The sequence below is a fragment of the Caretta caretta genome, chromosome 9 (assembly GCF_965140235.1).
Source record: "Caretta caretta isolate rCarCar2 chromosome 9, rCarCar1.hap1, whole genome shotgun sequence".
In the NCBI taxonomy this organism is placed as follows: Eukaryota; Metazoa; Chordata; order Testudines; family Cheloniidae; genus Caretta; species Caretta caretta.
Genome location: NC_134214.1, coordinates 45,645,519 through 45,789,697, shown reverse-complemented (window position 1 = coordinate 45,789,697; position 144,179 = coordinate 45,645,519). Strand labels below are relative to the sequence as shown.

General features: G+C 44.0%; 1 protein-coding gene across 4 annotated transcripts; it reads right to left on the bottom strand.

Annotated features, from left to right (window-relative positions):
- Positions 1-106,149: 106,149 nt before the first annotated feature.
- Positions 106,150-132,875, bottom strand: PLEKHB2 (pleckstrin homology domain containing B2). Of its 4 annotated transcripts, XM_048863137.2 has the most exons (9): positions 132,450-132,875; positions 127,207-127,409; positions 121,535-121,582; positions 120,737-120,889; positions 117,894-117,996; positions 117,110-117,149; positions 113,345-113,434; positions 112,055-112,163; positions 106,150-110,870 (listed from the first exon to the last, which is right to left on the bottom strand). In XM_048863137.2, exons 3-9 carry the CDS (start codon positions 121,569-121,571, stop codon positions 110,734-110,736), a joined length of 669 nt encoding a protein of 222 aa, XP_048719094.1. In that variant the 5' UTR covers positions 121,572-121,582; positions 127,207-127,409; positions 132,450-132,875; the 3' UTR covers positions 106,150-110,733. The 4 variants fall into 4 exon arrangements, with proteins under 4 accessions (XP_048719094.1, XP_048719093.1, XP_048719095.1 ...); XM_048863136.2 differs by lacking the exon at positions 127,207-127,409 and having other exon boundaries at positions 132,450-132,874; XM_048863138.2 differs by lacking the exons at positions 127,207-127,409; positions 132,450-132,875 and adding an exon at positions 131,651-131,825.
- Between the last annotated feature and the right edge of the window lie 11,304 nt (positions 132,876-144,179).

Genomic DNA, 144,179 nt, shown 5'->3' with positions numbered 1-144,179 from the left:
ACACGTTTATGCACATGTTTAAGCATAAACTTGCAGCTCTTTAGTTTAAGCATGTAATTAATTAAGTCCACACATATTTAGCAAAGAACTTTGACTACAATTTTAGGATTTGGGCTCCTAACTCCCTTAGATGCCTTTGTGCTTAAGTCCTTTGACTTATACATGCTTTGTGCTATATTTGCTATAGCAAAGAGGTTGAAACCAGCATGGGCTGTGCTGCAGGTTCTCATTTTAGCAACTTGGGTTCAGCCATAATGAATTTACAAACTAATCAAATGATCCAGAGTCCTGTGGCACCCCAGAGATGCACAGTTGAGACACCAACTTTCTTTTCATCTCTTTCTCTGACTAAATAAGGACATCATTTTTTTTCAGGGACATTACAGCTGCCTGCTGTAGAAATCACAGGGACATCACAGAGGTTTTATGATTTGAGGCTAAGAAAAAGCTGAAGTTTTTTGAAGAAACAAAGAATCTCTTTCATTAGTGATGGGGCAAACCTCAAAACATCCAGACTTCTGGGTGAGCTTGGATAAACATCCAGAAACTTAGTTGCTTATTCCTCAAACTCCTGGAGCCTGCAAAATTGGTTGAAAACTTGCCAAAGAGGCTGTTGTGTAGGATTTTCAATCCCAGCCAAAAATACTAGACCCTTTCTCCTTGCATTTTGACACTTTGGCTCCTGGTCAATGCCTGGCAGTGTCAATTACTAATTATTGTTTGTACTGTGGTAGCATCTAGACGCCACAATCACAAGTTAGGGCCCATTGTGGTAAATATTGTCTTCCCATAACAAAAAGACAGTCCCTTTCCTAAGGAGCTTGCAATCTAATAAGAGCACAGACAAGCGGATGCAACAAAGAGATGAGGGGGGAGCACCAGGTAACAGTGTGACAGTTATGATTAAGGCTAAGATTTTATCACAGATATTGTGAATAAAAGTCACAGACAGGTCATGGGCAATAAAGAAAAATTCATGGAAGCCCGTGAAATGTCCCTGACTTTTACTAAAAATATCCATGATAAAATGGGAAGGGGCTGGGCAGATACCAGATGGCTGGGAGCTCCAGGCCCCCCTGCGGTGGCAGGGAGCTGCTGGAGTCCCCCTGCGTGCCACCGTGCGGAGTGCTGTGGGGGTCTCCCGTGCCACCGCCGGCTGTGGGGTGCTGGGTCTCCTGTTCCGCCGCCGGCAGCCAGAGAGGCATGGTGGCTGGGAGCTTGAGGGCATCACTGCCTTAGGTGTTGGGGGGGGTACCTCACAGCTCCCTGCCGCTGCAGGAGGCTACAGGACACTGCAGCTCCCAGCCACCAGGACTGAAGTCATGGAGGTCTTTGGAAGACTGATTCCGTGATTTCTGTGACTAAATCGTAGCCTTAGTTATGATTGGTGTAATAAGTAACAGTCACAGTGGGGGACACAACTCAGGCGTGCTGAGGTTAGCCCTAAACAATTCAGAACGCCAGACAAAGGTTCCGTTTGAGTTGGTTTTTAAAACTGATTGACAGCTGCAGGGTCGGGGTAAAGTTCTCTTTAGAATGTTTTATTGATTTAGATTTATAAAGTAATGAGAGGTGCCAATCTGAACATTCTATGTGCCTCCCACAAATCCTTACAAACTATTAATAAATAATAAATAATAATAATAAACCACCACATCAGGCTACTAAATAGCCAGGCAGAACAACAATCAATCAAGTGCCTCACTTTCCCTATACATAGCCCTTAACAACATTTGCTTCTTCGATTAGCCTTCCTAGGATCCTAACCAGGGTATTTCAGATCCCATCTTAAATCCAAATCTCCTCAGTGAACTGGGGAGTTTTAATTCAGGCCTCGTCTAGTTCTTATCATCACCTCTCTGCCGAAGAGTAGCCACCACTGGGGCCCTGAAGGTTGGGTTCCTGTCGAAGGCGAAGTCAGTGACATGGTGGTTAGTGTAATGTGTTTTATTTAAATTACACTCTATACACCAGTCCTGAAACAGAGGTGGTCACAAACAGCATGCAGGGAAACCCCTTTTTCTGCATCTGCAGCCCAAACACCAGGGAGCAGCTATGCCCCAAGAACTGACTCTAGTTAAAGAGATGAATGCTGAGAGCAGACTCGCTTGCTTTTTGCCACTGCTCCCACAAAAAGTCCTGGATCCCCAAATGACAGTACAGCATATCTCCAACGCCTGTACTCTGTTTACACGCTAAGAAAAAGAACTTGTGAGAGGATGTGCAGCAGTGCCACCTGGGGACCCTGCCATAACATTATTGGCTCCAAACATCCAGCCAGCCATCCCTCATTTTCTTTAAATGTTCCTTGTCGGACAAAAAGTCAATGCCATAGGAAGGCCGGGGCTTGATTCTCATTAGCACTAAGTCCCCTTTAGCATTGCTATGACATTAAAGGTGGATGCAAATGTTACACTGCCCAAGCAATGGAAAAGGGACAGTGAAAATGAGCATCAGCCCCCCAGTTTTCAAGGATGGAGGTCTTAATAGCCTCATCCCAGTTCTGTAAGCTTATCTCTGCAGTTCAGCACCTCGCGCCCCAGGCTGCAACATTCTCTGCAGTGGCCCATATTTGAGCCCTCGGCCCTTCAGCAGAATGACTTTTAAACAGAATGTGTGTATCAGGCATGTGTATTGCCCAGATACTGACCCACACATTCTATTTGGACAACACAGACCAACAGGCAGGCTTGCGTGATACGAAAGCAGGAGATCGGCAGGAAAAAAAGACAACATTACTTTATGACAGACAGGTGGAGGTTTTCATTCATTAAAAAAGGACATTTATTTTGTACGAAATAGGCCATTCAGTAAATTTGTTGTCATTTTCAGACAATAATGCTTGTAATGAAAGAGCATTCCTGATAATGAATGGCATCTGAAGCGAGGACAGAACAGTGGCAGGTAATTATTAAGCCTCGTTTGGATGACAGCTGCAGCAAAGGCTGGCCCTGCTATTGGTTAACAAGCAGCTACCGGAAAAAAATTAGATGAGCTGAAAAATTCTAATGAAAAGTTAAAACGCTCAGCTTCTAAGCGTGATTTGATTTTTGTTAGACAAAGGAAATCTCAGGGCTAGATCCGCAGCACAGGTGCAGGGGGTTGTGTGTATAAGTGCATGGTGAAGAACGATCAGCAGGGACGAGTGCAAAGGGGATCCTACCTTGATGGGGCCATTCACCTGTGTGCTCAACCTTAGTCCCACTCCAGCTCTATTGAGAGAACTGAAGTTGAGCATAAAATTTGTGTTGACGCCCTGGGTACATCTACACTGCAAAAAACACCAAACGCCAAACACCAAACACAGCTGCGAGTCTCAGAGCCCAGATCTTCAGACAGGAGGCTCATGCCACGGTGCTAAAAAAGCCGTGTAAATATATAGCTCAGGTTCTGAAACCAGACATGGGGGGAAGGGGCGCCTCAGAGCCTGAGCGGGAACATCTACACAGCTGTTTTTAGCACCGTAGCGCAAGCCCCAATCTGTAGACCCAGGCTCACTGCTGCAGGTGTTTGTTTCTTTACCAATGTAGACATACTCTTAGGGAGCAGACGAACTTCACCCTAACCTGAACACTGGTGCAATCACCAAATCACAGCTGCCTGATAACATTACTAACCCCCCGTAGAAAAACATGATGAGGAATACACTGAATTCTGTGTCTCCCCTTACCCACCATTTCTCCACTCATGTCATGCCCCCACTCACCCCCTTTTTTGTAACCCTGCATGCTTGCAAGTAAGAGACCAGGGGAGTTGAGAGTAGAGCTGAGCAAACAATGGATTTTTCAGTTCAGTGGCTTAACAAATCAAAACAAATAACAAAACAAAAAGGCAAAAAATATTCAGTTTGTTTCCAGCTGAAACTAAGGTTCATTCAGTTTCTCATCAGCACTAATGACAACCTTGCATCAGGTCGGTTCGAAATGATATTTTCAACGTTTCATTTCAAAAATTTCCCCCCCCCCCCCAGATGTTCTGGTTTAACTTGGATTTAAACTTGGAGAGTGGTCAGTTTGGATGAGCTATTACCAGCAGGAGAGTGAGTTTGTGTGTGTATGGGGGTGGGGGGGATGTGAGAAAACCTGGATTTGTGCTGGAAATGGCCCAACTTAATTATGCACATTGTAGGGAGAATGGTCACTTTGGATGAGCTATTACCAGCAGGAGAGTGAGTTTGTGTGTGTGGTTTTTGGGAGGGGGGTGAGGGGGTGAGAGAACCTGGATTTGTGCAGGAAATGGCCCAACTTTATTATCATGCACATTGTGTAAAGAGTTGTCACTTTGGATGGGCTATCACCAGCAGGAGAGTGAATTTGTGTGGGGGGGTGGAGGGTGAGAAAACCTGGATTTGTGCTGGAAATGGCCCACCTGATGATCACTTTAGATAAGCTATTACCAGCAGGACAGTGGGGTGGGAGGAGGTATTTTTTCATATTCTCTGTGTATAAATAAAGTCTGCTGCAGTTTCCACGGCATGCATCCGATGAAGTGAGCTGTAGCTCACGAAAGCTCATGCTCAAATAAATTGGTTAGTCTCTAAGGTGCCACAAGTACTCCTTTTCTTTTTGCGAATACAGACTAACACGACTGCTACTCTGAAACTTCTGATATGACATTTTCAAAAAAGATTCATTCTGATTTTTTTCAAAATAAAACATTGACATTTAAATTTTTTCCCCAGTTTTTTGGGGGCTGAAACTATTCATCAAATTCCACCCGAACGCACACACCATTTCAGTGCCTCCCCAAAAATGTTTTTTCCTGGGGATTTATTATTCATCGAAAAGTTTTTCCTCCAGCTCCGCGAGAGGACTTGCTTTGCGCAGAGGACGTCACCTAGTGCAGACCCTGTGTAAGGTGTACAGCAGTGAAGAATCAGTCCGCCACATTCACTGGAAAGCAACAGCCTAGCACAGGGGTAGCAAGTAGGACAACTGCCCAGGGCCCCATGCCACAGGGGGCCCCGTGAAGCTAAGTTGCTCAAGCTTCAGCTTCAGCCCTGGGTGGCAGGGCTCGGGTCCCTGAGCTTCAGCCCCATGCGGTAGGGTTTCAAGCTTTCAGCCTTGGGCCCCAGCAAGTCTAATGCTGGCCCTGCTTGGCGGACCCCCTGAAACCTGCTCGGGTCCCCGGAATCCTTGTGGAGAACCACTGGCCTAGCACACAACGCAAGGACTTCCTGAAGTACTGACCAATGCTAGTCACATTGCTTAAAGCACCGCCACAAGGCATCCACTACTGTGGTGATAAGTCTGATATAAGAACCTATATAGACTAGAACCAAATGCCTTAAAGTCAAAGGGTGAAAAATTCACCCCATTCAGAGGGCTAGCACGGACAGATAGGCGTCACTCAAATGCCACTGAAGCCCTCAAAACAGGACTTCAATCGTTCACAGACCTTGCACTGTCCCTCTGCATGGAGGTGAATTGTTCCCTAATCTTAAATCCCACTAGTACTCTACTACATGGGAAAAGACCTACCCGGCAATCACTCAAGACTTTGACAATATTTATAAGCCACCACAGAGATATCTCATTACCCTATTGTAATACAGACAAGAGGAAGAACTCCTGTCCTGTATGTTTATCATCCGAGAATCTTCCCTTTGATGTTGTACTTGTCAGTCTTTGTGTGGTTTCTTTCAATACAATCAAAGTCTTTTTAACCAAGCACACACCCGATTGCTAAATCCACGGGGGGCTGATGGGAAAATCTGGTGAAGATGCTGTGTGGTTTTAGCAACTGAGCTGATGGCACAAAAGTTTTTAAAAAAGATGCTTCAGTGCTTCAGGGAAAAGTAAATCAATTAATGGCCCCTTGGATTTTATCGCTTCTCGTAATGTAAATGTTCTGTAGCAAAGCCAGTAAAACCGTGTGTTATTAACCATCCTGAGTAGCCAAGCCTCCTTTTTAAGACTGCGCCTTTTAGCTAGTGGGACAAACCTATAAACACGCAATTTAAGCAAAAAACTCATAAAATGTACTGGGGAAAAAATTCACAGTAAAAAGAAGAAACATAAAGAGACACATTAGATTCCCACCACTGATCACAGCCATCTGAGAAGATTGCCATCTGATTCCTCCATGCTTGGAGATGGCAGTATTTCCTTTATTTTGTTTGTTCAGATTTTTCCCTCCTCGTAGCAGAGACAAGGGAAATCATTCAAACAGAAATCACAGCACTAGTAATAACCAAAGAGCTATTTATTCTTATTTCATAATCAAGGAACACACCATAATCCTCTTTCCTGATCACAACTGCTGATGTGATGTACCCTGCCAGACATCCCTGCACAGGGGAGTAAGAACTCCCCCTACAGCTCTCTGTAGGCTGCGTGGACCTTGGGCCCTGTACATGACGTGGAAATAACATGGACACCTCCACCCACTAAGGTATCTGTACTTCACAGCTGAGCCAGCATCGGCATAGAGCATCACAATGTTGCTTCCAATCTGGGCCAGCAGCAAATTATTGTTCCCTTCCTCCAAGCAAAGAGGAAGCAGAGAGGGAATTCTGCAACACAGAGGTGTCTGTGGGGCACATGACTTCCCAGAACAGGTCCTGTGGTGGTGGAGCTAATGCACCTCCACTTTCCTCAGGGCTGTGCCTAAAGGCACAGTCTAGCTCTTAATAACCCTTAACTTGCAAAATATCTTATCACCTGAGAAAACAACCTGTCTACACTACAAACACTACAGCAAGACAGCTACACTGCTGTAATGCTATAGCAGAGGCACTTGCTACAGGAACAGAAGGGGTTTTCATTGCTGTAGAAAATCTCCCCTCCCACCCCGAGAGGCGGTAGCTGGGACCACGGAAGAATTCTTCTGTTGATCTAGATGTGTCTACTCCAGGGCTTAGGTCAGTTTAACTACATCTCGCAGGGGAGTGAGACATTTTGGTTTTGGTTGTTTTCCTCAACCTACGATCCCCTCTCCTTCTTCTTCCCCCCTCCCCCCAAGTTGTCCTGCTTGGTTTTTCGCTTTGGAAATACAAAGAATATCAAGCCCAATTTATTCTTTCCTTGTAGGTTATCTTTCACACCTCTCAGAGTAGCAGCCGTGTTAGTCTGTATTTGCAAGAAGAAAAGGAGTATTAGTGGCACCTTAGAGACTAACCAATTTATCTGAGCATAAGCTTTCGTGAGCTACAGCTCACTTCATCTAACTACCACACGTAACTCCCACACTAGACAATGGGAGCCCGTGTTAGATGGATTCTAATTATTTCCCTGTTGCTGTCATAACACTGATGAAGATCGGGTTAAGCCTTTTGTCTTTCACATAGTTCTCCACTTGGTATCCTCCTAGTAGCACCTTGAGGCTCCTGATTGGAGTCATTTTCTGTTTTACTGCTTGCCATTGTTTTTCTAAACAGTATAATAGAAGCAGAGTTATGGAAGCCTTGTAAGTTTCTATTCTGATACATTCTGAAAAACTCATGCCATTTCCCATACAAGTCGCTTGAACCCTTGGAAGGGAAACCTGAAAATGGTTATTTTTGTTGTCTTAGTTTTGTTGCCAAAATCTGTTGTCCATGATAGCAGCAAATAGAGACCATTAGCTATCGAATCACACTTTGGTTTAACGCCAGCTTGTAAACTCAGATGTTTGGTTGAACAGAATCCTTAGTGGATAGTAAACTGAAATATCTACTAGTCTGCTTTGAGCCACAGGTAGAAATCAAACCAGAATCCAAAACTGAAATACAGAAGAAAAGCCACTGTGACGAATCCAATTAGTCTTTAAAGCCAGGTGATATACTTGCATTCAAATATTGACTAAGTCCAAAAGAGTTTAGTACAGTTCCATTCTAGTTTTTATACCATGCCCATTAACAAAGTAAGAGAACATCTTCCAGGACTGCATTAAATAATGCGACTGAGAACTGCTAGGTTTGTGTGTTTGTTCATATTTTTACTTTCAGTGGAATCTCACTTCTGTGGCATCTCTGAGATAGTTTCTCTCTTTTCCCTCAAGAACTCTTAAAAACGAAATGTTAGCAAACGCATTTCAATAATGTCAACTCTGACTTTTTAAAAATGACACCCCCCCCCCAAAACAAATTAACAGGTTATGCCTCCCTTGCTTCTGTTGAATGTTACCTTACTTCAGGAACAGCCTTACAGAAGTCAGTGGGAATAAGGAAATAAGCATCTGGTCCTTGAGGAATAAACCGCACAAAAATCACAAATAGTCGAAGTCTTATCAAAAATGTCATTCACCTTAAAAAGGCTACTCCACTGTAGCAGCTCTAAAGGTCACATGCTATTAGAAAACATACCCTTTTATTATGGGTTTCTCTTCAGTACCACTGAAATATACAAGTACACTTTCTATTCCATTCAAAATGCATAGAATACCGAATAGGGGGTTGAAAACAAAGGACTATAATATGGATTCTACAATGCACTGACAGGTGAATCTCAAGGGATTTGTTTAATATAAACCCAGAAAAATGTGGTAGTTTACCCAACCACATCCCAGCCTCTTGAATACCCTTCATTTTCCTCACCACCAGGTCTACCTCACAACCCTCTCCTTTCCCCAACTCCATCTATTCCACTGAGCCCCACAAAGTTTCCTTTATCCCCCCTCCCTACCTCCACACAATTCTCTCCAATTATCCTTCCTCTTCCTCCTCTTCTCTCCACAGCCACCATGCTGTGTGAAGCTCAGACTCTGTCTTTGGTGATACACACGTTCCTGACTTTCAGTTCTCGTGCTTCCTCTACTAGCATCAGGACCAGCTGCTCTGGTTGCCTCAGCCAGATGTGCCCCAGAATGCACTTCTTTCCTGCTGACCCTAAGCAAGCTCCAGAACTAATATGATTTGACAACAGCTGGCCCAATGGACTGTTAGAACTGCGAAGCTCCAGTCCTTCCTCCAGATGCATTTTAGCAAAGGGGCCTGTTGCTTTTTGAAGAAAGCTGAAGAGATACTTATGCAAACTTTATTAAACTAATGAATTCTTGGGGCTAAGTGGCTTGAGATTTGGGCAGAACTTCAGGCATATTTTGTTCCCTCTACCTCAAGGCCTGTTGACCATCTGTAATTCAGTAATACACTGATTGTCTTCCAGCAACTGCACAGCAAGGGTCCCCGAGAATTAAAGTGAATACTCATCATGTTTCAGTGCATGGCTCCTTTTAGCAGCTGACAAACTTAGCCGCTGGTTTATAGAACAGGCCAGGAAGCCCCTACTGTTAAAAGGTGTATTTCATCAGCTTTAGTAATTAGCATGAATTACCCGCAGCATCAGAACTTGTTTGTTTTTTCTCTTCAGCAAATAGATATAAACTGTTAAAAGGGCAAACCTGTGTGATAGAAAAGCTAATAGACACCCAAACACCAGCTTTTAGCAATTAGGAAGATAGTACTGGCATCAACAAGATTATCATTTCATCCTCTGCAGCGGCTAACGGTTATTACAATGCTCTCCAGGAAAGATGGCTAATCACCAGCGTGCGAGTCCAGCAGTCTCTGATGTAAGTTACAAGTTGTCCACTGGTACATTCAGATGGTTTCTCTTTTGCTTCTTTTGGTTTCTCTAAACTCCCTGTTTATCTCACAATGGCCCATCCTCATTATGGGTATTGTCATTACTGCCTCTAAGGCCCCCGGTTAAGGTTGGAGGCTGCCTGGATTCATGCAACGGTGAGCATGTGGGCACTAAGAGGAGCACAACTTGCTCCTCTTTGGAAGAAAAGTACGTCTCCCCCCTGGTTCCCATTAGCTACACTTCCTTGTGCAGACTGTTACTGCTCAGTGTCTCCCGTCCTACAATGCCTCACTCCTAAGGCTAGCTGTTACCCTTAGCTTTCCTTTTACTATGTGCTTTGTTTGTTGGGATGGAGAGCGCCAAGGCTCTCACCGTCGGTTCAGCCTTATTCCATCTCACCCAAGGCACAGAGCAAACCATGGGGCAGAGGCTCACCGCTACAGGTATGTCTACACTACAGTGTAAGCCCAAGGTTTGAACTCAGGCCTCCTTCCATCTACACACAAATCACACTGACCGAGGGTCCCAGGACCCCATAGGAGTGGAGGGTCCAAGCTTGAGTCAACCCAGGACCAAGGGTTCAACGCCCATTGTTTTGCAGTGCAGATGCAGCCCCACTGGACTTGTGCTCTGGGAATCCACCAACAGTATTCAACAACTCCACAGGCCTACTTCCTTTGTCTTCTGGACAGTCAAGTTTGGTGGACAACAAGTTTTCCCATATTGTACCACAAACAAAAGGGCTAGTGCAGCCATATTTTGGGGGGCACTAGGAAGTTTGAAATATGGGTGGTTGGACTCAGGCCTGCATAATACAATGTAAATGCTGGAGCCCCAGGTTAGGACCCAGGGTACAACAATTCCTAACTTGGGGTTACAAACGAGTGTAGATGCTCAAGCCCTAGGTTAACTTAGAGATGAGGTACTCATAGTAACGACAAACTAATCAGCCAAATATCAGTTTCTGTACAGATCTACAGCCCCCTATATTATCAGAACGCAAGGCCAGAGGGCCAGTTTGCCTCTCTTCTCCCCAATACAGGTGTGTCATCCATTTTATTAGACCCCAGTGAATTATCTTGCAGACAATATCATAACTGAATTTAGACAAACTAGACTAGACTCTTCTACGGTCTAGTGAGCATTTATGTTGCTCAAGCACCAAAAGACCTCAAAGAAGTGTTTTCAGTGCTGCAAAAATTGTTTGTCAGTGGCATTTTCCCAAGTAAATAGTTCAAATGGAGCTGCACAGAGATTTAGATGGTCTTAAACTTTCTTCCTGTGACTAAGAGATAGGTTTAAATTTACCTGGAAGACAGAAGCTTTGAAGGTCCCCAAAGACACATCGAGAAGTGCTAAGACTTTCTGCTCCAGGAAAGTAGAACCACCATAAAACCAGGGTATTATAACTGGAGTGATTCATTTAAAAAGGAAACGCCTGCAACCTGACATATACATTTATTTTTGTAATCATTTGGTATAATCGGATACCAAGACTAAGATGGGTCTGGATGAGTCAATCCTATTGTATGGTGAGCCAATCAACTAGGTCTGGGGAAAGTTGTCCACTGGTTAGGGCATTAGCCTAGGGCTTGTGAGACCTGGGTTCAAGTCCTTTCTCTGCAACAGATTCCCTGTGTAACCTGGGGCAAATCACTTACCTTCTCCACGCCTCACCTGCAACCTGAGGATAATAGTGTTGTCCTACCCCATGGGGTGTCATGAGGATCACCACATGAAAGCCTAGGAGGTGCTGTGATGCTCCAGGAATGGGCACCACATAAGTCCCTTAGGTAGATGGATAGTGTGACGGGTTGGATCACAGAAACCCCCTTGGGGCTGCCAACTGATGTGCCAAGACTACTTCTGCCCCTGCTTTCCCTGCCAGCTTGGGACTCCAGAACCTGCCTGGTTGGGCCAGACACGCTTGCCGGCCACAAACACAGACCCAGGTCTGAACCACATCCCACAAACTGCAAGCTTACCTGAAAACAGCTTAAGAAGTGTTCTTGTCTCTAACACTCAGATGCCAACTCCCAATGGGGTCCAAATCCCAAATAAATCTGTTTTACCCTGTATAAAGCTTATACATAAATACAAGGTAAACTCATAAATTGTTCGCCCTCTATAACACTGATCGAGAGATATGAACAGCAGTTTGCCCCCCAGGTATTAATGCATACTCTGGGTTAAATAATAAGTAAAATGATTTCATTAAATACAGAAAGTAGGATTTAAGTGGTTCCAAGTAGTAATAGACAGAACAAAGTGAATTAACAAGCAAAATAAAATAAAACACGCAAGTCTATGCCTAATACAGTAAGAAGCTGAATACAAATAAAATCTCATGCTTGGAGGCATTCCAAGAAGCCTCTTTTACGGACTAGCCTCCTTCTAGTCTGGGTCCAGCAATCACTCACATCCTCTGTAGTTACTGTCATTTGTTCCAGTTTCTTTCAGGTATCCTTTGGGGTGGAGAGGCTCTCTCTTGAGCCAGCTGAAGACAAAATGGAGGGGTCTCCCAAGGCTTTATATAGTTTCTCCTTGTGGGTCTAAACCCCTTCCTCCATCTGTGCAGAATTACAGCTACAAAATGGAGTTTTGGAGTCACATGGGCAAGTCACATGTCCTTGCATGACTCAGGCCAAGCCACATAGCCAGGAAAGCTCAGATGTGGATTGGTGTCTATCAAGGTTTACTGTCAGCTTAAGTGTTTCTTGATTGGGCACTTAACGTGCACATCCCTTTCTAAAGAAGCTGACCAAATGCCTTACTAAGGCTACTTAAAAATCACACAAGTACACAGCCAATATTCATAACTTCGAATACAAAAATGATACATGCATACAAATAGGATGAATAGATTCAGTAGATCATAACCTTTACAGAGATATGTTACATGGCATATGTAGCATAAAACATTCCAGTTATGTCATATATACATTCATAAGCATATTTTCATAAAGCCTTAGGGGATGCAACGTCACAGATAGGATACCTCTTCTGTGGAGAAGACTGTAAACTAGAAGTGTTGGGCCAAACCCTGTTGGTGTAGGTTTGATGCAGCTCCAATTTACACCCATACAGAATGTGACCCCATTAGAGTTGCCAAGTTTGGTTGGATGTATTCCTGGAGGCTCCATCACGTGACATTAATTTTTAAAAGATTAATCTTTGATTAATCTGGAGACTCCAGGACTACCCTGGAGGGTTGGCAGCCCCAAACCCCATTCAGTTAGCCTCCATCTGATGATTTTTGCAAACTATACATTTATCAATAAAGTAAAGGGACTGGAGCTTGCTGTGGAGGGGGACTCTGTTCCCTAGGAAGGTCTGGTTGTCACCTATAGGACCTACTATGTCTCTTTGTAAAATGGACCCACTCAATGGGTGAGATTGACCCCCCCTTGTGAAGTGAGTCAGTCCTAGGCTAACACATCACCTCCACCTTCAGCACAGAGCTTTTGTGGGACAGAAGAGATGCACAGGTCTTGTGCTGGGCTTCCACACAAGGGGTCAGTTTCATGCTACAAGAGGGCAGCTTGTGCCTTGGGCTACGTATAAATCTCAGTCCCAGTTAAGGAAAGCATTTAAGCATGTGCTGAAATCTATCCCCAATCGGCAAAACACTGTGAGCGCATGCTCAGCTTTAAGCATGTGCTTAAGCACCATTGATTTGAAGAAAGAAAAGGAGTACTTGTGGCACCTTAGAGACTAACCAATTTATTTGAGCGTGAGCTACAGCCCACTTCATCGGATGCATACCGTGGAAACTGCAGAAGACATTATATACACACAGAGACCATGAAACAATACCTCCTCCCACCCCACTGTCCTGCTGGTAATAGCTTATCTAAAGTGATCATCAAGTTGGGCCATTTCCAGCACAAATCCAGGTTTTCTCACCCTCCGCCCCCCCACACACAAACTCACTCTCCTGCTGGTAATAGCCCATCCAAAGTGACCACTCTCTTCACAATAAGAAAAGGAGTACTTGTGGCACCTTAGAGAGTAACCAATTTATTTGAGCATGAGCTTTCGTGAGCTCTGATGAAGTGAGCTGTAGCTCACGAAAGCTCATGCTCAAATAAATTGGTTAGTCTCTAAGGTGCCACAAGTACTCCTTTTCTTTTTGCGAATACAGACTAACACGGCTGTTCCTCTGAAACATCTCTTCACAATGTGTATGATAATCAAGGTGGGCCATTTCCAGCACAAATCCAGGTTCTCTCACTCCCTCACCCCCCTCCAAAAACCACACACACAAACTCACTCTCCTGCTGGTAATAGCTTATCCAAAGTGACCACTCTCCCTACAATGTGCATGATAATCAAGGTGGGCCATTTCCAGCACAAATCCAGGTTTTCTCACCCCTCCACCCCCATACACACACAAACTCACTCTCCTGCTGGTAATAGCTTATCTAAAGTGATCATCAATGTGGGCCATTTCCAGCACAAATCCAGGTTTTCTCACCCCCCACCCCCACCCCCATACACACACAAACTCACTCTCCTTCTGGTAATAGCTCATCCAAAGTGACCACTCTCCCTACAATGTGCATGGTAATCAAGGTGGGCCATTTCCAGCACAAATCCAGGCTTTCTCACACCCCCCCCCGCCCCCGGGAACACACACACACACACACACACACACACACACACAAACTCACTCTCCTGCTGGCAATAGCTCATCCAAACTGACCACTCTCCAAGTTTAAATCCAAGTTTAACCAGAACGTCGGGGGGGGAGGGGTAGGAAAAAACAAGGGGAATTAGGCTACCTTGCATAATGACAAGTCATTAAACTTGTGGTTAAACTTGGATTTAAACTTGGAGAGTGGTCAGTTTGGATGAGCTATTGCCAGCAGGAGAGTGAGTTTGTGTGTGTGTGTGTGTGTGTGTGTGTGTGTGTGTGTGTGTGTGTGTTCCCGGGGGCGGGGGGGGGGGGGGTGAGAAAGCCTGGATTTGTGCTGGAAATGGCCCACCTTGATTACCATGCACATTGTAGGGAGAGTGGTCACTTTGGATAAGCTATTACCAGCAGGAGAGTGAGTTTGTGTGTGGGGGGGCGGAGGGTGAGAAAACCTGGATTTGTGCTGGAAATGGCCCAACTTGATGATCACTTTAGATAAGCTATTACCAGCAGGACAGTGGGGTGGGAGGAGGTATTGTTTCATGGTCTCTGTGTGTATATAATGTCTTCTGCAGTTTCCACAGTATGCATCCGATGAAGTGAGCTGTAGCTCACGAAAGCTCATGCTCAAATAAATTGGTTAGTCTCTAAGGTGCCACAAGTACTCCTTTTCTTTTTGCGAATACAGACTAACACGGCTGTTACTCTGAAACCATTGATTTGAAGGAGAGTTTAAAGCTAAACGTGTGCCTAGATGCTTTCCTGAATCAGGGACCTCTGGGTGAAATGTAAACAGATCACATCATTCCCCCCGTCCCCTCACCACCCTCTTTTTAATGAGAGTGATGGATGACACAGACCTGGGCACTGGGAATCACCTCCATGTACATTTCACATCTCCCTTCACAAATTGAGTCCTTCTCCCTCCACATCAAACATTCATGGTGTTTATAACAAATGTTGCCTGCTTTGTACTGCTGAAACAGCAGCCAATCTCCCTCAGGGAAGTCACAAAGATGTGGGTCACAGGTTTTTATACAACAAGTTGCAATTTATTTAACTTTTCTGAATTCGAGCGTTAGGCCTTTTATCAAGGAAGCCCATTTGCTTTTTAAAAAATCCATAATCAATAATTCCTAATTAAAATCATAGGTCAGATAACTAGTCGCCTTTAAGATTTTGGTTCTATGCCCAGGAGGGTTCTGGCTTACTGACGACATAAGAGTATTTACTGACCAGATCAATACCCGGCCTGATAACTTTTTTTTTTCCCCTGAGGTTACAGGCACTTGGCTGGAAAGAATCAGAAGAGTTCAAAATGATGGATTTTTCTGAAAGTTGCTGAAATACCTGAAGAAACTCCTGCCTGGGATACTTGGGGCACACAGAAGTGTGACGGGTTCAGTCACATAGACCCCCTTGGAACGGTCACCCGATGTGCTGAGCCTACCTCTGAGCTCGTTTTCCCTGCCAGCTTGGGACTCCAGAAACCTGCCTTGTTGAGCCAGACACACTAGACCACTGCACCACAGACCCAGGGTCTGAACCATGCCCCCAAAGCTGCAGACTTTAACTAAAACTGCTCAGCAGGTTTCCTATCTCCAGCACCCAGACACCCAGGTCCCAATGGGATTCAAACCCCAAATAAATTTGTTTTACTCTGTATAAAGTGTATACAGGGTAAACTCATAAATTGTCCACCCTCTATAATACCGATAGAGAGATACGCACAGCTGTTTGCTCCCCCAGGTATTAATCACTTACACTGAGTTAATTAATAAACAAAAGTGATTTAATTAAGTATAAAAAGTAGGATTTAAGTGGTTTCAAGTAATAACAGATAGAACAAAGTAAGTCACAAAGTCTAAGCCTAATACATTTAAGAAACTGAATACAGGTAAATCTCACCCTTAGAAATGTTCCAATAAGATCTTTCACAGACTAGACTCCTTCTTAGTCTGGTCCCAATCCTTTCCACTGGCACAGTTCTTGTTGGTTCCAGCTCAGGTGGTAACTAGGGGATTTTGCATGACTGGCAGCCCCTTTGTTCTGTTCCATCCCCTTTTATATCTTTGTCACAAGGCGGGAATCCTTTGTCTCTCTCTGGGTTCCCATCCTTCCTTCTAAATGGAAAAGCACCAGGTTTAAGATGGATTCCAGTATCATGTGACATGTTCACATGTCCTGTGAGACTTCATTACTCACTGGCTGGCACACACACATATACAGGAAGGCTTACAAGTAAACAGAGCCATTTACAACCAATTGTCCTACTTAATGGGGGCCATCAAGATTCCAAGCCACCATTAATGATCCACACTTTCCATAGTTACAATAGGACTTCAGAGTAATGCTTTATATTTCTAGCTTCAGATACAAGAATGATACATTTACTCAAATAGGATGAACACACTCAGTAGATTATAAGCTTTGTAATGATACCTTACAAGAGACCTTTTGCATAAAGCATATTCCAGTTACATCATATTCACACTCATAAGCATATTTCCATAAACATATGGAGTGCAATGTCACATGTTTATGTGTGTGTGCCAGTCAATGAGAAACAAAGTTTCACAGGACATGTGAACATGTCACATGATACTGGAATCCATCTTTCCAGCCAATGGGAGCTGCAAGGGCGGTGCTTGTGGGCACAGGCAGCGCACGGAGACCTGCTGCCCCCCCCCCCACCCCTCAAGGGGCACACAGAGACATGCCAGCAACAGCCAGCCACAGTCACTTCCGGGAGCGACATGGGGCCACAGCATGTAGGCAGCCTGCCTGAGCCCTGCTGTGCTGCCAGCCAGGAGCCATCTGTGGTAAGCGCCTCCAGGCCAGAGCCTGCACCTTGCACCCCCTCCCACACCCCAATCCCTTGCCCCAGCCCGGAGGCCCCCCCCCACCAAACTCCCTCCCAGAGCCCACACTCCTTGTCTTCTCTTGCACCCCAACACTCTGCACCAGCCCGGAGCTCCCTCCTGCACCCAAACTCCCTCCCAGACCCCGCATCCCCTCCATTAATATAGTAGAAATGTACAGCCTGTGACGATGTACCAAAATTTGTGGAGTGGCCCCCCTGAGAAAATTATTGCCCACCCCTGGTGTACGCTATGCAGTTGGTCATGGCTGTCTATGTGGCTGTTCAGGAGCATAAGGGGAGTAAATCAGTCAACCCACTATCCCCTTTCTCAGCCTCTCCACACCTTGGGACTGGGTGCACATGGCTGAATAGGTAGTGTATACTGCTACTTCCCCATCTCCTAGAGCAACTGGACAGCATGTCAGATGGCAGTGGGTGTAGCCTTGGCTTCCCACCTGCCCCTGTGTGCCAGCCAGTGCATCTGAGCCAGCAGAGGGGAAATAGGAAACTGCTACTGGTAAGTGGTGGTAGCAAATTACTGCAACTCTGGAGCAAGAAGGGGAAGCAAGGAAGGAATTGCGCCTCTCAGGCCATACCATAGGTAGCAAAATGGCTAGTGAGAACCAGAGAAACCAGCAATTACTGGAAATCTTCATGGGAATGTTTGTTCTCCAGAAATATCTATCCTATTTCTTGAACAAGGAGGTTCAGAGAAGGACTGAAAAAGTATCCAAATTTCTGGATGCTTCTCTGAACCAAACCTGCAAAAAACTGGCTCTCACCCAGCAAAGAGCTTAACGTAAATCTAACTTACACCTGCTTAACTGAAACATGGGAGTAGTTCCAGTCACTTCCATGTGACTCCATATATATGTGCTTAATAAGCATGTGCATCAATTCTTTGCTGGATCCGGTTCTCCAGTAACTAATTCCAGTGTGCTTTGTAACAGAAAGTCAGCTGCCTTTACTGGACGACCTCCTTCCACTGTCCTTACAATGTACAGGGTCAGTGAAATCCCCATTCTCGGGAGTGACTGCTGGGCAATAAATCTCCACTTGCTAAAGATTTCTACACACCACTGCGCTCCTTCATTTTAGGATCAAGTTCAATAATAAATACATCTGATTTCCGCACCACATCTTTTTCCCAGGGTATCTGCCTGCCTCCTTGCTCAGGAGCCAGGCATACATATTTATTATTGGGATGGAACATTAATTAGGGAATTTTTCATCTGAATTGAGCTTTCATGCTGCTGCCTGCAGTTGTGCACAAATATACTGTAGGATGAAACACAACACGACTGCTTAAAAGAAAAAAAGGCTCTCTCTTCAATATGAATTTAGAATCTATAAACTGATCATAATGATCATTTTTATCATGCTAGTTCTTCAATCCTTTTCCCATAGGTTGACTCTCAAGTCATTGATGCTGCATCCCAGAAAGAACATTTCAGTTCATTCCCATATGGCATTTCAGCTGCATATTTGTAGCTACTTGTACATAAATTACGGGGGGGGGGGGGAAACTTACAGAAATGTAAAATATTTTAAGCAAAACTTAAAACCTTTGACTTTTAAGCTTGCTCATAACAAACACCCCAGCTACGTTAAAAACTGGAGCACATCCTCAGAGAACAGGCTTCATAATAATTTAAAGAGACAAAGATGCCACAAATGAAATGAACACTCTTCTGAATCTCATTAGATCTCAGCCTTCACCCTAGCAGTTAATTTAAATCATAATAAACACCATCCTTTTATAGCTTCTTTAATGAAACCGCCAAGGCCAATACATGGATTTTATAAATAAAACTGCCTACAGAGATTTCTCATACAATGTGTGTTTTCAAATTGATCCTAAAGGTCTTAAGCAAAAGAGCCTGCATGTCTACTAAGAGCAAGATTTCCAAGAGAGCCCAGCTCCCATTTCACCACCTAAATGAAGTGGCCAGATTTTCAAAGTTACTTGGAACCCAGAAGCCTCACTTGTTCTCACAGAAACGCTGCTGGACGGCTGAGTTAATGTGACAATCTGGCCAGGCTTCATTTAGGTGCCTAAACAGGACCTGAGCTTTCTTGGGAATCTGGCCCCAGTTATAGATGTTGAGCACTTTTGAAGAAAAAAAAAAACTTGGCCCTAAAAGCAAAGGTTTGGTCACTGAAAGAGGTGATGGGAACATTTGGAAAAACCAACATCCTGCTAGAATGAGATCACCAGGGAGACATGCAGGGAATTGATAATTAGTGTCATGCCACAACCTTCAGAATGACAGGACCTTTTCACTCGTCTAGCACCCAAACAGGCTCGTTTAATTAACAGTAGAAATTGACCCGTACATGCTCTGAATTTGAGCGTGGTTCGGAGAACAACAATTTCTCTTTCACAAACTTAAGTAAAAAGAAACAAAGTTTCTTTGCAACTCTGCTGGGCGCATCTCAAATTGTACGCCGCTCTCCTGACAAGACTGCGTAAGCCATTACAGTCACACTGTGCACGCACATCTACACGGTCCGCATTTACAACTCCTTTGCGTGTAGGTGTGGGAACCTTTCCGGTAGCCAGGATGTTTTGCCCAATTAACTAAAAACCAGAAAAACAAATGGAGCTGGTGCCTCAACAGAACGATGGTCTAGCATAAAAATGCTAAACCCCGCTACCAGTTTCACAGAGCAACCATCTTATATGTATGGAAGGGGGTTGCTTTTTGCTGAAGCAATCTGATGGCAAGGCAAAGCAAACCAGTCTGTATGACTGGCAAAGAAAATCAAATCCTTGAGAGTCACAAGTCACGCAATGACAGATTCCTCTTCTCTTTATATTCCTCTTCTTTCCTCAGACAAGGAAAAAATCAATCACAGAAGAACCCTTTACTGCAAGTTAAAGATTGCTTGGCATCCTTGTCCCCCGGCTCAACCCCAAAACTCACCTCCAAGTAGTCCCATTAAATGCAACGTGACTACTCATGTACGTCATACCTCACTATTGTGAGTAAGGGGTGGCACAATCTAGCCTTAGTGACTAAATAATATCATATAGCACCACAAATGGTATTCAGCTCATTGCCAAAAGCAAAAGCTAATGCCCAAAGAGCTTCTCCGGGGGATAAACAAGGACAACATTTGGTCCACAGTCTAAGTGCTTTGGGAGTCTGGATGAAAGGCACTACAAATATTTATAAAGCTACTGGTTCCAATTCCTGTCATTCTGGCCCAGTCTTTCTCTGGAAGAGAAGTTGGCCTTCTTCTCTCTGATATGCATTGTCATCACTGAGCCAGGCCTTTCCCCATGAGACTATACAGTGGGACACACACACACATATATACATAGAGTTGTGCCCATCAAAGAAAGGGTATTCTCATAATGAGTTAGTATTTCTGGGTGCTGGAATGTCCCCCATAAGAATGTCCCCTGAGACACACATCAGGAAGAAGGGACACTCAGCTATGTCCTTATCAATTACCCCAGTAAGCACATTCGGTGCCTCTTAATATTTATTGAATATTCATGAAGACAGTAAATGAATAATTGTGATACATTTACAGTTTATAACTGTTATGGGATAGCAGAGGCACCTTAATAAGATGCTCATGATTCATTTTGCCACAACAGTAAGAAGGTGCAGAGGGAATTTAACAGTACAACTTGCTAATGCAAAAATAATTATTCCATTTTCCAACATCAATATCAGGAAAGACAATGGCATGTGTAAAAGTGAATACGCCTCATAGCACATTTTACTGTGTTAGCAATTTGTGTAATACAAATATTCAGTAGCTGATGGTTTCTCTTTCCAAAATTAAAGGAACAACGGGGAAGTAGGAGACAGGAAATCCACCCCAGTAACTCAGAAATGGCTATATAAATGTTCATTCATGTTGCAAGTGTCAACTTTGATATGCTTAATAAATGAGATAGATCAGTCATTTGAAATGTAACAACAATAGAGGGACCTTTTTGTCACATCATGGCCACCATCTTGGAGACTAAAATAAGCTTTTATAAGTCATATTATATATAATGACCTTGAAGGAAAGGTATCTTCCTCCTTAGCAGATGTGCTGTGTGTGTGCATTCTGCGTATAGTTGATACAAATATCTCAGCGAAAACAATCATTTCCAGCCAGCTGTAATTCAGAGTCATGCCTGCTTACTTAAGTGCTCTAAGGTCCTAACCCAACTTCCATTGAGTGTGTCTTTGTGTTTATTTGAATGGATTGGGCCCCAAGAATGGTTTAGGGAGGTACCAATAGTGGGTCTACCTTGAAGGGCACAGACCAGCATTCTGAAACATGTAAAAAGGGGGGTAGCAGGGGCTAATCTGACCTATGCTCCCCCATAGCCTCAAGAAAATTGGGGTTCTGTGCCCTTGAACCCCACACTTAGGGGCTGTGGCCTATATGCACCAGAAAGCAGTGGGACCACATGAATAATATTGCCTTAGCTCATCTTGCTTTATCAAATTCTATTGTCAGAGAGAGTTGAACCTAGTTGACATAAGATACACATAGAGGGAGATGCTATACTTCAGGCTTACTTTGTGTGTGAGAACTTCCAGGCCATCTCCTCTGTATCAATTAGGCTATTCGCATTGTCAAACTTTGATACATAGGGCTTATTAAAGAGTTAGAAATTTCATCTTCCCTAAAGAAGCCAAGTTACATACATTTTTCAATCTTTAAATGAAATGAAAAAGTTCCCCATTCAGCCCTCCCTGTGATGAGCATCCAGTCAAGATTTTCTTGAAGTACATAAATTCTTAGTTTGCTGTAGATAATGCCTACCAGATGATAGGACCACGAGCACAGTGGAAATTAAAGAACAACAGACTTAGAACAGATGTCATTAAGCACCTCTTCATGCAGAGAATCATTAACAGGTTGACTTCAGGCAAGGTTGTTGAGGCAGAAGAATGCCAATTGAGGTCATTCAAAAAGCTATTAGATGGCATCCTTCTGGAGCAGGTCAATTGTAAGAATGTCTATAGAGATGGGGTAAGAGTCTCACTTTGACTCAGTCCTGAAATGCATCATGTAACATAATTAAACACCCTGACACACAATGGAAGCACACATTGCAATGTATCACATCTTCAAAGAAAGAAGACTTCTTTTCAGAAAGAGGTAGCTCACCATTTTTGGCTCCCCCTGGGTGGCAATCTTATCAAGCACATCTCTCTTAATCTGAAGCACAGTATGAATTGCTAGTGAGGTGGCTGCGGAGATACAGAATGTGACTTGTGCATTGAATTACTCTAGCTAAAAATGATAAGGCCTAAAAGACAGGGTCCTTTTTGTTTCCTCCAACTTTCAGTTTTCCTCCTCCATGGAGCTCTCTCTATAATATAGCAATGAATTTGCATCAGCTAAACCAAAGTTTTCAGAAGTGGCCACTAATTGTTATGCTCTTTACTTATTTTTGTAATTTTTGTTATCATTCAAAGACAAGATGTTGTGGTTTGTTTGTTTTTTAAATGAGCCTTAAACTAAACTAAAAAAGAAGAAAATGAATTGCAGAAGAGACAGTAATTAACATTTTGACAGTTGGAATATGTGAATAAATACTTTTAAGGCATTGGTTAGGTTTTTGATGTTCCTGATATATACTTAATTTTTCAGAGGCTGATCTTTTCTGTGATACATGTGTTTTGGTTTTTTTACCTCTCTCAGGAAAATGAGCTTAAAAAGTGAAAAATTCCCCAGAGAGAAGTAAATTTGTTACAAAATAGATCAGGTTTCTTAGCCCCACACAGCACCCCACTTTCAACAGTGGTCCCCACCCTTCTATAAGTCATCCCTTTATCCCTCCAGCCTTTACAGTAGCACAATACCTGCTACAGCACAAAACTTTCACTCTGAACTTTCACTTCTCTATGGGAAAAGGACACATCATACAGTCTGTAAGTGCGCCGATGTCAGAGAGACACATATTGACACTGCTGAGGTAGGAGTTAAGGTCATGATTTCAGTCAAAAATGTAACATGCATCACCTGAATTCTTCAGTACCAGAGCCATCTCCTCTTCTGATGTCACATAGTGAACTGATGTTCATATAGCAGTGCCCTGTGCAGGCATGTCAGACCCAATTAGAAGTAATTATTCTTCCTCCCAAGCTGGCAGAGTTGCCCCTTCAGCATCTTCCATTTAAAACCTTTACATTGGCCTCCTATTAAATTTTGTATTGATTTTAAAGTTATTACTTACCCATCGGGCATGTAATGGTTGTGGGTCCAGCATACTTGACTGATCTGCTGTCAACGGGTTTTTTCAGTCATTCAGAGGTCAGAATCAGCTGGTTACTTAGTTTGCCCTAAGTTTGACATTGGGAGCTACAGCATTTTGTAATTATGCACTTGGATTGTGGAGTTTACTTCCTGTTGCTGTTCAAAATGCCCAGTGAAGAACCATTATTCTGCTGAAGTTTTAATGGTTCTTAAATATTATTTTGAATATGACTGATTGTAAAGTGCCCTGTGTATCCTGAAGGGAGGTATTTTGTTACTGATAGCAAGCCAGGAAGGATAGAGCCTGCCGTTTCCAATTTCTGGTAGTGTTTCGTATGAGATTGCTTAATAAACTGGGCTGAGATCTTCAAAGCTGCCTAAGCAATCTGGACACCCAACACCAGTTCATTTAAGTAGCAACTGGACATCCAAATTCCCTAGGCACTTCTGCCAATCCAGCTGAGTATGTATTCATGAGTTAGAATGGCAATTGTATAAACCAGTGTCTGTGCACCAAATGACGATATTGTTGTCCCTTTTTCTGTCCCATTCTGGCATCAATTTTGAGCACTGGCAGATGTCTGGGGCCTTGCAGGTTGGTGTCTCATTGGAGGAGGAATCGGTGACAAAGAATCTGTGTTTATTCTAAGTGTAACCTGCTTTATTTACACACACATATACCAGTCCTGGAATGAGATGATCAAACAGCATGCAGAGTATTCTTTTCTCCAAGGAATCTCTGTCCACCACCAATGCCCAGTTTCTACAGAGCAACTCTGCCTCCAAAACTGACTAATCAGAGCCTAAGGCAGAAAGCAAGCTCTCCTGCTGCTCACATCACTCCTTCTCTCCCAAAGGTGCCACTACACAGAAAACTTGCATAACCCAGAGCCAGCAACCACAGAGCATGTCTCCCCAGGAGTCAATACTTGCTTGCACACTAAGAAAAAGGACTTAGATGACTATTTGTAAGTGTACTGCCTAGTGTAGGTGTGGGCAAACTTTTTGGCCTGAGGGCCACATCAGGGTTCCAAAATGTATGGAGGATCAGGTAGGGAAGACTGCCTCCCTCGGAATCCCTGACCCAACCCGCCCCCTGCTCCTTATCTGCTGACCGCTCCCTTCTGGGAGCCTCCACCCTTAACCACCCTCCCCGGACCCCATCCCCATCCAACCCCCCATGCTCCCTGTCCCCTGACTGCCCCAACCCCTATCCACAGCCCTGCTCCTGACAGGTCCCCAGGGACTCCCACACCTATCCAACCCCTGCCCCGTTCCCCATCCCCTGACCCCACCCCCAGAACTTCCGCCCCATCCAACCACCCCCTGCTCCCTGTCCCCTGACTGCTCCCTGGGATCCACTGCCCCTTATCCAATATCCCCGCTCTCTTACCATGCCACTCAGAGCACCAGGACTGGCAGCCGCTCTGCCGTGAAGTCTAGAGCACCAGGGCAGGCCAGCGGCTCTTGCAGCCACACTGCCTGGCAGGAACTCGTAGCCCCGCCACCCAGAGCGCTGGTGACACAGAGAGCTGAGGCTGCGGGGGGAGGTGGGGTAACAGGGGAGGCGCTGGGGCTAGCCTCCCCAGCTGGTAGCTCAAGGGCCAGGCAGGAGGGTCCCATGGGCTGGATGTGGCCTGCAGCCCACAGTTTGCCCACCTCTGGTCTAGTGACACCTGCTGTAACAATAAATATCTATTTCGAATAATAGTAAAGTCGAGATATCTATAATGTCTGTCTAGAAGAACAGGAACAATTCATTCAGAAGGGGATAAAACTAGGCCTGATCCAATGACCCTAAAGTTTGAATGCTGCTCCAGATCTTGTCTAAGATGTCCCAATCCTCTTGAATCTGCAAAACTGGATGCAGCTCTTATGAAAGCAGCCCTCCTTGTGGCATTTGCCGCACCTGAGGTCAGCCAGAAGCAGATTATATTACTATTTTATAATAAGATATACATAACAGCAACTTCCCTGGGCTGGCTTCTGCAACTGCACTGTCCCTCGCTGACTCTTCCTCAGGGCAAGATGTACAGTCTCAACCTGGCCCATAATGTGTATTGTACCATGTTTTACAGCCTTCAGGGACAATTTTAGTTTAACCCGTGACTCTTGTTTCTTGGAGGGGAGGAAAGGAAAAGCAGGTTGCACAGGTGGGCTCTCATCAGCATAACCTGAGCACCTCACTATCATCTAATGGATTTTGTCTTCATAGAACCCTTGGCAGGGAGAGAAGTATTTCCCCTGTTTTTACAGATGGGACACTGAGGCACAAGGCAGATTAAGTGACTTGAGCAATGGCACATGGGGAGTCTGTGTCTGAGCCAGGGATTGAGCCCAGGTCTCCCAGCTGAGTGCTGTACCCCACCCACTAGACCATCCTGCCACTGAATTTAATGTCTCAAGGCAATCTCCAAAAGAAAATCTTTGTATTCTCTAAACTGCATTTACTGACCTGGTCATATACAGTGAAACTCTTGCATGAATTCCCAATAAAGCAATAAAACGTTTTCAGTGGCAAAGACTATGTTAACACAAATGTCAGGTAGCTTGGTGGTATGTCGTCCCCTGGAAGAATGGTGAGTTGAGCAAAAAAACTTCTGAAAACCAGGAAATGCCACAGTTAAGGCTGCCCGTGCAACCTTAACTCTGCCCTCTTTCAGCAACGCCCCAGTACACCCCATTAACATACATACCTTTGCTCTGTCAACCCAAGTGTTGCTGAAATGTACAAGCTCTTCACCTTCTCTTACAGCCCATTAACTCTTACCCTCAGGATTCCAGGTTATACTATAAAAGGAGAAAAAGAAAAAAAAAAGACAAGAAGAAAGGCTGCTCATGCCACGTTCCCTGGGAATTGGCAGTAACCAGTGGAAGTTATTTGGATACACTCCCGGTGCTGTCAGGGTTTTGGATGTACTGACACTAACTGGTGGAGGCCGTAAATGGGTCTGCTTGGTAAAAGTGTGTTTGTGATATGAAGGCACGTGTGGATTACTTTGATGTGTGTGACAGAACTGTGATTGTGATATGAGGAGATCTAGGTTTCGCAGTGTGTGTGTGTGAGCAAAGGGAGGAGGTGCATGTGTGCCTTCAGGATGCAGCATGCATCATTTCTGCGCAGAACTGTGTAGGTTATGTTGGTAGCATCGCATGGGGCTTTTGTTACAAAGCACATTGTCAGCAGTGAGTCGGGTTGTCTCATTCACCGGCTCATTTTCACCAGGCTGGGGCAGAAGATTGGGATGCCAGGGGGTGAGGGCTCTGGCTGAGGGTGTGGGCTCTGGTGTGGGGCCTGGGATGAGGGATTTGGGGTGCAGGAGGGGGCTCTGGGCTGGGACTGAGGGGTTTGGAGTGTGGGAGGGGGCTCTGGGCTGGGGCCGGGGGTGTCAGGGCTCCGCAATGACTCCAAGATCTATTTCTTGGGTGGTAACAGCTAATTTAGATCCCAACATTTTGTATATATAGTTGGGATTATGTTTTCCAACGTGCATTACTTTGCATTTATCAACATTGAATTTCATCTGCCATTTTGTTGCCCAGACACCCAGTTTTGTGAGATCCCTTTGTAACTCAAAATTACCTTGAGTAATTTTGTATCATCTGCAAACTTTGCACCACCTCACTCTTTACCCCGTTATCCAGATCATTTATGAATATGTTGAACAGCCATGGTCCCAGCACAGATCCTTGGGGACCACTATTTTACCTCTCTCCACGGTGAAAACTGACCATTTATTCCTACCTTTTGTTTCCTGTCTTTTAACCAGGCACTGATCCATGAGAGGATCTCCCCTCTTATCCCAGGGCTGCTTATTTTGTATCTCTAATATCTCTCTATGAAAAAATCTTTGTAGCCAGTCCATATCTGGTACAGAAGCCTGACCTGCTAGTAGCCGCCTGGCGATCTACCATGCACGAGGTTTATACAAAAAAAAAAAAACCTCACCCTACACCGTCCTTCCGCACGCCAAGTCTGACAGGGATCTGACTAAGCACATCAATTTTAGAGGACTTAGAAAGGTCACCCTTTCAACAGAAGTCATGATGCAATCTTAACTATAGTGGTGCTAGTGGATGCCCCACTGTAATTAAAAGACTAACTTTGCAGTGCAAAACTCATTCGACCGTGCAATAAACTATTAGCTCAGGAACAGAAAGCTCTGCTAAATGAATGCACTTCTTTCCCTCTTGCAGAAACTACCGCACCCACTCAGATGAAAGAAGCCCTGGGCAAACAATACCATTTTTCTGCAACAAGGTTATCCATTTCAACAATCACCACTGTGGGTTCTACAAACATTTATTCTTGCTAGACTGAGTAAAATTATTTCTATTGTAATTTCATAAAGTGGCAGGAAGCTGCTACATTGCAAAAGCCAGTAGATGGGCTGAGCCTGAATTCAGTAAGAGAAGACGAATCTTAGTAACTGACCTGATTGTCTAGAAAATTTGTCTTTGCAAACAATGTATTTTTATGTTAGGGTGGGGAAAGTTTTTCCCCCTTTAGAAAACTCATTAACCAAAATATGCATAAAGCCAGGCCAGAATTTTTAAAAGAAAAATAGCCTGCATATTCTAAAGTAATATATTTTCCCATCTCATTAAAAGGCAGAAATCTATCTTGGGTTTTATATGCTCTTCCTCATTACAAGACTGTTTATATAGCCGCCTCTGCTAGATGTCGGCTCTGCTTGGACTTACAGCTATTGAAAAATCATATAAAATCCTTTCTTTACACTTTTAGGCTATGCATCTATCTTTCCATTATTTAGGACAACAGCGCAACCCTTAATATCACATGCCAAAGACGGCAAAACATCCTTTCTATTTTTTTAAACAAAATCTAATGCTTTGTTTCACCTCAGAATTTCAATCAGCTAAGGAACCAATACTAGAGAAAATATAGTGCAGGCAATCAACATAATATAGGTTTCAGAGTAACAGCCGTGTTAGTCTGTATTCGCAGACTAACAGAAAAGGAGTACTTGTGGCACCTTAGAGACTAACCAATTTATTTGAGCACAAGCTTTCGTGAGCTACAGCTCACTTCATCGGATGCATCCGATGAAGTGAGCTGTAGCTCACGAAAGCTTGTGCTCAAATAAATTGGTTAGTCTCTAAGGTGCAACATAATATAGTTTCAGCAAATGCTTTCAAGGGTGGGAAGCTACTTAGGAGCTTTTTAAGATAACACTTCCTGTTAATGGTACATTTAACTAAAGCCAATTTGTGGTGCCAATGAAAGTCCATGTGACACAAACATAAATACCAAACAAATTCATTTTGATGGGTGTTGTTACAAAGAATACTGAAAGACAGGAGGAGACATTTAAATTCTTATTGCTTTTTTCTTCTGATGCCTGCTTTCCCAAATATGCCTTTGCACACCCAGTTGTTAATCTCAGGAAGGATTCCAATGTAATGGATCGTATAAGGCCATATATTCTGCTGCCCTTGCTCATGCTGAGCAATGCACTGATCTTAATAGTACTAACTGCAGAATAAGGTGCTTCTGAATGATTCTCAGCAGAATCTGGCCCACAATTAATATGGGATTGCAAATACCTTGCCAGGATGGGCTACCTCTTAATGGAGAAAGCACCTCGTACATACCTCCCTTCACACTGGCAACTGCATTCCACTGCATCTGCAATGGTGGACAATCTGCAAAAGTAACAGCGGGAAGGTATTTATAATATTGTTAATTGGATTTTAATGTAGTTCAAGTGCTGGAAATGAGGAGGAGGTGATTGCAGTGGTAGCAGTATCATGTTACTGGGCCCCAAACCATGGCTTGAGAATCTTTGATGTATAATATTTTACATCCTAAATTCAATATTATAAGAAAAATACAACACTGTTGATTTTTGAAAGTATATTATATTTCATATTATATTTCTTAGACTGTAAGCGCTTTGGGGCAGGGACTGTCTTTTGATTCTTTTGATTCAGCTCCTAGCACCCCGGGGCTCTGGTCCACAACTGCAGCTCCAAGCGGTACCACAATTTAAATAAATAATACATTGAAGTTCCAAACATAATGCTGATAGGAGGCTGGGATAACGGGGCCATTGTCTGTTAGTGCCCCCTTGTGGTGTGATGGACAACTACACCAACCTGCTTCCATTCCCCTTAGGTTCTCTGATCCAATTCTGTGTTTGTCAAGCCCTTGTTATTACCTGAGTTGGTCTGGGAAAGGTCCAAGAATGGTACTTTAAAAAGTAGGTGTCCCTTCTTGATCTGGGTATCAGTTTCTCTGAGCTCAGGCTAGAATATTAGGCCTGGTTCTGCTCTCACTGCAGTGTAGATCTGGAGTAGCTATAAAAACATCAGTGGAGTTACACCAGATATACACCGTATAAGCAAGAATTTGCCTTATTGTGATTAGTTACAGCATATCTGGCTTTTCTCATTTAGTAAATGGTATTCATAATTATAAAATGGGAATGTGTTGCAATCAACAACTTATCTTTAGAGAGATTTCCTGACTTTCCCACCACTCCACAATTATGTACTACTGATGGTCATAATTAAGCTAAACCTGAGTTACATATCCCATTAAATGCCTAGAGATGAGATCACTTTCACTTTAAATTTGAAACAGTCCCCTTACCTCTATGTTCTGTCAGGAGTAACCCTGATTTTCACCCAGGGAAAAATGAAGTTTCTTCTCTGGGAAAAACAAGGTATATGTTGCCAGGTCAATGATTTTTCATTAACTCATTTCTACATACCAATTACTGCATATTTCCTCTGTGTGTGTGTTTGGTTCATTCTCTTTCTGTGAGCTCTTCTTGGAAAGGAGATGGAATCTCTCACTCCATACATTATTGGCTTCATTTATTCGAGATTCAGGCCAATCCTAATCCTTGATTTTGATACTTTATATACTTCTTAATCAGCATGCTACACGTGGGAATCCTTTAGATTTGCTTGGAGAAAATCTAACCAGTGTAATACACAACCTGAGGTCTGGAAGGGATCATTTTCAATCCATTAGGTCTGTCAGTGGTCTGTGAGACCCCATGTGAATTTCTCTCCAAAGCCTTATTTCCTATGATAAGGCTTTATATTGGGTGCTCTCCAGTCAAAGCTATGTCCCACTCTTATATCCAAGGTCAGAACTTGCTCCCATTGTTCCTGGGATTGGTCCCACATTTTTGAGCACTGACTCCAGAGTTGCAAGAAAGTGACCAACCAGCCAAATCCTGCTCCCAGTGAAACACTCTTTGTGTTTATGTGACAGCCACCCTCTTGGACAGCACATTGGGGGTTGAACCAGGGACCTCTAAAGCGAAACACCTAAGGGCTTGTCTACATTACCCGCTGGATCAACGGGCAGCGATCGATCCAGCGGGGGTTGATTTATTGCGTCTAGTCTAGATGCGATAAATTGACCGCCAACTCTCCCGTCGACTCCGGTACTCCCCCAGAGTGAGAGGTGCAGGCAGAGTCAATGGGGGAGTGTCAGCTGTTGACTTACCACAGAGAAGACACCGCAGTGAGTAGATCTAAGTATATCGACTTCAGCTACATTATTCATGTAGCTGAAGTTGTGTAACTTAAATCAATTCCCCCCCCCCACGCCCAGTATAGACGAGGCCTAAGACTCTGTAACCGGAGCTGTAACAACTCACCCTCTGTGGATTGGCCCAAAGGGGAACCTGTAATACCCACTCACCTGGGGATTACCTTTACAACAGCTGCATCCTGTCTCTTTGCTTTACCCTCTCGTAAGATCTCTCCTTGCTGGGAGTGTGAGCACTGATGATCATCTGTTTATTGAGTCTACCCATGACAACATTTACTCTCGAGCCTTCTGTTGTCCCCTCCCCATGACACACACTGGCAAAAGGATTGATCCGTGCTTGATTTAACAAAGCCAGCTGTTGCCAGGTTTGTGTCACATCCACAACCTTTGCACAACTCTACCAATGAAACATTGCTTGGATTATGGAATGAAACTACCTGGAAAATCATGCAAATAAGTGTGACACACTCTAACAGGTAAATTAACATAGTAGTTTAGGACTATAATATATCAGTAATTATGTTATTGGCAACGTCTCCATGCATCATATGTTCCTGAATGCTGATAAACCAAGTGCATTTAACTCAGGGCATTTATGAACTATTTGGACTGACATCATAGGACTACAACAGGAAGAAATTCAGCATCACTGTTTCTGGCATCAACATGTTTTTGAAGACAAAACGGACTCAGTTCCAACTCATAACAAAATATCACTCACAACATCTTGATAGCTCTAACTTACAGGCTCCTTAACTCCCAGGTAGCACAAGATTGACTTAGCAAGCTTTCCATTGCTGCAGAGGAGGGTTTTCCATCTATATATCTTTTCCTACTATTGCCTAAATAATGAGAGTTTACACTCTATGGTACCTTCCATCTGAGAATTTCAAAGCACTTTTACAAACATGAATTAACGAAAAACAGTAGGTAAAAGTAAATATTTTTACAGATGGGAAAGCCGAGGCACTGATAGATTAAGGAACTTGCCATGGTCATATGGGAAATCAAGGTTAGAGCAGGAAATAGAACCTACAACTCTAATCACTAGACTGCACTCCTTCCCAATAACATGGCCTGAGGTTTGAAGAAAGGTCTGAGAGCTCTGAAAACAAAGCTCTTCTTACTGATGGCATTCAAAGCACGCAATGGACGCATGATCCCTGCAGTACGATGATCAACATTTTGCGACATGGGCATCTAAGGTATCTTGCTCTGACAATTCACTTTCTTTTATACTAGGCAGCTTAAAACACATTTCCAGCTGTGATTCGTAACTGGCAGCTGCTCTTAGGAGAGGGACAGTAAGAGAAAGGTTTCAGACTAGCAGCCGTGTTAGTCTGTATTCGCAAAAAGAAAAGGAGTACTTGTGGCACCTTAGAGACTAACCAATTTATTTGAGCATAAGCTTTCGTGAGCTACAGCTCACCCCACTCTCCTGCTGGTAATAGCTCATCTTAAGTGATCACTGTCCTCACAGTGTACATGATAAACACCCATTTTTTCATGTTCTGTGTGTATATAAATCTCCTCACTGTATTTTCCACTGAATGCATCCGATGAAGTGAGCTGTAGCTCACGGAAGCTTATGCTCAAATAAATTGGTTAGTCTCTAAGGTGCCACAAGTCCTCCTTTCCCCCTTAGTAAGAGAAAGAAGCAGCTGTCACCCTCCTGCATATTCAGTCTCTCTGAAGGTACACATACCATTGAGATAAAACAGCCTCCTGAGCTGCACAGGAGCAGACAGGCGGCCCAGAGTTGCCCTGCCACATGGAGCCAATGTTGACTGAAGCCCAAGTAACTTTAAAGGGAAAATAAATGGACAGCGAAAACGTTTTGTTAAAATAATGTTTTTAAAAGAGCTTAGAAGGCAGTGATTTGTGAGGAGAGCTCTGACAGGGAAGAAGTAGTAAGGTTACCCTGAAAAATTTAAGGACTTTGAAGCAGGTTTTAATTTGTACAAAAGGATCTGCAGTGTACCTTCAGGCAATGGAGCTGTAAATCATCCCTTGTCAGGGCTCATTTATCACCGCAACTTGCCCCTGGGTATGGAAAGGGAGATAGAAGCATTCCAGCCGTTTCGCTCAGAACATGTCATTGAAAAAACACAAATCTCCAAAGTAAACAATAAAATATCAATTATAAGCGATGCAAAGCCTACCCATAGACAATAAAAATAAGACAGCGGTAAAGGCATAATAGAATTGGGTTCCTTTCCATTGCAGAATTATTCAGATAATCCCAAAGAATACTGGGGGGGGGGGGGGGGGGGGGGGGGGGGAGTCTTTACTCAGTGTTAGCTCACTTCTTGCCCCAGCACTAACCTCTCTGGGAGTTTGAGTACGGATTGAGTAGATGCTGAGGCCTGGTCTGCACTACAAAGTGCAGCATAGCTATGTCAACTAGGAGTGTGAAAATAACTTCACCCTCTTAACAGACATAGCTATGCTTACTGAACTACCTTTGTAGACACAGCTATACCAACAGAAGAGTACTTTTGTCAGCACTTTGTTTGGGGAGGTGGCGTTACTACGCAGACAGAAAAACTCCTTCTGTCGGCATATGCTACATCTCCACTAGGGGGCCCCGCTGACATAGCTATGCCACCATAGGGGTTTTTTACACTACAGAGCCTAAGGGTGAGACAGCAACCGGGACTGCACGTCCACACAGGGCAAGGACAACCCCCTAACAGCCCTGCACAGGCTACCTGGACCTTGCACCCAGTTACTCCCTTTGGAGCAGATGGGCAGGGAGCAGGCAGGCAGTGCAGGTAACAGGCAATGCCTTTGCTGGGTCCTCCCATTGCACCAGCCAGCACAGCTAAGCCAGCACAGGGAGTGTGGTTATTTGCTGCTGTTATAGGCCCCTCCTCTCTAATGTCTCTGGGGTTACTCACCATCCCTTGCTCAGGGACCTGTATATGTGAATGAACGGTGGTGAAATGAATTCAAAATCAAATTCCTAATTATAGCCATCTAATAGCAATGGTATGCACAGTGCTAAGCAGCTGCCTAAATGATGTAGCACTTCTAATTCTGCTATGCTGACATAGTTCAGCTCAGGCCGAAACTATAAAGACCAGCTTGGTGTGATGATCAAAGAGTTCCGATCCATCCCTGGTGTAACATCACTGAATTCAGTGGAGCTCTACCCTGGGATAAATTTGGCCCCATGTGTTTATTCTACCATATGTTTTTGTGAACCACCTGTTATCTGTTGATCACATTGCCTGACACAATCAGCCATTTATCATTTTCTGTGCTGTTCCTGATTACCCTGGCAGTAGTCATGGTGAGAGCAAAGCAGCAGTTTGAAGTCATTTGTTGTCGTACAGTAAATTAATAGGAAAAACCTCCATAAGGATACATTTTCAAAGCAACGCACAGGGATTTAGCCGCACAATGAATATAACTGACGTTAATCGGATCTCATGTGGCTAAGTCACTGCACAGTGCTTGGAAAAAGTACCTCCCTTTTTCCATCTGACAAAACAATGCATGGGTCAAATTCTCTGCTGGCATAATTTCACTGAAGTCAATATTTGTACAGCACCTAGCATAACGAGGCCCCGATCCTACCACCTCAATACAAATTATTCATAATAATAATCTTAGGGTATAAGTTGTATCAGTACAGGCTGTGACAGCTGTGAAGTCCTATTCTATTCTGAGAAGTGGGTTGGCTACCGTCATTGCACTTTAATAGCTTGCAAAATTCCATGATGTATTTAATTTACAATGCTATGCAAACAATATGGGCAGAGAGAATATTTGTGGCATGATATACAGGTTTGATGGGCCTGAGGTTGCTGCATTAATCATGAGCAGTAAAGCTATTGGAATTCTCCCGCCCTCTGGGAGCATCCGGAGGAAAGCAGTGAGGAGAGAGAGAGAGTCCAGCAGTTTGAGCCCCAACAGGGGACCTGAGCAACCCAGCATCAGTTTCCTGCTCTACGATAGCCTTCCTGTGAGGCCTTGAGCAAACCAGGCCGCAGTTCCCATCTGTAACATGGGATAACAGCCCTTCCCTCCCTCGAAGGCCTGTGGTGAGATAAATACATTAACGATTGAGAGACACTGTGATACTAGGAGAATGTGGGGCGGGGCTAAGAGAGAAGCATGTTCCTGAGGGTCTGCCCCTCATGCAGTCATTCACACCAGTGAGAGTATGTAAAAATCATGACTTTCTGATTTAGCAGCATTTCACATTCCAGTGAGTGTGCTCGTCTGAATGGAGACTCCGATTCTGTGGCCCTTTCATAGACTGTTCCTCATGACAAGGATGACTTGACCCTTAATAAATTTACCAAATTTAACATCCATGTGTGTCTCTAGTGCTTGAAAAGTGCCAGATTAACAGCCCTAAAAGACTAACCCCATAGTACAGGAGAACATGTCAACTCAACCCCCATCTTCTCACAGCTCCTTTATCCCTGCCCTGTCTCTGATCATCTATCATTCTCTATCCTCTGGCGCCATCCTCTGTGCTTTCACAGATGCCATTTTTCCCTAGGCCAGAGATACCCTTTATACAACCCTATTCTCTGTACTTATTGCATCATCCCTTTCTTGCATTTGCCTGCCTTTTGAGCAAGTTTCTATTCCCAGTTCTCTCTTCCATCTCCTTCCTCAGGCCCTTCCAATCTGTCTCCCTTCTTCTCCAGCCTATGGAAATTGCCCTTACAAGAAGTCACTAATGGCTTCTTCATTTCCAAGTCTAAGGGTATGTCTACACTGCAATTAAAAACCCACTGCTGGCCCATGCCAGTTGACTCAAGCTCACGGGGCTGTTTAATTGCAATGTAGACATATGGGCCCCAACTCTAGGACCCTGCGGGGTGGGAGGATCCCAGAACTTGGCCTGCAGCCTGAGGCCAAAGGTCTACACTGCAATTAAACAGCCCCTTAGCCCAAGCCCGGAGAGTCGAAGTCAGCTAGCAGGGGCCAGCCACAGGTCTCTAATTGCAGTATAGACATACTCTAAGGGTCTCCACCATGACTCATTCTCTTCAGCTTTTTTCCTCTCTTTAGTAGCAAAGTCCACCTTTAGGGGCTTCCATGACTCTGTCCATTTCTGGTTCTCCTCCTAACTTGCTGACTTTAGCATTACCTTTGGTTGGTCCACTTCCTCTTTCATCCTCCTTTCTGTAGGTGTTCCTCAGAAATCTGTCTTTGGTGTCCTTTTTTCCCTGGATAACCTCATCCACTCCCATAGTCTCTCATCACCTCTATGGTGATAAGATTCAGACCTGCATCTCCACCACACCTCTATTCCTCCTGTGTCTATTCCTGTCTATCTGACATTTCCTCAGAGCTACTCCAGCTGCTGCCTTACAGTAAATATGGGGGGAAAGATAACTTCTCTCTCCTCAAACATTTCCTTCATCAACATTGACCGTTCCAGTATTCTCCCTGTTATTCAATAGCTAAATAAAATAAATAAAGGCAGCCAAACTTTCTTAACTTCAAATTAAGGTTTGGGTTTGATTCACTTCTTATTGAGTTCAGGACAAAAAGCTGGCTTTAATTCTCAGTTTATCCAAATTCCCCAAAACGTTCATATAATTGAAACAAACTTTTTCAGAAAGCAACATGGCTTTGTTTGGTTGGGTTTGTTTTGAAATTATGAGATCAGTGCATTGAATATAGAATTCTATCTACAGGGGACCTGACCTGCATAGAAATCACCATTGATCAAAAAGTGTGTTATTCATAACTGGAAAATCTCCTGTGTGGAAATGAATATTTTTTTTTCAGTAAGAAAACTGATAAATAAAGGGCAAAATTGTGCCTTCTCTTTCTCACTCAGACAATCAGGGGAGTAAAGTCTTGCTTACCCTACCCAGATCTTGGATCTGGTGTGCAGTGCAGACTGCTCTCCGCCGTAAACAAGTGGGCATGTAGGGGACTAAATCTTGGTAACCTCTCCCCAGCCAAACATCTTTCCCACTCCAGCCCAGACCCCACCCCGCCCCACCCCCCTCGCCCAGGTGCAAGAGAAGACATAAACAGCACATATTCCAGGCCTGCATTAATTCACTTCCCCCACATGAATTTAGAGAAAATACAATAAAAATTCCTGGTCCTAGAGCAAAACCATTATGCACCATCCCTTGCTCAGGATCAAACCTAAAGGCTCCATCTAGTCGAGTTTGAAGAACTCTAAAATATAAATTCAATCCAACAAATTTAATAGTGAACTACCCCCAGCGTGCTCAAACGGCCCTTTATAAAACATGGTAATGCCTTTAATCCAGCTAAGATCTGTGTTGAAGAATCAAACCACTTCTCTTGATGCATCCTTTTTGAAGAGAGAGAACTGTATTCTGGCCCCCTCAGTTACACTGGTGTAAAACCAGAGTAACTCCCTTGAGGCCAAAACTCTGAATTTATACCAGTGCAACAAAGTAGAATGTAATTCAGACTGTACAACAAGGGTATATTCAACAAAGTCAGTTTAATTAAAAACGGAGCCATTTGTTCATCTTCACGAGATAACAGAGCACTGTAGACTTGGCTCCATAGCTATTTGCCCTGAGGCCTCAGATTATGAGTGATTTTCTATTTACAAAGATTTATGATAAAAAATTACAGTGGTTTCATTTTAATTGCTCCAAAATACATGATTACTGCTAACTGGAGTCATTTTTCAAAACACTTTGGGGCATTATTTTTGTTGTTAACTTGTACCATAGGGCAATTAACATTTTGCCAGCAATCAAATTACAGCATCACCAGCTCAATCCATTAGAGCAAGCCACTCCATGCTGCCCTCTATACTCGGAAGGACTCTTCTGTCACCATGGAAAGATTTAAACTAGACTGTCTTAATCAAGTTTATACTGGATTTGGGATGGTGATCAAATGATATTGGCACATTTTTCTTCCTGTTTCATGATGTATCTATTTTCACAGTGCTAATAAAAATCTATGAAAATTCGTATAATTAAATTGTATTATTTAAACTCTTCAGTAGCATGTTGGGCTACAGATACTGAATTACAGTCAGATTCTGCCTTTGTTATGGAACATTTGTATTACATTTGTATTACAGTAATGCTTATAGGCACCAACTGAGATCAGGGCTCAATTGTGCAGGGCACTGAACATACACATCATAAGAGCATACAGCCTAAATCGACAAGACAGACAAAGGATGTGAGTGGAAAGAGGCTTTCCTAACACACAGCAGTTTAATGGCTGAATGGGGAACAGAACCCAGATCTCCTAGCTCCTAAATCAGAGTGCTACCCACTGGTTCATGCAGTTTAGGTGGGCAAAAAAAAAAAAAGCGTGGAACTGGGCTCTTTAATTTACTGGGTGAACTTCTACAGCTTATGTTATTACCCAGAAGGTCAAAGTAAATCATCATTGCAGCCCTTAAAATCTATGGCTGAGTAATTCACTACAGAGTACTAATGTATCAGTACTTCCAGAGTCAAATATGTCTGACACAAAAGCCATACTCCCCTGGCAATCATAGAATCATAGTGACATATTGGTTAGAAATCTAGCTACAGGTTTAAAAGAGTGAAAAACACCCCCAAAATTACCCCCAAAATAAAAATATTTAGATCTGGATTGAATGAACTGCCTGGGTGAACCCGAAAGTATTTATTTTCTTCTTTTTTTAAATTTCAGTGAGAAAAAAAAAACAAGAACAATTCAGTTTCGGTTCAAATCAAACCAAATTTGTTTTTTGGTTCAGCCTCCTAACTGAAAAAAAAAAAATCAATTCTCTCAGCATGGCTAGTGACCTCAGGACTCCTTCAAGGGGCCTAAGTTTCAGTGGATTGAATGCAGAGCATCTTCTGAAAAATCAGATTCCTTTTTAAGGTACCCTAATTGGGCACCCAAAAACTGATGCACCCAAAATTGCTAGCACTTCTGAACGGAAAAGAGTCTACTGATCTACAGTGCTGGGCAAGAGATGTACAGGTGGAATGTCATCTCTTCACTAGCCTGCCAAGATGTTCTAGGGCTTGACAACATGAACCTCCAGGATAGCTTAGTCCGGTCTCTTTTCTAAGTAGACATTATGGTTTATGGAACTGCATTCAGGAATACCTTCCCCAGTCTTCTAGATTCCCAGCTTCATTTGCTACAGACCAGTGTAAACACGATTCCAGAGCGAAAGGGTAGCTCTTCATCCACTAAAACAGTGCCTGATTTTGGACAAAATGTTGTGTAAAAATAATTGCTTGCCTGCTTCTAAATGATGACTTTCAGAATATATCCTACAAATCATAGCAGAGATCTTGGATATTTGACAAATAATTCCTGGATTAATTCAGAAATTAATAGTATCCCTGAGCTCAAGGAGACTTTAATCAATCCCTAATCTCCCTGAGAAGCATTTGACTTTACCTGACAGAACAGTGAAAGATGATCCACTGCTATGTGATCAGTATAGCAATAGCAAATACTGCCTCCTTTTTATAAATAACCTCCAATCATTTAGGGCCTGATCCAAAGCCCACTGGTGTCAATGGAAACACTCCAATGGAGTACAGTAGGCTTTGGATTAGCCCTAGGATACTTTCCCATCTAAAGACTAGACCTAAGAGAACTGGAGACAACCAACCAAACAGACTGTTAAGTTATGTCTACACTACAAGTGCCCCAGTGGCACAGCTACTCCGACGCAGCTGCGCTGCTGTAGCGTATACGCTTACTACAGCAGCAAACTGGTTTTTTCTGTCACTGTAATTAATCCACCTCTCCAGGATGCACTAGTTAGGTGGACTGAAGAATCCTTCTGTCAACCTAGCTGTGTCTACAGTGGGGGCTACCTTGATCTAACTACATCACACCGGAGTGACATTTTTCACAGCCTTGAGAGATGTACCTAGATCAACTTAAGTTTTAAGTGTAGATCAGGCATCAAAGGTCTCTGCCCAAAGGAGAACTTCATGGAAGCTAGTGCAGAACTTAGAATACACTTGAGAAGACAAAATTAGAGCAACAAGATAATTAGCCATAAGCATTCTGGAAAAGCTCTACCTCCAAGATCATTTCTCGGTTGCTTTTATGTCTTCTTCCCCATCCCCATTATTTAGAAAGCAACTGTCCTCAGATTCAATTCATTCTCTTCTAAATGATCTCTAGCCACAATATTTAATTAGCCCTCAGTGATTTTTGCTTCCTGACCATATGCAGGTTAAAACAAGACAAATTGTTCTCATATAGCCTGTTTACGCAGCATCCAAAAGAGATTTATGGCCAAAAAACCAAACCCTTACTGAAACAGATCAGAGAACACATATATACCAAGCATAGCCTTACTGCCTAAGGCCTCAGTCCTGCATGGAGATGGCCGGAGGCACGGGACATAGTTAATGGGGACAGTGATCCTCCTGGACAGTTCTCAGTTCAGGATCAGGGCACAAAATAGCAGCTGCCTCAACTGAAAAAGGAATTCCTGACCCAGGTGATTGCTGTTGAGAATTACACACATGCCACGTCCTCCCTTTCCCATCAGAACAGGCATATGCCTTTGAGCCCAGACCACATGAGTTAGAATAGTGAATTGTGTCTACTTGTGGCACCTTAGAAACTAACCAATTTATTTGAGCATAAGCTTTCGTGAGCTACAGCTCACTTCATCCGATGAAGTGAGCTGTAGCTCACAAAAGCTTATGCTCAAATAAATTGATTAGTCTCTAAGGTGCCACAAGTACTCCTTTTCTTTTTGCAAATACAGACTAACATGGCTGTTACTCTGAAACCTGAATTGTGTCTGGTTCTCCTGTGTGGCACCATTTTACTATTGGGCTACCCCACAGCAAATGGTTTGCTTCACTACCTAACTAATTAGAATGGAAGTTCACAAAAAATAATTCTGTACACTGACAAAAATATAGTTGTTGAGCAGATCTGTAAACAATGGAAATGTAAACTTAAAATTCCAGCACGTGCTGACTGACAGGCATCATCAATAACACAGGGAGAGACTAAACATTTCCTATGGTGCTGCTCCATGGCATGCTGTTGATAATCAGAGTAGATATCTATTAGTAAGAGCTTTTACTCTGTCAATGTAGATTCTCTATGGATTTGGCTGTGAAACATAAGAGGGGTCCACTGCATCACAAGCTGAGGTAATGGATATTTTTACTTCGGCTCCAGTCATGCAAAGTCTTACGCACAGGCTTAACTTTACATGCTGTACATCCTTGCATTGAAGTCCATGGGGATTACTTACAGTGTGTAATTGAAGCACATGCATAAATTGTTGCTGAATTGGGGGCTTTGAATGAAAGCTCTTATTATTTATCTTGTTTATTAGGGTAATGCATAGCAGCCAATCGAGTTGCAGCCCCTCTGTGTTAGACACTGTACAAACTTGGAGACTGTCCCTCCCACAACCAGTTTGGAATCTAAAAAGAAGAGACAAGACAGACAAAGGGCAGGGAAAAGGCAGAGGCTGCCAAAGACTGAAGCTGGCTCAGCAACTACAGGAAGCACCTCAAGCAGGCACTGCTGCACTGAGGAATGGGGGACAAGAGGGTGGTAAAATGGGCACCCAGATGGGGCCACCTCAGGCCATCTTTAGGACAGGGACCATCTTTTCATTGCTTGTGGTTACAATGCCTAGCACAATGGGACCCTGATACCTGACTGCAGATTTTAGATGCTGCTGCAATACAAATTATAATAATCATAATTTAAAAACAAAAACCCATTTTTGGAGGGGTAATACAATCTAGCAACTTTTATCTGAATAATCCTTATTAGTGTGATTTCAAAGAGATCTCTGGCATAAATCTAAGAATTGGTCCCAAAACCATGGCACAGTTTGATGAAAACAAGGATCTCTAAAAGTAAAATATTAGCATTTAACTTTAAACAAATATTGATGGCTCAATTTTAAGCCCCAAATGTAGGTGTTGTGAAAACAAGGACTTAATATTTCAGAAATTAGATTAGCAGTTTTGTTTGTTTTTCTTTTCAATTTAAATGTCTAGATTTCTGGTTTGAGAACAAGCCCAGGAAAGTTAATCTCTTGAGAAGTCTTTAAGTGGCTGAAAGTAGGGTTTTCAAATCAAAGTGCCATAATCTCAAACTTATAGCATCACCACCATGACAATGGCATGAGAACACTTGCTGCAAGGCTAAAGTAACATATGGATATTTTCAACCCAGAGGGAATTTGTAAAGCTTACCTATAAATCTGTGAATAAAAACATCTAAATGAGGAATCAAATCCAACTTCAGCTACGGTGTTGCTTTAAAAATATAAGCCTATTATGCCTTGATCATTTCTATTCAGTGTTGGGATTGGGCAACCCCTATTCCAGCTCTTTACAGCATCATCCCCAGTGGGAAACATAAATAAAGAAATCTTCCTGTGTCTGTGTGTCCATGACATCAGATGATGAAATACAAATGAAACTTCTCTCCTTTCTCCTCTTTCAATATTTATTCTTTGGATTTATTGTTTTGTCTTCTTTTTTGATAGATCATACTATGCGGGTACATTTATCATGTACTACATGCAGTGCCTCTCAGCTTATTTCAAAATGTAGTTGGAACTTTTTAAATGTAAATGATGTGCAAAGCTCTTCATTCTTCTTTGCATCTGATACTGAAGGATCATGGGTATACTTTCACTGAGGAGTCAAACCCATTGATAAGCTAAATATTCACAGCTTTTTGAGGTGATTTCACTTATGTAAATATCAATCCACAGCCCAAGCATTACCGGTGCCTACAAGAAAACAATGGTCTGCTCTTGTTACAGTCACTTACTCCATCCTGAACACTATGGGCCAAATCCTTAACTGGTGTAAATAGACAGCTCCACTGACTTTGATGGAGATATACTGATGTATATCAACTGAGGAACTGTTCTTATGATGAGAAAACTGTAAGGTTGCATGCTCCAGCACTCAAATGGGAAAAGCTTTAATTTTATACACTGTTAGGAAGCCTCTGAAAGTCAATGAAATTATTCAGTGCACAAAGTGCATAAGTTTGCAGGAGTGGGCCACAGTACAGACAATAAGATATAAAATCACCCAGCTGGGGATGGACTAAATTACCTCATTGGTCATCTCCATTTCTAACCCTCAGACAATTCCATGACATTAAAATGTATCTACCAAACCAGTGTCTTTTCAAAACTGTGTCCACTAAATAGACCATTGGCTACCAAACAAAAAGGGGGAACAGTGGATTGTGGATACTGCTCTGAAGAGAAAGAAAAGCCCTGTGCACTGGAGCCAGCCACCCCAGAGAACAGAGCAGTGGTTTTCAAAGTGTGGGTGGGTTGCGGCATGTCAGGCACTGGGTCACGGCAGCTGTGGTCAACACTGCCAACCGGGCCATTAAAAGTCCCGTCAGTGGTGCTGCCAAACTAAGGCAGCGTGGTCTGTGAGGCCAGGACAGGCAGGAAGCCTGCCTCAGCATCCCTGCTATGCTGCTGATCGGGAGCCACCCAAGGTAAGCCTGTGCTCCAACCCTGTGCCCCAATCCCCTGCCCCAGCCCTGAAGCCCCCCCCCCCAAACCTGGAGCCCCTTCCTGCACCCCAAACCTCTCATCCCCGGCCCCAGCCCAGAGCCCTGACCCATCCCACACCCCAACCCCTGCCCTGAGTCCCCTCAAACCCAGAGCCCCCTCCTGTACCCCAAACCTCTCATCCCTGGCCTCACCACAGAGCTTGCACCCCCAACCCAGAGCCCTGACCCACCTCCTGCACCCCAACCCCATACCCCAGCGCAGAGCCCTCTCTCACACTCTGAACCCCTCGGTCCTGGCCCCACCCTGCAGCCCTCACACCTGAACCCCAGCGCTCTGCCCCAGCCCTGAATCCCTCCCACAACCCAAACCCCTCATCCCCAGTTCCGTTGGGTCATGGGCATCAACAATTTTCTTCAACTGGGTCACCAGAAAAAAAAGTTTGAAAACCACTGGAATAGAGTACCCCCAGGGATGGGTTAATGGTGGCTGCTGTTTGCATTGGACCCCATATTGAGCTATATGCCAAGTCTAGACAAGACTAGGGAGGAGAATTCAAGTGCAAGGAACATACTGCAGGGCTGGCTTCTCCTTTCTCACTTTTGCAAGGTAAAGAGGATTAGAAGAAGGACTTGGCTCAGAGCTTCAGTGTAGCAAAGTCCCTCCAGAGGTAAGAAGCAGGATTGAAGACAACATGGAGATGAGGCATCAGCCTTTTATAGTCTTTTCCTGGTGTAAGAACACCTCTTTGTTCTTACTGTGGAAAAATACAGCAATATGGAGTTTGCAGTAACATGGGCAAGTCCCCGCATACTTTGCTGAGTCGCAAGGCATGTCTGCCTTCTCTCAATGGGTCAATTGTATAGCTGATGGTCCTTAATGGGCCATCAAGCAGGCTAGGAAGAGCTGACACCAACTTGTCTGGACTGTTCCCCAGAAGCATAGCACAAGTTTGAAATACAGACAGTATAGAGCCAATATTCATAACTTTAACTACAAAAATGATTCACACATATAGACAGCATAATCGTAACCAGCAAACCATAACCTTGTCTTCGACACCTCATTTGACCCCCTTTATATAAGATTTGATGCCACTACAGGACCTTGGTTGCAACAATGATCTATATGGTCCCAGCGTATGTCAATAACGTCACAACTATATAATCAGCAACTCATGTTAGAGCTATGTCTTTTTTTGCGGGGGCGGGAGGAGTACATATACCATGGCTGTTGAAAATGCTAAACAGCAGCATATACAGAAGGAGAATTCTTGTTTTAGAAGTATAGTAACTTTGTTTACAACACTATTTACATGCAGAATATATATGTCAGGTTGGCACTAGAGCTGTGCAAATACTGTATACAAAAAAATCTGCAAATAGTCAAAGTTCTAAAACAAATTTGCTTAAATTAACTTTGCATCACAACTGTGTTGACTTTCTAGGAATAGCCTTGTGAATGCATTTACTGGAATATGCCACAATGCAACACATTATCAGTGAATATTAGAGAGTATTAATAGAAAACAAATTTCTAGTTTGTAATTGCACATAGTCACACCAGGAACCTGATTCCAAAAGTCATGCTTATCAGATCAGGAAACAAATATATCTCAGGACCTCTGTATCCAATCAACACGGCTCAAATTTTGAATATGAACATGCAACAAACCAACAGCAATTTTAGTGAATAACTTCAAAAAATAAATTAAAGAAAATCATAATTTGTTGGTGGGCAATTCAAAGAGAAATAGGTGAAATTAATCAAATAGATTTTTTTTTAAACCATGAATTGTCAGCCAACAATTTGTATCATCTCCTAATTTAAAATTGATGCTGGATAGAACACACCAGAGTTAGGAATGGAAATGGCTGTTATGAGTCACATAACCAAAGATTAAATTTACAAATATTCCTCCAAAATTGCTGTATTTAGAAACATCACCAGGTGTTGGAACACTTGCTTTTCAAGTAGTCATTTATTGCAATCAGCAATTAAGAAACTTGGAAGCATGTTCTCTTCAAGAATAACTGGCAGATTAAATTGGTCATCAGCATTACTCCAAAGCTTTTAATTCTGATTTACAAAGAAAGCACAGATCTGAATGTTACCTTTTAGCATACAAATGGAGATGATTTGCAGAAGAACAAACTGCTATCATGTCATTTGCAAAGTCAAGTTTACAGTGTGTGAGACTTGCAGAACCCACAGTTGTACAGAGCAAAAATGTAAAAATGACATATTCTAGAGGTGGACACAACACCACATTGGCACTGGCATATGGCAAGCAGACAACTTGTCTGTGCTTATACCAGATGTAATAATATATAAGGCTAAGATTTAGTCACAGATATTTTTAGTAAAAGTCATGGACAGGTCACAGGAAATAAACAAAAATTCACAGCCTTTGACCTGTCCATGACTATTACTATAAATACCCCTGACTAAATCTTAGGTGCTCTGGGGCGGCCCCAGCATGCCGCTGCTCTGGGGGGACCCAGGGTGCCACTGCTATGAGGAGACCTAGGTTCCAATGGCTGGCCCCTGCTTCAGCAGTAGGGGCTGACTGCTCCTGGCCACCCGCTGCTCCAGGGCTACCCCGGAACTGCTGCTGCTCCAGGGCCACCCCGGAACTGCTGCTGCTCTGACGGCCCCTGAGGCCAGCCATACAGCCTTGGGCCAGCTGCTGGGATGACCCTGGGGTCATTTGCCCTGAGCCGCCCACGCAGCTGGAACAGCTGACCCCAGGCTAACTGCTCAGACAACCCTGGGGTCAGCAGCACCAGCCACCACAGAAGTCACAGAGGTCTCAGAAAATCCATGACTTCTGTAACCTCCATGACAGACTCAGCCTTAGTAATATACTCTCACATATGCATAATTGTATGTTTACAGTGTTGTTGTAGCCGTGTTAGTCCGAGGATATTATAGAGACACGGTGGTTGAGGTAATATATTTTATTGGACCAACTTCTGTTGGTGAAGGAGACAATCTTTGAGTTCCACAGAGCTTTTCTTCTGGTCTGAACTCTTCCCAGAGCTTGACTTGGGTCATTTGTTGTTGCACCAAGAACTTCACTCCAGGAAGCGAGTGAAAAAGGTTATTATCTCCAGGAATATTTCTAATCAAACATTCTATATAAACATTAAAATAGTTATTAATAAATAGTGACACAGGAAACTGTTTCCTTTTTGCATATTGTTTGACCAGTTTAACATATTGAAAAGTTATCACCTGTGCTTAAAAGCACAAGCATCACTGACCCTGATTTACGTGCTCTTGACTTTGGTGCTGAATCCATGATTTCCATGGCAGCCACTTCAGCATTATCTGGCAGTAGCATTCATAACCACCAGTCTACACTGAAATATGACTAACTCATAGCTGCTAAGTGTGCAACTTTTCATTGTTTTTCAAGTGAAAAGGGGAAACGGGGGGGGGGGGGAGTCCTTTCAACATCCAAGAAAAGTGAAAGGGGACAGGGGGAATATGAAATTAAAGCAATAGGGCTGGCTCCAAAGCTTTTTGAAGTCAATGGGAATTTTTCAGTGATCTTCAAAGAGCTTTGGATCAGGCTCACGGAGAACTACAAAAAGACTCATCTCATGTCATCCCAGATCTTTGGTTTACAGAATTTTCATTGTAATGTCACATCACTACATGGTGATGAGCCAAGATGACAAAACATCATGATGGCCCAAAGCTCCACCGTGCAACCATTGTTTTGCAGTTTTTGTACTGCAGTTGGTGATCCAATGAAACTGAGAGTCTTTTTTTCATGTCTGGAATGAGGAACTGATTCTTCACCTCATCAAGGTGAAGCATCATTTAATGTGGCTTTTGTAGGACATTTTACAAGGCAATGGATGAAAAGGGAAGGGAAAGACAGTAATAAAGGATGGACTTTTCCGAAGTGCTGAGCATGACTTAACTCTGCTCTCACTGAAATCACTGGAAGTTTACCACAGATGGTAGTGAAAACAGAGTCAAGCCAATCCTGAGAGCTCTTGAAAATCCCACTCTGTCTTTTTTATTATTATTATTTAACATAAATCCGGCAATAGATAAGAAATGCTTCTTTCTATACAAATCTTTTAATTTTGTGACACACAAAATTCTGCCTTTCAACTCATTTCTCCCATTATTTGTAAATCAAGGCCTTAAAGTGCAGTGCTTTAGTGAATACAGTGACAAGAGAATGAACTGCATTCTCCTCTACATCCATAACACTGATTTAGTATTTCAATTAATCTTTGCTAGACCGTCTCCAAAATTAATGGGAATACTTTCAAAGTAAGTCATCCTCAGGACATCACTGAATACTAACATAAACATTGTTTAATTTATTTGTTCTCACTAACATTCCTTTAGATCACTCGTGTAGTCAAATGCAAGTATATTTCCTGCCAACTAAAAAGAGGAGTATCATTGCTGGATTGTCTATACAATGAAGACATTCATAGTGTTTTCATTTTAAATACCGTCAATAAACATAAATCTGGTTACCGTATCCCAGCCAGAGAGTTGTTAGAGCTATGTGGAGGATGGAAATTCCATTTTGTGAAGGATTTTGAGATTTAAAAATTTGTTTTACTTCTGATTCAAAATGAAACTTGAAATTTTTGAAATTCTCCACACAAAATATTTTTCCTACATTGTTTCACATCAATTTAAATGTTTTTACGTTGACTTAATTTTGTTATATATTATATCTATCTATCTCCCGGCTGTCCTTTGAGCACCAGTTTGTGGCCCAAAGACCACACTCAACTCTGATTCTCTGTTGAAAGTACTAAAGGCCCAAGCACTTCAATGAAATGTAGGCAAGGGTGTCTACATGCACAGAACTCATTAAGAAAGCTGGGCAAATTTTTGGAGACTAGTTTATTCATTGAAAAATACAGTTTTGGTTTTTTGACCTATTCGATTTGCCAAAAAAAAATTCAAAAAGTCTCCCCCTCCCCTGCCCCACACAAGCTTTTTGGAATTGCCACCGAATTGAAAAATCCATCATTTGTCCAGTTCTACACATTGCACCATCAGAGCCTTGGATCCCAATTTAGTTCTTCAGAAGAGGGAGTTAAAAGTAGACATTAGATCACAAACTTCACACCATGCTGCAAGGCTTGTTTCCCTAGGATTTTGAGTAGGGAGTTGATTGGAAGGGGAGGCATGCTTGTTTTAAGGGACTGACTGTTGATAATCTTGTTTATAGACAGTCCTGGTTGGATGACTGAGTAAGAAGATGTTCAGAATTTCTTCTTGTTTTATTCTGCAAGACTTGTAATTTTTTCCTCTATGTGTCTAAAATATACAGGTAGGCATAAACATTGAAAATCGACAGGAAAAAACTGCTGCTGATAAATTAGTTGGGATTTAAGGGGTTCTTTCTCTTTCAACTGCCACAATTTGCCCCTCTCCTCAACTTTGCAGTTTAAGAACTTGAATTAGGGCTTGTCTACACAGGGAAGTTAGTTCAGATTAAGGCAGGATGTGAATTTAAAGCAGAACAGATAGTTGTGATTAGCACACTGTGTAAATGCTCTTATTCCCGAATAAGGGTGCCTTATGCCAAATTAGCTTAATCCACTTTGGAAATGAATTGAGATAGATAAACCAGATTAAGACCATTTTAAATCTCAATGGGGCTTTGTATACACTATAAATGCTCTGCCCCCATAGCTATATTAGTACAGTCCTCTAGTGTAAACACAGTATTTGCCTACAAAAAGGAGTTCCATTGGTCTATTAGCACCATTTTCCATGCACTAAGATAGCGGTGTCTACACTGGATTTTTCTGGCATAGCTATGTCAGCTGGGGGGTTGGGGAGGGGACTTTTTCATACCTCTAACCAACATAGCAATGCCAACAAATCTTTGTAGTGTAGACTTGGCCTGAGTCTCTACACACATAGGGGTTTAAATCTGATTTACTAATTCACTTTAAATTAACATTTAGTTAATTTGGATTAATTTCCCTGACTGCCCCATGTAGACAAACACTAAGGAGCTTTAAACTAAGTCACAAGTCAGCTTTGTGAGCTAAATTTTAATTGAAAAGCCAGCTGCGCTAAGAGGGAAAGCAGAAGATTCCCTTTGAAGAGCCATTGTGAAGAGGGAGGAGACGACGCTGGTAAACTGGGCAAAACACCTGGAAGACATGGCAGCATTTCAATCTGTCTCCTTCATAGCATGTGTGCCATTTGTTACTCAGCTGTACAACTTGGAGTCATACGAGACCCAAAGACGTTTATAGAAGCAGCTAGTAGGTGTGGCTAAAACAGCTTTTTTTCTATCCAGTGCTTGGTGAAAAGGGATAAAACCTTTTCTTTCAGAGACAGCTATAGTTACCTCTGCCTTTGGATTCATTAGAGGACTACATGAGGGTCATGTACATGAGGATGGACATTTCTTGGGTCCATCTACCAACTTCAGTTAATGCACAGCATGGCTGCCCGATTATTCAGCAGTGCTTTAGTATTGTGCTGCCCGGGTTGCACTTGCTGCCTGTTGGTACCTAGGTGGAATGTAGGTCTTGCTTTAGTAATCCCCGAATGGTTTGGGACATGGCTGCCTTTCCCTGTGAGGTCACCAAAGTAGCAGCCAACAAAGGAATCTGAGCTATCGGTCCCCAGGTTTAAAACAGATGGGGATGGCTCCAGGGTGTTTTCCATGAGAGGTCCTCAGCTCTCTTCTCAATCCCAACACAGAGCCGAGTTTGTTGACCTTATGGACACAATGCAACGTCCATCTCTTTTCATAGGCATCTGAGGAAGGGCTATGCTGAGGTAGGTTATGGCTGAATGGATATGGGTCTTGCCATACAGGGAGACCCAGCAAAGGACTGGTGGGTGGGGAGGTTGGCACAAGGGGCCATGACTTTGTATTTTGGGGATTTGTATCTTTGACTTTGTATATTTTAAAGTGTGGTCAGAGTGTAGGTGTAAATGGAGGAAACAAGACTCCCAGAAGAGAGTAAGACTGTTATTCAAAAATGCCACTAAAATATGTTGGAAAGGGAGGACCAAAAATGATATTGACATATTGGCCTAACAGATTTCAGAGTAGCAGCCGTGTTAGTCTGTATTCACAAAAGAAAAGGAGTACTTGTGGCACCTTAGAGACTAACCAATTTATTTGAGCATAAGCTTTCGTGAGCTACAGCTCACTTCATCGGATGAATGCATCTGATGAAAGTGTAAATTAATGAATTTCCTTTAAATAATTGGGCATTTTAAAGGTTAAACAGTGATCTTTGTGTCATTTAGGGATTCAGGCCATACTTTCTGCTTTCTTTGCTTTTTCTTGTTGTGCAGCCAACACCTGCCCCTCCTTCATGAGCTGAAGTCCACATAAAAATGACAGCTTGGCTAACGCAGCTAGGCATAGTCTCAGCTGTCCCTCGCAGTCTGTTACCCCATCAGAAGGGTCATAGAGTGCGGATAATGGCAGCTCAGGCCCAGGAACCAGGCATGCTGCCATTGATGGATGCAGCAGAGAGGTGTGTGGGTGGTGGTCCGGACAGGGACGCAAGGGTTCGAGGATGGGAGTTGCACAGCTTCAGGACCTGAGCAGCACAAATCAGACTCTCGCACATTTCAGGAGGCCTCATGCAGGAAAAAGGATGCTGCACTGCAAATATTTCTTCCTTAACCCCACCTATTCATAGGGTCAACATTCCCCCTCCTACACCTCCCTACCACCGCAGGACTCTAGGAGAGCAGAGTCTCTGCTCTTTGGTCTTTCCGCTGCTCAAGTCTTGGTTCACGCATCCCCAAGTACCGAGACAAATTAAACTTTTATTGTAAGTACAGAAAGTTACCCTTGGGACCCGTGGGCTCCAATACCTGTACAAATAACCTCTCCATTTACACTGATAATTTTCCCCTTATAAGTCTTTTCCTATCCAGACCCCCCCACCCAAAGAGACTACCTGGAGCTTGTTGTGAGCCTGATTGAATGCCGATGCAGGGAAGCAAGACTCACCTCCATGGGCTATGCACATTGATGGACTCTGCAGGGTGATGAAGAGATCAGTTGCCAGTGGGCTGCTGTTCTTCTGCACCAGCCCCCACAGCCAAGTCACTGCAGAGGAGGAAGTAATCCAGCCTAAGGAAAAAGGTGGCACAGTTTGCTTCCCACTGGAAGCAAGGGGGAAGCAGAAACTAGACTGTACATCTTGGGGTACTGCTCCTTATTTGGGCTTGAGGTCAAGGTTCTAACCCAGCCAGGGACACCAGCAGCTGTGTCTTATTTTAGCTAGATGGATGCATGAACTTAGAGATTGCAAATTAGTGGGGTACCCTACTGGGGTACAGCTAATCAAACTATAGGTAATCATTAAGCGCTTGATCCAAAGGGCATTGAAGTCAAAGGGAAGATTCTCATCTACTTCAGTGGGCTGCGGATCAAGGCTGTTTACAGCCAGTTAATCGCTATGAGCCAGTCTGCTGTGGTCGTCATTTGTTACTTGTGTAGGTTTATCTGCCTCCGTATGTGTTCCTGAAGGAGAAATAGCATCCATTTTTCTGTACTGAAGTGTCCAGTGCTCCCAATGATTCTGGTAGCTTTCCCAAAGACTTGGAAGCAAAACAGTCTTTGTTTTACAGACATGGAAAGAAGTGTCAGTATCTCCCTGTGGACTGGATTTTCCCCCCACCACCACTTTGATTAAACTATGTTGCAGCCATAGGAGTCATTACAGGTCCAAATACTTTGCAATAATCATGAAAAGAGTGAATGAATCATTGATTTAACATTAAGAAATCTTTTTTCCTCTTCTGCAGAGTATTTGCCTGTCAGCTTACATCACCAGTAACTATTCAATATAGAATAAAACACAGGTAATAGATTTAGTCTCTGTCTATTTTATATTACCTCATGAACATCGTTACATACACCCTGACAAACCAGCATGCTAGCTTTGAATTCAAACAGACAAACACACCTGTGAAGAATATGGCTTCCCAGACTAGTCCATTTATACAGATTTGACCTTTGCCTGTATATTTGCATAGTTTGCAGGCAAAGTTACGGTTGAGTGGGAGGTATAATTGGGAAGGGCCAGAGGGTGTTAGCTGTGCTCTGCTGAAACACCATTTCATATTAGTTCTTTTTCAGTAATTTTTTTTGTTTGGAAATATATATATTTACATGTTCCCAAAGAACTGCTATTTATGATAGCCCTTATGGGATGTCATGCCCTAGCTACAACTCATTGATGCTGCACAAGGGAACTCACACTTATGCATATTCACTAAACTACTATTAATAATTTGTAGGGCACCTTTCATCCCAAAGGACATTCAAAGAACTTTACAAATTACATATTAAATTTAAAAAAAAAACACTACATTTAAAAACCCCCACTACGTTAAGGTTGCAAAGTCAAGCACTCAAAAGTTAGGGAATGCCAGAATTCAGGTAGCTTGTGCAACTTTAATTCAGCCCCGGTACGATATGCAGTATGATACAGTCTTTAATTACATGGTCACATACTATTATTTCTACAGGACCCCTGCCTCATTCCAGTGGAAAATACAGTATGTGGTCATGTGATTAAAGACTATCATAATACATACTCACAAGGGGGCCATATTGATGTTGTTCATTGGAAGCATGTGTCCTCACCTCTAGGGTTCTCCCTCACCTCTCCTGGATGCAGCATTGCGGGGGACTTCACCTTTGCACCCCCACGAGCGGCCAGTTCCTTGGCCTGCAATGACCTTTCTCAGTCTGTGTCTATAAAATTCCAAATCCCTTCCAGGGTAGCATGAACAAGTCCAAATTAACAGCCCTTCCGTCCCGCTCAGGCTTCACCTTAGTTCCTCTGTCATATCCTGTTTGTTAAGCCCTAGCCCAGGCTTTCTCTCCATTAGACAGACTACCTGGGTCCCTGGTCTCCATTTTCTAGGCATTGCAGGAAGCAGTGTTGTCTGAGCTTGTTGCTGCCCTCGTAGTAGGTGCAACAAAAGAACATGTGTCCGTTCCTGTTGGGCTGCCACAGCATAAGGAATACATCATCCATCTTCCCCCTCCCTAAAAGAGAATCAGTCTACCCCTCATCTTTAAGGCAGTTGGTATCTCCCACCTTCCTCAGAGCGGGGTCTCCAAACCCCACTTTGGGTACCATGTGTCAGTGTGCATCCTCACTTCTAGGGCACCCCTTGTGCCTGGATGCGGCACTGCCCGGGACTTAACCTTTACACCCCCTCTACTGGCCAGTTCCTAGGCCATTTTCAGGCAACATCTATAAAAGTCTCGGCCCTTTCCAGGGTAGCATAAACAATTTCAAATAAAGATACAAACAAATCTCAAATTAATAGCCCTTCCACCCCTCTCAGGCTTCACTCTAGTTCCCTACCTGTTAAGCCCTAGGCCAGGGCTTCTCTCCATCAGAGGAACCAGTCTTCTTTGCGGTCTTCCCCAGTGAGCTCCTTTACTCTGATTATAAGGCTTAGCTCCACCTCCTCTATCTAGGAGGCAATTAGTTACTCCCTACATGTGCAGACCATGACTCACTGGGTCCTTTCCATTGCCTTGCAGGTGATGGGGTCAAGCCCCATCACACGCAGGCAACCTTAATTCTGGCATTTCCTAACCTTTGAGTTCTTGACTTGCAACTTTAATATTCTTTAAACATAAAAATACGCAATTATTTAACACTCGGAATGTTGTAGTACCCAAAAGCCAACTAGGCCAGGGTCCCATTGTGCTAGCTCCTATACAAATACGTAGAAAATGATGTTCATATTCCTTGAGTTAAGATAGAACGAGTAGATGAGATGAGCAAATGAGTCAGGGGGAGACAAGTACCAAAAATAATAGGATGCTCAGAGCAGTTTAGGACAGCCAAATAAGCATTTGACTTGTTGATGCTTATCTAAACCCAGGCAAACTTCCAATGCTGGTGAGGGTCACCCACCATCTGTAGGAACCTGTACATGCTAAGTTGGTTCATAATATTGTGATGCATGGCCAGAAAGGGTTAAACATCCTGCAAAATAAATGAGTCAAATTCAACCCGTACAGACATGTGGGGAGATAATGTTTATGTTTTTGTGTATTTACATATATAGGGGTAGTGGTCAACAATGTAATTAACAGTCCCTGGCTATGCTATATTCTGATAATTCAGAGATCAAAAGAACATCCTAGCATTTAAATGAATTGTAAACTCGGGATATCGCGGTATTAATCTCTCTTTGAAATGTATAGCAAATCATCTGTGAACGGTGGAAAAACAGGCAGTTGCCTTATGTTAATTCATGTAGCTAAGTACCGGTGATAGACTGCCTAATGGATAAATTGCCTTATGTTAATCTGTGTAAATAATTAATGATGATGCTTAAGAAAGGTGGGACCCCCAACTTGTACAGGAAGGCCTGAAATGTATAAAAGATATTTGGGTCCCAATCCTTCTTATCTCAGATCAGCTTAAGCTTCATCAGGGGAAGTTTGAGTTGCCAGATTGAGATCCCAGTTATGCTGGTACTCCTTGAATGTGATATTGGACACTGGACTATAACCTATGGACTAAATTCTAAAGGAACTCTTTGCAACTACAAAGCTCACCATCTCTGCTATGAATCTGAACCTCAAGAATTGAACTCATGTCTGTATATATGCTGATCTTTTAACCATACTCTCTCTCTCTCTTTTGTTTTTTAATAAATTTTAGTGTAGTTAATAAGAATTGGCAGTATGCGTGTATTTGGGTAAGATCTGAAACATTCATTAACCTGGGAGATAATGTGTCTGATCCTTTAGGACTGGTAGAACCATTTATTTTATATGGTGAAATAAGATTTTCAGAAATCTTCATCATATTTGACTTGGGTACCTGGATGGAGGCCTGAGGCTGGATCACTTTAAGGGAACTGTGTTGTTGGCTTCTGGGCAACCAGTGAGGTAATGAAGCTGTTTTATGCTGACTTAGTAAATCTAAATATTGAAAATATCCACCAGCTTTGGGGATTGTCTACCCCATTCTTTGCAGTTCACCTTAATTGAGTGACTTCAGCTGGCCCTCACTGGGATCCTGATCACAAATATGTTCTAGGAAACCATTGTAACTTTAAGCACAAGCAGCCCCACTGGAATTCATGACACTGCACAAATGCTTAAAGTTAAATGAATGTTTTAAGTACCTGGCTGCACTGGGGCCCATACAACAATTTCCCTTGACAGTATTAGAAGTTGCAGTGGTTTTGTTGCTGTGTTGGTCCCAGGATATTAGAGAGAGACGAGGTGGGTGAGGTAACATCTTTGTCTCTCTCAAGAACAGAAGTTGGTCCAATAAAATATATTACCTCACCCACCTCATCTCTCTGGTATTAAAAGCTGTAATTTGGACATGGGTTCTTTTAGAGCTCCAGCCTAAATCTCCCAAAACACATCGCTTTTAAAACAAGGTCACTCAGAGCCCTCTGATTTCACACATCTTATGTTTTTAGCAGCCCCAGTGGCTCTCAAGCTTGAAAAAGTTTAATGTTTTCTGACCCTAGGATACATGCCAGGAGGAAAAAAAGTCCTGGTGTCACAGGGTTAATTGCTCTGTTTCATAGTCACCACTGCTTCTAAAATTAGAGTGCCACCCACAGGTAAACTAAAACATCAGACCTATAAATATATAAAAACAGTAGAAAAAATTATACAGATAAATCTGTATAAACAGAATCACTGATGGATGAGTGCCTTTAAATTCCAGACCCATATTTCTGCTGACTTATTGGAGGCAGCATCCCATGATTCACTGGAGAATCTGCCTCTTGTGAGTTATTGTCTCCTTCATCATTTAAAGAATATTTCCATCCTCCACAGATGATCTCCAGCCACTGTAGCCTGTGTCTGGCATTTTGCTATTTTTCTTTTTATCTGCCTTAGAGCAGTTGGTCTTGTACGGTTGAGTACTGGCTTCCCAGGCTTCTACTGACTGGAACATATTTGTTCAAGTTTAGCACATAAGGGAATCAATCCAGCAAAGTGTCCAGCTTTAATTTCTTCCCTCGTTCCTGAGTATTGCTACTGATTAATTGGCTTCAGCAGTGCTGCATATATCCACCACTCCAGCGCTATAGAGTACAGGGCTTGGTATTAACACGGATAAAGTAACAGCACATTGATCATTTGTTTGCATAGCTTACTAAATCACCGACACTCTGCAACGGCAAAACATTTATATTAAACACCCATTCATTAAACTAGCAAGCAGAGGGATAGTCTTCTTGGTAAAACATTGGGCTGGGACTTGAGATCAAAGGTCACATCCTGGCTCTGCCACAGGCTTTCCATGTAGCCTTCAGCGTGTCACTTAATCTTTGTGTGCCTGTGAAGGGGTCTGCTCCCCACAAGTGCCACATAGTGAATAGGCAAAGGCATGACAGGCACTCTTCTTTCTTGACAGCCCCTGTTGATTGCCTCCCCGGCCCTGTTGTAGTCTGTCCCCTTTTGTAACTCGGCACTCCAGCTGGGCCACAAGTTATGTCCATTCCTTCCGGGGTAGGTCAAGAGTCCAACAAAGGCTAGTTCTGCTGCCCAGCAAGGGGCTTCAGGCTTTACCCAGCCAAGCCTCTGAGATACGGGACCTTCCTAGTCCTGAGTCTCTGGTATCAGGGATAAACTCTTTCCCTCCAGCCCCATGAAGCACAGGTAGGGGAACCCGGACCCATCTGCACTGGGTTCCAAACCAGAGCCCAGACCATAGGTGGCTGAGCCGTGCTCCCTGGATCACTGCCTACCAGCCTCCCCGCACAAGAGGGAGAAGCAAAGGCATGTAAACTAAGGAAACTAAATAAACTGTCTCACACCCTGCAAAAGTCTTGAGTCCTTTTCCCTCAGTATTTTGAGTAGACCATGAACTATCAGGGGCCCAAGACTCCACTGGCAGCCTGCAAGTGAGCTACTCTGCTCCCCTTTTCGGCTCCTCCTCCAGCCTGCATGCGCCTGGCAGGTGTGGCAAGGCAAAGCTGCCTGGGCCCAAGCAGCTCCTTAGCCCCTTCCCCTCCCCTTGACTCCTTCCCAGCACAGTGCCTCACAGCATCATCTGTAAAATGGAGATAATGGTGCCCCACCTTGGTCTGTTTATACTGTAACTCTTTAGAGCAAAGACTGTACAATGTATGTACAGCGTGAAACACAATGGGACCCTGATCTCATTTGAGGTATCTAAGCACTTGTGGAACACAATAATAATAGTCTCTGAGATGGGTTCAGCTCAGAGAGAGTAACTATGTCCGCCTAGTATGGATATTTAACATTTTCTTCAAATCATCTCAGGGTTTTTAAAAGCTCTGGCTAAACGCCTTCTGAAATAGAAGAGTTTTAGGATAAGTGGCTCTGTAGGGTGGGGACAAGGAGAGATAAATTTCCCTGAATCTACAGCCCAAGTATTTTCCAGAATCTAATGCAATACACAGCTGCAATGTTACATTAAAAACTGTTTCAGAGGAACAGCCGTGTTAGTCTGTATTCGCAAAAAGAAAAGGAGTACTTGTGTCACCTTAGAGACTAACCAATTTATTTGAGCATGAGCTTTCGTGAGCTACAGATCACTTCATCAGATGTATACCGTGGAAACTGCAGCAGACTTTATATACACACAGAGAATATGAAACAATACCTCCTCCCACCCCACTGTCCTGCTGGTAATAGCTTATCTAAAGTGATCAACAGGTGGGCCATTTCCAGCACAAAGCCAGGTTTTCTCACCCTCCACCCCCCCACACAAATTCACTCTCCTGCTGGTGCTAGCCCATCCAAAGTGACAACTCTTTACATAATCAAGTCGGGCTATTTCCTGCATAGATCCAGGTTTTCTCACATCCCCCCCACCCCCATACACACACAAACTCACTCTCCTGCTGGTAATAGCTCATCTAAACTGACCACTCTCCAAGTTTAAATCCAAGTTAAACCAGAACATCTGGGGAGGGGGGGGGGGGGAGGAAAAAACAAGAGGAAACAGGCTACCTTGCATAATGACTTAGCCACTCCCAGTCTCTATTTAAGCCTAAATTAATAGTATCCAATTTGCAAATGAATTCCAATTCAGCAGTTTCTCGCTGGAGTCTGGATTTGAAGTTTTTTTGTTTTAAGATAGCGACCTTCATGTCTGTGATTGCGTGACCAGAGAGATTGAAGTGTTCTCCGACTGGTTTATGAATGTTATAATTCTTGACATCTGATTTGTGTCCATTTATTCTTTTACGTAGAGACTGTCCAGTTTGACCAATGTACATGGCAGAGGGGCATTGCTGGCACATGATGGCATATATCACATTGGTGGATGTGCAGGTGAACGAGCCTCTGATAGTGTGGCTGATGTTATTAGGCCCTGTGATGGTGTCCCCTGAATAGATATGTGGGCACAATTGGCAACGGGCTTTGTTGCAAGGATAAGTTCCTGGGTTAGTGGTTCTGTTGTGTGGTATGTGGTTGTTGGTGAGTATTTGCTTCAGGTTGTGGGGCTGTCTGTAGGCAAGGACTGGCCTGTCTCCCAAGACTTGTGAGAGTGTTGGGTCATCCTTTAGGATAGGTTGTAGATCCTTAATAATGCGTTGGAGGGGTTTTAGTTGGGGGCTGAAGGTGACGGCTAGTGGCGTTCTGTTATTTTCTTTGTTAGGCCTGTCCTGTAGTAGGTAACTTCTGGGAACTCTTCTGGCTCTATCAATCTGTTTCTTTACTTCTGCAGGTGGGTATTGTAGTTGTAAGAAAGCTTGACAGAGATCTTGTAGGTGTTTGTCTCTGTCTGAGGGGTTGGAGCAAATGCGGTTGTATCGCAGAGCTTGGCTGTAGACGATGGATCGTGTGGTGTGGTCAGGGTGAAAGCTGGAGGCATGCAGGTAGGAATAGCGGTCAGTAGGTTTCCGGTATAGGGTGGTGTTTATGTGGCCATTGTTTATTAGCACTGTAGTGTCCAGGAAGTGGATCTCTTGTGTGGACTGGACCAGGCTGAGGTTGGTGGTGGGATGGAAATTGTTGAAATCATGGTGGAATTCCTCAAGGGCTTCTTTTCCATGGGTCCAGATGATGAAGATGTCATCAATATAGCGCAAGTAGAGTAGGGGCTTTAGGGGACGAGAGCTGAGGAAGCGTTGTTCTAAATCAGCCATAAAAATGTTGGCATACTGTGGGGCCATGCGGGTACCCATAGCAGTGCCGCTGATCTGAAGGTATACATTGTCCCCAAATGTGAAATAGTTATGGGTAAGGACAAAGTCACAAAGTTCAGCCACCAGGTTAGCCGTGACATTATCGGGGATAGTGTTCTTGACGGCTTGTAATCCATCTTTGTGTGGAATGTTGGTGTAGAGGGCTTCTACATCCATAGTAGCCAGGATGGTGTTATCAGGAAGATCACCGATGGATTGAAGTTTCCTCAGGAAGTCAGTGGTGTCTCGAAGGTAGCTGGGAGTGCTGGTAGCGTAGGGCCTGAGGAGGGAGTCTACATAGCCAGACAATCCTGCTGTCAGGGTGCCAATGCCTGAGATGATGGGGCGCCCAGGATTTCCAGGTTTATGGATCTTGGGTAGTAGATAGAATATCCCAGGTCGGGGTTCCAGGGGTGTGTCTGTGCGGATTTGATCTTGTGCTTTTTCAGGAAGTTTCTTGAGCAAATGCTGTAGTTGCTTTTGGTAACTCTCAGTGGGATCATAGGGTAATGGCTTGTAGAAACTCGTGTTGGAGAGCTGCCGAGCAGCCTCTTGTTCATATTCCGACCTATTCATGATGACAACAGCACCTCCTTTGTCAGCCTTTTTGATTATGATGTCAGAGTTGTTTCTGAGGCTGTGGATGGCATTGCTGAATTGGAATTCATTTGCAAATTGGATACTATTAATTTAGGCTTAAATAGAGACTGGGAGTGGCTAAGTCATTATGCAAGGTAGCCTGTTTCCTCTTGTTTTTTCCTCCCCCCCCCCTCCCCAGATGTTCTGGTTTAACTTGGATTTAAACTTGGAGAGTGGTCAGTTTAGATGAGCTATTACCAGCAGGAGAGTGAGTTTGTGTGTGTATGGGAGTGGGGGGGATGTGAGAAAACCTGGATCTATGCAGGAAATAGCCCGACTTGATTATGTAAAGAGTTGTCACTTTGGATGGGCTAGCACCAGCAGGAGAGTGAATTTGTGTGGGGGGGTGGAGGGTGAGAAAACCTGGCTTTGTGCTGGAAATGGCCCACCTGTTGATCACTTTAGATAAGCTATTACCAGCAGGACAGTGGGGTGGGAGGAGGTATTGTTTCATATTCTCTGTGTGTATATAAAGTCTGCTGCAGTTTCCACGGTATACATCTGATGAAGTGAGCTGTAGCTCACGAAAGCTCATGCTCAAATAAATTGGTTAGTCTCTAAGGTGCCACAAGTACTCCTTTTCTTTTTATTAAAAACTGTATTGGGCAACTGTGACCCTAACAGCATCCCCATGCAAGAGACGCACTGGTGTCAGGTAGTGGGTTTCAGCAGGCCCGACCAGTTCAGTGAACCCTAACTCATTAATGTTATATTCTGCATCTGCTATGTGTAATGTAAGGTATCACTGGAAAACTAACACACTGATCATGAATATTCTTGCATGGTGTGCGTATGATAAACAACCAAGGGACCATACAAATATGAAGGAAATGTCAGACTAAACTGTGTTTACCAGACAAGCTGGGTGTGTGTGTGTGTGTGTGTGTGGATAAACAGGGTCCTCCCAGACAAAGGACAAGCCAAGATCCCCACCCTCCCCCAGCCAGGTATCAGAGTTGATTAGCAATCACATGTCACATGGCCATTCGTTTGAAGCAGAAACAGATCAATTTGCATTTTAGCAAACAACAGAGAGTGAAGAAACCAGCATGAGATTCCTTTGCCCACCCCACTCCATGTCTTCTTCTCAGGGCTTGAATGAACTTCAGAAGAATCCATTTTAAAGGTCCACTGGACTATAGAAGAGAGGGGTTAAGAGCCACACGTTATCTTTCACCTAGGAAGACAAGGGGAACCAGGATTCCGTACTTTTGCAGAAGGTCCTGAGAAAGAGAGAGAGAAAGTCAACCAGGCCAGGCAAAGAGCAATTGGTGAGGGAAACCATCTTCAACAAGATAAAATTTTGGATGTGTTCTTGACTTTTATTTGCTTGCAGCCATCTCTATCTTTGTTTCTTTTACTTGGCATCACTTAGCCTAGTTCCTGTTGTTAATAAACTTGTTATATTTTAATCTAAACCAACTCAATGCTGTTTGAATTGAAGTAATTGTTATCTCCAGTTAATGTGGCAAGCTGCTGGGTGCTGACTCTTTAAAGGAGCAAAGGAACCTTATTATTCCTCTGAATGACCCAGGAAAGGGCTGGACATTGCAGAGATCATGGTTTTGGGGCAATTTGGGACAGGGAGTGTGTTGGGGTCACATCGCCAGTAGTAACCAAGGCTGGTGGATACCAGAGTGTGGCTGGGGTGTAACAAGCCGGCTGCTGGAACCAGAGTGTTGAGCCAGAGCTGCTTACTACACAGATACTGCATGCATTCTTGTCTGCTAGCTCCAGGCTGTGAGCCACATCAGCAGAACACTGAAGGCACCTAGGGTTACAGGGCAGGTGGTGACACACAGCCCACCCTGTTGTGGATTGCACAATGTGACACCAGCCTGGCCCCATCTGGAGTAAGTCACTAGCACATTGCTTGAAGTAACAGAGAAGCAGTGTGGTCTCAAGGAAGAGGTGGCCTGGAAGCCTTGAATTCCAAATAGTGATTCCCACTGTGGTCTTGAGTATGTCACTTCATCTCTCTGCTTCAGCATCCCCTTCTGGAAAATGGGCATAATATTTAATACCAATCTCCCATTTTGGAAGGTAATATTTGTACAGAGCTAAACATTAGTCTTACCTGGAGTCACTATAATTTTATCATTCTGAGCTGTTTCCAACAAAATAGGAAGCATCCCAGACTTTCACCCGATGGTATTAGGCAGCCCTGGGAGGAAGAGGTATGAAGCACGGGTGTTGCAGCAAATGAAACATTTTGCTTCTATGCTTGGACCTGATTTAAGTCACCATGAATTTTTTTAAAGGGATGAGCGGATGATCAAGATACATATATAGTAAGTTTCAAGGACCGGCCACCAATGCTACTGAATGGCCAGTTATGAAAAACAAACATAAGTCACGTATTTGATCATCTAAACTGGAGAGCAAGGTCCCAGCTTTCTTCATGATAAGATTGGATGTTCTAGCTGCCGAGAGGCCCGCTTTGTTACTGAGTAATAGTGAAAATATTTTGCTCCCTTTCTCAATAAGGAAAAAACTTTTTAAAAATGATAAATCCCAAATGGCATCCTGCACGACATTTAAACTTCAGAGCAAAATGACGGAGCAGTGAATAATGAAACTTGCCCTCTTGATGGATTGCATGTTACCTTTCTATTCTCCCTCTCTCTGTCATTGTCAGCCAAGCATTTCTCTCCTCTGTTTAGTTATCCCTTCCCTCTAGCAGTACAGCTTATTTAGGAGCATTTCATATTAAAGAGCAACTTTCATGCAGGAGGAAACTTTCAAACCTGTTGGACTTAATCATTTACTTTCCTCCCCTTCTTACATTTACTGGTTTTTAAAAAGGACTCTCTCCTTATCAGCCCATGCCCATTTCTGCTTGGCAGGTCATCAGCTGTCAGACTGTATCAGGATTGTCCGGATTTTGAGGAATGGTCCTATTATCTCTGCTGGTCTCATTCAAACCACAAGTGTTCTGGTTCCAATGGAATCTTGCGATGTCCACTTTGCCCATTGGCTTTCTATGTATTTCCTGCAGTCCTGGTGGACGGGGGGTGGGGGAGAGTGTACAAACCCTGCACCAGAAGGGAAGTGGTTAAAGAGCTTCTTTGAGCCCAGGCAACACATGCACGGGCTGGTGAAGGAGCTTCAAAGGGGAATAGAACAGCTCAGTAGCAGGCAGCCAGTGGAGGTGAACAGCCCTACACTCTTTGGCTATGTCTACACTTAAAATGCTACAGTGTAGAAGCTTACTAGTGCAACAGGAGGGGAGTAAATCCACCTCCCCCAGAGGCGGTAGCTAGGTTGAGGGAAGGGAAGCTGCAAGGGGAGCCTGAAGTGAGTGAAACCCCTTCATATCATTACTCACTTCCATGCTTCACACAGGAAGACCTCTAGCTTCTGGCTACCTCTGAGCAGCAAATCTGGTGTCCTATATGCCAGGTGCCTCTCAGCTGAACAGCATGGCAGTGGGAGTCACCTCTATTCCTGGCCACAGCTCAGAGATGTTTGGTCAGTCACCAAGTAGGAGAATTTCAACACAGCCTGTGAAAAAGCAGCCCCAGCTGCTCCTCCAGCCTCATCCCCTTAATTCCAGGTAAAGGTGGTAGTGGTGTGGCCAAGGCCTGTGTGCAATGCAAACTGCAGCCTCCACCAGGTCATCAGGCATCTGTCCTTGCACTCAAAGTGCTGCTCAGCCCTTCCTGCTCCAAAGGCTGCACCTCTCAGCCGGACTGGCCGGAACAAATATGTGCAGCTGCTCATGAGTCCAGCATCTTGTGCAGATGCTCTTTAGCCACAGTCAGTCAATTCCTGTTGACAGGTTAGGCTTTTTTTTACCCTGCATTCACCCTTCTAGCTTTTGGCTGACACCAAATTAAGACATTTCCCCCCAAGCCACCTTCCCCTGCACATCTCCCTTTGCCCCCAGCTGCTCTAACTATCTACTATCTATTCCCATGAGTGCATCTAAGACTTCTAGGACCAAAGCTATTTCAACCCAGCCTGGTATGGACTGCTCGGCTGGTTCTCTCCTCAGCCACATGCTCAGGCTGCGTTTGGACCTTTGTGTCTGTTCAAGCAGCAGCATTCAGCTCTACCCATACTGTGCCGGCTTTCAGCCCTGCTCCCCTTCAAGGGTATCTAGGACAGCCAAGAGCCTCTTAGGTATGCCTGCAGCAGCAAGCCTCCCAGTCCAGGTCAACAGGCTAGCAGGGCTCTCCTTAGCCATTAAAAAAAAAAAAAAAAACCCACGTATCAATGCATTTTGAAGTTGCAGCTTGGGCTAGAGCTCAGCCTCTGAAGCTTAGGTTGCAAGTTCCAGTCTGAGCCGCAATGTCAGCTCTTTTTAGACCGCTAGCCCGAGCCGTGCTAGCCCAAGTCTGTTGACCTGGGCTGGGAGGTTGGCTGCTGCAGGCTACATAGACGTGCCCTGAGTTCCCAGCACCGGGAGATCTATGGAAGCTGAGAGATAACGCCGGGAGAGGACTCTCCGTGCTGCAGCAGGCATGTGTAAGTCACTGTTTAGCTATTTTTGCAACAACCACCCTCTCGCTTAGGGATTGAATGAGAGGTGAGGGCTTGGCAGGAAACATTTTCCTGTCCTGTGAGTTTGAGACTGAGGCTTTGTCTCCACTAGCTCTTTTGTCAGTCAGGGATGTGAAAACATCCCCCACTCCCCCTGAGCGACGTAAATTTCACGGACATGAGCGTCGGTGTGGACAGTGCTGTGTCGGCGGGAGATGCTCTCATACTGACACAGCTACCACCAAGTTTAACTATGGCAGCAGGAGTGCTCGATCCCGCCGGCATAGAGCGGCTACACGGGAGACCTTACAGCGGCGCAGCTGCAGTGGTACAGCTGTGCCTCTCTAAGACCTCTAGTGTAGGCACAGCCTTAGAAATTTTTCTCCATCCTGAAACTGGGTGAGGGGGAGGGAGAAGGAAGGGGGAAACTTGAAAAATTTCATAAATAAATTAAAAAATCAGGTCAAACATTTGATTTTGCTTTCAAACTTTTTAAAGAAAATTAAGCTTTAAGTATAAGTTAACTAAAATGTCCATTTTTGAATAAAAAAATGAAAACTCATTTAGAAAAAATCAAAATGGGACATTTAGAAACTTTTTTCAAATTGGTATATTCATCGAAACCGACCCTTTCCAGCCAACAGATTTGTTTTTTATGAATCGACATGTTTAGACAAAATACATTTCACTGTAAAATTCCTGACCTGCTCTACCAAGGATCTCCAGAGCTGAAAGCACAAGCCACTGCATCTTTAGCTAGAGAGTCAAGTCCTGTTGCTGGAAGCTGTAACACTAAACCTCCATGGATCAAATATGAAGTGGGACAGGTAACATATGCTGAACAGTGAGTTACATATGAAACACCCCAACAGTCTTTACCAGAGAGGTACAAGTGTTCAACACCCAACCTATACTTTAAAAAACAAAACAAGACACTACTTCTACAATCGGTTCAAGCTACACCTTCAGGTACCAATGGGGAAATGTCCATACCCACCAGTCTTTGTTTGACAGTACACTGCTCAACCCCAATATCTGGATTAAATAACAAACCAAAACCACACCTTCCTGACACACAAGGAGCCATTCTTGAGAAGCAATAGCCTTGCTCTACTTCTTAAAGCACCACTTCCTTTGTACAATCTTTTTTCGTTCATTCAGTAAATGGTGCTGTTCAAGGGAATTGTTAACACTATATTGCGTATCACTAGGGCTCTGTGTTTGTCATGGAGGTCACAGAAGTCACGGATTCTGTGACTTCTTGCGACCTCCATGACTTCTGCAGTGGCCAGTGTGGCTGACCCCAGGGCCGCCCAAGCAGCTGGCCCCAGGAGCCAGCTGCTCAGGCAGCCCCACAGCCAGTTGCACCAGCCGCAGCTGGAGCAGCCCCAGGGCCAGCAGCACTGGCCACTGCTCAGGCAGCCGCAGGGAGCTCCTGAGCAGCACTTGGCCCTTGGGCTCCCACCCCCCGCGGTGGTGGCTGGAGCAGCTGCTGGCCCCCCAGGTTTTCCCCCACCAACAGATAGTGCCAGGGGGCCCTGGGGCTCCCCCTCCCAGCTGCTGGTGCCTCCACCTTAAGATTCAATCAGGGGTATTTATGGTACAGGACATGGACAGGTCACGGGCTGTGATTTTTTGTTTCTTGCCCGTGACCTGTGCATGACTTTTACTAAAAATATCCATGATTAAATCATAGCCTTATGTATCACTTCCCAGTGCCATTCTCTCATGCCAGAAGGAAATGGAGGAAACAAGTGCTTGATATTGACAATTATTCTCTGGTTGGGTTTTTCTAAGCCGGAGATCCTTTCTAGGACTAGAGCAAACATGGAGGCTACACCAGACTGCTATGCGCACCAGATGCTAGGCTAAACTGCCAGGTTAAGGCAAGTTAGTGAACCTAGGGATGAGTTTTAGAGTCCATTGGTTTTAACCAGTAAGGGGTAGAGCCAGCAAGCCATCTCCACTTCTCCTGGCAATTTCAATTGGAAGCTGCAGGACTGCCTCCCTTGTAGTACTGCATTCTTAACAGCAGGTGGTGCCGCATAAGGCAATAAATAGCAGCCGTGCCAGGCCCTCTCACATGACCCAGAACAGAGCCTATGCTTTTGTTTCTCTCAGTCCATAAATAACTCAGCCAAAAGCATTGTTCCAGGTGAAGAATTCCCAGCTCTATACTTCGTAATGCAGTGAAAATTAAAAGGAGGAAGAAAGCACCCAGCTGTATGGTTGGTTCCTCCTTTCCTACCTCTCGAGACTTTACACATTACTTAATCCGGGGGGTTTCTACAAACATACATTTTTTAAATCAACCCTTGTATAAATTCCTCTCTGCTGGGTTTCTGCATTCTCTATGGCTGGCATTGCCACAGGCACTCTCAAGATTGGGGCCCCCTTTTCAGTTTTGTTTCTTGATTTGACACATTTTGGCTGTGGGCCCAGAATGCTTTTTCTGAAAAGCAGCTGGCACGTGTTCACGAAAAGCAAAAGTGTGTATGCCTATGTACCGTCTCTGAGATCTGCGGTCCATACTCCTTGTAATACACACTCTGTCTCTATTCTAGGTGGTACCGCATGTGATATTGATTGTATAAGAAAGGTTTTGTGGCTGCTCAATCGATGCCTTATCCACTGTTGCTGAAAAATATTTAGAGGTAGATGTAGTGACCTTTCGCCTTTGTAAACCTGTCTTCATGAACTAATGCGGTGACAGACTCAAAAAAGGGGCATTATTTATGTCTGCCAGTGCCTGGGAGGTCAGCTGTCATGGCCAATGGTGAGAGAAAGAGTGAGGTCTATTAGTTAGAGCAGGAGTTGGTAGTCAGGAATCTGAGCCCAGGGTCAGACCCAGAGTCAGAGGCCAGGCACCAGAGCCAACGGTCAAGAATTGGAGCTGAGGGTCAGAACCAGGTTACCTGAAGCAAGGCTGGGTGTAAGCAAGCACAGGAGCTATTCCAGCTGTGGGCAAATGCTTTGGAGTGACCACTGAACTGCTGCTGGGCGTAAGAGCCTGTCTGCTGACTTTTCCAACCAATCAGGCGGTGTCGCCAATCAATCAGGCAGACTGCTATAGGCCAGATGTCCTCACTAGGTTGTCCAGCAACTGGCTCTGCTGCAGGCCCTGATCCTTCCTAATGTCAACTGGAGGACAAAAAAAAAAATGTCTGTCCCACCCTGCAATTATTAAATAAACAATCCAAAATAACCCCCCCGCAGCATACCACAAAGTTAAAATAAAACTTCCCAGCCAGTAACTAAACAACACCGCCCTCAGGATCCCCACATGAAAACCTCAGTTGTCCCCCAAGCCCTAGCAAATAGGTGATCCTTGCAGAGTGTCCTGAAAGGCAACGATCTAAGCTATTTTGGACCAAAGAGGAAAGCAACCTCTAGAGCTGCAGCACTCTGCCAGAGGACACCGTGCTGGCAGCCCCTTCTCTTTCATATCAAGAAGCTCCAGCTTGAGCCCCTCGACCAATCAGAATTTGTGCCACTGTCACACAGGGAAAGAGGCATCCTCTCAAGTAGGCAGGCTGCAGAACATTTAAGGCTTCACAGCCCAAACCAATTATTTAAACTCCCCCCGGAAACCAAGGAGCTTCCATGACAAATCTCAGAGTAATTACACTGCACTGTGTACCCTACCTTATTAAGGGGCAGCTACTTTCTTGAACCAGCTTCTGAATAGATAGACGCTGTAGCTTTATTTACGGTGTATTACAGGAGCCCAACCTTGATATGACAAAGGCATGGGTGATGGTGGTAAGGTCTGCGTCCGATAGAAAAGATTGCAAACTCACGGCCAGGCACAGATGGACAAAGCATCAGCAGCAAGGCCATAATATTATTGTCCAAAAGTAGTAGTATATCTAGCAAAAACACCCCTAAGATACCAGCACAGGAAGGTCTAAGTCAGTAAGTGTATTAATGGTAGGCATGGGTTGCTGATCGGAGACGTAGCCTGGAGCAAGTCCACTGAGTTGTAAAAACCAGAATAATTTTGAATCTTTATGTGATGGGTTGCTCCCCTTTAAGGTGCCACCTGAGTGCTGGGGCAAGTCCCTTAAGCTGAGTCTTCCCAGAGTTGATCTCAGTGTCTGTGTCTTTCTGCAGTTGGGTGTGGCCAGGCCTCTGTGTGTGCTAGAACTCAGCAAGATAGGGTAAAGGGGATCCAGGCTGGCAGAACATCAGGTGGCACCTTAAAGTGGGGCAACCTGTCACACTTTGGATGGACAAGAAGTTTATGAAGTTTCTAGAGGGTCAAGGCCAAGCAGACAAGGGAGATAGGAGAGGAAAGTGGGAGGGTTGGGGTCAAGGATGACAGCACTATCCCTGACCTTGGGTGCAAAATTAAGGATTAAAAATATGTAGTGTTAGGGGGATCAGCGACATGGAATAAACTTACAGATCTGTCATTAAGTACTCAAAGGAGCAAAATCAGCATTGTGAAAGGGCCCAAAACCAAGCCAAAAGACGTCAAGGATCTTGTGCTGTAAGAGACAGGCAGAAAGGGGAAACAGGAAAGGGTGAACATGAGAACATTAGAAAGCGAGTGGAGGGGGCAAGTAAGGGTTTTTCAAAAGCTAGGGGGTGATAGCAGCAGTTTGGAATGATACTGGGAAAGTTTAATTGGGAATGGACTGGATGATGGTGATGATGATGGCAGAGATAAAGAGCAAGGCTAGGGAGAAGAGAGATTGGCGGGCAGGGCATTGAGGTGGGTCTTCATAGCAAAGTTACAGCTGTTGGTGGCTTTATGGGGCTCTTTGTCGGGAAGAGGAAGAGGTGATGGGGGAAGATGGTTACAAGTCAGTCAAGAGATAAGGAGGATTCTGGGTATGAGGCAGTATTTTTTTCAGTCTTCTAAAAAAACAGAACAAACCCTTTGAAGGGTAGAGTATGGAATTAATGGCCCCAAACAGTCATTGTGACTTAACACCAGCCTGTCTAGTAATGGAGTGTAATTCAGAGCACATTGAAACCTTGTTAAGTTACAATCCCAAAGCATTTTGGCCTCAAGAGTCACCTCTCATTCGCCGACTCTCCCACTTCCTGTCCCAACCACTTAGCAAGTGTTTCTAGATGACCTTCCGCACCCGCCCCAGTTACGTGATTCTCCCATATGGCCTCCTCAGATTTTGAGAGCAAGGACTGGTTTTTATTTTATTTTTTACTGAAGAATTCTTCTCAGGAAGTGGTTGCACACAAATACAATTTTAATTGTCAGTGTTGAGAGCAGTTTGCAAGATGCAGGGAGTTCATTTGACCTCATACTAAGAAAAGTTACTTTCCAAGGTATCCTTGACTTGTGTTCCTTGATTAGTTTTCTAATTTTTCATTCTATTTTTTCCTGAAAACCCCAAACCTTATGAACAGGAGGCAGGTGCATCAACACCCCACGGTTTTAAAGACTCCCACAGATCTCTTTAGGAGATCAGGTCAAACTTGTTTTGGTCTAGCACAGCAGACAGACATCCTATGCAAAGAATTTAAGGAAAACATCATAACAGTTCTCATTTATGTAAGCCCTGTGGTTCAGAAAGTAAAGAGCTCTCTGTTGCCACCTGTTGATGCATTGGTAGAACATTGGCCCAGAGCTGCTTGAGAAATGCTTATAAACTCCATGCTTATAAACTCTTTGCCAGCATCTGCTGGACAACAAAAGGAACTGACTGAACGGGCCAGGCCTCATTTGCATTTTAGTTATATGCTGATTTGGGGCATATTGGGTAAAGCACAGTTAATTTTTGAGTTTGGGGCAGGCAGTTGGGAAATACAAGGACTAGAAACTTACTTCAGATATGCCTGAGGGCACACAGACCATGGCTGATATCAGGCACCATTGGGTGAGAGAGGCTAAAGACAGAGACAGAGGGGAATGGTTCCCATATTCTGCTGGGAGCACCTCTGGGGTGGTGAAAACTAAGAGTCCTAGGTATCACTGAGCCTCTCCTAAGAGCTGAGGACAGTGTTGAGGTGACGGATGGTGCAGAGCAACAGCGCCAGTTTTGAGGTGACGGGAAGCACAGTGTGGTGGTGGCAGAAGCAGAGCTGAGGCAGCTTAGGCTGGAGCCACAGCCCACCTAAAGCATGGGCCATCCTGTCCAGCAATTAAAGCAGAAGTCACACCAGGTAGGTCAGGTGGTAGAACCCCCATAGCAGCCCAGACAATATTGGCCTGCTGGCATCCTTGGCCTTCTGCAACCTAGGACAGCAACTGCCAAAGGAGGACTGAGGTTCGGATTACAGATAAAACACCCTGTGGGGGTGCGGGTTTTACGGATTAATTAGCTGGTTTTCCCAAATTCATTCTGTTTGTTTTATCTCCTGGATTCAGTGCTTGCGAGTGGGGAAGTATTGTCCATCAAGGGTGCTCAGGGTGCTGTATAGCTGTTTTCTGGAGCAGGGCCTAAGTCAGTGTTAGCTGAGTCATTAGAAGGAACCCCTAGAAAATTGAACCTGGCCCTTTTTGCTGCTGACAACACCTGGCACCTATATAAAGGATTACATTTAATTTTCCTATCATGTGATTGAATATATAATTGGACAACAGTCTCACACTTGGGGCAGGGACCATCATCTTATTCTGTGTTTATACGGCGCCTAGCACAATGGGGTTCTGGTCAATGAGTAAGGTTTCTAGGTGCTATGATAATACAAATAATGAATAGTAAGATGTCTGCATGTAGATGGGAGTGTTCAGTTGTAGTCAGGGCAGTTTCCCATGAGACCCTTTCAGTCAATTGAGATGATAGAAAATCCATTAAAGACAAAAAAAATTGTGTATGGAAATGGAACACTTCCTGCAACCATCACAAGTTGGGAATTTTAGTATAATGGGAATAGTCACAAATACTGCAATTGCAAGGGCTTCAATTGCTGCAGAGATTTTCAGGTTGTGTTTGAAACTTAGGCCATGTCTACACTACAAAAGTACTCCGATTTTACAGAAGTTGATTTCTGGAAACAGATTGTATAAAGTTGAGTGTATGCGTCCACACTAAGCACATTAATTCGGCGGTGTGTGTCCACAATACCGTGGCAAGCATTGACATTCCAAGCAGTGCACTGTGGGTAGCTATCCCACAGTTCCCGCAGTCCCTGCTGCCCATTGGAATTCTGGGCTGAGCTCCAAATGCCTGATGGGGCCAAAAATTTGTCACAGGTGGTTATGGGTAAATGTTGTCAGTCAACCCTCCCTCCCTCCATGAAAGCAACAGCAGACAATCATTTTGCGCTCTTTTCCCTGGATCCATAGCACAGCAAGCATGGAGCCCGTTCAGCTCACCACAGCAGTTATGACCATTGGAAACACCTCACGCATTATTGTGCAGTTTATGCAGAACCAGCACCTGAAAAACCAGGCGAGGAGGTGATGGCAGTGCGGTGATGAGGACATGAACACAGATTTCTCTAAAACCTCAGTGCCCAGCAATTTGGAGATCATGGTGTTACTTGGGCAAGCTCATGCCGTCTAACGCCAATTCTGGCCACAGGAAACAAGCACAGAGTGGTGGGACCTCACAGAGCTGCAGGTTTGGGATGATTCCCAGTGGCTCCGAAACTTTCATATGCGTAAGAGCACTTTCATCGAACTTTGTGACTTGCTTTCCCCTGCCCTGAAGCGCAAGAATACCAAGATGAGAGCAGCTCTCACAGTTCACAAGCGAGTGGCAATAGCCCTGTGGAAGCTTGCAATGCCAGACAGCTACCAGTCAGTCGGGGATCAATTTGGAGTGGGCAAATCTACTGTGGGGGCTGCTGTGATCCAAGTAGCCCACACAATCACTGAGCTGCTGCTATCGAGGGTAGTGACTCTGGGAAATATGCAGGTCATAGTGGATGGCTTTGCTGTAATGGGATTCTCTAACTGTAGTGGGGCGATAGACGGAACGCATACCCCTATCTTGGGACCGGACCACCAGGGCAGCCAGTACATAAAACCGCAAGGGGTACTTTTCAATGGTGCTGCAAGCTCTGGTGGATCACAAGGGACGTTTCACCAACATCAGTATGGAATGGCTGGGAAAAGTTTATGATGCTCGTGTCTTCAGGAACTCTGGTCTGTTTAAATGGCTGCAGGAAGGGATTTATTTCCCAGACCAGAAAATAACTGTTGGGGATGTTGAAATGCCTATAGTTATCCTTGGGGACCCAGCCTACCCCTTAATGCCATGGCTCATGAAGCCGTACACAGGCACCCTGGACAGTAGGAAGGAGCTGTTCAACTATAGGCTGAGCAAGTGCAGAATGGTGGTAGAATGTGCATTCGGACGTTTAAAGGGTCACTGGCGCAGTTTACTGACTTGCTCAGACCTCAGCAAAACCAATATTCCCATTGTTATTGCTGCTTGCTGTGTCCTCCACAATCTCTGTGAGAGTAAGGGGGAGACGTTTATGGTGGGGTGGGAGGTTGATGCAAATCGCCTGGCCTCTGAATACGCGTAGCCAGACACCAGGGAGGTTAGAAGAGCACAAGAGGGTGCAGTGTGCATCAGAGAAGCTTTGAAAACCAGTTTCATGACTGTCCAGGGTACTGTGTGACACTTCTGTTTGTTTCTCCTTGATGAAAACCAGCCCCCTTGGTTGCCTCTGTAACCCTTCTGCCCGTCAGAGTTGGCAGCAACAAGGGCCGGGTTCAATATCTAGGGGATCCATTCCAATAACACAATGCAAACCGGCTCGAGCCCCCACCCAGTGACCTGGGACAAATATATACCACCCCCGCTGGGCGCCTCCAAGAGGCAATACTTCCCCTCTCGCAAGCACTGAGCCCTGGTCTACACTAGCACTTTAGGTCGAATTTAGCAGCGTTAAATCGATGTAAACCTGCACCCGTCCACACAATGAAGCCCTTTATTTCGACTTAAAGGGCTCTTAAAATCGATTTCCTTACTCCACCCCTGACAAGTGGATTAGCGCTTAAATCGACGTTGCCGGCTCGAATTTGGGGTACTGTGGACACAATTCGATGGTATTGGCCTCCGGGAGCTATCCCAGAGTGCTCCATTGTGACCGCTCTGGACAGCACTCTCAACTCAGATGCACTGGCCAGGTAGACAGGAAAAGAACCGCGAATTTTTGAATCTCATTTCCTGTTTGGCCAGCGTGGCAAGCTGCAGGTGACCATGCAGAGCTCATCAGCACAGGTGACCATGATGGAGTCCCAGAATCGCAAAAGAGCTCCAGCATGGACCGAACGGGAGGTACGGGATCTGATCGCTGTTTGGGGAGAGGAATCCGTGCTATCAGAACTCCGTTCCAGTTTTCGAAATGCCAAAACCTTTGTGAAAATCTCCCAGGGCATGAAGGACAGAGGCCATAACAGGGACCCGAAGCAGTGCCGCGTGAAACTGAAGGAGCTGAGGCAAGCCTACCAGAAAACCAGAGAGGCGAACAGCCGCTCTGGGTCAGAGCCCCAAACATGCCACTTCTATGATGAGCTGCATGCCATTTTAGGGGGTTCAGCCACCACTACCCCAGCCGTGTTGTTTGACTCCTTCAATGGAGATGGAGGCAATACGGAAGCAGGTTTTGGGGACGAAGAAGATGATGAGGAGGAGGAGGTTGTAGATAGCTCACAGCAAGCAAGCGGAGAAACCGGTTTTCCCGACAGCCAGGAACTGTTTCTCACCCTAGACCTGGAGCCAGTACCCCCCAAACCCACCCAAGGCTGCCTCCTGGACCCAGCAGGCGGAGAAAGGACCTCTGGTGAGTGTACCTTTTAAAATACTATACATGGTTTAAAAGCAAGCATGTGAAAGGATTACTTTGCCCTGGCATTTGCGGTTCTCCTAGATGTAGTCCTAAAGCCTTTGCAAAAGGTTTCTGGGGAGGGCCGCCTTATTGCATCCTTCATGGTAGGACACTTTACCACTCCAGGCCAGTAACACGTACTCGGGAATCATTGTAGAACAAAGCATTGCAGTGTATGTTTGCTGGCATTCAAACAACATCCGTTCTTTATCTCTCTGTGTTATCCTCAGGAGAGTGAGATATAATTCATGGTCACCTGGTTGAAATAGAGTGCTTTTCTTCAGGGGACACTCAGAGGAGCCCATTCCTGCTGGGCTGTTTGCCTGTGGCTAAACAGAAATGTTCCCCGCTGTTAGCCACAGGGAGGGGGGAAGGTTGAGGGGGTAGTCACGCGGTGGGAGGAGGCAAAATGTGACCTTGTAACGAAAGCACATGTGCTATGTATGTAATGTTAACAGCAAGGTTTACCCTGAAAGAGTGTAGCCACTGTTTTATAAAATGTGTCTTTTTAAATACCGCTGTCCCTTTTTTTTTCTCCACCAGCTGCATGTGTTTCAATGATCACAGGATCTTCTCCTTCCCAGAGGCTAGTGAAGCTTAGAAAGAAAAAAAAACGCACTCGCGATGAAATGTTCTCCGAGCTCATGCTGTCCTCCCACACTGACAGAGCACAGACGAATGCGTGGAGGCAAATAATGTCAGAGTGCAGGAAAGCACAAAATGACCGGGAGGAGAGGTGGCGGGCTGAAGAGAGTAAGTGGCGGGCTGAAGACAGGACTGAAGCTCAAATGTGGCGGCAGCGTGATGAGAGGAGGCAGGATTCAATGCTGAGGCTGCTGCAGGACCAAACCAGTATGCTCCAGTGTATGGTTGAGCTGCAGCAAAGGCAGCTCGAGCACAGACTGCCACTGCTGCCCCTCTGTAACCAACCGCCCTCCTCCCCAAGTTCCATAGCCTCCACACCCAGACGCCCAAGAACGCGGTGGGGGGGCCTCCGGCCAACCAGCCACTCCACCACAGAGGATTGCCCAAAAAAAAGAAGGCTGTCATTCAATAAATTTTAAAGTTGTAAACTTTTAAAGTGCTGTGCTTAAAGTGCTGTGTGGCATTTTCCTTCCCTCCTCCACCACCCCTCCTGGGCTACCTTGGTAGTCATCCCCCTATTTGTGTGATGAATGAATAAAGAATGCATGAATGTGAAGCAACAATGACTTTATTGCCTCTGCAAGCGGTGATTGAAGGGAGGAGGGGCGGGTGGTTAGCTTACAGGGAAGTAGAGTGAACCAAGGGGCGGGGGGTTTCATCAAGGAGAAACAAACAGAACTTTCACACCGTAGCCTGGCCAGTCATGAAACTGGTTTTCAAAGCTTCTCTGATGCGTACCGCGCCCTCCTGTGCTCTTCTAACCGCCCTGGTGTCTGGCTGCGCGTAACCAGCAGCCAGGCGATTTGCCTCAACCTCCCACCCCGCCATAAACGTCTCCCCCTTACTCTCACAGATATTGTGGAGCACACAGCAAGCAGTAATAACAGTGGGAATATTGGTTTCGCTGAGGTCTAAGCGAGTCAGTAAACTGCGCCAGCGCGCCTTTAAACGTCCAAATGCACATTCTACCACCATTCTGCACTTGCTCAGCCTGAAGTTGAACAGCTCCTGACTACTGTCCAGGCTGCCTGTGTACGGCTTCATGAGCCATGGCATTAAGGGGTAGGCTGGGTCCCCAAGGATACATATAGGCATTTCAACATCCCCAACAGTTATTTTCTGGTCTGGGAATAAAGTCCCTTCCTGCAGCTTTTGAAACAGACCAGAGTTCCTGAAGATGCGAGCATCATGCACCTTTCCCGGCCATCCCACGTTAATGTTGGTGAAACGTCCCTTGTGATCCACCAGAGCTTGCAGCACTATCGAAAAGTACCCCTTGCGGTTTATGTACTCGGCGGCTTGGTGCTCCGGTGACAAGATAGGGATATGGGTTCCGTCTATAGCCCCACCACAGTTAGGGAATCCCATTGCAGCAAAGCCATCCACTATGACCTGCACATTTCCCAGGGTCACTACCCTTGATATCAGCAGATCTTTGATTGCGTGGGCTACTTGCATCACAGCAGCCCCCACAGTAGATTTGCCCACTCCAAATTGATTCCCAACTGACCGGTAGCTGTCTGGCGTTGCAAGCTTCCACAGGGCTATCGCCACTCGCTTCTCAACTGTGAGGGCTGCTCTCATCTTGGTATTCATGCGCCTCAGGGCAGGGGAAAGCAAGTCACAAAGTTCCTTGAAAGTGCCCTTACGCATGCGAAAGTTTCGTAGCCACTGGGAATCGTCCCAGACCTGCAACACTATGCGGTCCCACCAGTCTGTGCTTGTTTCCCGAGCCCAGAATCCGCGTTCCACAGCATGAACCTGCCCCATTAGCACCATGATGCATGCATGGGCAGGGCCCATGCTTTCAGAGAAATCTGTGTCCATGTCCTGATCACTCACGTGACCGCGCTGACGTCGCCTCCTCGCCCGGTATCGCTTTGCCAGGTTCTGGTGCTGCATATACTGCTGGATAATGCGTGTGGTGTTTAATGTGCTCCTAATTGCCAAAGTGAGCTGAGCGGCCTCCATGCTTGCCTTGGTATGGCGTCCGCACAGAAAAAAGGCGCGGAACGATTGTCTGCCGTTGCTCTGACGGAGGGAGGGGCGACTGACGACACGGCTTACAGGGTTGGCTTCAGGGAGCTAAAATCAACAAAGGGGGTGCCTGTACATCAAGGAGTATTTCAGGCAGGACTTCACGGAGGGTTCCAATAAGAAATGGTGCACCTAAGTTATTGTTCTTATTGGAACAAGGAGGTTAGCCTGGCCTCTGACTGATACATGCCTAGATTTACCTCACTGCACCTTCTCTGTGAGTGACTGCAGTGTGACCTAGAGGAATGAGTCCCCTAGACAGGGGAGGAGGCAAATGAGTACAAAACAAATCTGGTCTATTTCTTGTTTTGACCCACTCCATCTATCTTTTACATCTTTGGCTGGCAGCAGATGGTGCAGAAGGACTGCATGCCATCCACATCTCATGGCTGCTCGGCAGAAAATGGTACAATACGACTGCTAGCAATCCTCATCTCTTGCCTGCCTGGCAGAAGATGGTACAATACGACTGCTAGCAGTCCGTATCGCCTGCCCGCTCACCATAAGACGGTTCAATAGGACTGACTGCAGGACTAAAGAGAATGACCTGGTCAAGTCACTCCAAATTTAGTCCCTGCGCCCATGTCTGCCCAGGCGCTCCCAGTCGACGTGGCCAGGAGCACCTCGGACACGACGAGGACAACTACCAATCGTATTGCACCGTCTGCTGCCAGAAGGCAATGGGTTGCTGCTACTGTGCAGCAAAGCCGTACCGCGTCTGCCAGCACCCAGGAGACATAGGGTGACGGTTACCTGAGCGGGCTCCATGCTTGCCGTGGTATGGCGTCTGCACAGGTAACTCAGGAAAAAAGGCGCGAAATGATTGTCTGCCCTTGCTTTCACGGAGGGAGGGAGGGAACGGGGGCCTGACGATACGTACCCAGAACCACCCGCGACAATGTTTTAGCCCCATCAGGCATTGGGATCTCAACCCAGAATTCCAATGGGCAGCGGAGACTGCGGGAACTGTGGGATAGCTACCCCCAGTGCAATGCTCCGGAAGTCGACTCTAGCCTCGGTACTGTGGAAGCGCTCCGCCGAGTTAATGCACTTAATGCACTTAGAGCATTTTCTGTGGGGACACCCACACTCGAATATATAAAACCGATTTCTAAAAAACCGACTTCTATAAATTCGACCTTATTCCGTAGTGTAGACATACCCATAGTCTGAGTGTAGCAAAAGCCTTTTAATAACAGAGAGAAACAATGTGGCATTATGTTGGGGAAACACCACCAACAGGATTCATAACACAACCCATGAGCAAAAAAAAACCCACCTCAAGCAAATTGGGGCATGCCCTTTTCCCTTTGGTTCTTGAGTCCAGCAACCCCAAATCACCCAAAGTCCCAAAAGTCCAATGCCCCAAAAGTCTCTGTCCCTGGTCAGGGCAGCCCCAGAGTTCGAAAGTTTATCTGCGGAGCTTTACCTCCCAACCTGGGTGGAAATGGGACGGGGGTAAGAGGCACCTTACATGATCCGAAGCTGACCGCCCCATAGCTCCATAGCAGCGCTCCGCTCCGCCAGCCGCCCCACGAACTCCTTTGCTCAGCTGTGCTCTGCTCTGCCAGCCGCCCCACGAACTCCTTTGCTCAGCTGCTCTCCGCTCTGCCAGCCGCCCCACGAACTCCTTCACTCAGCTCCACGGCCCACAAGCAGCTCCTGCCATCCACAAACTGCTCCGCGTCGAACTGCTTCACCAGCCGGTCCGCAAGGCACTCCAGCCGTCCCGCAAACTGCTCCACAATATATCTCCAGGCTCCCCCACTACTTAGCACAACACTCAGTGATTTCAGCTCTTAGGTGAATTCAGCTTGTAGTAGGGGAGCCCCAGTGCTGGTGCACTGTCAGCCCAAAATGAGCTCAGCAGCCTATAACTAGACTTCTAATGAAATCAAAATTAGCTCTGATATTCCACAGTGGAGAGAGGAGGAAGTGCAATTAACATGTAAGGCCCTCACCAAGGGGCCCATGCCACCCAGTATTAATACTTGTCCCCAGCCTCTCTCTATTCACACAGTTTTGGAACCCATGACCCTTGCCTAGCGAGTGCTACTTAGTTGATGGTGAATCCCTCCATCATAACAAAAGGCCACATACAGTTCCAAGCACAGTTCCCATAATCAGGGTAATAACAATTTATTCTTTCTGCCCCAATAACAGAGACACTGGGGATCCCACAGCAGCCAAAGTGACCATTTGGGCAGCTATGGTCTCATTCTAGGCGTGGTGGGTGTGCCTATGCAAATGAGATCGGCCCCTGAAGTTTTTTTCCACAACTTGCCACACCTCACCACCAGATGTCAGGGTGGAGCTCATCCTGACACTGCTTACACCTCTAAATTCCTGTAAGCCACCCACCCTCCCCCCTTCGATCACAGCTTGCTTGCAAAGAAAATAAAGTCACTATCATTTAAAACCATGTATTTTTTATTAATTGATTATAAAAATAGGGAGATAACTCACAAGGTAGCCAGGATAGGGTGTGGGAGGAGGGGAGGAGGGAAGGAAAAGGCCACTTTAAAACTTGTTGAATGACAGCCTTCTGTTGCTTGGGCTGTCCACTGGGGTGGAGTGGTTTGGTGCCCGGAGCCTCCCCCCCACGGCGTTCTTGGGCGTCTGGGTGAGGTAGCTATGGAACTTGGGGAGGAGGGAGGGTGGGTAAGCAGGGGCTGCAGCGGCAGTCTGTGATCCTGCTGCCGTTCATGAACTTCCACCAGATGCCGGAGCATGTCCGTTTGATCCCGCAGTAGCCCCAGCGTTGCCTCGTATCTCCTCTGATCTTCCTGCCGCCACCTCTCCTCACGTTCATCGGCCACTGTCCTGTACTCTGCTATTGTGTCCCTCCACACAGCTCTGTCAGTGCCGGACGACTGCATGAGCTCAGAGAACATGTCATCGCGCGTACGTTTTTTTCGCCGCCTTATCTGAGATAGCCTTTGGGATGGAGGAGGGAGGCTTGAAACATTTGCAGCTGCTGGAGGGAAAAAAGGGAGTGAAGTATTTAAAACGATACATTTTACAGAACAATGGCTATACTCTTTCACGGTGAACAACACTAGTCACATTACACAGCACATGTGATTTTGGTACAAGGTGGCATTTTGCATCTTATATTGAGTGCCTGCGGCTTTGGTATTAGAGATCACACATGCAGTGCCGGGCAACAGAATTTGGCTTGCAGGCAGCCATGGTAACCCATAGTCTTTTGGCTGCTGCAACCTTCATAACAGCAGCGCCCTCCTCTCCTATACCAAGCAAAGCATGTTGAGTTGGCCATTTAGTGCTGTGGTTTTCCTGTTAACGTGCAGCAGCAGAAATCAAACTAACCCCCCTGCATCCAATTGTCTGGGATGATCGCTTTACCCCTCACCCCACCGCGTGGCTGGTATCAGGGAAGATCCCTGCTAGCCAAACACGAACAGCTCAGCACCAATGGCCCCCCCTCCCACCGCATGGCTAACTGCGGGGACGATTTCTTTTCAGCCACAGGCAAACAGCCCAGTAGGAACGGCCACCTCTGAATGTCCCCTTAATTAAATTCCCCTATTTCAACCAGGTTACCATGAACAATATCACTCTCCTGAGGATAACACAGAGAGATAAAGAACGGATGTTGCTTGAATGCCAGCAAACACGGGACCATTCGCTGCCAGGCTTTGTCATGCAATGATACCAGATTACTTGCTACTAGCATGGTGTGGTAAAGTGTCCTACCACGGAGGACGGAATAAGGCTGCTCTCCCCAGAAACCTTCTGCAAAGGCTTTTAGAGTACCTCCAGGAGAGCTTCATGGAGATGTCCCTGGAGGATTTCTGCTCCATCCCCAGACACGTTAACAGACTTTTCAAGTAGCTGTACTGGTCACGAATGCATCCCAAGTCCTCAGGGCTACTTAATCATTAAAAAACGCTTGCTTTTATAACATGTATTATATTTTAAAAGGTACACTGACCAGAGGTCCCTTCTCCAGCTTCGTTGGGTTAGGAGGGTATTTCAGTCAGGGTGATAAAAAGATCCTGGCTCATCCTCATCTTCCCCATCTAGAAAATCGTCAGGCATGGCGGAAAGTACCCCATCATCGGAGTCCGCAGACAGGGGTGGGGTAGTGGTGGCAGCCTCCCCTAGAATTGCATGCAGCTCAGCGTAGAAGCCGTATGTCTTGGGCTCTGTCCCGGAGTGTCTGTTTGATTCTCTGGTTTTCTGGTACGCTTGTCTGAGCTCCTTAAGTTTCACGCGGCACTGTGTTGCGTCCCTGCTGTAGCTTCTGTCCCTCATGGCCTCAGAGATTTTTTGAAATGTTTTGGCATTTCATCTTTTGGAACGTAGTTCTGATAGCACGGATTCCTCTCCGCATACACTGATCAGATCCACTACCTCCTGTTCCGTCCATGCTGGAGCTCTTTTTAGATTCTGGGACTGCATGGTTACCTGTGCTGATGAACTCGCCTAGCCAAACAGGAAATGAGATTCAAAAGTTCCCGGGGCTTTTCCTGTACACCTGGCCAGTGCATCCGAGTTGAGAGTGCTGTCCAGAGCGGTCACAATGGTGCACTGTGGGATAGCTCCCGGAGGCCAATACCTTCGAATTGCATCCACACTAACCCTAATTTGAAACGGTGATGTCGATTTCAGCGCTAATCCCCTTGTTGGGGAGGAGTACAGAAATCAGTTTTAAGAGCCCTTTATGTCAAAAAAAATGGCTTCGTTGTGTGGACGGGTGCAGAGTTAATTCGATTTAACGCTGCTAAATCTGACATAAACTCGTAGTGTGGACCAGGCCTTAGTCTTGAGTAGTTCTGGGTTCCCCATGATCTGTGTGCTAGAGGCATAGAATGGCTACTCTTCTTATTCACACTCATTATGATCACTTTCAGTAAGACCGTCAGTGGCCCCATGATTTTCAATTAATGAATGAAACTACAGTAAAGCTGCATCCTCCAATTCTCCATGGTTGTCCTGGCCATCCAGACTTCCCTGCTTACATCTCATGGTGTCAAAAAAGCACTGCTTTGTGTAGGTAGCTGTTACATGGTCTAGCTCACCTACTTCCTATGGAAAGAGACTTGAGGGTAGGACATAGACAAAAGACTTGGCTGTAGATATGTGTTTAGGAGTACAGTTTTGTGCCAATCAAAACTGGTTTATGTAAGAAAAAAAGATTATCTCAAATCAAAACAATAAGTGGGTGGTCAGTGCAATCCAACCAGTAAGTCATTAGAGGACCTATTATTCCGCCCCACTGGCTTGCTCAATTCTTGATCAAATCTTGGCTTCCTCTGTTAACTTCCTACAGGGTGGTCGCCTGGGACATTTTTAACCTCAGAAGGTTTGGAGTCTGGGTTTGGTTCCATTAGGGGCTCCAACACCTGGATACATATCCAGACTTCTTACATCTGCAAAACCAAAGGAGGGATCTCATGGGAACAAACAACTTCCTGCTTCCAGCCAGGCTGGAAATACTAGGACAGTTTTTCTAGTGGTAACTTGGTCCCTTTGCTCCTGGTCCCAGCCAGACTACAGAAAGGATAAAGAAAAAAAAATGAGCCAAAAGTTTGAGATGGGTGCAAGTTTAGCTCTGGTGAGAGCAGTAAGGGTCATTCTTTCATTTCTATTGCTCCATTTATATGGAACTCTTTTCCCTTCCCTCTAAGATGCTTCTTCTCTGGCTTTAAAACTTTCCTTAGCTCTTTATCTTATAATTCAACAGTGTGAAAATTTTGTAGTCCTCAATGTGAAGGATCCTATATAAAATACTTCTACAATCTAACTAGGTAAAATAAAATGTAAGATCTCTGTATAGAAGGGTTGATTGCATTGGATATTTATTGAGACCTTAGTTCAGCAAAGCACTTCCTTAACTTAAGCCCTTGCTTAAGTGCTTTGTTGACTTCAATGGGATTATTTGCAGGTTTATATGCTTTGCTGAATCGGGGCCTAAGACTCTGTTCAGTATATATCTTTAAATATTAATTGATTATTGCATGCATTGCAGCTGGAAGGCTTCTATTAGGTACAACATTTAGTTTTTCAATATCTCAGCCTCCAGAAATTTCATAGATAAGGAACTCGCAGAAACCAAGTGAGCAGGTAAAAAATTACCCTTGTATTAATGTACCTAATCATCTGCAAAAAAATCAGTAAAAGAACCCTGAGATGACCCACTCCACGCCCCCTACTGGCAGCAAGAAGGAACACATGATGAACCCTTTGTGAAATACAGAGACTCCTAGAAGAAGTCACTTTGTCCCTGCCATAAGCCAATGAGTTGCAAAGGAAGGCTGGGAAACAGGAGCTGATTTTTCTCTTAAATCTGATTTCATAAGGTGATTTATTGGTGTTGGATTTGTTAAAACTAACCATTTAATATTTTTTAAGCACACTGTGTAGCTTGGAGGTATGTGACCTAGGGCTAGAATAAACCTACAATGGTCCAGCTGAGCCTCGGGTGCAGGGCCAAAGGTGGCTTTACAGGGACCATCCGGGAGGGCTAGTCCCCAGCACAACTTAGAGCAGCCTATAGCTTGCCCCAGGCAGTTCTGGCATCTGGGGATTGCCAGTGACCAGGAGGTGGTGATTTACAAGTGGTCACCAGGAGGGCCTGATATATCAACCAGCCACGTGGGGATCCCCTCAGACCAGGAGAATCCTCCTTTGGCCAGTGTGGACCAAGAATTTTGCCAGATGCCTGGAATTCTACTAGAGCAATGGAATTTTCATTGACCTGAAGCGAACACCTCTTCAGAAACATCCAAACAACTCTGATGTCACATTGAATCAAGCGTGCTGGAACAATTTTTACAGTGGCGGTGCTCAGAGACATTGAACCAAACTGCAAACGCTGTTTATAATGGAAATCACTTCAAGACAGCGGGTGCGGCAACACCCCCAGCACCCCTAGTTCCAGCACCTATGCATTGAATAACAAATAGTTTCCTCCTGTCTGTAAAATGTTAAAATTGCGATCACAAGAAAAGCAATTTTCTCAGAGCTGCTAAACTCCCTTCCCATTTCCCTGTGGAACTTGTGTGTCCGTTGATAGTTACACTGAGCAATGTTTTGTAAGCAGCTGAAAAGCTACCGGGAAGCACAGTTCCACAGATCCCCAAGCCGAAACTGAATGAGCTCCAGAACTACCCCCGTTTCTCTGCCACACAGAAATGTAATCGACATAGATTATCTACAATATGGTATTGAAAAAATTGTTGCAAGCAAAGTAGAATGCTTGGTATGCTTTTTTCCATGCCAGTACCCAGAATGCTTTTCTAGTTCATTTATTTTACAGGCCAGCTCAGAGTTCTGAGCTCAGACAAAATATACCAGAAGGCTTGGGTTTGTCTGCGTGCTTGTCTGCATGCAACCTCAGGCACTGATTTCAGCCTAATACAGAAAATGAAGTGAAGGGTATAAATGTTCATCTTTTTGCCTCTCGTTCTAAATATAGGTTTCAGAGTAACAGCCGTGTTAGTCTGTATTCGCAAAAAGAAAAGGAGTACTTGTGGCACCTTAGAGACTAACCAATTTATCTGAGCATGAGCTTTCGTGAGCTACAGCTCACTTCATCAGATGCATACCGTGGAAACTGCAGCAGACTTTATATACACACAGAGAATATGAAACAATACCTCCTCCCACCCCACTGTCCTGCTGGTAATAGCTTATCTAAAGTGATCATCAAGTTGGGCCATTTCCAGCACAAATCCAGGTTTTCTCACCCTCCACCCCCCCAAAGTCTGCTGCAGTTTCCATGGTATGCATCCGATGAAGTGAGCTGTAGCTCACGAAAGCTCAAGTTCTAATCATAGAAATTAGATTGTCTAGTTCCTCCTTTAGTCAATGCTAAAATGAGCCTCATATAGGGAGGGGGTCATCACTGAATTATCTGCTGTTAATGGGATGCCTGACTAGGGAGGTGTGCCAAATAACCTCATAATTCCAACACAGGCCGCTATCATCAGATCCCAGCAGCGACGTTAGCACCAACCAGTCCACGTTTTGAGTGACACAACAGGAAGTTGCGTTTTCAAGAGCAACATAAATGAGTCCTCTTACCCCGGGCACCCACCTTTTGGGCAGCACTGCAGATCTCTTGCATGGCTAGCGCCTCCTGCTGATGGTTGCTCCAGTGCTGTGGCAGTTTCCTCTATCTGTTCACAGAGCCCTCCAGCCAGGTCACCATCTTAAGTCCACCCCTTTCAGTGATCACAACCGTCCAACCTAAGAAGTCCCCAAAATGTCAATGCCAAACAGATCCTTCTGCCCTCTCAGGGGCTATTCCTCAGCCTGTCTTCAAGGTTCAGCCTGCAGCCCCCTTCACTGGGGCTGGTAGGGGAAACCAGTCCCACACTCAGCTCTGGGTTCCAGCTCAGGGCTGCACAGCTAGGTCAACTCCTTTACCTGTAGTGCAGTTTGCCTTGGGCCACTTCCTATCTCACATCTTTACTTCCCCTCTGGGTCTCCCAATCTCTCCCATTTCGATCAAGTTCCCACGCAGGCCTCCCTGTCTGAAGAGCTTGCGTCCCTCCTCTGAGCTTCCTTTCCTGCTCTGATTCTCCTTCTGACTCAAGGTCCTATAAAACTCTTCTTGACCCTTACACTCTCTTCCCTCCAACTCCTTCCCCATCTGGACCCTATCAGCCCTTAAACCTGACCCCTTTTATGAAGGAATTGCCTGGTTCTCACAAGTGGGGCTCATCCTGTAGTCAGGGCTCGCTTAACCCCAGGCTCTCCAGTCCAAAGGCAAGCCACCCTATTATGGGCAACATTTTCAAGGAAACCAATGCTGCAGCATCTACCACTGTTCAGAAAGGTGTTGGTAGAACCAAAATACCCACTCTGCTCCAAGGCGTCCCATCACTTCTGTGCTCAGAGACACCCAGTTTTCCTCAAACCTCCTCAGCCCATTCAAATGGTTTCTCGTATGAAGCTGTTTCGCATTTTCTACTACGTTCTTAGCAGATCTGATATTAATAAAATGCTGTTTTTGTAACTGACCCCCAAAGAGTTTAACCCCAACAGCTTCAGCACTAAGAACATGAGCCTCTACCAGTTGAGCTCCAAGACTTAGGGTCTATTAGTGAGCAGCTGTAGCAGACTCTGAAGTACTTGGCATTGGCCACTGTCGGAAGACCGGATACTGGGCTAGACGGACCTTTGGTCTGACCCAGTATGGCTGTTGTTATATTACGTATGAAAACTGCTATAGGGGAACATCTAATATGGGCTATATTTTAATTTTAATACAATATATTAAAGAATGTTATAGAAATGAGTATCCCAGTGGCAAACAGAGCTCTGGACAACATCCAGTTCCTGCATGCATGTTTCTAACACTATAGCGCACATTCTGAAAAATACTATTCATCCTTGGTGTAACAACTTGCAATTACATCAAGGTTGATTTTGCTTGATTTTGCTCGATTTTGCTCGATTTTGCATGCCAATATTGCTTTGAAATCCCTGTATCCTTCCCATGGATCACTGACTCCTACACACTGCTCTTGTTCATAATTATTAGTGTCAAAATTACAAAATAGAGTAGTCCTGAATGGGCAGCTTGACCTGTGAAATAAGTCCTAAATGGGCGCTTGACATCCTGCATCATTTGTTCATCTTCTGCTGGAAATACACACCTATTTTAACTGGATAAAGAAATATCTTTGTCTTCACTAGTTCAAACAGCGTGTGCTGACTAGCATGTTCCCAATATGATGAGTCAGTTGGTTCATAGATGTGCTGAATTCTGATGATAGTCACTCAGAAGTAAAGTGTCAGACTTCCTTTTTGAGACCCACAGCTCATCAGAGAGCTGGTCACTCTTGGACAGTGACATTACACTCCGATAGTGACACTGAGAGAGGGAAGCTCTTTTATATTAACTGTTTGTTCCATATTTGTGTGCTCCGTCTATAATTCCTCATATACGTGGTTTGGTTTTAGGGCCTGGTTCCCAGCCCATCAAAGTCGATGGGAAATTTTTCATTGATTTCAATGGGCTTTTGATCAGGCTCTTTGTCAGTCACAGATTGGTTAAATTATAACTCAGGATCTAAGGCCTCAGTTTGGGAAAGCACTTAAGCACATGCTTATATTCATCCCTATTTAGAACATCAGATAAGCACCTGCATAAAGTAAAGTATATGGATCCAGATTCACTAACTCCCTTTCAATTCAATGGGAGTCAGGTACCTAAGTACCTTTGTGAATATGAGCTGTGCTTACGTGTTATCCTGAATAGCTATGCTTTCCTGAATCCGGGCCCAAAAGCACAGACTGTTATTTTACTGAGATGGAGAATCTGATAGCTTCATACCAGCTTCTCTACCCACAAGAATTATTTTATTTTTAGTTTCTTTTGTTTAAAAAATAAATCCAATATTAAGTTTTCAGCACAATGACAACTGTGGGTGGGATTTTAAGCAAGAGTTGCCAGTGCATGTAAACACTCAGTGCAGATATTCACACACAGTCAGATGTTGCATGGGGTTGTCTTCATTAAAATCCTATATCAGTATCTGCAATTATGTCGCTCTCCCACCATGAACACATTCTGGATCAGAAGAGACTTGCCTTTACCCACCACAGTCAAGCCCAGTATTTGCTTATTTTTAACGAGGTGTGTGCGTGTGGAAACCAAAGGAAGAAATGCAGCAAGAGCTTGTTTCCTGCAAGATGAGCTCAGAGAATTGTTCAGGAAAGTTTTTCTTGCCCTTTACAGAGTTTTTCCATAGCCTTATGTTAATTAAGAAATCCCTTCTCCCATTGTTTCTGGCTCATTCAGCAGTGCCCCTTGCAAGGAGTATTTCATATATAAAGAGAAGTATCCCCGCGTGGTACAAACAAAAACCAAACCTTTTAGGCTAATCACAGATGACTGTATGAAGGCATCCTGGGAGAGGGGAAGGGAAGGCCACTTGGATGATCATCCACAGTTCTGTAAAGATGAAATATTCAAGCAAGCAAATAATATTCATTGAGAAGGGGAAGGCTTAACTGACAGTAAACCTAAGCCAAATATTAATTTGCAAACTCAGGGCCAGATATAGCGGGGGGGGGGCTGCACTTAAATTAGCCTCAGCCTGAACCTGCACCACTGCTGCTATTCTGCTCCAGAAACTCTCCTGAGCAAATCCCACCAGAACATCTGCGCTGGTTTGGTTTGGTTTTTTTTAAATGGACAAATGCCAGCCAGATTTCCCAGCGTGGAAAGGCTAATCCATAATTAATTGCCTGTTAACCAGGCTTGTAATGAAAATAGATTTGAAGCAAATGTGTAAGGCTCTGTTTCCGGAGTCGTCTTTCTCTTTCTTTGTGTTCACCAGCGCACTGCAGCTAGGCAAAGGAAATAGCTATCTCCAAATGGTGCTCAGACTATGATAGTGGTGTGAGGAGATGAACAAACACTTAGACATTTATTTTCAAATTATTTTTGTGCTGGTCAAAATAAATGCTACCTCATTTATTGCAGCTAGTGGCTTCTGTGAGGATGTGGGGCTGCTCTATATTAATTTATGAACCCTACATATGGTTGTCCAGTTGTCCCGTAAGGAATATCTTCAGTGTGAGGCCAGGTTTACACTTAAAAATTATATCGACCTGGCTACATTGCTTGGGGCTGTGACAAATGTTATGCCCTGCATGCCTTGGTAAGCTCGGCTTAACCCCCCGGCGTAAAGGCAGCTAGGTCGATGGAAGGACTCTTCTGCTAACCTAGCTACTGCCTCTCAGAGATGGATTAACTACGGTATATAAAACCCCTTCCATCGATGGAGGAAGCATTGACAAGATGGTGCTACAGCAACACAGCTGCAGCAGCATAGCTGTGCCCGTGTAGCATAAACACACCCTGCCTGTGTGAAGTGAAAAGAGGCTGTTAAGAAAAATAAGCAGGAAATAAAACAATGACTAGAGATAAGACACCTCTCGGTAAAATACTTCAGGGTCCTTCGAGAAGAAAGAGTGGGATATTAACTGGGAAAAGCCTGTGTGCCTTGGCTCCAGTGAAGTTAAAGGGCTTATTTTGCCTGGGCTAGGAGCGTAAAGAATTGTCTACACTTAAACCAGTACAGCGGCTCTGCTGTAGCACTTCAGTGTAGACACTACCTACGTGTACATAATCCACTTCCCCAAAAGGCAGTAAGTAGGTCAATCGAAGACTTAGGTCAGCTTAACAATGCCACTCAGCGACGTGTGGATTTTTCACACCCCCTGACCAACGTAGTAAAACTGACCTAATTCTCTAGTGTAGACCAGGCCTAAGATTACATCAGCACTAGAAATGTGTAGCCACTTACTATAGCAATGGTAGGTAGGTCAACAGAAGGATTCTTCCATCGACACATTACAGTCTATACCGGGGCTTAGCTTGGCTTAATTACATTGCACAGGGTAGGAAATCTTTCACAGCTCTGAGCGACATAGGTAAGTCGACCTAACTTTGTCATCTAGACCAGCCCTAAGATTAAAAGGACATGAAATGGTTAAAAAGCCTCTATCTATAAGGGGGGGGGTTCAGCTGTCAGGGGCTGTTTGGGGGAAAAGGCTGAGGCAGAGAGTAGCTCGACAGAGGAAGTATAAAGAAGCTTGGCCTCCCTGTCTATCGTCGTGGGGGGATAGCTCTAGGGAGATAGACTGCTTTACTGGTTAAAAAACATTGTTCTCTTGTGCTATGCAGTGTTCCTGCCACTAAAAATAAACAGTAGCTTGTTTTGGAAAGGCCCTACAGCCATTCTGTGTAGACCATTGGATACAGCTCCCCAAGAGCAGACCTGCAGGTAATTGGGCCTGCTGGGGTAATCTTGGTTAGTACACAGCGATCTGCAACTGAGGTCCTGGTGTAAGAGGGAGAGTCATGTGATTCCATCCTGAGAGAATTGAAAACTCGAGGATCATCACTTCTGGGGGTGCATGCAGAGAGACCCAGAGCGGGAACAGCAGTGCAGCTAGCCTGGGTATCCTGACAGTCTTAGCAGCCATCGGCAAAGTGCTGAACACACGTTAGGGTTCCAGAGGGACAGCCAGGGAGACACGTCCTCTGTTTATTCACTGGACCGAACCAGGCTCCCTTACGTGGCCCCACCAATGGAACATGACCCTGACTTGGAGGACCCCCCTCTAGGAGTGAAAGGACAGCTCAGTCTTTGGCCTCTCCTGACAATGGGACCAGCTAGTGCATATTATGGTGGTGATTTTTCTGATGTGGACACTTGTCTGCTAGGATTTAGGCTGAGGCCACTAATTCATCTGAGGCAGACAGTCTGACAGCCTTCAAATGCTTAGGATATTTAGTGGCTACCACCTATGACATTCCGGGGTGCCATCCAGACCTGTGAGGGACTGTCACCACTTGCCTCCGAAGACTTGGGTGCCTCACAATGCTGTGCTGCTGTAGCTCCCAACCTGGGCTCCTCACAAACAGCAGGCAGGTCACACCCTGAGTATCTGCATATAGCCACAGCCCCAGTCCAGCAGCTCTGACCCCAGCAGCCTGTCAGCAAACACCAGCCACACTCTGGCTTCCAGCAGCCTTGGTTACTACTTGTAGGGTGACCCTAATTCATTGCAAGTCTTCCTCCAAAAAACATGTATTCAGCACTGTCCAGCCCTCTCCTGGACTGTCCAGATATATTAGGTCCATTGCCCCTCTAAGGGGATCAACATACAACAGTCTGCTGCCTCAAATGGAGTTACCCAAACAATTCACAACACTGGATTTGTTTTAATTAAAGAATAAAACAAGTTTATTTACTTACAAAGAGAGACATTTTAAGTGAGTACAAGTAATGAGGCATTAAAGTCAGAAATGGTTACAAGAAAAAGATAAAACACGTTCTAAACTCAAAAAGCTAGACTTGGTTCAAGGTGACGTCTCTTATCAGGTTTCCAGTAACATTGCTGACCAAACTCTCAGGCCAGGATCTGCTCCCAAAGTCCAACAGCTGTTTCTTTTGTCTTCTTAGTGAAAAGAGAGAGATGGATAGGGAGAGAGATGCTATGGTGTTTTTGCCCCTCACTTTTAGAGTCCAGTCCCCCTTTAAGATACATTTTCCTGACGCTTACCCCTCAAAGCAGTTTATTCAAACAGTAAAGAAAGTGACATGATGTCTAGTAGTGAAAAGGTCCCATGCTGTTTCCTCTCACCTCTGTTTGCTGAAATTCAGAGCTTTCTTTTCTCCTGTCTTGACCCTTTCATTGTCTGAGGATCCTGTTCACAACATACATATCAATTGCGGTGAACACACATTCCTTTGTTTGAGACCTGTTTGATCACTTGTGCCTAATCAGGGCTACGTGGGTTTGAACATGTACCACCAATACATAATTTTACACCATGTTGCTACATACATTTCACCATGGTATTATTGTTATGAGTTTTCAAACAATACCTTACAAGGCACATTTTGTACAAAGATTATTACAATAGTGCGTAGGGTGTGAATACGGGGGGCTTTCCATCACATCACCCTGGGCCAGATTTGCACTAGGAATCAAAAGACAACACCCTGCAGTGTTCTGAAACTTTGCTACTTCTTGCAAAGAAGAACATAAGCAGTTGCAGATGATGTGCCACAGTTCTTGCTTATCTCCTTTATCATTTGTAACTTTAATTGGTTGCACACCAATTGACAAAAAGCTTGTTGACATCAGTTACATATATTTGCTGGCATCTGCTCAGGGATATTCCAAACCTCAGCATACAACCAATATTGCATGTAAAGTTTTGTTTTCCTTGAACCATCCTACTGCCTCAAATACACATCATAAGAAATAATTCAAACTATCATACCCAAAAGTCATGGACAGTGGTAGACTAAGGAAGCTCTACATGGTAGCAGAGCTGGTGTGGTGATCCAACTGGCAGCCTATGGGCCGGATTCGGCCTGCAGAACTATTCCAGCCAGCCCCTGAACACAGCTGCAGCAGACCAGCTCTAAAAAATGGCGTCTTCCATGTGGCATGACTTTGCATGCACTGTACATCGAGCACACATCTGTACTTCTGTATGTGCCCTAAAAAGGTGCCCAAAACTAGCATCCATCCCGCTGCACTGGAAAGGTTGGACCACCCAAATCCATTGCTGTCATCTTGCCTCTGCTATCTTTAAAATGGGAATTGACACCCATGAAAACTGACCAGGACCAAGTAGACCAGTGTGATTTAGACCCATATACTCCAAATAATATAGTACAGCATCAGTTTTGGACATGCTGTACAGGATGTCAAGGACACATGTAAATATAACGGTTTCTGGCCACTGATGTCCTGCGGTGGCTGAAAATGCAAATAAAAATGCTGTTCCATCCCTTTCCCTACCACTCTCTTTGACTGGCCAGAGACACCCAAGGATTTGTGGAAGGCGCTGAGGAGCAGCTGGGAGAAGGACAGCTGACGTGCTCCCTTCCCAATGCAGTAGTGTGGACTGGAGCTGGGAAATGCAGCTGGAGCATCCTCTCCACTTACGGCAGCCTGGCCAGACGGCAGAGAAACTCCACGCCCTATGGGTCACAGTCTGAACCTACCATCCACGCACGCTCTTGAGGAGCACTCTGGTAAGGAAATCAGAGCCAGGAAGGGATAGGAGTTGGAGAATGAGGGCAGTAGTCAGGGGATGAAGGAAACTATGGGGGAGAACTGTAGATCTCTCTCTCTCAAAGTTATAGAGCCATAGGAATTTCCATACCAGATCAGACCTGTGGTCCAGCTTATCCTGTGTCCAACAGGGACTAGCAGCAGATGCCTCCCAGACAGACATGAGGGACCCCACAGCAGATAGATGTGGGATGATCTGCTCCTTGAAGGTCTCACCCTGCCTCCTGCTAGAGGTTGTCTTAAACCCTGTACCGTGAGCTTTGACAGCAGACCAACTGGGCACACAATCAGAAAGAGAGAAATTGTACAATGTGGAGCCCATTATATTCTGTGCTAAACTAATACTTCTGCCTCAAATCCAGCCAGAACGGATCAAGTCTCTCAAGCATCCATTTATTTCCATTTATTGCACATGGCAAGACTCCGCTACAGCCCCTGTGTAACAAAACGCTGCTTTGTGTTCAGATTGTGACACTGTAGCATTGACAGATGTCATAATTATTTACTGACATAGCACCTTTTGCAAGCAGCAGAGCACTCCACAGAATTATAAGCTACATACACATTTCAGATCAGCCATCAACAAAATACAGCTACCTCTGGAAAAGACGTCAATGCTGCAGCTAGCAATTCTTTTCTGTGGTGCTCATTACCAGAGGATCTGAGCAACTCCCAAACTTTAATGAGTTTTTCCTCATAGTACTGTTTAAGGGAGGGAAATATTTTACAGATGGGAGGACATGGAGCCAGAGAAAGGTTATATGATTTGTCCAATAGCACATGAGAAGTGAACTCATCACTGGCTTATAAAGGCACCAGAATAATTAAACAATACAGTTGTAGGGACAGATGGTAAGAGAAAAGAAAAGAAAATACTGAGGCAGTTAAAAATGACAATAGAATTTAAGTAGACAGAATGTAATCCCAAGATTCCAGTAGAGAAATCCTACTCCTGAAAGAGAGATGTGGAATTTTCAACAACCATGAATGATCCATGCCTAAATGTTGCGTCTTTTCTGCAGGATCTCACCTCCAACAACACGGTGCACTGCTATGACACTGACAAGGCATGGGTTTGACTGAAACACAGCAGTAAGGAGCTATCTACTAAACAAACACCAACATGTCTTAGGAATGCTGATTATTCCATGGAGGTTTCCCATCCAAATGTCTACCAAGCATGACTCTACTTATTTTATGAGTTCGCAGGTAGCACAGCTGCAGACTATCTGTTTCTGAAACAATAAAGTCAAACATCTACAAACAGTACAAGAGTTTGCTCTTTGCTAGTTATATAACATAAACTAGAACATTTACTTTTCTTAGCAGCATGGTACTTACTCTGTAATTGGTACTATTTAATGTAAAGCGTTTCCTTTGCTTCCTTTCTCAGTTTTAATTGTTGATGTAATTGCAGTTTTACACAGACTGGTGGCATACCAATGCACCCATTTCTGAAGCAAGTGAAATGACTTAGTATTATCCACATGACATTATTGTAAGATCTACCTGATGTTAAAAGCAAGAGCAAATCATGAAAGCAGGCAATTTGTTTGGAAGTACCATGAAAGGCAGAAAGCCGGCCCTTAAAGAGGAGAGCAACCTACAGTGTTAAAAACCTCTTTGTACTGGAACTGCAATTCTATTCCCAGGTACAAAAAAATACTGCAATAGTAACCCAAGCTATCTGGGTTTGAAGAGAGATAGGGAAAGAAAAGCAAATCTTCACACAAAGCCATAACTCTGGAGATAGTATGTGGTAGGAAAAATACTACCCTTATTCAATGGATTTTCTGAAAATTCACAGCCAGTGAAGGGATGTAAGGACAAAGCTTGTGAGTCAGCATTTCAAATATGATTACTTAGCTTTTTGGGACTATCAAAAAAAAAATCAAACTGGGACATGTTCACCCCTCTTGTAATAACCAGTTCAGACAGTGCTGCCATGGAATCTCATCCATGCTAATCTTGTTTTTACTGTTCATGCTTCATTGTCACATGGTGCATAAAATGCACTAACTCATGCTGACAATGCTTTGTGGTAACAACCCTATAGAGAACTGGGATCTTCACCTCTATCACAGTCCTGGTTGTGGGTCATAGTAGGTTCCTCCCCACCCCATCCACTTTAACAGGAAACCCCTGGCTGCTATTTATTACCTTAACCTCCTCTACAAACATGCACCAGCCATGGACACATTCCCATTCTGCATCCCCTTGTCTTTGCAATGAATTCACCCAGCTGGCTTACGGTAGGAGTTTGGGGCAGGTGTGAGATGGTCACACGTTGAATCTTAGGTCTTGCAGCTATGGGAGCAATTGAATGCTCTTGTAGCTGGCCCCAAATTTGCTTGAGCCAGGTACACCAAGGCTGAATGAAGCCTAATGAATAGTAATAGAACAAAGAGCTTTCAGATTCTAAGGCCAGCAGGAACCATTATGATCATTGCATGGAACCTTGTTTCAGTGGAGCTGGTCAAACTTTCAAAATTAATTAATTTTATTCACAGAAAACATTTCACAAAATCATTCACCATTATTTGTCTGTATTATTGTATCGCCTAAGGACCCCAATCATGGATCAGAGGCCTACTCTGCTAACCACTGTACAAAGAGATGGCTCTGCCCTGAAGAGTTAATCAACATATAAGACATGACACAACAGGTGATGCAACAGACAGAAAACTCTTTCCTCACATCCCCCTCATTTAGCACAGTAAGATTCTTCAGACTGTTTTTAAAATGAACCCCTTAAACTGCCAGACACAAAGACTGTCAGGGGACAAGGAAGAAGAGCAGTCAGTGGACAGTCATCTTCAAAACACACTGAACTTAATCAATAGTGTTTTAATAAGAGATGGTCAGAAAATGGGGATTTTCCTGCAGAATATTTTGATGGAGGAAAAAACACCACCACCTGTTTTCACCAGTTGTTTTCTACAGAAAACTTTGACGTTTTGGTAAAAAAATTAGAAACCCAATTTTCTTCTGAGAATTTTTCAGCAGGAAACTGGCAATTTCCATTTGTAAAGGTGTTTGCAATGCTTCATGAGTTCTACTTGGAGGGCCTCATCCCCTGATTCTCTTCTATGGAAAACATTCAGCCTGTCCTGGTTTTAAAATCGTTGGCAGGTATGGCAAACCAAATACCTGCACATATTTGCAACTAGGTCTTGACTAAATTGCATGGCTTATGCCACTGGTGAGTTTGGCTCAGTATGTTTAATCTCACCCTCACAGGCGGGTGCAGGGATAGGCTATCATTCTCTGCAATAGCCTCCCTCTGTCACCTTAACTCTGTGGCTTTGTTTAAATTGCAACACCTAGATCTCCTCTTCCATCGTATAACTCCTGTCTGTTTCATAAAAAGATCTGAACTCTGCTCTCTGAGCCTCACTTTGCATATGCAGCACTAAAATACAGTACAGCTGGCTACAACATCTGTAGATGCTTCCACGCACAGAAGAGTATATTGGTGCCTCTGCACAGTACTGGATTGTGGTCATGTCTGAAGCATATGGGAATACTTCTGTCTGAAAAGCAAAGCAGACTTCATTGTGTACTGTGTAGGAATGTCCTTAGTTAAAATGGAAATTTAAGAGAGTGATAATATACAATAAACCCATGAGGTAAGTTGGAATATGACTTCATTAGAGCTATGCTGATGTATAGCAGCTGACAATCTGCCCTGTGCTCTTTTTTGTGCGGTGTTCAGCCAATTCCAACCAACTTGGTTCTTGCTTAAAGTTAAGCACATGAGCAGCCCCACTGAAGTCAATAGAACTACTTTATATGCTTAATTTTAAGCACATGCATAAGTGCTTTGCTGCATTGGGGCCAACGTTGTGAGCAATTCTGAACGGAAGTATTTCCAGCTCTCTCGTGTGCAGTGTGAAGACCCAGCAAAGTTTTGTTCCATTAAGTTGGGGGCACACCCTTGAAATGAGTGAGCAAAGTCTGGCACAAGTCAAATTTAACTGAAGCCATTCTATGCCACTAACAGAAGAAAAACAAAAACACCCCTGCCTTACGGATCAAACAGGTCTGGTTTCAACAACAATTAGTTCCACTGATAGCTTATCTGAATAGCTGTACGGCTGCCAAGGGGTATTGATCAGAACAAGAAGTGATTCACAATAGTGGCACCTAAAGCAATTGGTTTTAAAACAGTCAGAAATATAGCTATTGATTTATTTGGGGATTGTTTTGTCCTTTCAGCATCTGCTTTTGCTTTCTTAACCTGTCAGGAAGTTTTCATATGCTGTGGCCTTTGAGGACGATCTTTAAAAGAAAGGTTGAAGAAAAGCAAACAAGTGGCGGGAACATTTCAGCACCTTTGCAGAGGAGCTCACGACACAGACATGTTGTGGGAACAATATTGTTCTTACCTGCTCTAGGCACAGTATCCCATTTTAAAGATTTAAAGGGACAACTTTTGGGGGGCAAGGTACAGAGTTCAGGATTTGTTCTCAAAAGATCACATGTTCATCCAAATATCCTGGCATTTCAAAGGTTGGCTGGACAAACAACAACAAGAGTCTCTCTTATGGAATTTCAGTTGTTCTGCTTCTAGCCACTAGAGAGGTACATTGAAATGAAAAAGAAAGATGGGGAGGGACAGTTAACCAAACAATTTAGAACCTTGAGCTCAGATATGTTTCCAGAAATGAGCAAAAAGTCTTGGGTTAGGTGCAGGATTCTTACTTTTTTTAGCTCTCAGACTAATTCTCCTGACCCAATTTGTGGTGAGTGAAATTCACCCTTGTGCAGAGCGCCAGCTCAGGGCATTATTGAACCCCCTGCACCAGGATGAATGTCATTCAAAAGACATGAAACTGATTTACCTTTAATTTTTTTTCTGAGTAGATAGAAGGGCAAATATCCCCCAATAGTCTCCCCCCTCTCTTATCCAATAGATGCAACATGGAAGATATTTAAAACTAGATCTGTGAGGACGTAGGCGCCAGACATTAAATCCATGCATTGAGAGTCCCTGCCTTATCATGCATGGTCTGATAGGAACGACACTCTCAAGAGATCTGCTGCTGTACGCACAGGTTTGAGAAAAAAAGATACAGGTCCTGATGGTCAGATCTGCCAGGAGAAATACTTGCTATGAATTTGGGCAAAGCAGCTCCTAAACTGAACATCTTCCATCTAAAAATCAGCACAGTTAAAATGTATTTAAAACATGGAAGTAGAACGTCAACATTCCCTTTTAAAATTATTGTTCCCAAATAACACACTCCTTTGGCGTGCACAAACCTACCAACCCACAGAGCCACAAATCCAACATTCCAACCCCCAGGCTACTTCTCAGTTACACCCAATGGACTGTTATTCGTCATTGTAGACACCCCTGGAAGCTTCAACCAAGATCAGGACCCCACTGTGCTACGTGCTACACAAACGCTCAGTCAGACAGCGCCTGCCCTGACGAGCTTACAGTCTAAATTGACAAGACAGAGAAAGGGAGTTTTATCAGCAACCCTGTTAAACAAATGGGGGACCTGAGGCACAGGGAAGTGAAGTGACTTGCCCGAGCTTACACATGAAGTCTGTGGCAGAATTGGGAATTGAAGCTAAAACTCTAAAGTCCCAGGCCAGAAGCTTCAGCCCATCCTTTCTAGTTAATGGACTATTTGGGAAACTGCTAAGCCTATTGCCTGCACTGCTTGAGCAGAGACAGCAATTAGCACTGCTCAGGCTGCCCCAAACTTTTTTTTCTAACCCTGTTTCCAGCCACTCAGAGCTCATTTTTGGGCTCAGATGTTCTAGGCTTGGTATTGGCCCGAAGGATAGACGTTTTAAAGGTCAAAAAACGTCCGGCCAGTTGTGGAGTACAAAGAGAATGGGTATAGCTACCCCTACCCCTACCCCTATTATAAAATATTCTTGGGACCTTTATTGTGAACAGCTCTACAGCTGAAGCAGCTAGGGATTTGAAACGTAGCACACAGCTAGTCCTGTACTACAGAGACATGTCTTTTGAGTGTTGCAGTGAAAACTGGCTGCGATGAGCAACAGATGTAGAAAGCAGTTTCTTGCTAAGCTTGAAAAGTCTGCAGGTAAGGAAAGCTGCACTACACAGGCCCATTTGTATTGCCGTAGCGCTTCAAAGCCCCCATTAGAGACAGGATCCCATTGTGCCAGGCACATGTAAACACAGAACAAAGATAATCCCTGCCCCAAAGAGCTTTGCAACTAAATTCACGAGGGACCAAAAATATAACACTAATATGCCCGGGGGTTAGGCAAGACTCCATCTTGGATGGTGCAGAGGGGATAGAGGGGGCAGCATTATATTCTGCAAGGTTTCCAAGAGTAAGCTTTATTCTGGTGGATCTCTATACATCTCCTAAACTTTGTAGGACAGAGACACTTTCCAAAGGACCTTGTAAACTGAGAATGAGATGGGTTCCCTTTTCCACGTATCCTGACATGGGACAGAGTGGTCCACTGCTGCCTAGTCAAAGAGTCCCAGGTGATGGATTTTAATGCAGTATTAGTAGTTTTTGCAAGCCAGCAGACACCTGAAAACCTAAAAAAAGGAAGCTTCTTTTCATGGGTATGTTAAACTTTTTTCCATATTTTTTCTTCTTTTTAAATATCCTAAGCTATTACATACCAAAAAGATTGTACAGCTAAGAACGAAACATTCAGAAAATGCCACTCCAAAGAGTTTCCATTCTAAACAGACTAAGACACAGAAAAGTCATATTAGTCCCATTTCAGAGACAGGGAACTGAGGCATGGAGTGACTTGTCCATGGTCACACAGGAATCCTGCAGCAGAGCCAAAAATAGAGACCCAGTCCAGCAACTTGGCCAGAAGATGATGTCATCTTCCCTGTACTTGTCATCAGCTTCCTGCGTTTCTTCACACAATCCAGCTACTCTTGGTACAGCAATCTTCAGTTCTGCAGCTCCTGTCTGTATCTCTCCACCTCGTTGACCTTCCATTTGACTTGAAAACATCTGTTCTGCTTGCCCACTCTCTCTGTTACTTTCTCCTGCTGCTTTCATTGTTATTTTAGATTTCTAACTGCACTATCTAACTATAAAGCATTTTGGAACAGATGTTATATGAAAGCCACTCGAAAATTAAATTGTCTTATATTGCCTTAATCTTGAAGAGCAGCTACAGAAAGAAAAAAGAAAAGAAATTTGAGTGCTTGTTCTGCTCATATCAGTTTTGCTTTGTGAGGGCTTTTCCTCTTTATTTGGGCTAAATAACTTAACCAACACAAGCGCTTTAATCAGACATTACAGTCCAGAAAACACACACTGAAGAAAATACACTTTCTGGTTTCTATATGCATTGCTTGTGTTTTTCCACCATCTAGTGGCTCAGTTTGGAAGACACAAGACTCTTCTTAAGGAAAGGGATTGCTCATTTCCACACCAGCCTTACTTTGTGAAATCAATAGTTTCTAAATGGCTGCTACAGAAAGCTGTGGGCTTAAAGAGGCATCTGGTTAAAACTCATATGATAGCTATTTTGTGGAGAATGCCTAGCACTCTGCCATGCCAGAGAGACTAAATTAATTATTATTAATATTTATAACAACTATTAGTAATATATAGGGTGACCAGACAGCAAGTGTGAAAAATCAGGATGGGGGTGGGAGGGTAATAGGAGCCTATATAAGAAAAAGACCCAAAAATTGGGACATCTGGTCACCCTAGTAATATAAAATATTAGTATTAATCAGATTTAAACAATGCAGCCCATCAAAATGGAGAGGGCTAAGACACACATGGAGGAAAGACCCAAACAACATAAGACAGGCGTTTAGACTGGGCAAGAGGTGATGAGTGGAAGGATACAGTGTATTCTTCTACTTCCAAGAATACAGTGGAAATGCACAATAGAAAACTATCCAAATGACATGGGAAGAAGCTAAGACTGCAGCAAAGATTGAAGGCAGCGCTGAAGGCCCTATGTCCTGCATGGGACAGAGAGGCATGAGATGGCAAAATTTGCAGATGGTACAAAATTACTAAAGATAGTTAAGACCCAGGCAGACTGCGAAGAGCTACAAAAGGATCTCTCAAAATTAAGAGACTGGGCAACAAAATGGCAGATGAAATTTAATGTTGATAAATGCAAGGTAATGCACATTGAAAAGCATAATCCCAACTATACATATAAAATGATGGGGGCTAAATTAGCTGTTACCACTCAAGAAAGACATCTTGGAGTCATTGTGGATAGTTCTCTGAAAACATCCACTCAATGTGTAGCAGCAGTCAAAAAGGCAAACAGAATGCTGGGAATAATTAAGAAAGGGATAGATAATAGGACAGAAAATATCATGTTGCCTCTATATAAATCCATGGTATACCCGCATTTTGAATACTGTCTGCAGATGTCGTCACCCCGTCTCAAAAAAGATATATGGGAATTGAAAAAGGTTCAGAAAAGGGCAACAAAAATGATTAGGGGTATGGAACAGCTTCCGTATGAGGAGAGATTAATAAGACTGGGACTTTTCAGCTTGGAAAAGAGACGGCTAAGGGGAGATATGATTGAGGTCTATAAAATCATTACTGGTGTAGAGAAAGTAGATAAGGAAGTGTTTTTTACGACTTCTCATAACACAAGAACTAGCGGTCACCAAATGAAATTAATAGGCAGCAGGTTTAAAACAAATAAAAGGAAGTATTTTCTCACACAATGCACAGTTGACCTGTGGAACTCCTTGCCGGAGGATGTTGTGAAGGCCAAGACTATAACAGGGTTCAAAAAAGAACTAGATAAATTCATGGAGGACAGGTCCATCAATGGCTATTAGCCAGGATGGGCGGGAATGGTGTCGTTAACCTCTGTTTGCCAGAAGCTGTGAATGAGTGATGGGATGGATCACTTGATGATTACCTGTTCTGTTCATTCCCTCTGGGGCACCTGGCACTGGCCACTGTTGGAAGACAGGATACTGGGCTAGATGGACCTTTGGTCTGACTCAGTAGGGCCATTCTTATGTTCTTATGAGAGAGAGGAGAGAGAGAGTGCACATCAATATAATTCTTTTAATGGACTTCATGTGACCCCCCCTCAGGTATATCACTTAATTTTTCTGTACCTCAGTTGCCTATCTGTAAAATGGGGATAATAGTGTATCACCTGACTGTCCTGTCTATGTGGACTGAGAGTTCCTGGGGGCCGGGAGTCCTGGAGATCTTCAAAGGCACAGATGTTAGCCACCCAACTCACTGCCTTTTATGGAAGCTCAGCCCTACGGCCATTTATTTGCCTTTGAAAAATCTTACTCTGTGCATGGGACAGAGCCTAGCACAATGCAGCCTTGACCTCAGTTGGAGCCTGAAGGCATTACTGTATATGAATAACCTTTGTTTTTGCCTTTGCAGGGGTCTACCCAGTAGCAAAGAGAATTCAGGCATTTCCTGAATGAGATCCGAAAGAACGCATCATTTTAGACCAGGAAAACGACAGGTTACAACTATTACATATGCAAGGCAATTTAAAATATGTTGAAAAGCCACTGTGAGAACAGAATTAAGAGCTGCAGTGGAGTCGTATGGATGTGTGCTACAGTGGGACCCCACAGTCCACCACTGACATCACAAAAGTCCTCAGTGCCCAAAGTTAGGCTCCTAAGTCCTCGTCCAAACACGAAATTAATGGTAGCCTCATTTCCCAGAGTGCTGAACACTCACAGATACAATTGAAGTCTGGGGGAGCTACAGGCACTCAGTAGCTCTGAAAAATCCAATCACTTATAGCAGGGGGTATATTTGGTTTTAGGAGTCTAGCTATGGGCACCCACTCTTGATCATTTTGACCATCTGCTCTTGAGCATTATCAAGTTTATATCTGGACAGTAGCACAAAGTTTGAGATTTTGCAGATAGGCCTCGGATACTAAAGCCAAATCTAAGAACACTCTGTACAGAACAGACTGTAGCCCAGTCTCAAACATTCCATCTCTCATGTTCATGCTAAGCCCCATACTGCCAATCCCAAGTATTCAAAAAAATCACAAGCCAGCCCTCAGAAACGCATTATTGTTTAAAAATAATTGTTTTTATTTGCCCTCTGGTCTTGGTGCCTTTAAGGAAATCTCCTTCCTTAGAAGTTTTTAAGGTCAGGCTTGACAAAGCCCTGGCTGGGATGATTTAATTGGGTATGGGTCCTGCTTTTGAGCAGGGGGTTGGACTAGATGACCTCCTGAGGTCCCTTCCAACCCTGATATTCTATGATTCTATGCATTTTCATAATGATGAGAGCTGGAAAGTTCCTTTTGGGGAAAAAAAAAAAAGGAAAGGAGAGATTCTCAGGTAGTCACATGCCTCCAAGAGTCAGGGCTTTATGGAAAGACACCAACCACCACAAAACTTGTAATGAAATCTTCAGCTGGCAACACAGAAATCCATATAACACCAGCTGACAGCTGGACATTTACAGAGCCTGTTACCTGTAGCTGAACTAGCCTGCTAGGTGAATGGTTATGGTCATATCTGTTTCCCTCAACTCCACCTGTTTTTCAGCAACAGGCCTTTGCAAATACTATTTAGGCAGAACCCGAGCAAACAAGATGTTGCAACAGAGCGAGACAGCAAACAAGGGAGTTCCCATTAGCAGAGAGGCTACTTCCCTGTGGGCCATTGGGTTTAGCTCCAGTTTAGTTGTTACTGTTTCAAGCACAGTGCTCAGATACACTGGGACAGATGGTATATTGAATAAAACATTGGTCTCTCTCCACAAGAAGAAAGGATATAAACAAGAATATGGAGCATCAGCTTGAAGACAGAGCCTGCCTCTGATTTTGAGCCAGCTGCTTTCATGGTATTATTATTCATATAGACTGTGACCTTTTTGGGGCAGTGCTAAGGCTCTGATCCTGCAAAGACTAAGCAATAAGTACGTAATGAAAATATTTAAGAGTTAAGCATGTAATTAAGTGATTTGTAAGACTGTCCAAATGTGATTTCTGCCATTCCTATTTCTGAATGAACACTAGGAGAGCCACACAGGTGTAAAGGCTAAAATCTTCTTGGTAACCGGGGAAAAGTTTGTCTCCTATGTTGTTCTGTCTATGGCAGGGGTGGGCAAACTTTTTAGCCCGAGGACCACATCTGGGTGGGGAAATTGCATGCAGGGCCAGGGAAGGGGGGCTCAGGGCAAGGGGTTGGGGCACAGGAGGGGTGTGGGGTGTATGAGAGGGCTCAGGGCAGGGGATTGGGGTGTGGAAGGGTGCAGGGTGCAGCAGGGGTGGGGGTTGGGTACTGGAGAGGTTTGGGGTGCAGGCTCCAGCCCAGTGCTGCTTACCTGGAGTGGCTCCGGGGTGGCAGCAGCATGCGGCGGGGCTAAGGCAGGATTTCTACCTGTCGTGGCCCCACGCTGCTCCCGGAAGCAGCCAGCACCACATCCCTGCAGCCCCTAGGGGAGTGGGGGTGGAAGGCTCCACGCGCAGCCCTCACCTGTGGGTACCTCCCCCGAAGCTCCCATTGACCGGGAACAGGGAACCCAAGCCCCTGCCCTGAGCCCCCTACTGCATGGAGCCCTCTGCCCCCCACCCCAGGGAAGTGATGCCAGGCGCTTCCGGGAGTGGCGCAGGGCCCGCGGCGCCATGGGGATGGCAATCCCACAGCCCGGATCCAGCCCGTGGGCTGTAGTTTGCCCACCCTTGGTATATAGGGTATTGCTGACCATAGGATCTATATAATGGCATATCCACCAACCTGTTTCTGCCCCACCTCTGCACTCCTATGCAACTAAGGCAGCGCATCCCTCTTCCACCAGCAGTCAGATTGCTGCATGTGCAGAGCAGCGTGAGGGGATGCAGGATTCGTTCACACTGCTGAGGCACGTCCCTACTCTGACACAGCAGATGGAAGCTACATAGCAATGGAAGGCACTGTAAATGGGAGCTGGCACAATTGGATTTTGATGTCTGAGGGCCACTCAGACACTGCAGCCACTGATAAGGGCTGGGAAATCCATCAGTAGGCCTGGGGTCCCCAGACCATTTTCATTAAGATCTTCTCCCCCTTCCAGACAAAGACCAAGCTGGAGAAAAGAAAAGGAAAGAAAAGGAAGAGCTTCCTCTTCTGTTCTCTCTGGAGGCAGACAGTGGGGAGGCAGCAGCATCTGGGTCAGCCAGTGTACCAGCAGGGGGACCTTTCAGTTACAGTTTGAGGAGGATGAAGGAAGGACAGAACTGCCCACAAGTTCTGACTTCTGTCCAGGGTAATGAATTCAACAAAGAAGAAAGGAACAAAAGACGTAAGTAGACATATGGCCAAACACATGCACTGTGGCTGTGATTAGTAGTGCGTACATAGGCATAGGATGCAATATAAAGATTCTGTAGATGAGGCAAAGTCTGTTTCCTTGCCAAAGGCTCAGCCAAGGCAAGTGTTGTGGAGACTAGATCTGTTCCGCTGCGCAGGGTGTAGAGAGGGCCCTGCCCTTCCACAGTGGTGCAGAGCTGGCCTCTCTGGCATGCAGGGGTGCATCTCCTAAGATCCTGCCCTGTCCACCCCTACCCAGCGCACATTCCAGCGAGTGCAGTATCTACAGGGAAGCCTCTTACTGGCTAAATGAACCTAGCTCCAAAGCATGTGGGATCAAACACAGATGTTTTCTTGAGGACTGGATTGTGAAGCAACTACTTTGGACTCCATTAGGTGCATCAAAAACACATACATTAACTGTTCAGGATGGATTTCTCTCATTTTCCCGATTTTTAATACAGCACAATGTGGCTAATTTACGCGAATGACCAGTGGAGACCCAAACTGTAAGTGTTGTGAATTATAAAGTAAAACACCCACAGAGAGAAATCAAAGTTAGTGTTTTGCAATAAAAAAATTCTTTATGAAAAAAATTAATTTTAATTCCCAGTGTACTGGTAAATTCAAGATAGTATATTCCCGTCACTCTGCTATTCAATGTTTTGTTGAGAGGGAGAGATCACCGGTGTTGTATAAAAATTATTGGCTGTGCTAATTAGGAAGATTATATGTAAAGTAAATATTTATAAATAATAAAGCACCTTCCTGGGCCCAGTTGCATTTAGGCTAGGAGTAACACAACAGCACAGACTTCATAGACCATTTATTTCTAAATCTTAAAATGTATACAGTTGAGATCTGACAACATTGCATGAAAATGGAAATCTCGACAAGCACTACATAGATCAAATAAAAGTATTGAGCTGAGGCATTCAACTAAGTTAAAAAATATTCAGGGAATAAGGAAATGTGATTATTTGCACCTGTCTCCAGCCTCAGGCATCCTTATGTAAACACAAAGTTACTTCGCTGATTTCATAGGAGCTGCTCTAGATGTAACTGAGACTAGAATCAGGCTGATGCTTTCAGCCTGAAGTATACAAATCAAAACAAAGGCGAGTGAAATGCTAACCTCGCAGGCTACAGTTCTTGATTTTTGCTGGAGAACAGAGCAAAGCGTCACTGATAATTGCTCTGGAAAGTTTGTATGTGTAGAGAATTCCAGTATTCACACCATGGACCTCCCTGTAAAGTGAAACATGGTTTTGTACAAGCTGGACACATGTCTCTAAGTGTACACCCACTTACAAGCTACCAGAACAAAAGACTTATTTAAGAGAAAAAAGCAAAACAAAGACATGAGCTTACAGTTTAATAAGCATTTTATTGGTAAGAATTTTCACCATAAATTTAGAACTGCATAGTGAGAGAACAGGACGTAAGGGAAAGAGCAGTAGATACAGAGCATGGGGTAAGAACATCTAACACTAAAGCACCTTAGAATGAAAGTAATTTATGTTGATGCTAGCCTCTATTATCTATATATTGTCTTGTGTGTCACTTCTGTATCATCCATATCACGTGCTCTACATTTTTTTGGGGGGGGGGGGGGGGAAGAACCAGACACATGCTTGAGAAACATATTGGTTAAATTTCTCTTTTGCTTCCTTGTTGAACTTTGCTAGGTGGTGCTAGAAGCGAAGACCCAACAAAAAGTTGACCGTTCTGTGCCATAGTTTTGGAAGCCAGATCCTGCTAGGCACTGGTTAGAATACGCTCCATGACAAACAAAGGAAACGTCATCTTCCCAAAAAACAAACCAAACCAAACAATGCTACTGCTCTTCCCATAGTAATTCTAATCCCCAGCTCTCAGACACATACACCTCTACCAGCTCATTGACACACTGGCTTTCAGACCTTTTTTAAAAAATATATTATATATGTAAAATAAAATGCCTATGGTCTACATTTCCAATTGTGATTTTGGGAGCCCCACTTGAGATATTTTAAAAGTGGCAAATATCCACTTTCCCTCAAAATCAGGCCTCTTATGTTTCTCAAGTTGGGCACTACCCCAAAAACCAAAACAAAGAAATCACAAGTCACATTTGACAACATAGACTCATAGTCTCTGCAAATGTTCTAGTTTAAGCTGAACATACATTAGTCACTATGGACCCAATTCTGCCACCCTAGCGTAGTACCTTACTCGGGGTGGAAATCAATGGAACAGTAGCATCTGTATAGCTCCAATAGATCTACATAGAGCTAGTATCAGGCCCTGATTCACCAAGGCATGTGCTTAAGTGATTTGCTGAACAGGGATAGTTTGAATCAGAGCCTCAGCAAATGCCATGATTCAGACGGCAGTGTCTGTTTAGGACCAAGTTTTCAGCCAGCTTTGAAAATTTAAACCTGAATTAGGACATCATCCCTGCTGCTGCCCTATCACACTTTTCTGAAACAGTAAGCAAAGTTGCTCATTAATGAGCAGACTTTCACAGGTGCAGAGGTCCTGCAGTTCCCGTTACGGTCCATGGAATCTGCAGATGCTTGGCACATCTGAGTTGGTGATGGAAGAGGAAAAAGGCCATTACTGTGTAGCCACCCAGACAATACAATAAAGCTGTTACTTTAATCCTGAGGAATTAGATGCAAGCCAGTGTTTTAGGGAAGTGGATTTTTGGGCTGCTATATATGGTCTCTCTCATTATTAACTGTAAGTTGATGTGACTATCCACCAAAGCCTTCTCTATCTGAGGCATGACATCTCTGCTTAACTGCTCAATGCTACTTTGCCTGGATCTTCCATCATAAGCAGGAAGGCTGTTAAGTTCTGACTCCCAGCACCAAAGGAACCAATATCTTGATTATATGCTCCAATATAGTTCAGTGTGTGCGCTTAACAGCTATAAACAAATGCTATTAATTAGTATAGACAATCAGCTGCCAAGATTTTGTTTGAAAGCAGTCTACTGTAATTGAAGCCAACTGGACCCTTCAGCTTTTCTTTAAGGATTTTCCTTTTAAAAGCATTACTCTACAATGTCTGGGTTATTTTTGTTTGATCATCTTGCTTTTTGATTTGCAAGTTCAAAATGAAAGAAATCAGTGTCTTAAAAAAACTGTTTAAAGTTTAACTAAACTGTGCACATGAAAATTCTAACAGCAATGAGTTCCTTTTGCTTATGGATTTTATTCCTACAATCAGGGACTTAGATACAATTTTGGGCTTTCAGCACAAGACACACAACTCCTATGCTGCAGTCAACACACCCTGTAAAAATTTGGAAGTAACTGCTAAGTTACTAGACTGTTCTTTTGTGTGCTTTGCTTTCACCACCATTACAATCTAACAAACAAAACACACAAAATTTGGAGTTATATGTAGCTGTTTTTATTTTCTACATGTTACACACAAAATAGCACAGGAATAGGTGATCTATGGGTGTTCTATACCGCTAGTCAGATTGGAGAGCTCCAAACAGCGTTCTGTACTACTGTGATACCATGGAACTGGCTGTAACATCAAGTCTTGCAATATTAACAAATATTCATTTAGGGCCTGATCCTGGGAAGAGCTTAGCACCCTCATCTGCATGAACATGAAGATAATGAGCACACTGCAGGACTGGGCTCTTAGAGAGGATTCAGTGATGCATTTCAAATATTTTGGATTGGTACATGGGCCAGTTTCCCTTCTGGGAAATGTATTCTTTTTAATAGGATTATTCCTCTTTTGAAATGCCAGGTGTTGTTTCTGCACAACATAACACACTTTTCTTGGATGAACACGTGCAGTGCCCGTTGAGTTCACTAGGAGCCATTACATGCACATAAGGGCAGAATTAGTAAAATTAAGTTTGTTCCAAAGCCTCTTGAAGTTTATTGAAGGACATTGATTCCAGTAGGCTTTGGTTCAGGCCCATAATTAGCAATACATCCAAGGTAATATCAGTCTCATTAGAACATTTCTTTTCAGTGGATTTTAAAATGTGTCCATTTATGACAATTGGCCCCAACACAGTCACAAAAATTTTGCTCTCTCAGTGTCTGTTAACCTAAAGTTGTATTGCCTCTCTGGGTTGTGCTGTACAACCAATACAGGACTCTTCAACACTTTGGAAAGTTTGGTTAAGCCAAGTTTATTCCTTCTCATCAAAAACTAATATGGCTGCTAGATCCCATCTACTTTCATCTTCCCTGACATACTCCGGCTTTCACACCTTGAGGATCTTAATCAGCTTCCAATTGAAAGCTTAAAGAGGCAAAAGCCTCAAAATATTAAGACAGCATCATTATAGGAAGCTCAAAAATAGCGGAAGTATAAAAAGAAGACAACTTTCTACAAAGATCAAAGCTTAGGCACCCTACACCTTTTCCCCAGTAAGAAAGTATATACATGTCTGCTCATTGGTTCCTCCATCATGCCCAGTACAGTTCAGTTTGAATTATAAAGCAGGACTCTGCAACTGGTCAGGAATGAGAAACCATTCAGCAGTAGTGAACCAGTCAAAGGAGGGAACAGCTCCTTGGGGTATTTTTTAAATGGTGCGCTAATGGTCACTGTCAGGGATTGGGTTTTATATACACACAACCTCCCCTGACATCACAGCATCCATATACCCACCACCAGGCAAGACCTTGCTATGGGGAACTGATGGGTTGGTAAGGTAACGGACAGGGAAAGCAGATCTGCAGCTCATCTGTGACGCACTGGCCCGTAACATAAAACACATGGCATAGCCCGCTTACAAGGTTCACTAGAGTTTCTTTCCCATTTCCCTCGATCTGTTTTCGGTCTGCTCCTCCTTTTCCTATTCATCCATGGTCCCCTCCTCAAACCAACTCCAGCTTACCCTTTTAACACACACCTAGGGGTACTGCCAGATCCAGCACTGCAAGGATGAATGTGATCAGCCGTCTTTTCTGTACGTGGTACAAAGAGCAGTGACACAAGAGCTGAACACAGGTCCAGGACCTTGCACACCACAGCCCCTTCCCCACCAATGTATTTGTGACTGGGCATGGGGAAAGAACACCTCTGCTCGATCCCAGAATCTCCCCATCCTGTTTTGTTACCCTGTTTTTAAAGTCTGAGTCCCAACTGCTTAGAGTCTTGCGGACTAGGTTAAAGGCTTGTATTGGTAACATACATTTCTCTCGCTTTACAAGTACTGAAATCATTCAATTTTCTTTTAGCAGAGAAGGAATTAAGGAGTATTTCCTCACTTTACCAATCTCCTTGCTGAGGATTTTGTCTTGTAAAATGGGTTTGAGAAGCGGGCATGCTAACTCCACTGCCAATGTATTGCAATAACCCTCCAAATTTACACATTCATTTACGAAAATTCAGTGCCAGCCACTGAAAAGTGGAGATCGCCCTAGGGGGACAATTAATAGAATCCTGCGTATCTGTCTTCTGGAGTGTTTTGTGAAGTCAATAGCATCAATTCCCTGAATATATGACTTCAATACACTTGGCTGCTACTACACTAACATGCTGGCATTAGCACCTGGACTTAACTAGACCATTCAAGGCTTAGAAATAAACATTTGTTCTGGAGTCTTTATATTAACAGTCTGTTCTTAAGACTGGTGACAAATGACAACCCTTAACCCTTTGCTTATAATATTTCATTGGTACTAATGCTGATCATGGATCAATGGGCAAAATATAAATCCATCAGATAGCCAAGCTTCATAAAAAAAGCTCTCTTGAAATTCTCAAGTGCATCTTTAACCATATTTCAATTAAATGGTGCCTTTAAACCTTCACCTTGGGATAGGTAAAAGTGGGTTAATTATAATTATCACTACTAAAAAAGGTATTCCTGCATTTGTCTTATTAAAAACCTTTACAGTAAACAGTACTTTGCAAAATATATTATTGCACAGGAAGAATAAAGGTTTTTTGGAGCTACAAATACGAAGATCCCAGGGAATCTAGAAGACCCAGAACAATGATCCCAGAGCCATTCCAGTCGCTGCTCCAGCGAGCATGCCCAGTGCAAGGTCTCCATCATTGTCACGATAACGTTCTCGAATGATGACATGATTTGCAGGGGGCTGGCCATAAGGTCCTAGAAAGTAGTAATAGTTTGATTAGAAAGAGTTCGAACGTATGTTTTTATTTTAGATGCAGGCTTGAAAAGCCTACGCATTCACTCACTCTCCCACCCTGTATACTTGAACACTAACAATCTCTTTCCTTGCAGTTGGTATGGTGAAAACCAACTCCCCCTTGGAGTTGGGTGCTGATGCCAATTCTTGAACCTGCTAGGACAGAGTACAGACAGCAGCCTTCCCCAACATCACAGAAAGGGAGAAGCATAATCCTATGGCTAGCCCATAGGGCTAGGCAACCAGAGATGTAGGTTCTATTTGCGGATCTGGCACACATTCCTTGTATGGCCTTGGATGAGTTACTTAATCTCTGTGCCTCAGTTTCTCAATATTCAAGATGGAGATAAAATCCCCAACCTCAAAAGAGTGTTGTGGGCTTAATTCATGTATGTTTGTATTTTGAGATCTTCAGATCAAGTGCCATATAGAAGAGCAAAGGTGTATTACTATATCCAAAGCCAACACATCTCTGCATTGGATTAAGTCTCCAGCTACTTAGAAGTCTACCCTGCAGCTCCTGCAACTCCTCAGTCTTCCTGTAAGGTTGGCACTTGGGAGAAGAGCTCTCTAGGGAAAACCTACATGCAGCAGGAAGTGCTCACAGCAATTCATTAAGTGGGACCTTTTTTCTCAGAGTCTGACTAAACCAAGGGCCAAGCATGGTGCCAGAGGGCACTATATGCAAGAGGCGGTGGTTGAGTGACTTAGAGCTAAGGTCCTGACTGCTTGTGGTCTTTAAAGGCTTGGTGGTAAAAAAAACAAACCACACATTAAAGCTGAAGGGGAAGATTATGTTCCCACAGAACTTTTTGGGAGCGTAGACGTGTTAAGCCAAATCTCTTGGACAAATTCCATCTTGAGTCGGTACAGTCTCTTGCTAATCCCCAGAACAGCTTCAACTGAACACAGAATTCTTCACTTCCTGACTTTGTCTAGTGATAATTACCTCCTTCCTCTCAAAAGGGAAAGGTTAGTCCCGTGGTTACGGCAAACAGGGGGGTTCCTTCTAAAAACCACCTACCGCTACATTCAGCATCAAGAGTGATGGCAATATTCCATAGGAAATATCACTTCATAATAACTTTACTCTTGATTAGAAAGCACATGAACCAAGCTGGAGGAAGGAACTGGTATTCATTACCTTGGTATGGATACTGATAAGGAACAGCATAGGCTTGTCCATTAGAGGCATAGATGACTTGAGGACCAGGAGGCGGATATGCACCATTGTACTGCTCGTAGCCATAAACCTGGGGAAATTAAATGCACCTGTTAGAAGATGTTTTGCATCTTTTGGATTTGTTTAAAGTGCTTAGCTCTCCACCCCATTCCTGGTGTGGTTTAGCGATAACCAAAATCCACTATGTAGAAGGCAGCACTGTGCTGTGAAATGGGTGCAGGAGACCTTCCCATATATAGTTTAACCACAGTATTTTGCAAGTTAACATCTTCAGTTCCTGCACCACCAAGTTTAGCCATTGTAGAACTATAATAATGCTGTCACTTAATACACACAAGTGTGGCTGGCCATGGCTTCTATATAATTCTGCCTTGTGATATGATAGAAAAGCACAGCCATTCAGCAGTTGACAAGATGGGACCAGTAATGACATGTTAACATCCCTGATCCCTCATGATATACACCCTATGGCCACACCTCTTCGGAGGCAGTCTTTTCACTAATCTACAGGAATGAAGCATATTGCTCACCGTGACTGTTCACAATCAGAACTATTTATAAACAAGAGATTGTTTGTTCTGTTCCAAAGCCCAATCAGTAGCACAGAAAAGGACCAGTATTTGGAAAATATCATATAGCATAAGTCAGCACATACTGAGATCAGCAAATATTTTGGTCCAATTGCTGCCCCATCCTAACCCCAGCGAAAAAAGGATCTATCTATATATACACGTATGGGAACTATAGTTACCTGAGTTACTATGAAATCCTGGACACAAAGTCCTGATCTGTTTTACAAATGTCAGCTTCAAGCAGTAAAACCAGGAAGAATTATAAAATAGAATTTTTATCCTGGAAGTGCAGATATATTGTCAAAGCCTTCCAAAAAATTATTGCATCTCTTTGCATTAAAGGTGAATACCCAAGATTAAGGACATATGGCCAAGATTTGTAGAAGTGACTAGTGATTTTGGGGTGCCTCCATTTTTCTCTGCCCAATCTGAAACACCTTAAAGGGGCCTGATTTTAGAAGTGCTGAGCAACCACTATTCAGAAGTCAAGACCCTTTAAAGGTGCCTCAAGCTGGGCACCCAAAACCACCACTCATTTTTAAAATCTTGAGCTTCTTCCATTTAAAAATAAGCTACGTTTAAGAAAAAAGTCAAACCAATAGCACTTCCAAGGAACAGAGTCTGAGTGTTCAATACAGTCTTTTCACACTTATTTTATGCTTCCTTATTACACCCCTACCTCAGGTGATGGGGTAGCGTACGCGGTGTATGGGGGAGGAGCTGAGGAAATTGCAGTCTCATCATACATCACTTCAGAACCAACATAGCCCTAAACATTAACAAAGTAGACAGCAGTTATTCACTTCTTTACATACAAGAGAACGGACTAAAATATGGACTAAACATACAAGTGACCCAACAGTAAACTGAAGTGTTCCTAGAATTCCTGAGTGTATTTATTACTGATACAAGTGTCAATATCACACCATACCTATGCTTTAAATGAGGAGCTTTATTACAGTAGCACACAGTACAGACACCAAGTTTGCAAGGTTTTCTAGAGGATATAACTTCATGGGGTGATCCACAGCAGGAAGAAAGAGGAGAGAGTGCATCACATAATGCCGCAGCAGGAGACCGAATAGGGGAGCAAAGCTTCGGTCAGATCATAGAATCATAGAATATCAGGGTTGGAAGGGACCTCAGGTGGTCATCTAATCCAACCCCCTGCTCAAAGCAGGACCAATCCCCAATATTTGCCCCAGATCCCAAATGGCCCCCTCAAGGATTGAACTCACAACCCTGGGTTTAGCAGGCCAGTGCTCCAACTACTGAGCTATTCCTCCCCACCAGGTCAGGTAGGAGTCAGGAATGCAGATCAGCTCCTTGAATCAACTATTTTCTTTTCTCAGACTCATGTTATTCCCCTTACCTTAATGTTTTCAAGTGATAGGTTATTGTTTTCTTGTTCAGGTTAAATTGATTAATTTGTAGGTGGGGAAGGAGGACTCTTCTCATACAAGTTTATATACACTTTCAGTCGCTCCAGAGTAATTCCACTGAGCTCTATGGAATTACATCAGTGCAACTGAGTACAGATGTTGGCCTATAAGGATCAAAGGTAAAGCTCACAGCTGCACCCAAACATTTCATACCAGTGACTTAAGCTTCTCAGCAACCCACACACTTTGCCTACAAATAAGACAAGAACCAGAAAAGAGCAGATCTATATTAAAACGTCCCCTTCCTTCAGCTATTTGTAGAAACATACATAATTTAAAACATTACACTGAAGCCATTTTTAGAAGCACCCTCTGCTGAATCTGTGTCCCTTCCAAAGGCAGTGAGGAGGGGCAGGGAAGTAACTCACACAATAACCACTGTAGATTTCCAATGGTTTGTTTATGTTTCAGAACGGCCTTGGGTATTTGCCCATAGTTGTGACGATGCACAATCCTGCTCCTATTCTACCAGAGGCTTTCCAAAAGAAAAAGGCTAGCTTTATAGCTGTACCGTTCCCATAAGCTCTTAAATATTCTCTCCCTGCAAACACACAAGTAGATTTATACACACAAGGACTTCCATTGAACTCATGGGACTACTCAGGTGTATGACAGTTTGCAGGATCAGAGCCTAAGTGACCCAATTGTCGGAAGTGGGAAGCATCCAGCTATTTCTAGTGAAGGCAGTGGGTGCTGCTGGATGCTCAGCACTTTTGAAAGTATGATCACTGAGATGCCTACAGATGGACTTTGAATACTTCGACTTCTTTATCTGAAATCTTATCCTAGAGGTTTAACAGTAGATAGCATCTGAAGGTCACTCTCTAAAGCCTCATCTACACTCGTGGCACCCTGTAGTATATATGTAGCATCACACTGCAGTGCAAGCTGGCTGCATCCACACTGCAGTGAGTAGCTACAATTAGCAGTGAAAGGCTCTGGCAGCAGAGAGCTGTTGGAGTCTTTCCCCCCTGCTCAAGTCTTTCACTGCAGTGCAGAAAGGCTCCAGCACTGGGACGCTACGTTGCTAAAAATAGCAGTGTAGACATGGGAGGCGCTGCTTGGGCATGTAGAGAGCCATAACCTAAGGTTCTGTCATGTCTTTACTTGCCGAAGCAGTGTCTCAGCGTCTACATATCTGTTGATACCCATGCTAGGGAAGCGTGTAGTGTATGTACTCCACACACCACCATAAGCATAGACATAGCCCAAGACATTAGTTAGAGCATAATTTGCAAAGCTGTCGGCTACCAGTTAGCTTCAGTGTCGAGATAACTGAATGTTTACAAAACTCCCTATATTTTTGAATTCCATGTGCAATGACTGATTCAAGGGTAAAACAGGAGTTCTGTACCCCCTCTGGTTTTCAGAGATTCATTCCTTTTCCCTCTGTTTAACACCACGATGCAACATAATGTGGCATTCTGCACTGTAAAGCAGTTACTTGGTACAAGAAGATAGCACTTTTACCACACTACAAATGTTGCTTCAGGTATCCAAAAACAAATTGTGTCACATGATTGGATGTAGCAGCTATTGTGGCAACGTGCGTGTCAAGAGTATGAAATAAGCCTTTGGATGCAGGGTCAGTATTTCCCAATGGAACGGCAGTATTTCAGACACATGGTGTCTAAGGATACATCTACCTTGCAGCTGAGATGTGTGCGTAAAGCAGGGATAGGCAAAACTTGTGCCAGCTCAGCTTGAGCAAGGATGCTAAAAACAGCAACATGGATGTTGCCAAATTAGCAGCAGTTTAGGCTCACCACCCAATTTCAAGCCGCCCCCCCCCGTTCCCCCTCCCCCAAGTGTGATCTCAGGTGGCTAGTCCATACCACCCTTGTGCAGTAAAGTCCACATTGCTATTTTTAGTGTTCTAGCTTGAGCTGAGACAGACCAGGTCTGCCTACTAATGCTGGGAATCGCACCTCCCAGATATCCCCTTAATGTTGTTCTTTACCAATTTGGGGAAAGCTATTGCCAGAAAGTGTTCTATAAGACAGCCTCAAAAAAAGGCAAAAAAAGTGAGTCAATGACAGAAATAGGATGGCTAGGCCTTCCAGCAGAGCAATGCCACAAGTTATATCATAAGCTGCAAGGGTTTACAACTGAGCACAGATCGGTCTTTACGGATGAGGGAGTGAATAAGCCATTTTCATTAGAGCTAAGCTTTAAGGTGCTAACAAAAGGGTTTTTAGTTCTGTTTTCCAGGGAGTTTACAGTGGTAGTATTTAGATACAAAATAGAACATTTGACTCAAAAAAGACAATACAATGTTAACTGCAAATGCAAACTATGCATTTCAGCATGCAGTTATCCAGTTTGAATACATGCATGAAACATTTTTGCTGTAGTCCAAGTTTCTGAAGTTAGTTCTATACGGTATGATTTCCACAGAACTACATAAAGCAGCTTGCAAAGGCAGATTTTGCATCTTCTACAAGTGAGTCTAGCAACTGTGTAATATCTACATAAATGTGGCTGCCACTCATTTCAGCTAGAGGCTTCTCTATACGTACACTCCCCCCACCATCATCTGGCTTCCTTGTAGACTACTCACATCTAGATGGGCCTGATCCCAAGAGGTAATGAGCAGTGAGACAGTCAGACTGCATCTTAACCAGCTACAAGAGAATTCATGAGTGCCCACAACCCCAATCCCCATTCTTGGTCTACAGATCAGCCTTCTCCCCATGATGATGCCTGCCAGCTTTCTGAGACTCCTCCTTCAATGAGCCTTACAGCACAGTAGCTGCAGCACTCCAAAAGATCACTCTTCTCTTTTAACTAGCATGCACAGACACAAAACCCTCCTTCTACCAGAGTTGTGAGCACCAGATCCATGATGTTCATACCCCTTTTTGGCCCAGGCAATCCTGGACAAAGCACAGTAATTCAAATGGGTTCTTGAAGATAGCGTGAAGGAAAATTGCTAGGCGGCTGACTGCCACTCACACACACTCCCTACCCCATCACTATGGAAACGTTCACAGCACACTTACCGCATTTGTTCTAGCATCCTGGAGAGCAATTTTCCACGCCCTGCAAGAAACATTATTTAATGGATAAAGAGATATAAGAAATGTGAAGTAAGGTTCTGAACAAAATACAGTTAGGCATTAAAATGTACAGCAGGAGACAAGTTTCAGTAGACAAGTGATATGGTGGGAAATGTATACCAAAGTTACTGTGGGAGACAGGGTGACCAGATGTCCCGATTTTATAGGGACTGTCCCGATACTTGGGGCTTTGTCTTATATAGGTGCCAATTACCCCCCACCCCATCCCAATTTTTCACCCTTGCTATCTGGTCACCCTAGTGGGTCAAGGGTAGCCTAAAGTTTAGGTAGGACATATGCACAAAGGGATTATAGGAAGGAGGTATTAATTCCTCTGAACAGTCCATAAGCTTATGGCAGAAGTAATGTGTGCTGTTTTGGGGCTCCTTGTTGTTTGAATACAAAGAAGGGCAACAAAGAGCCAGGCATTAAGATGCAGGAGACCTGCAGCCACACGGAAGATGGGGCATCACTACTAAAATAACAATTTGGAGTGGAGGAAGGGAGGGAGACAAAGGTGTCCCCACCATCCCTTCAGCCAAATTGCACCTGTGCCAAGGTGTAACGTAAAAAGAAGAGGAACATGAGCCCATGTCAAAGGAACATTCTTTCTCTCAGCATTCGCCAGCATGCAGCTACCTTGAGGAACTTCAGAATATTTGGGGCCCTTTCTTGGGCTACAAGGAGCTAAGTACAGCGTGTTAAACAACATTCTTTGGAAACTCACAAGCAGTCATCTGAACTTTCTGCACAGAGGTTGATTGTTTTCCCATCCCGACAAACAATCTGCAGCAAAGAGTCTCTCGGCTTCCCCTCTGGGGGCTGGAAATCTACTCCAGAAAAAGAAAGCCAAAATATTAAATGGAAATCTTTTGAAAACAAAATTCTTTACTTCTTGAAGACTAATTAATTCATAATGTCTCAGTCCTCTGGTCAGGTTTAAGTAAAGCAATGAACTTGTGTTATACAGATGTTGGTCTCCTAGGTCGCATATACACTGCAATAAAAGACCCATGGCACAGCTGCGGCTGGCCTGGGTCAACTGACTCAGACTGTGGAGCTAAAAAATTGCAGTGTAGACATTTTGACCCAGGCTGGAGCCCGGGATCCCTCTCATGGGATCTCAGAGCCCAAGCTCGAACATCTACACTGCAACTTTATAGCTCCACAGCCTGAGCCCTCCAAGCCAGAGTCAGCTAACCCAGGCTAATCACAGCGTAGACATATCACTAGGGTAGGGGCTCCATCAGGACAGGAGAAAGTTACTACAGCTTACATTGGCTGCCAGTCAAAAGCCTCTTAGGGAAGGACTCCGGCCTACCAGCTCGTATTTCGTTGTTACTGTATATAAAATGCTTGGCTAAAGGTTCTGTTAGAGACAGAACTGCACACACAAATCCGTCTTGACCAAGAGGGTAAAAAAAAAAAAAAAAATTAAATTCAGTCAAACACACACAGATTAAACTTCAAGTTCTCCCCTACCTGAAATCAGAAGCTGCCTACATATATGGCATCAGCTCAGAAGACCCCAGCAATTTTGTGCTTTAGGAAAGATGCAACAGTTTTTCAGACCATGAAGCCACTTCCAACTTGAAGCCTCAACCAGTTTTAAAACAAACACACATCTCAAATTTAAAAGGCTGCAGTGACAAAGAATCACTTACCTGTTACTAGACCAAGCAGAACACCAGTGTTAGAGAGTAATTATGTGCTAAGAGCACACTATTTCAGTGAGTATATCCTCTCCTCAACAAAACAGACATGCTAGCTTTCAGAGTGGATAAAAATCAATTTAAAAAAAATTAAAATAAAAGATATAAAATCAGATTTTTTTGATAAAATGTTTTGAGGAAAAAACCTAGCTAAAGATAGTTTTAATTAAGATCATTATAGCTCAAAGATATCTCATCATGGAATAGGGATTATAAATTCTAATTCTATAGTATGAGACAATAGATTCACGTAATGTTTAAGAAAAGTTTTGTAAATGAGTTCCAATAGTTCATGGATTAGGGACCCAATTTTATAAGGTTCCACAGGCTTCTGTATAGATTATTTAGGTTAATCTGTCTATCTACCCAATGGGACTCAGTGCTCAGTCTAGAAGATACCATCAGAGATGCTTAGTTTTGCAGTTCTCAAACTGTGGATTTGTCTCTCCAGAGATAACATGCTTATTAACAGCAAAAATGTTTTATTTCTCACCTCTATATATTATATAAACAAACCTCAACCCTATGCTCCCTCTGAAAATTTGCGTACACGGAGTCAAACCCTTACCTCTCTCTAAAAGTGCAAAGAACAGAAGATTGTTGGGAGCAGAATAGATCTGGACAAGGAGAAGAAGTCTGGAGATTAATGTGAGAAGGGAGGGACAGACAGTAGAAACAAAAGTGAAACTGTTTGCGCAGCATATTCCAGAAGTCTTGAGGTCTTTGAGTGTAGCCTTCATTGATTTGAAATCTACCATATCATTCTCTCACTAGAAGGGAAAACCTATAATGGCAGCAGTGATTTTTAGATCACTTTAAAAGTATATACTGTGTACATTCTAAAAATGAAACCTACATTTGAGTTGTGGAGAATATGTATTAAGTTTATAACAGCCAACAAGAATGCATTTTTATGTAGAAATCCATGATTAAATTGAGTCTTCCTGACCAGTGATTTAAATCATGATTTAAATCAAATCCACCCTGCTAGCCTTGCTGCCTACCAGGGAAGGTCACGCTGAAATGTGGGGAAACATATTCATGGGAGTGAATTGCTACTCAACCTGATTCTGCTCAACTAGAGGCCTTAGCCCTATATTGCTTAATACAGCCACAAAGGACCTAAATCAGCCAGGAGTCCACATTCCAAGTCACTAGCCAGAGCACAATCCCATTTATAGGCAAGGAGACAGCTGAATAAGGCCTCATGCACAGGGCCCTGCATAAGCAAGGGCCAGCCTTGTTCCGTTTGCTGGCTGCACCGTGAATACAATGGCAGGACAGAATGCAGAACGAAAGGAGATGCAGCCTCCCCATGAAACTGTGGAGAGCACTAGACTGAACATCACCAGCTGTGTGTATTTCTTGTTGGGTTGTGCCCACTGAATAGGTGTTTTCTTACCAAATAAAAATACTCTCTACTGCTGGTGTCCTTCTGGTCAATCAAGTATCAAGTGAACAAGTGTCTCTAATAAAAAAAGGCGTGCTAGAAATGAGCTTGCTAGTACTTGGATGGGGCCTTCCTTCTAGTTCTCTTTTCTCCTCCCAAGCCTCTGGACAGAGCCAGCTCCACAATGTCCATCAGAAGCGCACGACATCAGGTGCATCAGCAGTCTGCTATCGGTACACACAACTCACACTTCTGCCACAGTGCAGCCCTTTACTCAGAGTTTACGCCAGCAGAATCAGTGTCATATACCACAGGCTCACCATCACTCGAGTAGCGTTTTCTATGTGAATTGCAGCAAATGCCAAGATGATTACCACATGATACAATGCCGTGAGAAGCCACTCCCTTTATTCGTTTACAGATATGGAATCAGGAAAGAAATTTTAAAAATCAAAAAGTACGTTCTACCTCGGCATTCATTTCCCACTCTGATGTTGATGCAGTGCACTCGCATGTGGACTTTATCCTCTATGTCATGCCGCTGCTGATCATCATAGAATAGTAAATGGCCATCAGACGATAGGTCAAACCAATTCTTCTTCCAACGACGTAAAATAGTGCCTAAAAGAATGCAGAAAGTCACTTCTGGGAGCACTGATTGGAAAATGCTCATGTCTAATGCAGCCAAAACAGCTTTTCAATTTGACCCTTTGAACAAGGTATTCTAAGGGTCCAACAACTAATTGCTAATTCATTTTGCATCAGGAAATCTCATCTTCAAAACAAAGGGACAAACAATATACAACGAATAATGCACAATAGTTAGGCCTTATGTGTTATTTCTTATTTAACGATTAGCGTTATGATTGCTAGGGTGTTTTTTTAAGCAAACAACCCAATGCTTCAGGATTCCAGCATGTTAGTGACCAAGTACTACATGGGACCAAGTGAATAAGCAAAGGCTGGTAGTTGTCCGGTAAATTTTCCAGGCTCCACTTATAATAATCCATTGGGTTACATTTTTATTTTTTTCTACAAAGCATTACTTATGGAAGAAGACTACTAAATCAGGCACACTCAGCTATAGCAATGCCTATGTTTCCCATTATTGTAATCCGAAAGGTCAGATGGTGATGTTATCCTTATAGAACTGTTTAAATGAGACATAGGGAAATACATTTTTCCCTACTGATTGTCTATAAGAGAAACCGATTCCCCAACAAACAGTTTGGCTGTGTGTAAGTAGGTAAAAAGCCAAGCACTCACTTTGCCGAAGCAGCCATCCACTCTTCACAAATGCCATCTCTGTTTACTCTAGGGTGAGAAAAGAAGGGGGGAAAAAAAACCAAAACCATAATCAGGGAGAGGAATCTCAAGGCATCCTGGCTAGTTGAAACACCTTGGTGTATCTAGCTGATGAGTGCACAAGAGTGTCTCCTTCCTGAAATGCATTCCCGTTGAAAGACTACATGGCTTGGATACTGTCTGAACTATTTCAGAGTGATCTGCAAGAGTTACATGAAGACTATCCAGATCATCTTTTGGCAGCTGGAAAGATACCCAATAAAGATCAGTTAATATTCCACAAACTTTTACACTATTAGTGAATGCAATAAAAAATATCCTATGATGTTAGGAGAGACTTTAACTACTAGTAACCTATTTCTGTTCTTTACTAAGTCATGTTATCAAACATATAGATGAACACAATATGTTGGAGAAGAGTCAACATGGCTGGGAAATCATGCCTCAATCTACTAGATTTCACTGAGAGGCTCAACAAGTATGTGGATAAGGGTGATCAAGTGGATATAGCGTATGTGGATTTCCAGAAAGCCTTTGACAAGGTCCCTCATCAAAAGCTCTAAAGCAAAGTAAGCAGTCATGGGATAGGAGGGAGGATCCTTGCATGGACCAGTAACCGGTTAACAGAATAGGACACAAAGGGTAGGAATAAATGGTCAGTTTTCACAGTGGACAGAAGTAAACAGTGGGATTCCGCAAAGATCTACTGTACTGGGACCAGTGCTTTTCAATATATTCATAAATGATCTGGGAAAAGAGGTAAACGGTGGTAAAGTTTGCAGACGATAAGAAATTACTCAAGACAGTTAAGTCCACAGCTGACTGTGAAGAGTTACAAAGGGATCGCACAAAACCAGGGGACTGGGCAAGAGAAAGGCAGATGAAATTCAATTATAAATGCAAAATAATGCTCATTGAAAAACGTAATTCCAACTATACATACAAAATGATGGGGTCTAAGTTAGCTGTTACTACTCAAGAAAAGATCTTGGACACATGGCAGCAGCAGTCAAAAAAGTTAAAACAATGAACTATTAGGAAAGGGAAAGAGAAAGACAAAATATATTGCCACTATACACCCATAAAGCCATGGTACACCCATACCTTGAATATTGTGAGAAGTTCTGGTTGCCCCATCTCAAAAAAGAAATACATTTGAATTGGAAAAAGCATAGAGAAAGGCAACAAAAGATATTAAAGGTTTTGGAACAGTTTCCATATGAGGAGATTAAAAAGACTGGGACTGTTTATCTTAGAAGAGAGATGACTGAGTGTGGATCTGTTAGAGGTCTACAAAATCATGAATTTTGTGGAGAAAGTGAATAAAGAAGTGTTATTTATCCTTTCACATAACACAAGGGTCACCCAATGAAATTAAGAGGCATCAGGTTTAAAACAAACAAAAGGAAGTACTTCTTCACACAATCGACTGTCAACCTGTAGAACTTGTTGCCAGGGGATATTGTGAAGGCCAGAAGAATAATTGGTTTCGATTACGAATTAGATACGTTTGTGGAGGATATGTCCACCAATGGTTATTAGTCAAGCCTCTCACCGCCAGAAGCTGGGAGTGGATGAAAGGGGGAAGGATCACTCAACAGTTGCCCTGTTCTGTTCATTCCCTCTGAAGCATCTACCACCAGCCAGTGTCGGGAGACAGCATACTGGGCTAAGTGGACTACAGGTCTGACCCAGTATGGCCATTCTTATGTTCTCAATATTAAAGACCAGTTCTGAGTTTCACCTGAATTGACAAAAGCAACACATTCCCAACTAAAACTGCCACTAGGAGGGGTGTGCGTCGGCAGGTGACTAAAAATGAGGACTTCATTCCCCAACACGGGTCAATTTCATAACTGTTCCCCTAGTTTTCATGACATTCCATGGATTTCCTCTATTCTACTTCTCAGAATTCATAAGCTACATCACCACCCTAACTTCCCCATCCACTCAGAACTTCCAGTCGTGCCCTTCTTTCAGTCCTTGCTGAACGCCTGCCGCAGCTATCCAGCCTACAGCAAAGCTCACCAGGACAAAAAGGAGGACATAATGTTAATGGGGAAGGGAAGAGTTCTCCTTTATGACCTCTGTTGTCCCATATGAAAACTGTCTCCATATCCCTCTGAGAGGTATTCTTGTTCCTAAACTTGCACCTATTTAAAATGAAAAGTTCTTATTTCTCTTTAGCTTTTAAGTGACACTATAAAATGCTTGATACTGCATATAAAGGACACTACACTAAACCAAGTTCTATTGCACATTATACTCAACTGCTGGGCTGCTACATTCTGGATTTGGTTGCATGATAAAGGAAATTGAACAAACCTCAAAAGGAAATGTAGGGAGGAGGGGGTTTGTTTTTATAACACAGCTGTTTTGACTGTTATTTATTTTTAAAGGGTTGGGGTTTACTCACCTAGCTGTGATTCAGCCAGAGCAGCTAGAACAAAAAAGTGTTGTTTTTCAACTTGCAACAAGGTCAATCTTCAGGCACAACTTTTAACTTGTAAATTAATACTATGAAAGATGCAGGAGTTTAAAGGAGATTCAGACCCCTTTGAACCTACTATTCAACATTTGGTTGTTATGAAAGTACACAAGAATATCCATTAAAGGTCTCACTGATTTGACATACTTTAACAAGTTTGCTGTTGTCTGCCCCTTTCCAGCTGAGGATCTCAAAGAACTTTACAAAGGAGACTCGACGCCCTCGCAAATTATGGTAACTATCCCCTTTCAGAGATAGAGAAATTAGAACAGCTACCAAAGTCCTGTCATTATAATTTGTATTTACAAATAAAAAAAAGTGCAAAAATAGCTCCAGTATCAACTGCCCCCATGTACTCTCCGAATTTAGAAGGGAAAAGTTCGCTTACGCAGAAACTATCTGTTCAGTTTTAGCTCAGGTCCTTTATTAATATCAAATTATAAACCTTTCCACACATACAAAAAAAAAAAAAAGGTTTAAAATGGAAGTCCTAATGAGAACTCAGGTAATGCTTTACTACCCAGTTCTTACAACAAGAATCTAAAATATTCTTAGCCCTGTAAGCATGACATCTGCTCCTCTGCCCCTTTTCTAATTTCTAAATGTACATCCTCAGGTGTCAGACCTCATGCCTTTACTTAGCCCCAGGTATAACTCTGCCACTCTCAGACCAGACCCCAGTATCCTGTGTATTGACTGTTCTGATCCTAATAGCAGGTCCAACTGAGTTTGAGCAACTGCTATTTCACGCACCTTGATCTCTTCAGCAGTCTGCGCCCAGAAGCATATACAGTGACCACACAGCGTTCTTAAACTGTTTATTCTAACAGTAGGGGAGAAAAGCATTTATAGAAAAAATTTTAAACCAATCAAGTCTATATGAATGTTTCTTACCTGAAGAAGAGCTCTGTCTCTCTCACTAACACATACTGGTCCAATGAAAGATATCACCTCACCCACCTTGTCTCTCCAATATCCTCAGACTGACACAGCTATAACAACACTGCATCTCTTACCTAAAGGCTTACCATCTCCAGTTGGTAACCTAAGCAGGCCTCACTTCAGACACCCCTATCTGTATCTCTAGTTCCCCCAAACAACTCCCGCCCCTCTTGACAGAGTGTTCTCTTTTAAACTGTCCAGAACTTTTTTGATCTCTAGTGTGTGCCGGCCTTTTCCTATCTGGGCATAGTCTCTTAACAACTCTCAAGTAGCTTAACTTGAGCCACTTTCCCTTCCTGCTTGTTTTTTTCCATACAGCCCCCTTAAACTACTAAACCAATATAATCATAAAGTAAATGTCTAATAACAAAATCAATACAGAGTATTCATAAATTATTATAGAGCAGCTCCATGCCTGTCACAATTCTGTCTATAGGAAAGTGGCACATCTTACCTGCAGGATTTCAGATATTTTGTTATCCAGGCAGAAAAGACAACAGAACATACTAGAGCAGTTTCAGACATTAAACATGCATAAAGGAACATCACACAATCAGGCTGGGTTACAATATAAGATGAACAGGAGTCATTTAAGATTTTACTATATACAGTGTTCTGAAGGACCAGTGTGTGGACCGGCGCGAGTACCTGAGATCTCCCTGACACAGTTTAGGAAGGCAGCAAGTGGGACCCTGGTATCAAGAAGTTTGAGAAACACTGCTATATATGCCAGACAGTTGGCGAAATTCCTCCTAGGTGAGAACTCAATTTTTAAAATGAGGAAAAAAAGTACTGTCATTGTCTTGCGACACATTACATTACAAGAGGTGCTTGAACATACCCTTGTATTTCTTAGTAGCTCTGCTACAGAGTATATAGAGTATACTGAACTGTATCTTATTAACTGCAGTTCTGTGTTCTTTAACATCAAGTGGCTAATTACGTTATTACAACATGATCAAAGACTATGGAGAAAGGCAAACTGCTAGCAGATGATATCCCAGCCTAATTATTGTATTCCCAGGACTATTAATAAAGAAAACTGCTTCCACTGTACACAGTCAAAATTCTGGAAATTTGGGATAATGAGATCAGCTTCTAAACAGGCATTAAACTATGATGTCTATTTAAAAATAAAGCTTTTAATTACAACTGGCATTTAAGCCATCTTGCTAGAGCATCCATTTTGATTAGAACCCTTTGTAAGATCATAACCTGCTTTAAACCAGCTCATATCCTGCTTTAATGCGAGCTTAAAGCCAGAAAATATACTTACGTTACACACCAAGGCTCCAAACCTTCATACACATTTACAATGGCTGGTTTTTATGCATTGCTTTCAATTGAACTAAGTGTATGTGAAGATAATCAATCATGTGCTTAAGATTTTGCAGGATCACAGCCTAAGTTCTCACAATTGTGATAACAGTATCAATATGTCCCAATGCTCCTTAGCTATGCCATCAGCATCACAAATGCATCCCTTTTCCAGCAAGATATCAACTGCTACCATTGGGCACAGAAACTCTTTCTCCACTAATTCCTAATATTGGAAAATCAACAGTTCGCATGTATGTTAGATCCCTTCTATTTTATTAGCTTTTGGATTTGTTTTGTATTAGTAGATCTCTTTATATTTTTCCCCTCCCCCATTTAAAGTGACAAATTGTAACTGATCAGGTTAACATGAAATCTAGAGCAGGGGTTCTCAAACTTTTTTTCCATGGACCATTTGAAAATTGCTGAGGGTCTCAGTGGACCACTTAGTGAGCTTTCCAAATGTTGTCTGTACCATTAGCTAACTACTGTAAAGCGCTTTGGATAAAAGCGCTATATAAAAAAACCCTTAATAATTAACTTTTTTTGTTTTGTTTTTTGTTGTTTTTTTGTTTTATAGACAAATAAAAGCACACAACTCAGATTTTAATATCAGTAGTCTTACCTTTCTAATGCGATGGATGTGCCCTCTCCCACCCTCGCCGCAGCAGCTTCCAAACTGGGGCTGGGTCTCTCCCCTGTCACAGAGCTGATGCTGGGAAGGAGGGCCATCCCTTCCTGGCAGCCGCAGCCCTGGAGCTGGGGAAAGACACCTCTTTCTCTGGCCACCGCAGCCCTGCACATCCCAAATGTCCCCCACCCCCCTCTTCTCACCCCACTGCCCCCTCCCACCTACCCCCTATTCTCCCCAAGGCCACCACCTCACCTCACATGTGCATCTTCTCCAGGGTCCAGGGACCTAATTAGTGGACCCATGCCTGCGCAGCTCCACTAATTAGGTGGGTGGCTCTTCATTTTCTCATGTGCGGCCGCCCAGGTGTGCACCTTAGAAGGAACTATCCGCGGACCACCTGAATGGAGCTCGTGGACCATTGGTGGCTCTCAGACCACAGTTTGAGAACCTCTGATCTAGAGGTGACCGTAGTTCACAGAAAACACAAGGTCAAGTGCTACTAGAGGCTCTCCATATTTACACTTTATTGCTTATCATCTGGTCTTGCTACTCACTTCATTTTCTAAAAAGAGGAAGAACCAACAACTTCCTTCCTCCTAACTAAAACAGTTCTATAAAATACTCCAATTACTGTAGCATCTGAGCACCTGACGATCTTTAATGTACACCCTAATGACACCCATAAGGTACGGCAGTGTTATTATTCCCATTTTACAGATGGGAAACTGAGGCACAGAGTGACTTAAGGCCCAGATCCTCAAAAATATTTATTTAGTCTAACTTCCATTGATTTCAATGGAAGATAGGAGCCTAAATACCTCCAATGATTTGGACCTAAATGTCTTGCACAAAGTCACACAGAAAGTTCCATGCTAGCACCCTACCCACTGGACAACCCTTCCTTTCTAGAGCTTCCGAAGTTCTAATTGTATTTAAGCTTTAAAAAAGAAAAAAAACCACACAATTTTCTCCCGCATGTGAAACGTTTACAACTGAAATACCAATCTGTACATAAGGGATAATCCTGTGTGGTATTGAGCACCCTCAGTTGTTATTAAAGTCAACTGGAGACCCAACAGTAAACTCTCATGAAATCCCACTGACTTCAGTGGTTGTAAGTGTAGTGTCAGGCAATGAGACAGTTGTTGATACCTTAGAAACATACCCACACTGTTAGAATAATATAGAGTTACCCTTGTGGTACAGAGCAGACATGTTTCTTCCATCAACTGTATATTTATTTTTATTTATTTAAGGAGAGACAACAAACCTTTTGTCTGAACAATTAAAAGCTACATATAAAGTTTAGTGGAGGACTGCTTTTTTAAAAAGATAAGCCCTGTAGAAACTCTAAAAGCGTATCATACAAAAAACTGTTGATATATTATTACCATGGGAAAAACAAACAAAACAAAAAAACAGTGATTGGATAGCAATTGATGATGGCGATAACATTTTGTATTTATACGATAGTTTGCATGTAATCTCATGTATGACAATTTACGTGCTGCAGTAAATTAAAATAAACTAAAATTAATTTAATTAAGTGCATGACACTTACTACCAGTGTATATAAGGATAAGGATCACACAGGCAGGTAGAATGTATTACTGTCAGCACATAGATGGGAGTAGCATTGAAACCAAACAGATATTCTAGACCTCTGGTAAGGAAATATTTAGTTTTGAGAAGAAATACGATGTATGCATTCAGTCAACAGTAAATTTTAAAATATTTTCAAAATTATAAAAACTAGCTTGATAGGATCAGTTATAATGGAGTGGTATTTGCCTTAAGTTAAAGTGTAACTAATATATGAAAACAGGATTTAAAATAGAACAAATTGGGAAGTTTTGTTGACACCTGTGATAAATGAATCAATCACTGAAATCTAAAGGCAATAATACAACAGTGCTCTGCAGACACTGGACATGAATTAACAGCAGCAGGACTGAAAAGAGCTATGGCTGTCCCCCACTGTGAAGATTAGCAGCATTCTTCCTCCTCCTGTTTGCACACGACAGCTTTCATTTCCAGAAACTGTAAATATAATCCAGAATATCCAATAGTCTCTTTTTGTAAGATCTGTACTATTCCCAGGGGCAGATTTTTAAAACCTGCCTTCCCTACTCACATCTGCTTTTGGGAGGGCAAAGAAAACTGGAGGGACAATTAATAGAATTCAGATGGCACCAGTCCCAATTCTGCAACTGGATCTCAGTGGGAATCTGCCCATTCAGACCTAACTGCAGGATTGGGGCCCAGCAGGGTGGATAAAAAAAATCCATGATTTAAAAAAAAAAAAAATGATTTTTTTTATCTAAACCAGATTTTTTTGATAGATTTTTTCCTCAAAAGCATTTTATCTAAAGATCATTTTAATTAAGATACGTTATAGCTCAAAGATCTCATCATGGAATAGAGATTATAAATTCTAATTCTATAGTGTGAGACAATATATTCATGTAATGTTTAAGAAAAGTTTTGTAAATGAGTTCTAATAGTTCATGGATTAGGGACCCAACCTTATGGGGTTCCAGGGGCTTCTGTATTGATTTTTTAGGTTAATCTATCTACTCAATGGGACTCGGTACTCAGTCTAGAAGATACCATCAGAGATGCTTAGTTTTGCAGTTCTCAAACTGTGGATTTGTCTCTCCAGAGATAACATGCTTGTTAACAGCAAAAATTATTTTAAATAAATAAAATAAATAAATAAATATAGAGGTGAGAAATAGTTAAATAAAGCAATTCAAATGTCTGTCTGGTGATGTTCTCCTCCTAATACATCATGGTAAGAAAATCCTTCAAATATTAATGATTAATCTGTTGAATTGGAGATAGATATTTATGAAGTCATTGGGAGCTGAACTGCTTCAATTATCTTTGGTAAATGAAATAATCAAACAATCATTCATTTTCTGATATAGCTGTAAAACTAATCTGAAAAGTTTTCAAAATCATAGAATATCAGAGTTGGAAGGGACCTCAGAAGGTCATCTAGTCCAACTCCCTGTTCAAAGCAGAGCCAATCCCCATAAATCACTTTAAAAATGTATAGTGTGTACCTTCTAAAAATGAAACCTAGATCTCTGAGTTGTGAAAAATATGTATTAATGTTATAATAACCAATAAGAATACACTTTTATGTAGAAATCCATGATTAAATCAAGTCTTCCTGACTAGTGTTTTAAATCAAATCTGCCCTAGGGCCCAGATACCCAATTTTTCCCATCCATTAGATACATAGTGTTAAGTATTCCTGTGAATGACTGAAGATGGAGAATTAAGACTACAACATAATTAAGGGCAACCAGGGTGAGGCTGGTCCGAAAATCAGGTCCAGAAAGACCTGGTTACAAAAAGATCAGTTTTGGAATTATGCTAGTAGTCCCTACCAGATCTTGCGGGGGGGGGGGGGGGGGGTGTTGGGTGTTTCAGGCTTAACAGCAGTGTTCTCCTCCCTAAACTTGTTCTTTTCCCACCATGCCTTCCCTTTTCTATCCCACCTCCCCGAATAAAAGTTATAGTGGCCAAATTCAAACATCAGCTATGTCCATTGAAACAAGTGGGAATACTTTGCCTTTTAAACTTCCAAATCCTGCAAATGGCTACATGTTGGCAGACTCGAGCCTGCTGAAGTACACATGCGCCATACAGAGCCACTTTCAGGATCTAGGCTAAGATTAGAAAGGGCCAAAGTCATCCAATTCAAAACCACTGGAGACTCACAAGTCAGAGCTCAGATACAAATGACTCAGAGAAAGAATATCCCAGTTACTTCCCTGTCCAATCCGCCCCCTCTCTTATGCTTTCCTGCTTGTATTACGCGGCTGTGTTTCTCTATTGTTATCAGAAATGGCTTATAACTTTCCACTATTGAACAACTTATACCTCTGCCATCCTGGCTACACTAGGACTATGCCTTGCACCGCTTTCCCAAGTCTATCCATAATATAAAAGCATTCAAAGTCTGCACCACTTTTGTATTCATCCAAAAACATGTCTGTCTGGACTCTCTAACCTCACCAATTATATACAGCGCTATAAACACCTAAACCGGAATGAAATTGTTTACTTTTTTTATTTCAGTGAGAGAGGGAAAAAAAGCAAAAACAAAACAAATAGTTCAGTTTCAGTTTGAAACTAAAGAAAAAAATTTTTGGTTGGGCCACGAAACTGAAAAATCATATATTCAATCAGCTCTACCCGATGCCCTCAGTTTAATCACAAGTGTCACAATATTTGGTGTTTTTCTTAAAGCCCCAGTGCTGGAATCAAGAAAGTGCATGAGAATCTCAGGTTTCATTAAAAAGGGAAATTTCTAGTCCTCATGGCTGAGGACAAGCTTGAAAAAAATAAAGCAAGTGTAACCTAAAGACTCAGAAACCAGAAGACAAATAAAAAGATCCTCACATTTAAAATCTTGAAGCTGTTTGTTTGTTTTTAACTCAGACTCATGATGTTTGAATGGGTGGCAATACCCCTCTTGACAGACATCTCAGACCCTAGGACCTCATTTGGATGACCTCAGCAGAAGGGACACGATTCTCTCCCCCAAAAGGCAGTGACAACACTACACTAAGATTATGGGCAAGGAATATTATCCTAATGGGTAACATGCTGGAGACAAGAGGCCTCTTCTATTCAGTTTAGCTGAAGTTATTTGGCTTAAGTTTTTGTTCTGTTTGCTTACCAGACCCAGTGAAGTGGGAGCTTCTTTCGGATTTAAAGGGAGAGAGGAAAAGTCTGGCGGAAGAAGGCGTTGGCTGCACTTATTGCAAGTACGCAGTGTTATTGTAGCCGCGTGGGTCCCATGATATTACAGAGACAAGGCAGGGGGGGTAGTGTCTTTGATTTGGCCAACTTGTCCTGTTGGGGAGAGAGACAAGCTTTCCAGCCACACAGAGCTCTTCTTCAGGTGTGGGAAAGGTACCCTACCTGAAGAAGAGCTCTGCGCGGCTAGAAAGCTTCTCTCCCTCCTCAACAGAAGCTGGCCCAATAAACGACCTTCCCTCCCCTCCCCCGCTGTGTCTCTCTTCTTTCAAGCAGACACTTAGCATCTCCCTGGCTTCTTGCCCGCTGCTTTCTTCTCCCTGCGCTCTGCCCAGGGCCGGCCCTGGCACTCGGAGCACCTGCCACCCGGGAGCTGCAAACCTGCATGAAGCCTGCCAGGCGCCCTGCGGGCGAGGTCGGGGGCGGGTCAGCAGGAATTTTCCCGGCGCCCGAGCGGGGGCCGCAGGGCGGAGCGGCGCAGCGCAGGACGCGCCGTCACCCCCGGCTGGTTCCAAAACACCTCCTGCCCCTCGGCAGCGTCTCGGTTCGTCTCGCTCCCGGGCGGGCGAGCCCAGCCGCCCCGAGCCCAGCAAGGCTCGCGCCCGCCTTGCCATGGCACCGGCTCCGGGCAGGACCGCAGCCGCGCAGGGGTTCCCAGCCCCGGATAACGCGCAGAGCCCCTGCCGCCCTGACCCGCCCCGGGGCCCGCTCCCACGCACCTGCCGCTTCCTTCAGACCTGACGCGCAACCCCCGCGCAGGGCGCCCCAGGCTCCTGCCTGACGCTCGCTGCGCGGCTGCGCTCATCACCCCCTCTCTGACGTCAGCCCGTCCTGTGATCCGTGAGCTCATCTGATCCTACTGCGCAGGCTCCGGGGCGGCTGGGAGTTGTAGTTTCCAGGGGCAGGATGCGGAGGCCGCGGGCGCTGGCGGGATCCGTGCCCGTGGGCCGTACGGCCCGCTGGATCGCGGGAGTCCGAGCGCTTGGTGGATGCCGCTGTAGAGTTCCTGTTGCCCGCAATTGAAACGAAAGCACTGCCGGGAGCGGGGTCATTTTCCCAGGAAGCAGGCACCAAAAATACTGCAGGGGCGTGTTAGGAGCCCAAAGCGCCCCTACGCCATTCTCCTGGATTTCTGTTTAATATCGTGAGAGCATGATACACGCTGCGCAGCTGCAAGTTTTCCCAATTAGTGTGAATGGTGGGGCAGGGCTTTAGTTTTTTCCATCCTTGCACTAGTGAGCAGGGAGAGAGAGGGAGTTGCTTCTTTTATCATATACTGTTCATTTTAAGTAAAAAAAGTTATTTAGTTGCCCGTTTCAGTGAGCTCTGTTCTAGGTTGTTAACTCAATCTCACCATCCTGGCTTCCTCTGAGCACTTCGAGCTGCATCTCAGGGGTGTGGATTTGGACCCCATTCACTAAGGTATTCATGTAGGTGCCTATGTTTAAACAGGTGAGTTGTCTTATTAAAGCTAGCTAGACACATACATATGCCCTGGTTCAGCAAGGTAATTTGGTTTAGGTTACACTTGTGGTGGCCTCTTCAATGACAAAGGTATCGAATGCATATCATACTTAAGGCCCTACCAAATTCTCAGCCATGAAAATCACATCACGGACCGTGAAATCTGATCTTTTGTGTACTTTTTACCCTATACCAGGGGTGGGCAAACTTTTTGGCCCGAGGGCCACAGCGGGTTGCGAAACTGTATGGAGGGCAGGGTAGGGAAGATGGTGCACGTCCCCAAACAGCCTCGCCCCACCCCCTATTGGACCCCTCCCACTTCCCGCCCCCTGACTACCCCCCTCAGAATCCCCCACCCATCCAACCACCCCTGCTCCATGTCCCTTGTCCGCCCCCTCCCAGGACCCCTGCCCCACGACTCCACCCCCATCTAACCCCCCTGTTCCCCAACCCTTGACCCCCCAAACCTCTGCCCTATCCAGCCAACCCCTGTTCCCCAACCCCTGACTGCCCCCCGTACCTCCCCCTCATCCAACCGCCCCCTGCTTCCTGTCCCCTGACTGCCCCCCGGGGCCCTCTGCCCCTTATCCAACCCTCCAGCCCCGGCCCCCTTACCATGCCACTCAGAGCAGCATGTCTGGCAACCACGCCGCCCAGCCAGAGCCAGACAGACTGTCGTTCTGCCCTGCAGGAGCGTGCAGCCTGGCCGCCCAGAGTGCTGCCCGTGCAGCTGCGGGGCAGGGTTTAAGTAGAAGAGATGGAAAACCCCAAAAATTTTAAAATCAAAATGAGGGTCCTTGGGTTGCTAAAGTTTGAGAACCGCTGCCCTAGACAAGAAGATACAAGCCGGGGGTAAAAGAGGGAAATGGAGATTCCCAAGGAGAAAATGGGGCAAAGAAAGAAGTGGCTGAGCAGACACTAGGAGGAAAAGGAAGCCTGAAGTATCAGAGGGGGATAGGCTGTCCCCAGGATGATACACCTTCCCCACCCCTCACCTCTTTCAGTTTTACTTCCTGTTTCTGGTCAGCTTCCCTCTCACTTTCTGGCTCACTTGGCATTTTCCCACCCAAAAAATATGTTTCCATAGATTTTGAAATTCAATCACAAAAACATTTATATTCATATTCTATCCCACAAAACTTAAATCTTGGGCCTAAATTACTTGAGTGTCTCTTAAACAACATTTAATCTGTCTTTTCCAAGGGTGGAAAACTACATTCATAACATACATAAGGTCAGAAAAAAAAAGTTTATTGAAAACTAGTCAGTACCATTTATGAAATGTTATGTTAGAATTCAGTTGCTTTCGCTCATTGATCCATAACTTGTGTTTGGGGAAAATTCAGATCAAAGAGTTGTTAATAGCTATTTTTAGATGGCAAGGCTTTGTTGTTATTGGTGTGTTTTAACATGATACCCATTTAACCTACCTTATTAGTACTGAAAATAACCAGCAACTTTTAGCTAAAGAAAATAAATATTGAGGGTTGGGGTTTTTTTTCATCTTCTCACAATGTAAGATCTTTAAACATGTTGATCAAACTCTGGCTGACCATTCCATTGACACATGCCAAAAAAAGGAGAGCAATTCTACCTGTGTGTCACTCCAAATTACTCAGAAAGTCAACACTGTAGGTCTAGGTCGGAGTCTCCAAACTTTGAGACGAGGGCCATATTAGATTTTTGAAGGGGATCCGGGGGCCAAAGCAACTGTGAAAAAAAATATATGCAAAATCATTTTTAAAAGAAATAATAGAAAAAAATTTTAAAAAGAAAAAAAGAAATATTCTGTTTTACATGTTCATCGGACAAGGTCGATCTGTGGTTGGATTTCACATATTTCATCATTGAAAATGTTTTTTCACACACATAAGTGGTGCCAAACATTGACATTAATCCACGGACAAAGTTTTTTACGTAAGCATATTGATCATTTGGCAGGCATTTATAGAACTCTACCAGATTTCCTTTCTTATATTTGCCCTTCAACAAGTCATTGGATTGCAGGTCAATCACTTCCATTTGAAGTTCAGGTGGCAGTTTTTCAAGATCGCAATCAAGTGGGTTTTGGAAGATCCATATTTCTTCTGCATTCACATCAAGGTCAGAGAAATGCTTCTGGAACTGTAGTTTCAGATCAGAAATGATTTCTTGTGAAAACCTAGTTGGGAATCGTGATTCAGTGTCTGGGTTGAACTTTTCACAACATATAAAATGAGCAAAGCAGTCCTTCATCAGTTGGGACTCGAACTAGTTTTTGCCTGAATGCTTTCACCTGGGTGTACATGTCACAGATAAGCCCGTTTTCCCCTTGTAGTCTAAGATTGAAGTCATTCATGTGTTTGGTCAAATCTACAAAAAAAAAAAAAAAACGAATTTCCAAAGCCATTCACTGTTTGTGAGTAAAAGTAGATGTCGGGTTTTTTTATTTAAGAACACTTCAATTTCAGTTCTAAGGTTGAAAAATCGCAACAAAACCTTTCCACAGCTAAGCCATTGAACTGAAGTGTGGTAGGGCAAATCGTGATATTCTGATTCTATTTCCACCAGAAATGCTTGGAACTTATGATGGTTAAGTCCATGCGAGCAAATGAAATTCACGGTTGAAACTACGGGTTCCATAACACATGTCAAATCCAAATATTTCCTGTACAATGCTTGCTGATGAAGACAGCCCACACTTTCACACGCTTTGTAGATTTGTCCAACCAAACCTTTTTTTGAACCACACATGTTTCTACCTCCATCAGTTGTAACGCACTTCAGTTATTTCCATTGCAGGTTGTATTGAGAAAGTGACTTTTCAACTTCTTTGAAAATCTCTTCACCTGTGGTTGTTCCATGCATACTATGCACAGAAGCTAGTTCTTCCATAACTACTCAAAATTACTGCTGACCCCGCAAATAAACAACAGCAGCTGCGAAGTATCAGAAACATTGGCTGACTGTCAAATGTGAGGGAAAACCACTAAAACTTCTTAGCCTGTTCATTCAGCTGGAAAATTATATTACTGCCAATGTCCTCGATTCTGTGAGCAACTGTGTTCTCTGAAAGACTAATTGTCTTAAATAAATCTACTTTTTCTGGGCATATTTCTTCAGCTGCTTGAATCATACCTATTTTAATGAGCTCACCATTAGTAATTGGTTTTCCTCGTTTTGCTAGTAGGTGTGCCACTTGGAAGGTGGCTCTTGTTGCAGCTTCATTCTTGGTTTTCTTCTTCTTAAATATAAACTGTTGTGACGATAGGCCATGTTTCATGGATTCTAATTTATCTGAATGTAGCTTTCCCGTAAATTGAGAGTAGTTCGACAAATGCTTGGTTTCATAATGTCGATGAATGTTGTATTCTTTTAGCACTGCGATAGTTTTGTTACATATTAAACACAATGCTTTACTACCTGATTCGATAACGAAATAGTCCACACTCCATTGTTCTTTAAACATGCGACATTCAGAATCAACCTTTCTCTTCTGTCCTTTTCCTGACATAATCGCCCCAATAGCAACGGACTTAAACACAACGAATATACGTTTGTCACTAGTCTGACACGCGCTAAGACAAAAACCGAGAGAAACAACAATGACTCATCACACATCCGGTTCCTTCTGCCGCTACTAACCTACCTACTGTGTGCTCATCGGCTCTGCGACCCTGGCAGGAATGCAGTGACGTCATGAAGTTCCACCGCCGCTCTGGGGTTTCCACTGCTGGCACCTTACCAGCCGGGGTCCCGCCGCTGGCCCCACCCAGCACCCGCTGCTGGCCTGGGTGAAGGAACCCCAGGCTGGCAGCAGGCTGAGACCCCAGCTGGCAGGAGCCTGTGGCGGGAACCCCAGAGCGGCGGCAGGCTGAGCCACTCAGCCCGCTGCTGCTCTGGGATTCCCGCCGCCGGCTCCTGCCAGATGGGGTCCAGCTGCCCGACGTGATGTTGGTTGGGGGTGGGGGGGGCGAACAAATCGAAGCCGTGGGCTGTAGTTTGGAGACCCCTGCCCTATACTATACAGATTTCATGGGGGAGAACCACAAGGTGGGTAAGGTGATATTTTTAATTAGACCAACTTTGGTTGGTGAAAGAGACAAGCTTTCGAACTCCACATAGCTCTTCTCCAGGTCTGTGGAGTTCAAAGGCTTCTCTCTTCCATTAACCAAATTTGTCCCAAACAAAGATATTACCTCACCCATCTTGTCTCTGTGTGTTTTAACAGCTATAAAGCTTAAACTCTTTGAACCTCAAGTTCTACTGTCATTAAAAAATTATCTGACCTCCCCCCAATTTCCCACAACTGTGAAAATTAAAAATTATAAAAATACAAAAAAGTTTACAAATAAACAATCGATAGTATACATCAAAGTTTAAAAAAAATAAAAATTGCCTTCTACCAAGTCTATTTATAAGCCACCAGAGCAGCAAGGTTGAAGCATGGGGGTGGAGGAAGGGGCAGAGCCTATCCCCACTAGAGTTACAGTAACTCCTCACTTAAAGTCGTCCCGGTTAACGGTGTTATGTTGCTGATCAATTAGGGAACATGCTCGTTTAAAGTTGTGCAATGCTCCCTTAGAACGTCATTTGGCAGCCGCCTGCTTTGACCACTGCTTGCAGGAAAAGCAGCCCGTTGCAGCTAGCTGGTGGGGGCTCGGAACCAGGGTGCACCGGCAGCCCCCCTATCAGCTCCCTGCTCCCCTAAGTTCCCTGTGCAGCAGCTGCCCAGCAGGCTATCAATTGCCAGCAATTGCCTCCCCACACTGCCAATGTGCTGCTCCTGCCCTCTGCCTTGGAGCTGCTCCCAAGCCTCCGGCTTGCTTTGCGGGAGGGGTGGGGGGGAAGAGGAGGTCTAATGTCAGGGTGTCCCCCTCTCCCTTGCTACTGCCCCCCGCTTACCCCATCTTCCATAGAGCAGGAGGGACACACGACAGAGCTCAGGATAGAGGGAGTTTCCTGGCAGCAGCTGCGGTCTCAGCTTGCTGATCTACTTAACAAGGCAGTATACTTAAGAGTGGGGTTAGCGTACTTAAAGGGGAAATGCGCATCTCTCTCTCACATGCGCGTGCACACACACGGTGTGTGTCTCTGTCTGCCATGCTGTTTCCCCTCCCTCCATTCGTGCTGCCTTGTCGAGTGTGAGACTGCATTAACAACAATGAGTTAACCCTCAAGGGCTCAGCCAAGTGCTAGTTCATCATTGAGCAGTAAGGCATTCCCTGGGAAATATCCCACCCTCTGACTTCACCACCTCAACCAAGCTTCACAACCATCATCGTTGTGTACAGTTTTAAATTGTTTGTTTAAAACTTATACTGTGTGTGTGTTACTATATATATATAGTCTTTTGTCTGGTGAAAAAAAATTCCCTGGAACCTATCCCCCCCCCCCGCCCCCATTTACATTAATTCTTACGCGGAAATTGGATTCGCTTAACATCGTTTCGTTTAAAGTCACATTTTTCAGGAACATAACTACAACGTTAAGTGAGCAGTTACTGTATCTCCCAGTTTAAGGGCCTGAAACTGTAAGTCACAACAATCACACATTGTCCTCACACTAACAGCAGGAACCATAACAACTTCCAGACGATGAATGAGGTTTCAGGATATGGGATTATGTCAGAGATGGGAGTAAAGAAAGGAGTTTCCTTATTCTTGATGCGGTATAGAAATGTGCACAGCACTTTGCCGACGAGCTTAGACAAGGCCCTGCCCCAAGGAATTTCAGTATACTGTTAAAGACAACTAGTGGAAACAGAAACAGTTACAAACAGAAAGCCTGAGGGTGGGGATAGGCAATCGGATTGAAAGAATGGTAGATGAGTTTCAAGAAGGTCACAGCAGGCCGGAATCATTTGCTTAATAGTTAATCTGCCATTAAAACTAAACTACAGAACCACTGTGTTGGGAACACCCCTGGGACAGGATACAGTGCAGTGAGTCAGCATGCTACTGCCCTATCCACTGTTGCCCCCATTCCCGCTCCTGTTCAGATGTGGGGAGGAGCTGATCTCACACCCATTTATTTCCTGTGCACCCGCATGCCTGATTTTGGGGAGGCAGCTCCTGAGACCAAGCGAGTAAAGTTTCTAAACCAGGGGAGCAAAGAGGACCCTTACCTGCTGATGGGGATGACGACGACTTACCTGCTGATGGGAATGACGACGACACAATTTAAAGGTTCCCCCCCAACAGCTCAAGTCATGCCCCCCCTCCCCAGACAGCCTCCCCCTTACCCTCAGTTCCCCTATGGGAAAACAGCTCACCTGTGCAGAGCTAAGTGTGCCCTCCTGCCGGCAGTGCTGGGGGGAAAGAGCAAGCCCTTTCCTGGACAAGTGGGGTTCCGTAGAGGACATTAGTGCAGTAGGCCCACCCCCACCACAACCTAGATAGCAAGGAGGCTGCTCCATTTGGTTAAGCCTGGACATTCTGAAATTAGATTTCTGCATGGAATGAAATACTCATAGGCTTTTCAAGAACAATGTCATAAATATTCTTATCTCCTTCCTCAGCCAAGGCAAATATTTTCTAACTATTTTTCCAACTCCATTCCCAGTTGCATATGTCAGTTAGTTGACTGGCACGTCATTACTTTCTGTTAAGCTGTGTGTTAGCTCAGAAGCAATGAAGCACTCCCTTCCATGGCTCTATCAAATGGTACGTCTTGGAGGGTCTCAGACCAATACCCTGGAGTTTAGCATTTTCTGTTCCTCTTACTTATGATGGTTAAAAATGGGACAATTTCTGACATCACACCATGTGACGGTGGTAAAGAATGACAGAAAGCCACTTTCTTCTAACATCTATATTATAGATTCATAGATTTTTAAGGTCAGAAGTGACTCTCTAGTCTGAACTCCTGCACAACACAGGACACAGAATTTCACACAGTGATTCCTGCATCAAACCCAGAAATTCTGGTTGACTCAGTGCATTTCTTGTAGAAAGACATCCAATCTTGATTTAAAGACTTCAAGTGATGGCAAAGTCACCACCTCCCTCGGTAAACTGCTCCAATGGTTAATTACCTTCACTGTTAAACTGTGTCTTATTTCTAGTCTGAAACATTTAATAAAGTTCCTTGTTCAAATGAGGAAAACAACCATATCCAAAAGCTATGTCTTTAGTTCACTGTAGAGCTTTTCATTAGAACCTTTTCCTGCCCCATCCTGCTACAGATATAAAGAAACAGCACATACATCCTTAGAGTGGTAGGTCAAGCAAGGGATCCCACATATTTTAGCAGACTTCAGACACTTGTGAAGAGCTGTTTATTTATATTTTTTTATTTTTTAAGAGTCAAGCATAAAGAAGCAATGTTTAGCTCAGCCATAGTCTTTCTTCATCTGTCATGAAATTCCCTGGACTTCCCTCTTATCTTCTTCTCTTCCTGAATCTAATCACAATTATAAATATAATTTATCTGTGAAGCTTATGGTGGTACAGTCCCCTTGGGTGAAAACTATCCAATGGTGGATTAACACATGGGTCCTGGCCAATTTGGGAGCCTCTGCAGGATTGCCAGAACCTCTGTAGAAGTCAGGGGGCCAACAGCACCAGAACTGTGGCCCCGCCTTCTGCTCCTTCTCTTCTCCCCAAGGCCCTGCCCCCTCCTTCTCCTGTTGCCCAGGGCAGGTGGAAGGTCTGGGGCTCTTCACAGGGGCCCTGTCTCCCTGGGTAGCTCTTACCATGGCCTGGCTCTGGCTTCAGCCTGATCAAGGGGTGGGGCACCAGGCGGAAGAGGAGGAGCAGAGGGCATGGCCCCATGATAAAGGAAATATGGGGGGCACAAATGTTCTTTGTGCCCAGGGCCCCAGTAAATCTTAATCCACCTCTGAGGCTATCCTGGGCTTCACTGTGTCTTGGGAGGGGAAGAATAATGGTGAGAACAGACAGAAAAGGAACAGAGATGACTTTTGTTTGAGAGTAGTTCTGGGAGTTTTGGATGCAGCTGATGAAGGGAATTTGTGTACAGCTAATTCTGCAGCTAACTCATAAAGTCCCATCACTTTATGCAAAGCTCTACTCTCAAGGTCTGAAGCCAATTTCCTACCCTCACCAGCTGACAAGATATTTTCAGGAACTTAATATTCAACTGTGGATGGAAGCAGGCATACCCTTTAATCAATAGCTTAGAAACTTTCAAAATAACTGAAAAAAACACTTATAGATCCATTTTCAGCTGAATCCAAAGAAGCTGAGACCAAAGTTCAGCTAGATCTGATGGACTTAAAATACCCCACTCTACTCCAGTTCAAATTTCATGAAGCAATTAGATTTCTAAATGTCTGAGTGGCAGATATCCAAAGCTACATAGGAGGGCTGCTAGTTGTAAAAACCTCTTTTGGAGGTGAACAGCATGACCTTTAATTCCTAACCAATCAGCTGCCTATACAGTGCAGTGTGGTTTATCTCTTCAGTACATGATAAGTTTTTGCTGCCACCAATTTACCCTTTTAAGTGTTTAAATTTCCCAGGTCCCTTCAAGGTCTCCCTGGATCCTTCTTATGCTATTGAAAAATTCATGCTTCAAAATGTGCTGTCTCTCTCTACTACCCTCTTTTTTTAAAATATTACTGTAATCTTACATAAAGTGGTCTCCACTAGGGATAGGGAAAAGATCAAATGTATTTACAGTCTCACAGGAGGCTGTATACAAAATATCCTAAAACAGAAAACAAACACAGGCATAAGAGAGAGTCCCTTTCTGGACGGTCTGAAATGACTTCTCATTCCCCAGTGGAAAACTTCTATGAGCCTCTTTATAGTTTCCCTGGTAATTGACATATAGCCAGCATAAAAATCTTTGGCATATGACCCATAAACTTGCAAAATGGACCATTTTAAGTGTGAAGCTGAGGAAAACATACAGCAGTCACTTCCATTCCCTAATGTATGTGGCCAGCTGAAAAGTAAAGTCAGACACCAGCAATGCCAGTCTTCCCATCGAGACTCCTTTTAGCAGCAATATCAGGCCCCAACAAGGAACGTGCTAGGCAATATATAAACAAATCATAGACAGTCTCTGCCCTGCAGAGCTAAAATCTAAACAGATCAGACAAAGGGAATATTATCCCCATTTTAAACATGGGGAATTGTATTTGGGCTTGGCTTTGCTCAGCATGCTAGACTAGATGGCTAATTCTCCTTTTAAAATGTGACTTAGGAGCCTAAGTTTTATAGAGAGTCAATAGGATTTAGGAATCTAACTGCCTGTCACTTTTCAAAATGGGACTTAGCTATCTAAATCCCTTAGGCTTGGCAACACGGAGTGGAGCAATGCCTAAATACCTTTAAAAATCTGGGCAAAGAGATTAAGTGTCTTGTCCAATAGCATGCAGGAGTCTGTAGCAGATCCAGAAAGTCTGATGCTCAGTCCTGTCCCCATCCTTCCTCTCATTATCCTTCCTTTCCTGCTGTATTTTGTAGAGCACTCTGGGCACCTTATATTGCTCCACAAATAAAATTATTACCCTGTACATTTTGTTCTGAAATTATGGGTAGATTTATATGCAAATGAAATGCAGTCTTTGGGCTCCTGGCAAGAGGCCAATGCAGCCCTTCAGGTAGTGAGGGTTGCCCAATGTAGCGCTGCACTCTCTGATGATAGGAGATAAACAGGAAGCATTTCCAGAGGCCCAGATTTCATTGCCAGTGGACTATTTTATGCTAATTAAAAACAAACTGGCACGAGAACCCAAATGCTTATCAGACATTCCCGCAGGTCACAGCCAGCAGAGCTATTTCCTTCTTAGTGATGTTGGCTTGTGAGATAGTAAGAAAAGCTAATTGCAGAATGTTATCTGTAGTCAGGGGTCACAAGGCGGCTGGCCCCTGTAAATGAACTAGGTCCATCGCCTGTGCCAGGACAGGTGCTCCCGTTTCGCCAATTACGAGGGCAGGGCAGCACCTGGGAACTGAAAAGGATTATGAGGTGGGGGGCAGGGAGAATGTCCTAGTGAATTAGAGCAGAGTGGTTCAGTCAGGGTTAGGTGAGAGCTGCCAAAGACCAGGGGGACTTGAGGAGGTCCTGGAAGAAAGTAGAAGGTGTTTGTAGGGGAAGGCTGAACAAGGCAGGAGATGAGCCCCAAGGTGAGTTGCTGGCTGATATCCCCAAGCTAGAGAGCAGATGGCAGCAGCAGAAGATGGAGATGTCTGCTGGCTCTAAGCTAGAGCTGAGGGCCAGAGAGGGCTGAAGGCAGGGGAGCAGTGGAGGAGTTTACCCGCGGACATCTCCAGGGCTGGAAAGCTGGACCCACAGGAATCATGATAGGGCCAAGGAGCATGAGGTTGCTCCCTATCAGAGAGGCTATAGGTGACTCCTATTTGGAGGAGTGAGGATTACACTCCAGTTGGAAGGGCTAGGGGTGGCTGTCCTGGTAAAAGGAGAGGGGAGAACTGACAGAGTCTGGGTGTGGTCAAAGGCACCACTGTGTGGTATGTAGGACAGCAGGCAGATATCTTGAGACAACCTGAAACAATAATTCTGAGACCTACGAGCTGCTCAGTTCATCTCAGTGGGTGTTCTCATGGCCCTCCTGAATGCTTTAGAGCCTGTGATATGCATGAAGTATGTCTGCTCTCAGCTTCCCACCAGAAGGGGCAGGACTTCCTCAGGTCCTGGCTCACGCAGGGCCGGGGGCCTCAGACCCTCCCACAGAACCCGGCAAATGAGGGAGATGGGGGATCTAACCCCATTGGTGGGCACAGCCAGCCACCAGATCCTGGCACATTCATTGGAGGATAGATAAAGGGGCTCAGATGCCTCTAGAGGGGCAAGATCTCCTGTATCCCAGCTCATATGAGGGAGCAGAGAAGGGTGCTCAGGCCCCCTTAGAGAGGCATGAGCCCCCTAGATCTGGGCACACACAGGCGAGGGGAGAATGTGGGGCTGTCAGGTGTTTTTGCCCCTATTCTCCACCAGTTCCCCACCACTCACCCTCACATCCCCCTTCCCAGGTCCCACCCTTCCACTCCCCCCAACCTCCACACCTCCCC

Excerpts from the sequence above, each read along its gene's own strand:
- PLEKHB2 (XM_048863137.2), bottom strand. The coding sequence starts at position 121,571 with ATGGCATTTGTGAAGAGTGGATGGCTGCTTCGGCAAA. Across the intron at positions 113,435-117,109 it reads AGGATGCTAGAACAAATGCG|GGCTATGTTGGTTCTGAAGT; the intron begins GTAAGTGTGCTG and ends GTTAATGTTTAG. Across the intron at positions 112,164-113,344 it reads ACGCTACCCCATCACCTGAG|GTTTATGGCTACGAGCAGTA; the intron begins GTAGGGGTGTAA and ends TAATTTCCCCAG.